A 144,179-nucleotide genomic window follows, 5' to 3' on the forward strand; every position below is an offset into this window, starting at 1 on the left:
ACATAAGAAGTCGAAAATAATACTAGAGGTCGTCTTCTCTCACTCGCCACAGAGTGAAACTAAGAAATAATTGGACTCCAATTGATCCAGTTATTACAGTTACACATTATACTAAAACTACTATAAAAAGGTATAAATCTTCTAAACTGCATGTTCGTCGCAGTCCATCCATTCCCATTAGTTCCAGCCGAAGTTGTTACAATACACAAAAGCAAGGATTCCACCTTAGATTATGGCACATGAGTAAAGAAACGGAACAGAGACAAAGCTACATACGAATGAGCTGTGATAGGTTAGGTACATCACTACAAGTGCAACGCGTGTGTGTGCGTGTCCACTGGCCGCTTGTCACGTATGAGCCGAAACCGCTTCAAACTAGATCAGCCAGTGGTCAATCTCAGGGCGTGCAGGCGTGACACGACACTCGAGTGTCGTCTGCGTCGTGCGTGTTTTGTTTTTGTTTTCGAGTTTCTCACATAATACGTAGTAATATTTTTGTTTTAGTATTTAAAAAGTGCTTTTTATGGCAAGAAATATCAAACCGAGTTTTTAGAAGAAATGTTGTCATTTTTCAAAATCTTGAAATTAATAAAAATTGATACGCAGAACGATGTACCTAACGAATATTATGAATTTTATTCACGGATTTCAAGTTTCTATAAAACCTCTATTACAATTTACAACTTCACGAAGACTTCAAATCAGAAGAAATTAAATTTATATTTACCAGACATCTAACTCAAGATTGCCTTGATTTCTTTGGTAAAGTCAGACAGGCAGGTGGTAATTGCCAGGAACCAACATGTCGCCAAGTTAGTATTGCCTTCAAGTTAGTACCTATTACATTAAATGATTGGCAAACCACAGAAGAAGCGTAAATATTCAAGCAGATTTAGTTAGCGCTTTCAAATAACACCATTCAATTACCAATATAATGATGTCCTTACAAACTGCTCAATGTATCCAATCCTTTAGCCAATTGGATTACGGACGGCTGCAATTTTAGCTGAAGAGGAAATGAAAGCAGCCTCGACCCAAACATTCGGTATCAATGCAGTTTTATAAACATGAAATCTCTTGATTTGCGTCGGTATAACACTCCCATCAAATAATGAGGTAGCGGTCATGTTTGTAGGAAAAAACGGCGGACCTCCATTAAATTATAGACTTCTGTACAAGAATATTCTCAACATCTTACTACACTAAAATCAACCAGTCCCAATATTGAGCCTTTAGCATTTGCTTTACTTTTTCCTAATGAAAGACGGCTTGAAAATCTTCAACACAGATAAGAGAGGCAAACTGCTCGAAGGCGAACAGTTGGCATAAATATTAATTAATGAAAAATACGGTCTAAGATTTTATATAAATCAGTAAACGTAAAAATTTTAGACCGTGTTTTTTATGATTTGTTTGTTGCGATTTTGCTTTGCAAATAACTATGAACAAAACAGACACCCGCTTGTATTGAAGATCACTACGAAATCTTGATTGTTAGCGTTTATAAAGAACTTTCTTCCACAAATCAAACCCCAAAGACACCTGAACAAGCCATCGCTAGTTACATATCAAAACTGATCCACCCACTTATTGAAAAATTGGAAACCGAATTGAATGTACTCCTCACCCTGGTCATTGGTTTACTGACAAAAAGCGATGAAAATATTTTAAAAGTCGTTTCAGCCAAATGACGTCCACTGCTGGACAAAGGCCTCCCCCAAGGTTTTCCACAATGAACGGTCCTGCGCTGAACGCATCCAGGCTCTTCCCGCGACCTTTATGGATGGATCGTCGGTCCACCTAGTAGGAGGCCTGCCCACGCTACGTCTTCCAGCCCGTGGTCGCCACTCGAGAACTTTCCTGCCCCAACGGCCATCGTCTCTACGAGCTATGTGCCCCGCCCACTGCCACTTGATTTTAGCAATTCTGCGAGCTATGTCGGTTACTTTGGTTTGGTATTTTAAAAGTGCTTGCAGAATATTAATTCCACACATTATACAACAAACCAACAAATTAAACAATCTTCATACTTGCATAAAAACACTTTTAGTAAACAAATATAAACATCAACAGCATGCAACTCGATTAAATCGATGGAACGTAGCGACTTTTTTAGAAAACCCAAATGTCCATGTTGAAAAGGTAATTTTATGCTTACTCTCTCACTCAAAAAGTGAAAGAAAAACCTTGAGCGTGAGAGCTAAAGCACACGATCAGTTACGTACGATGCCGCACCGCAATAATTTCGCCGTATTGTGCAACGCGGTGTCACATCCACATCGCTTGTGGGCCCGCTACAGATATTTCTATGACAACACCACTAAACTGGCTCTCAAGTTAGATCAATATGATTGCTTGCCATTGGAAAACTTTCGGAATAGGTTCAAGAGGCCTACAGCAAGGACCTTTGAAGATTTGGAGAGCATTATACAAGTGTTCGCAGTTACTTAGGAATCATCATATGCTGTTTATGTTATTAATTACAATCAGATCCTTAAGTGCAGTTTTTATATTCTTAAAAAAAAGAAATTGGTAGTTTGCTTCCAGAAGTTTTGACTCTCGAGTGCCGTAGGCCACCCAAGATGAACGTAAATGTCACTTTCAAATTCTCAGCAAAAAAAAAAAGACGACCAATGAAGAGACTACGAAACTACGACTACCCTTGGCTCCTGATGTAGGTAATTTTTCTTGAGATTGCATCAAAAAAATTAAAAGCTAGTCTTAATCCTTCCTTTGATTCAACAAAATTGACAAACCAACGAAACGAAACCTTGCATGTAAACTCTCAAGTTAGTTGCCGTTAGATGGCATTGTTCTGTTTTGCGAAAAAGCTGCACCGCGGTGTCCAGATAATAAATACAGTGTGAGTCACGTTAAAGTGTACATATGAAAATATATGAAACTAGACCTATTATTATCGATAAAAAAGAGGTCAAAAATTTTTTGAGATTTTTTTAAAAAAATTTATAGGATTTTTTTTCTTCCAATTACTTATTGTAAAGATAACGTAATAACTTTTAAATTAAGCGGTATATCCTGATAAAATAAAAACAGTAATAATGCTAAATAACAGGCAATACTAAAAAAATACATGAAATACCTAGAAAATGCCAACAAATAATAAAAAATGATACTTTTTGAAAAAAATCTGCTTAAAAATTCGTATTTTTTTGGTTATTTGATAAATTTCTCCAAAAAATGCCCCTATAACAGGTGGTTTTTATTACTTTTTATTATTCTCTATCGTATCACTTTTGTAAAACCAAAAATCGCATGTCTCTATCCCAATCACAACGTTTGCAATGATCGTTTGAACTAAGCCTCTCCGGGCGCGCCATTCAACGCTTCGTTAACAACGAAACTGAAAGTGACTCTAGATTTGTAATTTTGATAAAGACAAGTTAGATTTTAAATAAAAACAAAAGATTTCGAAGTAAAATAAGCATTTGAGTTAAAATTGAAATTGTCTCTACCTGTAGCGGAGAAAAATGTGGTGGCAGGCCTTTGTTCAAACGATCATAGCAAATGTTGTGATAGGGATAGAGAGAGACATTCGGTTTTTAGTTTTACAAAATTAATACGATAGAGAATAATAAAAAGTAACAAAAACCATCTGTTATAGGGGCATTTTTTGGAGAAATTTATCAAATAACCAAAAAAATACGAATTTTTAAGCACATTTTTTTCAAAAAGTATCATTTTTTATTATTTGTTGGCATTTTTTGTGTATTTTATGTATTTTTTAGTATTGCCTATTTATTTAGCATTATTACTGTTTTTATTTTATGAGGATATACCGCTTAGTTTAAAAGTTATTACGTTTTCTTAACAATAAGTAATTGGAAGAAAATATTAAAAAAAAAATCTCAAAAATTTTTGGACCTCTTTTTTGTCGATAAAAATAGGTCTAGTTTCATCTATTTTCATATTTACACTTTAACGTGACTCACTCTGTATACTATACAACTGTCATCCATTATTGACTTCTTATTTAAACTCATGTCCCAACAGCCTAGTTATTCCGTGGTGTATTCAGATCTACTTTTTTCATTTTATGGCCACACAAATTTTCAACCCAATAAAGTGAAAATGTATACCTGAAAACACGAAGATAGCTCCAATCCATTGACGCCCCAGGAGCACATTACCAAATATAATAACAGATGCTAGAACGGTGAAGAACTTTCTTGTCGTTGTCACAACGGAGCATGGAAGTGGGCCAAACTCGGACACCTGAAATGTATAATACAAAACAAATTAATTATATTATAAATCGCAATAATAAGTCATGATATTGTTTGACTATTGTAAATAATTGTTTTTAAATATAGGTTAACTGAATTTTATATGGAAATCTTTGGGGAAGACCTTGTCCAGCAGTGGACGTCATTTGACTAATATGAACAATAGACTGACCAGACCGGGTCCTTAGTAAAAAGAGCTAAGTATCAGAATCACCACCATATTTAAAATAATGGTTTCGGATTCTTATTACAGCTGATGATATTTAAGGAAATATTAAGAATAAAATACAGCTCTTGTGCACCTCACCAGTCACGACCTTGTGGTAAATTGAAATATATTTTTAGGGCGTATGAAATACAAGTATAATATAAATAAAATAAATAAATATACTAAATCTATTCCATCTACTCGCACAACAAACGATTAAAAAATACGCAATACTATTGAATCCGAAAAAAATCCCATAAATATTGAGTAAATACAAAATGTGATATTAAAAAATTTGGTTCATGGAGGAGGCACAGTATTCACATGCAACAGGTTATTATGTAGGTTTAAATAAAGTGATTAAATGTATTCAGTTATATTGAAAGACTTGTCATATTTATGGTGATATAGGTTTCAGTGTCAGACTGCCGATTTAAGATTCCACAAAAACAAGTTCGATCCCAGTCTACAAGACTTTTTTGGGTAAAAAGTAATCTGTAAAAATTGCTGTTTGACAAAAATGCCGAATGAAAATAACATCTTATGCTGTTTATGAAAAGATGAATTTTGGCCATGTTAATTTATGTTTAATGTTTGTTGAGTATAAAATAAAACATACCATGAAAAATATGAATAGCTGTCCTAAAGCTCCCATAAACGCCAAACCAGCAAGGTACAGTAGCACCTCAGGATATGTTGATACAAAGGTTGTGAATCTGGATATTTCACCAGTCAGCGGGATACAGATGGACAGGATAATGGTGGACCTGGAAAAATTGAAAATAAATACGTATTACATATAGAATGCAATATAATTTTGAATACAGACTAATAATGTAGGTTGAATCTGCACAATATCCGGTAGTTTTTTCCTATGGATTACTACAGGCAGTTTCAATTTAGCTTTTACTATCTAGTCCTTGAGCCCTATGAGTTGTTTATTAAAAGAAAAATACCCTGGTTCGCTCCAGAAAATCTTATATTATGAAATGAAAAGATTAACAGATCGCTTTAGCAAAATGCTTTGCACATTAGAATACAAAATAAAGTATAAGAATTCGCCATGCCATTTATTTTTCACAAGATATTATAAATATTTTTACAAGTAATACAGATTCTCATTTTTACATACCACCAATTAGTGTTTAACATCATGGAGTAGGCTGTAGGCGAAGATTCACTTTTGATTCTTTCCTGAAGGAGATAAAATGATATGAATTATAAGAATTCAGGCAAACTTTATGTATTATTCTTGATTGAAGTAAAAAAACATAAAATATTTATTACCTGGACAGCACCAGTAAGACCATCCATTGTGAGAGACAGAATCAATAGCAATTCACCGACACCAAAACCTTGCGAATCATCTGAGCCTTTCTTGACTTGATCCTTGTACATGAACAGTACTACTCCGATAACAATCAAGAGCACAAATAAATATTTCTTGAGAGGATATGATTTGTGACCAATTAATACTCCAAGAACCATAACTGGAATTGGTTTAGCTGCTTTGCCTACAACCTGAAAATATAAGATGTTTTGACTATTACTTAACTTTCAGTTCTACACACAGTTCACTTGAAGTCTCGTATTTACTAAGCTAAATAAAATTAAGACACTTCTAACTCCATTGTTTCATCAAATCTATTACCTAAATCATCAAGCACAAACAGATATCAGGATTTTTTATGGGTAAAATTTGTAAAACAATGGCAAGGATATAATGAAGAAGTAAATATAATTATAACAGATCCATGCACATGATGATCACATCATTTATTTTACTACTGCCCTGTGTAAGTACAGTTAAGTTCAAAAGCTAGAGCAAGGACATGTTTTATATGTTCACTAGCTTTTGCCTACAACTGGCTTCACCCACTGAACTGAAAATAAACTAGTTTACCTGTGTCGGGTAATTTATCCATTGCAGGGCCATGTTAGAGCTGATCATACCCAACAAGTAGGTCAGAGCTGATGAAAAGTAGTACACTTTCTTAGTTGTATCAACTTCATGTTTCCACGACACCTGAAACAATTTATAAACATTAATTTCTCTTGTAAAATTTAACAAATATTGTAGTATGTAGTACCTACCTACCAAAGCAAATTTTGCAATAGATATTTCTTATAAAAATCTGGATAGGATTCAGGTTCAGAGCATTTAATGTAATCATAAAATATTTCAAAACTTCTGTGTTTAGTAGACATGAGTTATGGCCCAAGTATCAAACATGGATTGTGAGATATAAATTCAAGAAGTTAAGATTAAATACATATTACAGAATTGAATATTACCATTAGTATTTGCGCGAATACATAGTTCACAATACACTGAACTAACACCAAAGATAGAGTACATGTGAACTTGTCCCCATCACCATACTTTCCACGTGTAATTTTCTCTTGTAACATTGCAAAAATAAAATAGCAAACAAATATACCGCCCGCGTACAGAATAAACCGAAATTCGCTTCTTGCCCGAGACATTTTGGAAAGTTTTATTCAGAATACTGAATTAAATTATGAAAGATCACACAATATTATAGCACTAAATATAATCACAAGACACTTCTCTGTCTACAAAGGACACGTAATACAATAAATTGCATTTAAATCAGATCAACAGTCTATAAATCGACAAACGAGCAAATGGGCAAATGTGAAAACAACACGTAGGTATAGATAACCCACGCTGAACTGTCCCGCCAAACTCAATGACAGGGGGGCGCTACCATCGTTCAACTATATGGTTTCCAACATGGCAAAAATCTGAACCAGCGATCCGGTATTGACGGTGGCGCCCCACTGTCAATGTCATCGACAGGACAGTCCAGTATTTTGGAACTATATCATCAATTTGACGTTGACAAAAATTGAGTAACCATCACAGATATGGATAGATGCAGCATGTGTCAAAAATTGTATGAAGCCGAGCGTGCCACTTTTTAAACGTCATTAGTGTCATTTTAGCGAATTTTAGTGATTGCCGCAACGTAAAAGTAATCGTATCATCGTACTGCATTTGCAAAGTCATCGAATGATATCGTGCGACTCGATTCGAAAATTAATTAATTCCGATAAAACTGAAAATTTGTTAAATACAAAACCAAAAACATCTTTATTTACCTTTTTAAAATAAATTAATTCTTACAAATCGTCAAATCTCGTTATTTTTTTACCCTACCAGCGTTTCAAAACATAAGTTTGTCAAGTGCATGAATACATGCATCAGTGTGTGTCTTATTGTTATGAGTAAGTACGGTTCCTTGGGATCGGTATGAGTGCACCACATACAGGGATTGGCATAGAGATAGTTTGAGTCCCGGGAAAGAACATAGGATAGTTTTTATCCCGGTTTTTGAAACAGGGACGCGCGCGATAAAGTTTTTCTGTGACAGACAAAATTCCACGCGGGCGAAGCCGCGGGCGGAAAGCTAGTAGATAATAACTATTAAAATAATTGACTCCGTGCTTAGTGATATTACCAATGCTGGTCAATGGTGGACAAATACTAAAGTTATCTTTCTATAATGTTTTCTTTGTGCAAAATGCTATCTACAGTATGTTTTTACACACTAGACAATTTTTGAAGACCTATCCATACCCGAATATATCAGGGATGTTATGGATATCCGTAACCGTAACCGAAACTTTCGGATGTCCGAAATAAAATATATCCGTACTTAACCGTAACTGATTAAAAAGTTTCGGATAGTTTCGGATGTAATGGCATTAATATGAAAAGGCATAACAGCCTGATTTAGCTTTATAGCGCCATCTAGAATCAATTTTAATTTTTTAATTACTTTTTATTCGATGTATATAGTGTGCGGCCATGAATGAACCGTTTTGGACCACTATTGCAAATTGCATTCTAAAGCATAAATATCCGTAACATACGTAACGTATTATTCCTATATCCGTAACCGTATCCATAACCGAAACAATAATTATACCGATACCCCACACGTATGGGTTTGATGAAAAAAAAATATTTTGAGTTTCAGTTCTAAGTAGTTATGGGGAACCCCCAAAATTTATTGCTTTTTTTCTATTTTTGTGTGAAAATCTTAATGCAGTTTACAGAATACATCTAAATACCAATGATTCAACAGTATTGCTCTTATAGTTTCGGAAAAAAGTGGCTGTGACATTGGACAGAAAGACGGACAGACAAACATAATCTATAAGGGTTCCGTTTTTTGCTATTTGGCTACAGAACCCCAAAAAATCTAAACGATCTTATAAAATGGCAATAAGCGCCATCTCATGTTTCATCTGTTAAACAGGTGCTAGCATATTCGACGGTAGTAGACTCAGAATACAATAAATAACTTTGCACGTGAATTTACTTGATTAGAAACCAAACAACATACGCGTTAATAGAAACTAAAACGTATTTAAATTGTTTTTATATTATTATACCTACTTAAGTAGTTTCTTTATTTCCATATAGATGTCGTTAAAATCGAATCCCAGTTTGTAGGTTCACATATGACGTATAGATGGCGCTAACATCCTGAGGTGGACTTAATGATACGAATAGTAGTAAGACAAGGCCAAAGCCAGTGAGAGAATGTTATTTTAGTACTTATTTAAATTAAAATTATTAAAAAAAGACTCGCGCATACACTTTTATAAGTTCATCGATTTTAAAAAGTTAAATTAGGATTCTACTGTAAAATTATAATATTTTATGACCATTAATCAGTAGTGTTTTATTCCAACACAAAGTGCAAATGTTTAAATTGTTTATTTAATTTTGATTTTAACTAATTACCATTAATTTGAAATATTTTATAAACATATTTGCTTGCATTAATTTCATGTAATGCATTTACACAACATGATGTTTTTGAGAATAAATAAATAGGTATAATATGTATTTTGTAACTCATGCAAAAGCTAAGTCAAAAACAAAAAAAATATTCCGCTGTTTTGTGTTTACTCTTGATAAACATTTTCGCCCGCATTCCGTTTGATTTGTTAGGGGTTGTAAAAAAAAAGTCAACCTTCATGCTCGATAAGTTTTTTTATTGACATTACATTGATATTGTTATTGACATGTGACATGGCATAGACGTTTTGAAGCGTTGAAAGGTTGAAGAAAGAAAATAAAAATCGCAATTCAAAACGTTCAAAACAAGCAGAATTGCTACTAGCGGAGATCAGAGTTTGATAATACTGTGAGCTCAAACCGTGTAATCACATCCATTTTACAACTCACACTAAAAAAAATAAAAGTTTTATGGCAGATCAAATTCATTCTATACTTTTAAATTTCCCGCCATAATTAGTACTTACTATTTTAACGTTTGAACGAAGTAAAAAAAAGTTGTTGTTGGGTCTGAGACCTTAAACTTTAATCTATGGTCTTTAGGTCTGGGCACAGATTACATTACACGTGAGTTGCGAGCGTAAACAAATAGGTAAAGAAGTGTTATGTTAGAATAGAGATTTGGTGAATTGTTTGATTATTTATAACAATCAGCAAAAACAATCCATAAAGGAATCAACACAAGGTAAAATACAATTTTGTTTGGTAAAAGGAACGTCTTTTGACATGTTTAGATTATTTACAAACAGTACAAAAGAATTGAGTCTTATCTGCTGTACAATAGAGGCTAATTCAGTGTGATTAATAAGTAAACTTATATTACGAGGTTGCATGGCCTTCAACTAAACTTTTGTAAAATGTTTGTTAGCCTTCTTTGCATCAAAGTATTAACATTCCTCGCAAGTTAAGCTAAACATTTTAGTTTGACATGATCAGTTCAAAGAAATTTTAAGACTAGCTCACTGTCAGTAATTAACGCGAAATATTTCATGAAAACCCTACCCTGCTGGAAAACAACAAACTTTTTAGATGTTTGCGTGCGTGTGAGTAATAACTTGTGAAGTGGTCCACTCTGAACCGTATTGTACATATTTGTTGATAATTATGATACCTAATGTCATCTAAATTTGTTGTAAATAGTGATAAAGCGAATCCCAGGTTGTTACCCGGTTAAGAGAAGATAAGTTACATAGTGAAACTGTCAAACTTATCGAGGTTAAGTTTTGAACAGATGACATAATATTACTCGTAAATGCAGCAAATTCGAGTGGTGTTGGTTTATTTTCTGCCATGACTCATACCTACTCAGTTGATGGTGAGTCTTAATTATTATTACAACGAACGCTGTTTTACATTAATTAGATAAAATTAATAGTAATTATGTTTAGTACTTAGGTACCTAGGTATATCGGTAGTGTTTGTGGATACGATCTGGTAGGTAGGTAGGTACTATCTTAGATTTACCAACTAAGTAGGTAGGCAGGTATATAATGTACGTACCTACCTAATGTATTACGAAAATACCCAAGAATCTAGTGAAAACGTATTCTGCATAACTTTTATCTAATGAAGTAGGTACATTTTTGTCTGGTTTACTGTCGTAATTACTGATGTCCCTATGTATTGGAACGCGCGAAAATTGCGAATCGTAATTAAATAATAATAATACCTACCTACAAACAAAGCGCTTTTTAATACGCTTCATCATTCCCTTTTTAGGGTTCCGTAGCCAAATGGTAAAAAACGGAAGCCTATAGGCTAAAAACTCACGGCGCGATTTTCACCCGCGCCCACGGCGGTTGTGGAATTGCGGGTTTATTTCAAAATTCACGGGACCACCGGTTATTTCAGTCAGCGGTTACGCAGCCGTCGATCATCGTCCGCAAAGGTGGCGGGCAAGACGGGCAGTCACTGGTACAAAATGGTCGCTCACCAATCGAAAACCGCAGAGGCTGCTGTTCGCGGCCCGCGCGATTCCAATACATAGTTGCCTGCCGATGCAGCGGGACCCGCATACAACCGCGCACACTGCGGGCGCAGCAAACCGCGCCTTGAGTTTTGCATTAGTTTTTAAATTACATAAGTATCTGCATTCTACAGAAGCAGCGGGCCGGCAACCGCTGAGGTCGCGGGTGAAAATCGCGCCGTGAGTTCTTAGCCTTAGATTCGTCATGTCTGTCTGTGCGTCCGTATGTCACAGCCACTTTTTTCCGAAACTTTAAGAGCTATTACTGTTGAAACTTGGTATGTAGATGTATTCTGTGAACCGCATTACGATTTTCACTCAAAAATAGAAAAAAAGTCTTCAAAAATGATATTGAGGTTTCTAATATAATTCTTTCTAAACTTAATAGTTTGCGCGAGAAACGCTTCCAAAGTGGTAAAATGTGTCGTCGTCGTCGTCGTCGTCGTCGTCGTAACTTTTAAGTTAAGAGCAGTTAAGAGATTGATAAAACTAAAAAAAATATATGATGGAGGTACATTACTATTTACCAATTTACCATGCAAACTTCCAACGAAAATTGATATGAATGAGATCTAGTAAGTAATTAAAAAAAATAAGTTACCACTCCTCACAATTTTAGCTGCATTCAATATTTCACTGACATTTTATGGCTTACCAGACCTTCATACCGACAGGTCGATATTCGATTTCAACCAATTCCTCGTAAACTCCTGTATGTAGGTAATATTTATTATTTTCCTACCTCTCCATGAACGTTTTTCAATTTGAACCACATTCAGGTCGTACAAAATGAAAAATTCCGTGTCAGAATTTTTCGTAAAGAATAACAAATTGATATTCCGAAGAACCGTTATTCTTCAAACCACAATCGCTTCACGCGCTTACGTATTCTCCTACTTACTCGACTAATCCCAAATGAATTTAGCAAGCACTATTGCGTTGTCCTCTCAAATGACTTAAGTAGTCAGGATTTATGATTTCACCGTATACCATAGCCCCGCTGATTGCCACGTCTGTGAATGTGCACGTTGTACATTGATCAGCCGTATCTACGATCAGAATGTCCGCATCACTTTCATCTTGAAGGGTTCTGATCCCATTGTCCTTCTCACCTGCCTGCTTTTGCAGGACTTATTCGACAAAATCTTCTTATTTGACGTTCATCTCTGTGTCTTCGATGATATGGATAATATGGATATCAACAGACTTGCTGAGTCGATAGCGCCTTTGATGCTCTGTTACTTTCGTACAGTTAGAGGTTGATAAGAAAAGAAATAGCCGTCAAAGACTAACGTAGATACATTTCCTTCCGTGGTAGGTAGTTCTTTGTGATAGTGGTTATCTTGGCACCTCTTTGCCAAATCACTTTATGGAGAGGAGCCTTTTGTCAAATACGATATCTAACTGTTCGACCGACATAATTATACACCTTTGGCCGAAGTGTTGAATTGTTTAAAAAGCGTTGATATAATCGATTTCCTCATGATTTGAAAATATCAAACCCCCTCTCCCGTGGCTCAAGCGCTACGAGAGAAAACAAACTTACGAAGTTACAAATTGTGTTCCAAGCATTATTTTTTGATTAATCGGACTAGGCATCCTTCGTTTTTAATTTCATCCGCGGTTTTAATTTCATTTATTCGGAGTCTTCAAAGACGAGCATCCCTGATAGAATCGTTCGTTACTATCAGAAAATCCCAGACAAAATATAGCGTAGCCGCTAAAAGCAATTACGTTGCGCCAGACAGGCTGCTGCACTGTATAAGTATTATTTCTGTACTAAATGGTTTTGGAAGGGCGCACGTGTTCGACTAAAAACTACTACCTAATAAAAATATATTTATTTTTGGGTACCTAATCAAAGAGCTCTTGAATAATAAATTGACGTTTATTGTAATGATTTGGTGAAGTGTGACTAAATTACCAATCTTTATTATCGTACGAACGAAAGAGCTCGTTTTTATACATGGATCAGTAAGTTGCATCTTTTTTGACGTGACCTTCGTTTGTATGTTATTATTAAGCTGTTGTCATTGTTTTATCTACCACACCCAGAAGAAGATAAATTTTTACACTTTTATCTGTAACTATTATCAATGATAATAATATCGTATTACAAAAAGAAATCTATACTTCTATACTAATATTTAAATGCGAAAGTAACTCTGTCTGTCTATCTTGCTTTCACACCTAAACCACTAAACCGTTTTGGATGAAATTTGGAATAAAGATAGTTTGAATCCCGAGAAAGGACATAGGATAGATTTTATACCGGTTTTTGAAACAGGAACGCCGCGATAAAGTTTTTCTGTGACAGAAAAAATTCCACGCGGGCGAAGCCGCGGGGGGGAAAGCTACCTATACTACCTATTAAATATTACTTTCAATTTATTCTCAACTAGCTGACCCCGCGAACTTTGTTCCGCCTTAATGGCAATAAATAAGCAGACTTTTTTTTATTTCGAACGGGATAAAAAGTATCCTATGTCCTTCTCCTGGCTCTAAACTACCTCCCTGACAATTTTCAGCTAAATCGGTTCAGCCGTTCTTGAGTTATAAGTGGAGTAACTAACATGACTTTCTTTTATATACACCGTGTTACTTTGCATTCTTGCCATATTCACAGAGATAAAAGTAGGTAACAATACCTATTATTTAAGATGAACAAGAGACTCCCATAAAGAAAGTACACTAAGATTTTAGTAAATTTGGTTTTTCAGTACAAATTGGAATAAACCAATTTTGTCTCGCACGTTCTACAGGTGCAAGTGGAATAAACCTAGTGGGCGTGGCCTAGTTCTTAATTTTATGGCTTTGGGTACCAGCCTTTTTATCCAGTCATAATAACTATTTTAAAATACTCTTCAGTTCATTTCAGATTTTTCTTTCTACTTTAGATACGGGCCTAAGACCGTCAAAAATACGTAATAATTAATAGGGTTTCAATTAATTTACAACATTGTACCCTATTTTTACAAATTAATAAATTAAATATGAAATGAAATCACCTTATTCACAATTAATTATTTATTCATAAGTTCCTACTTACAAAGTTTACGTACTGCGAAGCAAGTGTTCAGTGTCCTCCGTTCTGATGAAGGCACAGTCTAGCACGGCGAAGCGTAGGTTTTTCGCTTTAGTTTTCGCAACACATAAACGTTTTGTATCACAGTTTCACTAAAACAATCCTTTCATGTAACGCGTTTACACTGTTTATCTCTTCTGCGCATACCAGTCGTTTCAAGTCACTCCAAAAATCCATTGGTGTCAGGTCCGAGGATCGTGGTGGCCAAGCTACTGGACCCCTCGTCCAATCCACTGATCACCAAACGTATTATTCGCGCACTTGACGTCCTTATTGTGGGGGAGCACCATCCTGCTGGTAGTAGAGGATTTGGTGTAACGCTAAGGGTACGTCATCAAGCATTTCGTCTAAGACGTCTTGCAGACACTCCAAGCACCATCTTGATTAAATTATTCGTTGTTTGAATACACTTCAGTCATTTTTGTATTATTTATAACATGTTTATATAGATGACCCACGCTGAACTGTCCCGCCAAACTCAATGACAGGGGGGCGCTACCATCGTTCAACTATATGGTTTCCAACATGGCAAAAATCTGAACCAGCGATCCGGTATTGACGGTGGCGCCCCACTGTCAATGTCATCGACAGGACAGTCCAGTATTTTGGAACTATAACGTAATTTGTGTTTGATGGATTTCTCAGTTTTTTACAAGTGTCAAAAAGACATTTTAAAGACAATAGATTGCAATATAGATGACCCACGCTGAACTGTCCCACCAAACTCAATGACAGGGGGGCGCTACCATCGTTCAACTATATGGTTTCCAACATGGCAAAAATCTGAACCAGCGATCCGGTATTGACGGTGGCGCCCCACTGTCAATGTCATCGACAGGACAGTCCAGTATTTTGGAACTATACAGGGTGTTGATTTCAATCCTCGCCATATTCAGGGAGTTGATTAAGTAGCTTATTCTGATCACGAATCAGTAAAAAAAATGAGTTTGAAAAAAATTTAAAACGAACTATAACTTTAGGTAGTCAAAGAAAAATACCTTTTACACTACCTACTTTAAGTGGCTTCGTTCAGGAGGTTATCCAACATGATAAGCGAGCGATCCGCGTAGCTGGATGAGTGCCGCAGTGTAAACTATCGCAGTATTGTGAGCCACAGTACAGATGATTTAGCACGGAAAATATTCGCTAAAAATTCCACTTTCGTTTGTAATTTTTTTTTTGGTGGATAATGAGTTTATATAAGTCATAATAGATCACCTAAATAAATATGGCGAGGATTGAAATCAACACCCTGTAGATATATTTAAAAATACAATAAAAAGTAAAAAAGTCTCCATCGCCATCGCCAACAAGTGATGTGCATGTGTTACGATAATTAGTGGTGTGTTTAACAGATTGTCGATAAAATAAAATATTCAAGATTAAAAAAAAATTTTTTCGGGCATTATTTTTTTACGGATTTGTGTTCAGTATCAGTAATATAGTAACCTCTGTAAATATGGCAAGAATGCAAAGTAACACCCTGTATATAGATAATNGAATCTTTTCATTCATTTACGTGGTTATGGCGAAGCCAATATGGTCTGGTGTGTCATTTCACACAACTTTCATTTCATAATATGAACAGGTCTCGGAGATGTTGAGTAAATATTTAAATGAATATCTTCAATATTCAACTGGTATCGATCGAAGCGGAGAAAACCCGACTCGTTGAATATTTATTACTTGACCTGACTAGTAAGGAATTCCAGGAAAATCACTTGCTTTTACGAATAAAATCTACAAAGTTTTTAAATGCAAAAAAAAATAGCGCTAAATATTCCATTGCAGCGGGATCCCATGATTCCAATTTAACTTTACATTGTTCTTATATTTCTTTGATACGCGCGCTCTACAGCCTAATCCGTAGGCCTAAACGGATTGATCAATATCAGTGTGAGAAGTGTCGTTAGATTCGTCTCAACCGCGAGAATGGCACTGGGTAATTGGGTATATCAAAGGACAATGACCAAAAGTGGTCCAAATGTCCACCACTAATGAGACCTATATTGGATTATAGTCCATTAAATAGAGATTAACTTTCAGTATGGGACGAAAAAAAAATAAGCTGTCAGTAAAAAGTTATGGCTGGATGGAAAATTGTAGTAGTTTACGCGCTAATCTCAGGAACTATAGGCCCGATTTCAAAAAATCTTTTTGTTATGGATAGCCCATTTATAAAGGATAGTTTTAGGTTATATAACATCACCCTACAACCAATAGGGGCGGAGCAGTAAAGACAAATGTTGTAAAAATGGGAAATATTATTTTTACGCGTACAAAGTCGTAGGCACAGCTAGTATAATATACATATAATATAATTCATCTAATAACCCCGCACCAGTTGGAAATAAGACTATTTTTAATCCTTTCGCATTATTCCAAGTATTCCAATATTGTTGCCTTTCTTCTGAGCTTTTTTTTTCTTTTAGCGAGAACCTAACACGGCACACGAAGCGACATGACATAACATGCATAGATTTGTCCAAAATGTGCGATGGATATAATGATATCAAGAACATTTTTCGGATGAAAAGGTGAAAAACATGACTTTTCATTCAGTCATAACTTTTTACTGACAGCTTATTTTTGATTGCGGTTTGGTTATAATGAATCAGTATTTAGTAGACTATTTTACTCCATAGGTCTCGTTAGTGGTGGACATTTGGACCACACTCCATACATTTTTGGTCATTGTCCTTTGAAAAATAAATAAAATGGCCGAGTTTAGGCGCCATAATGTCTTCAAAAACTTTTTTTGTCATAACCTATAGAGTGACATATCAAATTAAAAGATTTCATAAATAGCTTGCAATTTATGTTATTCAACTAAAAAAAAAATATTGTAAAAAAAACCCGACTGCGTAAACATCAGAAAAGATAGAAACAAGACAACTTAGTGAGGCATCAAATACATATCACCAATAGAAGAAGTAGTCATTGATGCCTCCAACTGTATTTGAGAACACTTCGGCAGAGTTGTACAACTTTATTTTAACCGTAACAATAACAACGTGATAACAATAACCGGTGCTTTTTATATGGAGTTTGACAGATTTATGACCTTTGTCAAAGTGGAAGCCTAAGTTGTCTTATTTCTATCTTTTCTGATCATTTTTACGCAGTTGGGTTTTTAGTTTTTACAATCATTATGAGAGTTTTTGCCTATCGTAAGCAAAATTATTTATTAATATAATTAGGTATTTAAAGTTGTTTTTGTTGCAGATGATACGTTGCTGATCGCACATAAAATGTCTGACACTAGCAAAAAGCGAACAAATAGCTTTCGAAAACTATTTCCACAATTATTTTTTTCCCAAAGAAGTAAAGAAAAGACTACAGTTGGTAAAGATCTCAAAAATCAGAAGAGTAATCCTGAGCATTCTCTGATAAGTAACCAATATCAAAACCCTCAAACGGTTACAGCAAAAGCAACTCAAGTAAATGAAACAAGTGATGAAAATATTTATGAAAACCTTACAGCATCGCATCGTATATTTAGTGAAAACGATAACTACAGCCAAGACATACCTAGTAATCATTCATCAAGCAGCACTCTGGTCTCAGAAAGTGTTAAAAATAAATTAATTGTTGAAAATGATGTAAATGAAATAGTTAACTACAGAGAGATTGATTGTAGATATTATAATGCCAAGCCGCAAGTCCCCCGGAAACCTCAGAGTGAAATAATCCACAGTAAAATGAGCGATAACTCGATAGTAGATAGTTTCAAAACTCCACAATATCCAGATGTATATTATCATTCTCTAGAAAAATTGACAGGTAAAATAACACCTCTTGATGAAATTGATATTTATAGAGCTTCAAAAGTTCATGCCGATCCTGCTGCAGTAGGCGCAGAAATAAAAAAAGTCAGTACTAGATTTCTTATTTCACCCAAGAAAGAAGCGGAAGTACGCACTATTCAACCAAATAGGGCTCGCAGCTTATCACTGGATAAGAATAATGACAGATTGCGTAACAGAAATACTGATAAAGACATTTTTAACGAAATTATTATAAAGCCATACAATTATTCAGCACCCACTTCACCAATGCCAATTATTCATAAGATCCCAAATATGCCTAAGATGGTGTCACCTTATGAACATGTTAGAAAGACAATGATGGAAGCGGAAGAAAAGCGAAATTCACTTAGTCGATCTAGTCAACGAAATAAGTCTTCGCCTTCACCCAGACAACTAGATCAAAATGAAGTCAGATCTGTACAACCGCATAAAGATAATGTTAAAGTTGACAATGTTGCAGTGGAAAAGGAAAAAACTCGTCAGAAAGTAGAGGCATTTTATTGGCAAAAATTAAAAGAACAGAAGCTGAAGGAAGACGAGTTTTTATTAAGGCAGTCTATGAGATCTCCCATGCATGGTCATAATAATACTACATACAACATGACATATTCTAACTCTAGTTGCAGTTCTCCAAACTCTTTTATCATAGAGCCCAGAAGTTACAGTTTACCAAGAGGCAAAGAGTTAACGAATTATATAACAAATCAAACAATATATTCGAAATCTCCATTCGTAAGAAATGCTCCAGAAAGACGAACTGATTCATTTATAAAGGGCCGAAGTGAATTTTATGGAGAGCAAGATATAATTTATAGACATCCTGAAAAGTTATTTATAAAGGACAGCGTTTTATCAATAGTAGAAGATAAAAAGCCTGTGGTAATTTTAAATCGAGGTACCTTATCGCAAGAAACGAGAGATATTAATCAGCAAACCAAACGAGTCAGTTTTGAAGAGCAGTACTTAAATAATGCTACTGTACAAGTGAACGATGCGATCAAAAAGCTCAGCACGGATTCTAAAGAGGCGAATGAGTGTGTGAAAACAATTAATTCTCAGGTCGAGTATTCGCCAAATGCTTTGAAAATCAGAAGCGGAAGCAGGGGATCTTCAAGTATTCCCCCAAAGCCGCCTGTTCGTACGACAAGTGTTAACAGTGTCGGAAAAAATAATAAAGTAATAAATAATAACAAGAAAAACAACTCTCAATTTGGTGGCCAAATTATTTATTCCGAATCAGAGAGCGGCTCCGAAGCTAGTGAAATTCAGAGGATTCTTCAAAACAACTCCCGTAAAGGTAAGTTTTTATTTACTCAAGTTTAAGCGATAAATGTCTTAAGTTCTGATCGAAAGTATGGTTATGATGTCGGCCGTTTGGTGTAGTGGTTCAGAACGGACTACTATGCCGAGAGGTCCCGGGTTCAATTCCCGGCTGGGTAGAAATTGATATGACGAATTTTAATTTCTGTGACGGGTCTGGGTGTTACTTACTATGTATGATATGTATGTAGGTATGTATTTTAAGCAAAGTAGTATATCCGTAAGCTAGCACCCATTACACAATCATATTAATTGCTTACTTTAGGGTGTGTGAAATTGTCCAAAGATATTTATTAATATATTAAAATATTAAATTCAGGGTTGTCATGGATATGAAGTTTCGGTTATGAGTAGGGTTACGAATATTTCAATAATATTATACCTGTTTCGGTTACGGTTACGGATATGAAATCATTTCGGATTATCCGAAAGTTTCGGATAATTTCGGTTACGGATACTAGAACTTTAAAAAGGTAAACTTCAAATAGCAAGATGCTGCGCGACTCACATAGCCACTTTATGTACTATGACGACACCTATGATAAAGGTACAGGCGGGGATATTAGATGGAGCCAGGGAATGCCAGACAAGTAACAAATATTAAGATTTAGAAGCCTTTATCCGAAACTTTTGAATCGGTTTCGGGTACGGTTACGGATGTTTTTTTTTCGGATATTCAATAGTTTCGGTTACGGTAACGGATATCCATAACATCCCTGATTAAAATATGGTATATTTTCTGATAGACATGGGACAGGATAACAAAAAAAAACAGTCCTATGCTAATATTCAGAGAATTAGCATGAGGCTGAATGTACGCAATGTAACACATCTGCCAGTGAATGCATAATATATGTAGACACGCGGCAGCGTGTCAAGCCAAGTTCAAGCAAAGGAACTGGCTAGCCAACGCCAAGTGTAATATTACACGAACCATTTGGTGCCACTCTTGACCCTTCTCTAACTCAAAACTTCTTTAACGTAAACACATGAAATTACGTGTATTTAATTATATCCATAAGGACACCTAGAAGCCCAAATTTCATGAAGCTCAAAAGGTAATAAAGATATGAAGGTCAAATAGTGAATTTTGGTATTGTTGACTGATTTATAGTACCTAATTCAGCTCGGTAATTGTGTGTAAGAATAGGAAAAAATCTAAAAATAAAAAAGTAACTAACCTCCAATAAACTTGGCAATCATTTAGATCTCCATTCTTTTTGCGGGGAAGCCCACTGCCATCCATAATTTTAGTATTGAACTTGGCTTACCTTTTTTAAATTTATGTTTTTGGTAGGATTATATTCAATTCAGAAACACTTGTTACAGTCCTTGGTATACAATAGATATGGATGTTTGCATTTTTTGTTTGATTTTAATAATGAAAATATGACATTAAATACACGTGATTATTGGACGATTTCCTTTGGGAAAGCACGATAAATCACACTATAGGTACGTTTGTGCACATCTAATATTTGTTGTTGCTTTTGTTACTTAACAGAATGTTGATATTACTCGCATAGTTGCATCGTCTTCCTTCCTTCTTCCTTTTTGTAAGGTAGGTTTCTTTACATTTGTTCTAGTTCTTTTACTATCAACATTGTATTGTCACTTGTGGGTTAACATATTTTTTATATGTATATGAAGTCTACAGTCATAGTTTTTAAATGTAGGTTATATTAGGTACTTTGTCTTTTGTTTAGCAATTTTATTGTTTTCGTTTCTTATTTCATTATTGCATCGTCTGCTTTTATTGCTTGATGGGCTATTTATATTTTGTTCTTCCAAAATGATTTATTTCTTTTTTAAGTTAAACTATTCATTAACCGACTACAAAAAAGGAAGAGGTTATATAACTAGTCATTTGTCGTAAACAAAGTACATATTATCCACTCTAATATACTCGTAGTTAAAGTTCTAACAGTGCGTTAGTTAAAAAGTCAACATTCATTCAGTCTGAGAGTAAATAAAACTCTGTCTTCAGTAAATAAAGTACTCCTCCAAGTAAGTTAAATATAAGCTAAATATCTGCTTACTTTATTTGAACTGTAGTGTTATTATAGAGAAAAAATGTTTGGTTTTATTTATGTTTCTTAAAAATATCTCGTTGTCGTTGTTTATGAGGGGATTATTAGCATCGTCACATCGTCTGCCTTTTTTTGATAAGCTAGGTTATTGGAAAAAAAAAATAATTGAGCATAAACGTACCTACGCAAAATTGTAAGATTTCATTGATCTATCGCGTTTCTGTTTTCGCCCAAAGGTGTCGCACAATAGTCTTTTGTTCGTTTGAGCCGAATGACGTCTACTGCTGGACAAAGGATTCCACAAAGACCGGTCCTGCGCCGCCCGCAGCCAGGCACCTCTCGCGACCTTCGCCTGATCGTCGGTCCACGAGTAGTATTTCGACCAGTCGATATAGTCCGTAATTCGTCTTCATTGTTTTAGTTCCAGTCAAACATACAAAAAAGTTTTCAATGTTTTAAAAATGAAATGCACAGGAAGAGCCGAAAAAATTTAGTATCTATTGAATTTATCTCATTAGAGAGAAATTCAATATAAATATAATCTCGGATTTTAACTTGGTTAGTAAATTATTTAAAAAAAATTGACAGCGTAAAAGAGTACCTACTGCTATGTATTTTTTTATTTGTTCATTTATACCATGGTCAGTTGTTTCGTTAATTATATCGGGATGAATGTTTTTGTAATTGAGTATTGTATTGGCAGAGATTTCTTAGAAGTAATATCAGGCCTGTTCATCTCCGCGAGTTTACATCGAAAACAAAACACGTACGATGGCCCACCTACAGGATACTATTCGACAAGGCCTCACATACGAGCGAACATTGACTCACGCACGCGTATTCTTGTGTATGATGGAAGAAAATAAAGAAAACGGTGTACTAAATACTGTGCAGTATTTAACTGCCTAAATTATAATATAAACACAGAATGTACTTTTTTAAGTTGCCTCAATACACTGAGAGGTAAATAAGTAGTTAATATTATTCATGATAATTCATGCTAAATCATGTATTTCCTCCGCCATTTTCCGCAGTTTGGCACCTCACGTCACATCATTTTACCGAAGTCAGTCCTATAGCTTCGGTGCAGTGCCGATCATTGACGTTTGTCAACAAAATGGTGCTTGACTCTTGAGACAGGCTAAATTACACCATATTGTTAATGACATTGAGCATAATTTTTTTTAAATACCTTCGCGAAGTAAAACTTCTGTACGTAGTACTTATTATTATTCTGTGGTAATATTGTCGATTGACACTGTTAAAACCATTTGTTAAAACCATTTGCAAACACATTTCTCAATTTGAGTTTGTATCTATGCAATTTGTGTATTTGTAAACCGTTTGTTATCTGAATACAAAATCTAAAATCATATCACTCACTGTGTTCTTCCTCATTGGTACAACGCTAACTTTTTTCTGTTTCATATAATTTGAAACTGCTTACTAGAAACTAGACAATGTCTTTACCTACTTCTTTGGTCGTAATAGTCAGAGTATTCATGCAATAACAATAACTACTTAATAACAATAACATTGGAATATTCAGTTTTGCTTCGTCTTTTTGCACGAATAAATCAATTAAAGGTATGAATCATCCATATTTGTATGTCTGAATGGACTATAATTGTGAGATCTCATTGTTTAGGGGACAAGAATCAAACAAGCATGTTAGCCGTGTCCATCTTTTGTTCCATATTTATTAAAGCAAATGATTCTGATTCTGTCACAAATATTATAAAATCAAAATAATCTGATGGGCAAAAAACTAATACACTTAGCTAGACTTGGACGTGGTTCAATCAAATTAATAATGTTTAGCAAAAGAAGGTTATTATTTGTCTTGTTCTCGTTACCTCTCGTTGTTGTTCGTTACATGGTGGAAATCCCGATATAATTAACCATTCCGCTAACTAAAACAGTAAAAAAAAAGTGGAGTGGAGTGTTGAGAGTGTACTTATTCAGATTTTATTGTTTTTTTTTTTCAATACTTACTTGTTGTTTAGGTGTTTCATGTCAACCTACTACAAAATTACGACTTCCCAATAGATATTCAACTTTGTCTTAAGTATAAAGTTTAAAATCAATTGAGAACTTTGACATATCTGATAATGTGTAAATTAAATGATTTACAGATCAGTTATTGATCTGATTTAATTAGCAAAACGAAATTGGCTCTTTCATAGGTGAAGTAAAATTCGATGTTTTGAGCTGTGTTGTTTTCGTTAGCAAAGGACATGGTGTCATTTTACGCTTCGATGTTTTATTTAACACTTGGTATGAATTTTGACTGATTGGTAAAATTTTAAATCAGGTGAAACCACTTAGGACTGATTATGAGTTTTGTCTGTAACATAAGTTGAGCACAAACGTACCTATACAAAATTTTATTGATCAATTGTCTTTTCGCCCAAAGGTGTCGCACAGTAGTCTTTCGTCTGTTTCAGCCGAATGACCGTGCACTGTCGGACAAAGGATTTCCACAAAGACCGGTCCTACGCTGCCCGCATCCAGGCACCTCCCTCTGATCTTCACCAGATCGTCGGTCCACCAGTCGTCTTTCGACCAGGCGATATCAATTCCTATATTCAACTTTACTCTCAGTAGAGAGAAATTCAATATAAATATTGTATCGGATTGTAACTTGGTTTGTGATTTATTTCGAAAAAAATCGACAGCGTAAAAAGAGTACCTACTGCTATGTATTAAAACCACTATTGTCAGTTGTGTCGTTAATTATTTCGGGATGAACGTTTTTGTAATTGAGTAAAGTATTGGCAGAGAAATTGGTGTATATTTCTTCGAATTATTCTCTTCGAGTTCATGGAGTTTCGCTGCTGACTGTACAACCATTTACAAACACGTTTCTCAATTGGAGTTTGTATCTATGCCATCTGTGTATTTATATACTGTTTGTTTTCTAAATACAATGAAATAAATAAATCTTGCTCTCGTTGTTTAACACTCACTGTGTTCTTTCTCATTAGTACAACGCAAACTTTTTTCTGTTTCATATAATTTGAAACTGCTTACTAGATTCCAGACAATGTCTTTACGTCTTTGGTTGTAATAGCACAGAATAATAATAAGTACTACGTACAGAAGTTTTACTTCGCGAAGGTATTAAAAAAAATGTATGCTCAATGTCATTAACAATATGGTGTAATTTAGCCTGTCTCAAGAGTCAAGCACCATTTTGTTGACAAACGTCAATGATCGGCACTGCGCCGAAGCTATAGGGCTGACTTCGGTAAAATGATGTGACGTGAGGTGCCAAACTGCGGAAAATGGCGGAGGAAATACATGATTTAGCATGAATTATCATGAATAATATTAACTACTTATTTACCTCTCAGTGTATTGAGGCAACTTAAAAAAGTACATTCTGTGTTTTTATTATTATTTAGGCAGTTAAATACTGCACAGTATTTAGTACACCGTTTTCTTTATTTTCGTGCGTGTTTTGTTTTCGATGTAAATGTCGGAGATGAACAGGCCTGGTAATAGTCAGAGTATTTACGCAAGTGGTAACTCTGGAATATTCAGCTTTGCTTCGTCTTTTGTACGAATGAGTCAATTAACTGTATAAATAAATAATTTATCCATATTTGTATGTCTGAATGCATTAATTGTGTGACAAGAGGCAAACCCAAACGAGCATGTATGCTGTACCTATCTATCTTTTGTTCTATATTTAAAGCAAATGATTCTGATTCTGTTACAAATATTATAAAGTCGAAATAATCTGATGGGCAAAAAACTAATACACTTAGCTAGACTTTGGACGTGGTTCAATCAAATCAAGAATGTTCAGCAATAGTAGGTTATTATTTGTCTTGTTCTCGTTGCGTCTCGTTATTGTTTGTTACGTCGTCGAAATCCCGATATAATTAACCATTCCTCTAACCAAAAACGTTAAAAAAAAAGTAGAGCAGTTGGTATTCCGATTTTATTTTCTTTTTCCAGTACTCACTTGTTGTTTAGGTTTCAGTTCAACTTACTACAAAGTTACGACTCAACAATGGATATTCAACTTTGTAAATCAAGTATAAAGTTGAAAATCAATTGAGAACTTTGACATTTTGAAGTAAGTTTTGTAATAATAATATGACTATCGAATATCTGATATTATGTAACTTAAATAATTTTAATAAGCCAAACGAAATTGGCTCTATCATAGGTGAAGTAAAATTCGTTGTTTTGAGCTGTGTTGATTTCGTTAGCAAAGGACATGTTGTCATTTTTCGCTTCGATGTTTTATTTAACACTTTGTATGAATTTTGACTGATTGCTAAAATTTTAAATCAGGCGAAACCACTTTTGACTGCATAAAATCAGTCAAATGTGGTTTCGCCTGATTTAAAATTTTACCAATCAGTCAAAATTGGTGATTGTGGTGACTGATTTTATGCAGTCAACAGTGGTTTTAACTGATTATGAGTTTTGTCTGTAACGTAAGTTGAGTACACAAAATTTTATTAATCTTTCGCCTTTTTGCCCAAAAGTGTCGCGTCGCACAGTAGTATTTAATTCGTTTCAGCCAATGACGTCCACTACTGGACAAAGGATTCCACAAAGACTGGTCCTGCGCTGCCCGCATCCAGGCACCTTCCGCGACCTTCACCAGATCGTCGGTCCACCAGTCGTTTTCGACCAGTCGATATTTATTTTAGTTGTCAATTCCTATATTATTCCACTTTACTCTCAACTCAATAGAGAGAAATTCAATATAAATATTATATCGGATTGTAACTTGGTTAGTGCTTTATTTTGCAAAATCGGCAGCGTAAAAGAGTACCTACCGCTATGTATTTTTTATTTGTTCATTTATACCATGGTCAGTTGTTTTGTTAATTGTATCGGGATGAATGTTTTTGTAATTGAGTATTGGCAGAGAAATTTCTTAGAAGTAATATTGGCCATTGACACTGGTAAAACCATTTGCGAACACAGTTCTCAATTTAAGTTTGTATCTATGCAATTTGTGTATTTGTAAACTGTTTGTTATCTGAATACATTAAAATAAATAAATAGAACTTGTGTTCTCGTTGTTTAACACTCACTGTGTTCTTTCTCATTGGTACAACGCTAACTTTTTTCTGTTTCATATAATTCAAAACTGCTTACTAGATTGCAGACAATGTCTTTATTAGGTCGTAATAGTCAGAGTATTAATGGAAGTGGTAACTCTGGAATATCCAGCTTAGCTTTTTTTTTTGCCCGAATGACTCAATTAAATGCATGAATAATTCATCCATATTTGTATCTCTGTAAGGACTAATTGTGAGATCTCATTGTTTAGGGGACAAGAATCAAGCAACAAGCATGTTAGCTGTATTCATCTTTTGTTCCATATTTACTAAAGCAAATGATTCTGATTCTGTCACAATAGTCATCAATGTTATAAAATCGAAATAATCTGATGGGTAAAAAACTTACACTTCTAGACTTTGAAAGTGGTTCGATCAAATCAATGATGTTCAGCAATAGTTGGTTTTTATTTGTCTTGTTCTCGTTGCGTCTCGTTGTTTTTCGTTACGTGGTGGAAATCCCGATATAATTAACCATTCCGCTAACCAAAAACGTTTAAAAAAAGTAGAGCAGTTGGTTTTTTTCGGTACTAACTTGTTGTTTAGGTGTTTCAGTTCAACATGCTACAAAATTACGACTTCCCAGTGGATAATCAACTTTGTATTAAGTATAATGTTTAAAATCAGTTGAGAACTTTGACATTTTGTAGTAAGTTTTGTAATCTGACTCGAATATTTGTGATAATGTGTAACTTAAATAATTTTCAAATCTCTTTTAGTTAGCATAACAAAATTAGCTCTGTCATAGGTGAAGTAACATTCGTTATTTAGAGCTGTGTTAATTTCTGTTAGGGATATATTAAGTCCACTACAGAGCAATAAACACAGTGGTTGGTAGTAACATAATAAATATATTGGTATCAAAGCACACGTAGAATATTTACAATAGAGAGTTCGGCACAGCCATTACACAGCTAAAGACAACATCACATTTGAATATAAATGACAGTTCTATCATAGCGGTTCCAGCTAGCCAGCTCTACGTTATACAGCATGAAGGTGCTCATCAACACACCCCCTCAACTCATGCTTTATACAAGGCACTAGAGTTGAGGGGGTGTGTTGATCAAGGGGTCAAGGGCCCATAACCCTTGTTAGGGATATATTAAGTCCGCTACACAAATCCACATCCTTATCTGATACTACAGATGCCGAAGCATCCTGCTCTCTCAGGTAATACAAATTACCTCTACGATCAGCAGTCAACTTAACTTCACCATCCTTAGTTGCATATGCTACATCACGTTTAAAAGTGACTATACAACCTCGATCAGTAAGTTTAGAAATCGAAATTAAGTTACTACGTAGATCAGGAACTACGAGTAACAACGTGTCTTCAAATTGGATTTTTCGCGTAATATCATCGTTACATGCTAATATCTTGACAGTACCCTTACCTTGCACGGTTGTCAATGAATCAGTGGCTAATTTCAATTGTTGGTTACTTGGCAATATTTTATCGAACCTGCTTGCGTTGTTACACATGTGCGAGCTGCAACCGCTATCAAACAANTAAAAAAAAAATGCCAGTCATTTTGGCCATAACTTGGAAGACGGAGACCTTCGTTGGACTGAATTGAGTGTTTCAACACTTCCTGAAGTAATTCCATTAGTGCTTGAATTTCGCTAAAATAAATACGGAATTTGTAAAATATTAAGTAGGACCTCAAAGTAGACTTAATGCAAGCGGAAACTTGTAATTGTCGTTTGTTTTGTTACTACTTTTCACGTATTTCTTAGAACAGAACTTGGGTGGGTTTTAGTAACAAGAGTAAAAATGGCTTGTAGGTTACTTGAAGGTCAGAATATTTACCAAATCTTCATAATGATATGACCTTTTTAAGAAAATTACGTTGCTTAAAAACTAATATGGGTCTTCGTTCTTCAGTAATATTCGTATTTCAGTTAAATTGAATATATTAAATCGCTTTTAAGTTGTTGCAGAGTAATTAAAGACACAGTTAAACTAGAACAGTCGTTATCTTCGACAAAATACTATTCGACTTAAGAACTAAGAGGGTTGGGTACAAAGCGCTTTTATAAATCCCAAAAAGTGATCATCTATCTCATCAAAATGTGAAAACAGTAATGGAACATTTTCCCCCAAATGTAAAAACCAAGCCAAAACCGTAGATAGATCTGCTATTACCACTAAGTATAATTTCAAGCAAACATTACTTTGGATTCAATCGGATTTTTTATTTTTTTTAAGGTTAAAATAATTTACCCTGGTAACCTATAAAAGTTATAAAGCTTTGGTGATAGCATCGAACACACATTAAAAAAGACAGATTAATCACTTATCGTAACATATACGAGTAATTTGAAAAATATCTTTAGTCATCGTCATCATTTCAGCCACAGGACGTCCCGAAGTTGCTTATATGTTGTCCCGAAGGGATGGTAGGGCAAGCTATATTTGGGACGTGTATAAGTGCCCTGGAAAGGGCCTACTGTATAAACAATTTGGTTTGATTTCATTCCTCTTTATTTATAAGTAATATCAGTGTACATTTCACTTCTGCAATTACCAGGCCTCTTTACTCGCTGTCTTAACAAAAGCACAATTACAGGTCTCTAAAGACGCTGATTCGTTCATCCCATTTATATTCACGGTTAGACCCAGATTCTTTTACTTCTAGATTTCCCTTACCTTCATTTGTACCGCACAGTTAGGCCGGGTAGCCCAATTTTCTGTTTAGCATAACTTTTTTGCTTGCATTTGGTTTCAAGCCACGTAAACACAATTTCTCAATCTAGAGAAATGTTTTGTTACTGCGAATAGTCGGAGGGGATTGCAAAATAAACGTCTTTTTCCTGTTTTGGTAGGTACATTGTGTGTACATGTTTGTGGGAAAGTCGCACTTATTTACATTACATAATATGCCACAGTGTTAGCTCGATGTGTTAACTCGATCTATATCCTAAATGAAAATCAAATTAAAGACGTCGCTCATTTATTAATGCAGAAAGGGATCGTAATCGTATCAACTCGAAGCGGCCAGTATTCTTTGTATGAAACTCAATACTGCAACGCACACTTATAGTTCCATAACTTTTAAAAAAAATAAAACCGACTTCAAATGCGTGAACACAAAAAAAAACTAAAAATTAAAAATATTGCGTATAAATTTTCCCCAATTTTCCACCCTTGGGGGTGAAATATTTTCTTCAAATTCGCATGAAACCACCCTTTTAATAATACCTATTCAACAAAAAAATAATCGTTCAAATTGATTTATAATCGGCGGAGATATTGCGTATAAAAAAGTTCATCCCCAATTTTCCACCCTTGGGGGTTGTTTTTTTTATTATTAAATTTAAATGGGACCACCCTTGAGATATTACCTATACGCTGAAAAAAGATTTGTTCAAATCGGTTCATAATTGGCGGAGTTATCGCGTAACAAACATAGAAAAAAAAAAACATACGGGTCGAATTGAGAACCTCCTCCTTTTTTTGAAGTCGGTTGAAAATACTGAACTGTCCTATACATGACATTGACAGCGGGGCGCCACCGTCAATACCGGATCGCTGGTTCCGATTTTGCCATGTTGGAAACCATAAAGTTGAACGATGGTAGCGCCCCCGGTGTCATTGAGTTTGGTGGGACAGTTCAGCGTGGGTCATCTATATCCGCATCGTAACGTAAACGCCTCGCCTCGCGATTGACAGCGTGCGAAAGGCGATGACAGCTCGCGAAAGGCGATACGGTGATGATCCCTTTCTGAGTTGATAAGTCTACTATGACCCGGCGAACTTCAAACCGCTTATTCACTATAATTACTTTACGATTCTGATGGGGAAGGATTTATAAAATTAATCCAGTAGTTTCAATACTCAATTATTTATTGCATCCATAATGTTGTACAGAGGTGATGTCTTTTTTTTTATCCACAAGGAGGAAGCTCTTGGCCTGTATCTCACCTGATGGTAAGTGATGATCAAGCCGAAGGTGGAAGCGAGCTTCACCCGGAATCCTCAACCACGGAGGAACTGGCTATCTTACCTCTAACTGGCGGAACACAACAATGCTGTTAACATTGTTGTTATGGCGACTGACTTAGGTAAGATGGTGGTAGCTAGCCAGGTGGACTTAGAACAAGCCCTACCATCAACCGAACCGAACATAAAAATCTGCCCCCACTGGGAATCGAACCCGGACCTCTGCGTCTAAAGCATGTGGTCTTACCACTAGAACACAGAGGCAGTTAAACTAAGTTATTCCAAGTAGTTTCGGAGCATATTCAAAACAATCAAACAAACAATCAAAATATCTTTCCTTTTTATGATATTATTATCGTACTAGCTTTCCGCCCGCGGCTTCGCCCGCGTGGAATTTTGTCTGTCACAGAAAAACTTTATCGCGCGCGTCCCTGTTTCAAAAACCGGGATAAAAACTATCCTATGTTCTTTCCCGGGACTCAAACTATGTCTATGCCAAATTTCATCAAAATCGGTTGCGAGGTTTAAGCGGGAAAGCGTAACAGACAGACAGACAGAGAGACAGACAGACAGACAGACAGACAGACAGAGTTACTTTCGCATTTATAATATTAGTTGGGATAACCAGGATCGATACTAAGACCGACTTAAAGTAACGTTATATCGATACAAGACCCAGTTCGAACGCGAGTAAACAAAGCTGATACATCGCTGGCGCATCATCACAATCATCGATCAACTATAAAAGGTTTGCTGAAAACGATTAATAACGTAATGGTGTCAAATGACAGGCTAAAAGGATGAGCCAAGATGGAGACCTTAAATAAATAATGTGTCAGACAACATCGATTTTCTTCGTGATGGAGAAGTTACTATCCCTTTTTTACGGTAAATTCCTAAAATTCTGGAATAATTTGAAGAACTCTAAATGTTTCTGAGGCAAAATATCCCAATCATCTCAAAAACATTAATGAGAGAATCCCGAAAATTCTCTTTGCAGAGAAATATTTTAAGTCCACTATTTTTTCTAAGTTTGCTTGCAAATTGTAATTTTATTTCTATTACAATTTTACTATTATTAATAAACTGTATTGACAATTTCAAAATTTGACATTAATGAATATTATAAATATGTAAACTTATTCTTATTTTATTTATGTAGAAAGTTACCAAGACCTATTTAATTCGATAGAAATTAATATTTAGATCGTAAAAAAGATTTAGAGCTGTCTTGTCAGAACTTATACGAATTTAATTAACTCGTCCCTCCAATTGTTAAATTAACGAATGCTATTCGTTTCAACGTCCAACTGACGAATTAAATGGTTTTACGACGACAAAGAATAACAACCTCAAGTAGATTTCACTCAGAAAACATTTTTCAAATATCATATTACAATCCTACAACTCAAAATCGGAACTCCTTTAAATAACATTATCGTCTCCCTAACTATAAAAACACTTAACCCCCACATTCTTAACCTGGTCTGTCATCATGGCCTCCCTAATGAGTCTCCAGCCATGCCGTAAAATCAATACGCAGAACGTTTACCCTGATATATCGCAGTAAGTTTCCCTTTCGCACATTCCTGTGGGTGTAGGATGTGGTGAAGGTAGAAGCGGACCGTAAAAGTGCGTGTACATGAGACCACATATTTTTATTGCGAAACTAGATGTGCCCGCGACTTCTTTCGCGACAAAATAGTAACAATACTTCCCGTTTTTGCAACATTTTTCTTAGCTGCTCCGTCCCTATTGGCTGTATTTTTCAAATCGGACGAAGTAGTTCCTGAGATTAGCGCGTTCTAGCAAACAAACGAACAAACTCTTCAACTTTATAATATTTGTGAATGCCATTCTACTTAATTGGTTATTTTTTTTTATGAACGGACCTTTATTAGTTGGGTTAAGATTGGTAACTCATCATCATTATTTTAGCCACAGGACGTCCACTGTTGATCACAGGCCTTCCCCAATGATTTCTACATAGTTCGGTTGGTATCTAGCGGCCAGTGCCTCCCTGCTACCTTTGTGAGGTCGTCGGTTCACCTGTAGATCCTGGCTACACAAGAGTTGCAGTGGTTGGAACAAGAGATGAGTTATATTAAGTTAGTTTTAAAGTAAAGTAAAGTAAAGTAATAAAGTCTTTATTGTGTATGAACAAAGGTTACAAGGGTTCTTATAAATAGGTTACAGGCATCTCTTAGTTCTACCTTTTCAGGCGTATACACTATACATTATTATAACATTACAATTTATTTATATTGCAAATATTCTTGTACACTATAGAAACATCATGACACAATTTATCATAACACTAGCTGTGCCCGCGACTTCGTACGCGTGAAAACCCGTTTTTGAAACATTTTCATTGTTGCTCTGCGTCTATAGCCTTCCTCGATAAATAGGCTTTCTAACACTGAAGGATTTTTTCAAATCGGACCAGTAGTTCCTGAGATTAGCGCGTTCAAGTAAGCAAATAAACAAACAAACTCTTCAGCTTTATAATAATATTAGTATAGATAAGATCGCTCATCGCTCTCTACTATCTAGTGGGTGAACCTAAGGTACAGACACCCAGAGTGTCGCTTTCGGCAAATAAAAACAAATGTCCTTCCCATCCAATCTTGGTAGTAACGATTTCGTGTTCAGGTTGCTCCATGGGACAAGTGAAAGGATTTTTGTTACGATGTAATGGCTCGTTTTACTTGAAGATACATCTTTGGTCAAGGTATGAGGAGGAGTCAAGATTATTTACGAAGTTACTTTAAAATGGGAATTGATTTAGGTGTATCTTCAAACCAATAGTATTGCAGCATATTACATATTTTTTTTATACTAAAACCTGTATTGTAATTTTACTAATAAAATTTTCTGTTCTTGAAACTTTAAGTTTATGCAAACTCCGTACCTACCTACTAAGTATGTTCATCAGGAATGTAAAATTCTAATAATGAAGTAATTTTTCAAAACAGTCCAGTAGTTTTGAAGCGTATTCAATACAAACAAACAATTTTATTAGATTATTTATAAGAAAGTACCTACATTTTGGTGGCTGGTAGATTTTCTAGAAATGTTCAACCGCAGCGTAGCCCAAACTAATTTTTAGCAAATGCCTCTTTAAAGTCTATCTTAATGAACGAACTAACAAATTAGGCGAAAGAAATGTCACGTAAATTCCAAATTATTTAGACAAAATTGTGCTTGATTTGGATCTGTTTAGACACAAAATTAGACGCTATCGTCTAAAACTCAGACAGACCCTTACACATGCCTGGGTGAGTAAGCGAAACGTTCATTGGGACAGCTAACTGGATGTTTAATTATTTCCAAGGATCCGTAGATTTTTCTCTTTTGGACGCTACTAATTGATAATTAAGTATTTCAATTCAGCAAACGAAACGGCTCGTTAGAATCTCGCTTTGGTACGCGAATGTTTTATTGAATTTACGAAATTTTGTCCGCCCGGGGTTTTTAATGAGCAGATTCAAAGGTATAGGTTATACGAGTACATGTTTAGTAGGTTGATCAGTATCAAAAGGTACACTTATGTATTATACAGGGTGTTTCTTGTAAGGTGTCAAGCCGAAGGCAGGTGATAGGTGAGGACTAGACCTATCGATTTCACCCCCATGTATGTTCTACGATTTTTCGTAGTTTAGAAGTTATCGTTAATTTTGTGATTTTTTCAAATTTCATGACCTAGTGGCTTAATTTTTTTNAATTTATAGAGTTATGATCCTGCAGTGAACATTAAATGATTATGATGATGATTAAGGCTGAGTCGCACCACCTAACTTTAACCGCAACTATAACCTTAACCGGTATTTTTTATGGAATTTGACAGACTATAGTGATGCAACTCAGCCTTAGACTCTTCCCGGAAATTCTAAAAAATATCGTCTGTTAGCGATAAACTGCCTTATATCATGTCATTTCTGGTATTTCACGATCGGAAATAACATAGAGACGCCAATTTAGCTTTTATAAACACTGTTTTGTGTCTAAAACATGGCTCATTTAGTATAGCTCGACATATCCATTAAAATATAATTTTCCGTGACTCCCTCCGGCGTTTGTGTACAAAAAGAAATGAGACAGACAAAAAATAACGTAACAACACACATTTGGAACAAAGGGCAAACGTAATCAACAATCCAGGTTAATGAAAACACAAGAAACAATTAAAAGTTACTTCTTTTCCTTCTAAACTGGAATCAGGAACTAATATTGACAATTTACTCTAGAATTTCTCTCGTATAAAGTTTAATTAGCTAGGTTTGTTAGATAGTTTTCTTTTAGTGGGAAATAGAAAATATGAACTTCAGCTTTCTGTATGACCTGTTTTATAATTGTGCTTCCATTGTTATGGGTAGTGTGACCAGTAGGTACCTACTTTCCGATCTTTATGACATTGGTTGGATTTTTGGCGGTTAAGCTGTAGATCCTGGCTACACAAGAGTTGCAGTGGTGGGAACGAGAGGTGGGAATAGTCCCGTTTATCTTTACAACTATGCCAAAGAATGTATACAGATACAGATAGAAAAACTAAACACAGAAAAAAACATGCTAGTCTTATAAATCAGTACAATCTAAATAACTTATTATCTATATCTTGTTGTAAATAGGTGTCACGTGAGTATTTTTTTAAATATCAGGATAGGGAGTGTAGACTATAACCTCCATTTTAGTCAGTTCCAATATTGAAAATTCCTGTTTGACATTGAACAAATACGTTTCTCTTTCTCTAAACCTTTCCAAATGATCTCGAATCAATTCTCCACTGGTTTGTCCTTTGAAGTCGTTATTTTCGACTAGACAAAATCAAATCACCCTCATTTGGAAGGTTCGGCCTGGAAATAATAAGATCTTGAGGATTGGAGTAATGGTTACTGCTAGGGAAAAAATGTAAAGGTTCCCTACCCCCGTATTAGGTATACAGGGTGGAAACGACAAATGATGGTACAATTATTTTTAAACTATACGAGGTATAAAAACTGTTTACTAATCCTGAAAGTGCTTCATGAGCTCTATTAAACGGTATCAATAATAGGGTACAGAATAAACTGAATCCATCCGAAAATTAAATGTTCTGGCACGTCAGAGAAATATAATTAATCTGTTAGGCAGTTAGAAGTGCCAAGAGGCAGATGAAACGCCACTAGACATTCTCACGGACTGCGGACCTTTGATGCGCAAGCGGAGCTTACACCTGGGCAAACACATCCTAAGCCCACAAGATGTAAAACATATTGCCCCCCAAAAGATACTGCACTTCCTAATGGATGCAGGACTCGGAGGCGAACTGTAAAGTAAATAGCGGCGATCAGAATAGATCGATAACGGTCGCAGTGATACTAGGACTTTATTGAACTAGAATAGCCGCTCAACACAAATAAATAATAGGCAGTTAGAAAACATAACGATTAATTTAGTTACCCTTAGAAAATACATTCAGGCATGCTTTTTATATTCTCCCAATGTCTAAGTAGCTGATGGCGAGAGCCCGGCAAGCCAAAGGTCGTGGATTCCAATGCCACCATAAGCAAGTTTTTTCAAGTTATTTATCACTGGCTTTTGCCCGCGGCTTCACCCGCGTGTAATTTAGTTTGTCACAAATTATAGCCTATATGTTATTCTGTGTTATAAAAAATAATACTGTAAAGTTTCATCAAAATACGTTCAGTAGTTTTTGCGTAAAAGAGTAACAAACATGCATCCAGACATCGAAACTTTTGCATTACTAATATTAATAGGATTAGGTACACTTAGGCCGTTTGTAGACATCCGTTTTTTCACCGGACGACGGACCGTCAAAAAACGGATATCCTTTGTTTGCTGTCAATTTTCTCGCCGGACCCATGTCCGATGCATGTGCACATGTTCATTATAAACCATACGCCACTGCTAAATCCGGTGAAAAAATCGGGCCGTTGTCCGGTCAAAAAAACTGATGTTTACAAGCGGCCTTAGAGAACACATTCAGGCAAGCTTTTTTTTATGTTCTCCTAATGTCTAAGTAGTTCAGCTGGCGAGAGCAGTCGCCCCACAAGCGAAAGATCGTGAGTTCGAATCCCGCCATATGCAATTAGATTTTACAAGTACCTAATTTAACATTTTGTTTGAGATGCTACTCTTAACGCTAGATAATTTTAATAAATAAGTATGCTTTTCGTATGAAATATAGCAGCGAAAGGGTGCATTATAATCTGTGCTCAAGTGAACACGCCCAGACGATGCTTGTTCACTCAGATCTTGAAAGCACTGGGGTTGTATTAATTTGCGAGCACAGACACGAACATGAATTCCATTCCTTGGCTCTGCACATTTTAAACCATAGGTAAGCGCTCCTGCACACGACGCCGCTACCGTGCCGCCGCCGCGCCGCCATCGCGCCGTAAAAGCGTAATTTCGCCGAAGCATGCGTATTTTTACAGCCAAGTGTATACCGTGACCTTTCAGCTGTTTTTAAGCGACTTCAAAAAAGGAGGAGGTTCTCAATTCGAGTGTATGAGTTTCAAAATATAATATGCAAAGTCATACTCACTTTCCCCAGCGCCTGTCACTGTGTGTACGATGAGCACCACGACACACAGGCACCGATGCCCCTCCACCGACATTGCTGAGTTAACCTGCAACAAAACAAACACCATCATCGTCAGGTCATCTAGTCTGTAAGGAGCACGATCCTTGATAATTTACCAGAGGCGTTCGATTCCCATTGACAATTAAATTTTCAGTTGTAAGTCTCAAGTATTGTTCCCGCCGGGTCTTCTATAAAAGGGCGATGGAGCGGGCTATGCTTGGAGTTTTCCTGCTTGATCGAATCAGAAATTAGGAGATCCGCAGGAGAACCAAAGTGACTGACATAGCTCGCAGAATTGCCAAAATCAAGTGGCAGTGGGCAAGGCACATAGCTCGTAGAGACGATGGCCGTTGGGGCAGAAAAGTTCTCGAGTGGCAACCACGGGACGGAAGACTTAGCGTGGGCAGGCCTCCTACTAGGTGGATCGACGATCTGGTGAAGGCCGCGGGAAGAACCTGGATGTGGGCGGCGTAGGACCGGTCGTTATGGAAGGCCTTGGGGAGGCCTTTGACCAGCAGTGGACGTCATTTGGCTAAAATGAATGAACGAACGAATTGTTCCCGACTAGTTACTTCAAAAGATGCTTATGCTTTTTTCCAGTGTAAAACATCTCCGCTCTTAATTACACAAAAATGTAAACCAATCAGTCGCTTCTCGTGTTATTCGCATGATTTCATTAGCCAAAAATTTAATAACTCACTCAAGTTGCCCGAAAACATGCAGGGTTTCGGTTTTCAATCTGTATTTCGGGGAATCACAAAAATGATTCACACAATTTGCGGTCAGATCAATATGTCAGAGAGTGCGCGAATTGCGTTCGCAAATGATGAATGGATGCAATCACGCGCTGAAATATATCCAGATTTATACACTGTTATAAATCCATTGTCATGTGGCTGATGAATTAAAAAATGCGGTCAATGGTTGAAGTTAAATACTCTTATCGACTGATTTAAACAAATGAATAACTATTGATTTAAACAAAAATGAAGTCTACACACTAAACGCCGATATGAGTAGTCGACTTTGTTGTCAAAAGTCATAGAATAATAATAATAAATATCCTTGGACATTTTACACAGCGCCGCTAGCCCCAAACTAAGCAAAGCTTGTACTATGAGTACTAGACAGCTATGGTACTAGAATGTACAAGTTTTCGACATGATTCTTTTGAAATAAAGCCGCCGACTCCAAGCTGCCGGGCTGTCGCTGGGCTTGGTGTGTAGAGTTCTTTTAGGTGCGTAATAAAGAACGAAGCAAAAAATAATCTCAATTCAATTTCAAGTATTGATTGAGGCTTTTAATTGGATGAACTTCAATAACTAGACAAATCACAGGATAGATTCTGTGACTAAGAGTATCGTTCGTTTGTTCGTTTCAGTTGAATGACGTCCACTGCTGGACAAAGGCCTCCCCCAGGAATTCCACAAAGACCGGTCCTGCGCCGCCCGCATCCAGGTTCTTACTAAGGCTGGTGCTGCTGCTGGTGGTAATCACGCTGACACACGCTGACCGTCAGCGCTGACATCCGAATTGTATGAAGCGTCGGCGCCGAGCGATCAGCGTCACTCAGGAACGTTCCCTTTAATTAGGTAGGTCAGCGCGATTCTAAAACCAGCCTAAGATTATGTTGTTATGATGTATGTTGGCTTCAGAATAAGTAAATCAGTGAATGAAAAAAGATGTTGAGTAGTGTAGGGCCTTTAATAAATAGGAAAAGGTAGCCAACATTGAACAAAAGTATTGTTTTGTTTTAACAGTCAGAGGTCCCTTTGTAGATAGGGATTCCAGGGGAAGCTTTCTTACACCTTCGGTTGGAAAATAACTTTCCATTATAATATGAAAGCCTAGAGCTTTCTCGCTGTGATGAAAACAAATTATTTCATTATACTACCCACATTCTAAGGTCAATAAGTCAAAAGTATCTAATAATAACCATTTGTTAGTCTTGAACAAACTTGGATATAAATCGTCTAGAAATACGTTTCGAAAAGAAATGTTCTTGCGTAAATATTTATCGAACGCGTAGGCGACTCTGACGAAAGAATGAATGAACGAATGAACTAACAATCGAATGGATATGTCAGCAGTGAACGTATTTTGTGAACGATTGATGAATGGCGCAATCAGACCGTTGTTATAAATCTAGATTTATTTGTACCTAGATCTAACAATGGTAGGCAATTTTTCAACTGCCTCTCTAGTGAAAAATGTGAATTTTTCATAAGTGTACGTTAGATTAAAGTCTAAATTCACGAGTATTGTTGTGTGGCAGGCCAAAGCCGAATGACGTCCACTGCTGGACAAAGGCCTCCCCCAAGGATTTCCATAAAGACCGGTCCTGCGCCGCTCGCATACAGGCACCTCCCGAGACCTTCACCAGATCGTCGGACCACCTAGTAGGAGGCCTGCCCACGCTATTTGGTGCATCAATAACAGGTATAAACATTGACAGATATTGGTGAATTGCACACAATTGATTAACTCATTTTCTAAAGCTCGTTTGAATGGAAGCTATCGAATACTAGCTATTGTTTACATTCGGCCCAGTCCGACAGTCCAAATATCAAACAATACTATCAAATTCAGGCCGAAATCCAATGTGGGCTTTCAATTGATCTACAGACCTAGATTTAGTGACAATTGTACTGTTTAGGAATGAAATTTTGGATTAATTCTGAACAAAATCTATCCACAGCGACATCCCGTTTTTTGCAGGAACTGTTTCTTAGTAGTTTTTCCCGTTTAGTAGTATACGTGTTTTAATACAATACTACGAGTACTTCACACGATCATCCCGTTTGTAGTGTCCCGCAAAAAACCGTTCTGTTCGAATTTGGTATTGGAATTTCAAACACGCATGAGTGTTTACACGACAGTCCTGTTTTCCTCCATTACTGTATTCCTCAAATCTAGATTGCTATTGNCAAATTTCAGGTTTGATTTACATATTTTAATAAATTAATAACCAATATAATGCACTTGAAGGTGAAAGAGCAGTCGTTAGCCAAACAGTCATTCACTAGGGACGGCACATCAGAGACATTTAATATTTCACTTATTATATTGACAATAATTTACACTTTGTGTCATTAATTGATGTATTTACGACATTATCACAAGTAGGTATTTACAAGTAACTTAATTTTGCCAAAATACTTATCACAAGTTTTTTTTGCGAAACAAGTTTAAAATCTTACGTAAGTCCTGAAACACGCTGTATGTGTACAGTACATCGTGTTTCAGGAAATGTTACAATATTTGGAACTATCTGATGATTTTTTTAGTATATTCAATTCAACCAATCAAAGTGATCTGTCACTTTGATTAAACCACCATGATTTATTATGATTCCTAATTGGATAAATTGGGAATTATAATAATTATTCCCATAAATATGTTCCAGCTTCCTGTGTAATATATATTTTTAAGTAATTTTTGATTAAAAATATACCCCATCATAAAATATCTGCTGTCTGCAGTTTGACCTTTGTATTTGTTTTGTCTAATACGATTCAGACTTATATCTACAACTACAATCGCTTGGTTCTAATATCTAACTTTGTTGGGTTGAGTTTTTCGGCTGACAAGCGGGGTGAAGGGCTCCAAATAACAACACCGCGTTGATGCAAAAATGGGGCACTTTTATTTCAAAGTACGGGGCAGATTCAAAAATGAGGTGCGGGCGTCTCCCGTCCGTCGACCAATTCCCGCAAGGACGTTGGACACAGACGCGGGAGAACCGCTGGCAATTTGTAATTAGGCGTTCGGAAGTCCCAATCTGTGATTCCCCGAAAGAACGTCACAGTCGGATGCAACCTTGGCTTATTACTTACGCCTCACAAAAGTTACAATATTCAACAAAATCGTCGGAAGGTCTTTATGGGAAAAAAAATCTGGACACCGCGGTGTAGAAATCGACTCTCAATGTGCTAGTGTCATCTAGCGGCGAGCGGCGCAAACATTTCCTAGACTGAATACATCTTGCAATAAGCACGGTGATCCGCGGTGGCTTGGTAATGCAGGCGAACACCACGAGATGGCGCTAGTAGATATTGATTGATAAATGTGACGTTGTTACAACTTATCAATTAAGTACACTTGATAACATACAAACATTTTTTTATTTAAGTTTATCAAGAGAAAAAATATTTTCCTGAAACGTCTGTTGCTGCCACAACAGTAAGTTTAATAACTTAATTTTCCAAATAAGACGGTGGTGTACCATTTTAGTCTTTTGTTTTGGAATACAATAATCATCATCATCATCTCAGCCATAGGACGTCCACTGCTGAACATAGGCCTCATACGTTATAATAATATTTTTTTATTATACATACTATATTCTGAGGGAACTGTCGACAGTATATCAGAATCTATATTTTTATTGCTAAAAATGCTACAGTGTATAGCTGCTGCTACATCGATGTTCCCTGGCACAGGCTTGTTGCTTAAAAGGGGGCATCGATCATTACTAATTATATGTATAGAAACCTTTGTTAGTGAAAATAAAGATTATATTGTTATTATTCATTATAAACCGTCGCTATATATTCGTGTCAGTGTTCAAATATGGCTGTTTTGTAAAATAATTTTATTTTCAAATTCTTGCCGGGCGACTGCTCTTCCATCTGAGCTACTTAGACACTGGATGAACCCGTCGAAGTTTTCAATTGTAATACGCTGATAATTTATTTTATTTTATTGTTATGATGCGCTAACGTGGAGTCAACTTGAACGCATGAACGTAGGTCAGGGTCAAAGTCCCGAACTCATTGTTAAACGCGGAGTTCACTACCCAAACGCGACGTGGTTTTCATTTGTTTAAGCGGACTTTACAAGTTAAACATATATAGCAGTTGGTAGAGCAGGTAATAATGTAGTATTGTGGTATTAGTCAATGTACTACATTGTGTACTACGAGTACAGGTTCAGTGTTATTGTTATTGATCAAATTATATTCTACTGGTAAAGAATTTATTATGAAAACGTTTCTTAGTTCAAAATAAATATCAAGAGAACAAGAACTTAAAAACTAGTACTTAAAGTCCAAAATTAAAAAAGAGATGAAGAAACATACCCAACAGAATTGAGAACCTCCTCCTTTTTGAAGTCGGTTAAAAAGTTTCATGCTGTGACATAACTGATATAATAAAGTTTTTTTTTAGGTTTTAGCATACAAATTAAAAATGGCAAATGATTCAAAAGGAGTGAATGCAGATCTCATAAAAGAGAGGAAGAAGTGCAACTTCGATGTGCAGGAGCTTATACACTTCATCGATGGCGGCGAGCAAGGCACGAAGGACAGGAGAGAAGTAGGTATGTATATGCTTAAAATTACTGTTTATATTTAAAAAAATAAGTTTTTTTTATGGCAACCAATTCTAAGGAGAGCCGTAAAACACCATATTAAAAAAAGGTTTAACCACAAAAAAATAAACCACTTTATTTTTGCCAGTGTCAATATTCCTGTGTCTTAGGTTTTAATAATAGGATTTGAAAGAACACCACTAGATAAAATTCTATATTAAATATTGTGTAAGTCGATTGATACCTCTAAAATGTTCAGTCATACCTCTTTCTAAGGTTAATTTTTCAATGTCGAGTAAACTTAATTATTAATATTTTTGCTATTATGATCTGAAAGAACACCTACAAGAAATGTCAAATATTGTGCAAGTTGATGCTTCTACATGGTTAGACGGTTCACACTACCTGCTACCAATGTTTAGGAAACCGAAGGATGTTTCCAAACACCTCACCGGTTAGTTAGTCATGCTTATATCCGATATCTATGCAATAATAATTTAATAATTATAGTAAATATTATATAGCGTGACCAGGAACATAAAAACCCTCGCCATGTTGCGGAAAACTAATGGTACTAATTTCTTTTAATGGCAACAGTAACTGAAAACTTCATTGTCATGTCACCTTGCATGTCAGTCTATTGCTGTCAAAGTGTAAACCAACTTTATTTTAAACTAGCGGCCGCCCGCGACTTCGTGCGCGTGGATCTCGTTTTACCCCCCCTTCATCTATCTTACGCGGTTCAGATTTTTTCATACAAATGTTTTTTCCCGCTAACTCCCGTTCCCGTGGGAATTTTGCAATATCCTGTTGTAACTAAGCTTTAAGTTTACTAAGGTACCTGCATGCCAAATTTCAAGNACATAAGAATAAACTTGCTGTTCCATCATTTAGGTTGCATAAGATAGGTAATTCATCATTGGGGAACTGTACTACCATATTTAACAAAATACCAAACGACCTTGTCGAATTGCCAATAAACAAATTTAAGATACATATAAAAAATACCCTTATGTCCAAAGAGTACTACAAGGTTCGAGACTATAGTGATATTGATGACAAGGATGCGTGGTCAGTTCAGTCTGCATATATTTTTGATGTACTTAAATTTGGCTATTCTTACCGTTAGATAATTCCTGGCAATAAGTGGTGACTGAGTTTGTTCCGGCGTTTCTTCTCAGCACTTGCCATATGTTTGTCTCGAAGCGCTGGTAGGGCCCAAAAGATAAGGAGACATGTAAATTGCCCCATAAGGGCTACCTTTTCTTTTTTTTATATTTACTGAATAAATATTTTTGATTTTGATTTTGAGAGTTTTTTCCATGGACTCCACGTTTTTATTTTATTTATATCATTGGCAGGCTACTTGGTATCAGTGGCGGGGCAAGACCTAAATTTGATGTGGGCAAGACAGATTTCGCGAGGCCTTGTTCTGTGGCGACCTGAAGACGGATTTTATGAAATAATAAAAAAAACGGGTCAATGGTCTATTCATTGACAGTTTCTGATTTCTTGATTCAGTGATTATTTTTAAAGGAATTTTGCGCCAAAGAATAATGTTTGTCACTTAAAACCGTGTTGTTGCTTAATTTTGTGTCTGATTATGGCTGAATTTGTTTGGAAAAAAATTTTTTTATCTACATTGTTTAGCTATCAATAATTTATATTTAATAGTCAATGTTTCAAAATTTTTGATGAGCGAGGCCCCTTGTTCCGCGAGGCCGTAGGCGGTGGCCCACGTCGCCTACGCCTTACGCCGCCACTGCTTGGTATGTATCTGTTTGTGCTGTATCTAATACTTTCGTTTATAATTTCCTCTACACTGTGAGAACGTCCTCACCGTAACAGCTATGCTCGTTGACCGCGCCTTACAACGTAGCGTTCCAATTCGCGCGATAGTTGAGAATTCTATGCAAACTTGCGTTCCATTTTTCGCTGAGCATGTAACATTTTCTCAACTCGCTCTCTGATTATTTGAAAAGGGAGTCAGAAGCGTTTTGCAAGTCGAAAATTTTCTCCAACAAGTTTTTATTGAAAGTTGTTAAGGAGCAATACTTTGAAACAAACGCTGAAGATAAATATCCAGTCAAAGGTTTATGACGATCAGCAAAACGGAAGCGGTAATCTCAATAATGGATCTCGGAGTTAACGAAAACCGTTTCAAGTTAAAATATTTGCGTCGGCGTTTTATTTCGGCACCGTTTTAAATCTTTTCCTGTTAGGCCCTAAGCTGGGAGGGCGAAAAGGTAAAATAAGTGTTTCGTGCAGGGGAAAAAATGTATTCGGTTCGCAGCTCCATCTCATGGGAGGCAGAATGAATACGTGCCCGAAAACGGCGGGAGAACAAATGCAGAAGTTTCGGATTCACTGAATAATTAAACATCAGGGTTCAGGCGTTCTCCATCGTTTCACCTTACGTTTGCCGACCCACGGCTTACGCTTCCAATCAAAAGTTTACGCCTTTGTGTCAAAATATTCACTTACGTTTGCTGCCACTTAATTAAATCTGCGGGGATTCTTTGAATCGACAAATTCAATTTTAGAATGAATATTTATAACCTGTACCTACGTCGCTGAGTATTTCCAAATCCGGGCCCTAATTAATATGCAGGGACCGCAACCGTATAAGTTGGCGTGTAAAATAATACACTTTACGAGTACAATAAGGAATGGAAACGACCAAATGTGAGTCGTTCGTTCGAGAAAGTTCTTTACTGTGTACGGTAAAACAAAGTAATATCTTTACTTAGCTCAGAAGTGCCACATAAGAGATATCATCACAAGTGACGAGTATAATAAAATTATTCACATGTCTTCACGTATCTGCAGTGCAGATAGAACATTCTGATTCTTAAAGTTGGGCAATCTTCATACATTATGATAAAGTCGTACGTTGCATTTGGATGGACTACCGATGTGCCAATGCACGAGAAACTAAGCTCTTGTGCCAAGAACATAAAGTTTCAGTCGGAACGCTTATTCGCCGACTAAGTGTTAAATAAAGTTACATACATTCGCTAAAGCCACTTCACATAGTTTTCTTTAAACTTTTCGTGTTTTTTCGCAGCCGCAATGCTTTTAAAAGCGTTTCTTTACTTTTTGAGTTTGATAATTAGCTAAAACTGTGTCTATTAAATAAAAATGTTAAGCAATACCTCTGTAAAGTTACGATCAGATACTAATAATATTAAACAATTCAGTAGGTAATTTGTAATCGATGAAGCAAAAACAACGAGAGACTTCACCTTCCTTCGGCTAAATCTCTAGATCCTTTGAATATTGTCAACCGTACCTTACTCGAAGGATATACGTCCTACTTATTTTTTCAGCCCGCCTTATCATTTAGGATCGGCCCTCACTGGCGTGGAAGTGATTCGGGCATTGAGCGGGTTAGTAACAGCAAGTGGAGACCCAGCCTTACTGTTGGATTTAGGAAAGCAACGAACGCTTGGAATGATTTATTTGTCTTTGTCTTCTATAAAATATAAAAAAGAAATAACTTGACATAATAAAGGAGTCTGCTTTTATATTTTACACTAGCTTTCCGCCCGCGGCTTCGCCCGCGTGGAATTTTGTCTGTCACAGAAACACTTTAACGCGGCATCCCTGTTTCAAAAACCGGGATAAAAACTATCCTATGTCCTTTTCCGGGATTCAAACTGTATCTATGCCAAATTTCATCAAATTCGGTTCAGTGGTTTTGACGTGAAAGCGAGACAGACAGACAGAGTTACTTTCGCATTAATATATTAGTATAGATAGCGGCCGCCCGCGACTTCGTACGCGTGGATCCCGTTTTACCCCCTTCATCTATCTTACGCGGTTTAGATTTTTTCATACAAATGTTTTTTCCCGCTAACTCCCGTTCCCGTGGGAATTTTTCAATATCCTGTTGTAACTAAACTTTAAGTTTACTGCATGCCAAATTTCAAGCGTCTAACTTAAGCGGTTTAGATTTTTCATACAAAAGGATTTTCTCGCGAATTCCCGTTCCCGTGGGAATTTCGGGAATTCCTTGTTGTAACTAAGCTTTAAGTTTATTAAGGTACCTACATACCAAATTTCAAGCGTCTAACTTAAGCGGTTTAGATTTTTTATACAAAAGGATTTTCCCGCTAATTCCTGTTCCCGTGGGAATTCCTAAGTATATGGTTCAGGTTATACCTGCCCAGGAGTATGAAAAATAATTGTACCAAGTTTCGTTAAAATCCGTCGAGTAGTTTTTGTTTCTATAAGGAACATACAGACGGACAAACAGACAGACAGACAAAAATTTTACTGATTGCATTTTTGGCATCAGTATCGATCACTAATCACCCCCTGATAGTTATTTTGAAAATATATTTCATGTACAGAATTGACCTCTCTACAGATTTATTATAAGTATAGATTACGACGTAAGATAAAGAATAAAATTTACATTAACACTCACCTAAACTCAATACCAATTTCACATTAAGTATTAAATTTAGTTATCACAAAAAAATAAACACACACAGACCGACATATAACCTCCTCCTTTTTTTGAAGTCTGTTAAAAATATAATATGTAGGTAACATTAAGTTCGTTTGCAATTTGAAAACGAACAGACGTCCGAGCTGTTTTTGTTATATCCAGTTCCCAGTTAAGAGCGTTGTAGCAAANCACGACTGACTTGAACGGCTGAACCGACAAAAACATTAGAAAATTTACGAAAAAGTAAAAAAAATATATCCCGTACAAAATGTTCATGGATTGTGTTATTTTTATTAAATACCTTTACGCCTGAGTTAAATGACACCGACATCAATGTTCATCAATTCAAGTTTAAAATAATAGGCAGTAATGTCATGAAAAAAGAGCTTCTATTCTGTATCTACCTATGCCCGTGTAATTTTGATCGGTGTCAAATCGGAGTTTTCGTGCGGGGTGCGCGGGTGTTTCGCGCGGCGTGAAGGTCAAACGCCCAAGGTCATTGAGGACTCTAATCGCCTTAATGAAAGTGGAGGCAAGTCAAATGGTATACAAAAATAGTACGAGTATGTTATTATGTGTAAAGTTTTTTTTATTTGTTCCAACCTCTGGTGGTATCTGGCTGGTTATGATTTTTTTGAAAAATGATTTTTTTAATTAAAAAGGTAACCTAAGAAAAAAGTAAAGCAGTTTCCCGCCATTTTTAAGATTTTCATTATGCTAGTAATTTTTTAAATAAAGATAAGGATGTTAATAGTTATATTTTGTTACAAATCATAAAGTTTCAAGTACTATAACTTCATTACTCAATTGATATCGTCTTGGAGATTCAACTTAAAGTTATTTGTTACTTCGATAGTGAGTGTAGTGGAAGTTAATTAAATGAAAGAGTGGACTGTATACAATTAATTGTCTATTCGGTATAAATTAACAATGATATTGAGACCGTTTAGTGCAAAGTCGTTGAAGAGAGTGTGTCAGGATCGTCTTCTTAGATGTTCGCTCGCGAACCGAACATTGCTCGTTCGTTCGCCGAACGCTCGCCGCTCCCTCCGGTCACGCCGCCCGCGGGCAATGTCCGTGAGTAGACATATTGTTAATAGCTAAGTAAGTATTTAACGACAATCTTTTAATGACACGTTTAGTAAAAACTTAATAGGCAATAAAAACAAATTTGAATTTGAAAACTTTGATAAAATTAAATTCAAAAGTCAAAAGGAAGGTCAAATCAGCTACTCACGTGTGAATGAGACAGAGTCTCTCATGTATCTTGTTTCTCATTATTTTACCGTAAATGGTTTGCTAGATAGCGTCAACACATTCTGATAGCAGGGACTTAGACCGGATCCCTGCCAGCTCCGGCTCACGTTGTAGCTACGGACCTCCCGACTAAACATTCAGAAAGCTTCTTTATATAATGAACGAGAGCTAAAACTTCGACACCGCGATTCAGGAATGCATTGTCAAAATTTTATTTCTCTGTAACGATCGACCGTTTTGATACAAAACTTTCTGTAATAGAAGAGCATGCTCAAATCTAGCTGTGATATTTTTTTCATATCATTAGTTTCAATGATAGTAAGTTTTTGAGGTTTTTAAGTATTTTCCATGTCGTTTATGGAATACTAAAAGGTATGAAAGAGACGACTAGATTCCCTTCGTTACTGGGAGCAGTGCCCATGACAGTTAGGGCGACAGCAGACTTACGATTTTTTACGGTTTGCGACTCTACATTTGACTGTGGTGTCACAATGGCCAGTTTTCTTTTTCATGTTTTGTCAATACTTTGCACTTTATTGAGGCATTGCAAATTTTTACGACTGCATCAATGATGCATTACTTGGGGGTTTACTGTGCTCTATTGTGAATAGAAGTCGCACGTTTATGTTATGAGACAGCCACGGTTGGCGTTTGTTTGTATTTGCGTATATCTTCCTAAAAGCGACTTAATCGCTGTTCGCCTATGCTAAGAGTAGCAAGTCTGCTTACCCCAGTCACAGTTGCCTTGCGCCCTTGCGTTGCCAAAATTGATTTTTAGAGCAGGACTCTCCCTTTGTCTATAAGTTAGAATAAGACGCACAATAATAGGTGCCTCCCTCTATCAAAACTGAATTGGAATGAAAAACTTTTATAAAGTTTTTTCTATTCTGTGAAAAGTTTGTTTGTAAACCGCAAACACGTAATGACACGTAATTATTTAACTATCGCCCGTATTCACAAACATTATTATGAGGTCTCACAGTGCGCGTGGACGCACAGGGTGACATATGAACCAACCACAGAGCTCTATTTAGTGCTGTGCGTTCGAATACGGGCGTATGTCTTGCACAGTGCAAACTAATATCGCTCTACCATTTTTCAGAGGGATTGGCCCTTCAAGTGAAGGAGGTAAATGATGAGATTCCCGAAGAATACCTTAGCCACATGGGCAAATACCAGAATGCTGTGAGGAAGGCCACCGCTCTCATCGACGTGCTGAAGGACCATGCGCTGAAACATTCCTCGTTTGACGCTTATAGGTAAAAACATGGTAACAAACAAAAATTTAGCTTAGTGATGGAGAGAAGTCGATATTATATTTGGAATTCCTCTTAAAGGTATTCTCCTGATTAAATTCGTTGCAGTTACCAAAGCTGTACCTAAGATATTCCCTCTGATCATTCAACCTTCACTAGGTAGCTTTAATTTCTTAGAAACTTTAGATCCTTGGTACAGGTGTTGCAGTGACTGGAAACTTTTATTTTTTTATTTATTTTTTATTTTTTATCCACACTTGTGGGATTAGTCCCGTTTTAAACGAATAATTATGAGGTGGACGTCACAAATGACACAGATAAGACAGTCGCAGAAAGTAAACAGTTTTTTCAGGCCATAATGGGAATTCGAAGCGACAATAGCCCAGAACTGACCGAATCCAGTTCCGAGGAACGCGGGTTGGAACCCAGCGTGGTGGACCTACTCCTAGTACGAGCATTTATTTAGCACGAGCTAGCGGGATTTTTTAAAATGATGATTAGTTATGTCCATTTCTTCAATGAGTTACCTATTAACTGGTAGTCATTTGCAGACCCACCAACATGTACCGGGTGCAGTCACTGGTGCAGCAACAGATGCCACTTCTGCTTCACATGGGAATGTTCGTGCCCACCATCATCGGGCAGGCCTCGCCTGACCAGCAGGCCGAGTGGCTGCCCAAAGCACTCTCCATGCAGATTATTGGCACTTATGCACAGGTGAGGACTGCACAATGATAGATCTTGAGTTTGATGCGTAAAGTGTACCTCATAAAGGTCATGTTGTATCAATATTGAATATTTTTCGCGCGCACGTTCTCCATTTTAAAGCTGATACAGGCAGGAAGAAAAATTAAAAGTTAAATTCAGTAAAATAATGGAACTAAAATACCGACCACTCAACATGTGTCCTGTTCTAGGATAGAACCTAAGAAAATAACGCTGTACTATGGAAGCAAAAGTAGAAAAGAACGGCATCATAACGCCATATTATCTTTCACGCCATTCAAGTTTCATTTTCGCGACCAAAAGTTATCTTGATATTCTTGATATCCTTCTCCATCAGTTATAATAAATATTGTAATATTGTAGTATGGTGTTTCAATTAATGAGTAAACTATTACAGACAGAACTGGGCCACGGGACGTTCCTTAGAGGGCTAGAGACGACGGCCACGTATGACTCCAACACCGAGGAGTTCGTGCTGCACACGCCCTCACTCACCGCCTACAAATGGTGGCCTGGAGGATGTATGTACTTACAATAGTTCTATTTTCTTTCTGTAGCTGCAATATATGAGGCCATGGTTCTTTTTAAGGAACCCAAGACTTCTAACAAAACTCTAGGTATTGGTTCCCAAACTTATTTGAGACGCGCCCCCTTTCGACCATACAAAAGTTCCTCCAGTCAAGATTATTATTGGTCGTATCGAGCAGTCTGGAATGCGAATCTGAGCGGTCGTAGGTTTTTTATACTTAAGTACACAGATGGCCCGCGCTCCCCTTTAAAGTCTTTGCGCTTCCCTGGGAGGCGCGCCCCCACTTTGACAACCAATTTTATAGAGTACCTAGTACCATCTATACTTTCATTATGTAGCTGCAATATAATGACGTTACAACTCTTAAATATATAAGCCATAAGTTCTGACATAACTAAATGGCATCGCAGGGTAACTTTTTTCCCGAAGCACGGAATCTTTCTTTTTAGACAGGTTCTAACTTGCAACCAAACTGTGTATGAATACAGTAAAATTTTACTATCTTGGCCTATTTTTGAATCCGACTCTGAACTCTGAACCAAGCAAAGACCAATGTTTAATGTTATTATAATTTACAATAAGTTTACGACTTTGAAATATTTATGAAACATTTAAATAATAGATCCGTGTATTTGCTCAATAGCAGCATTAAAAACCCTATTTATTGATACATACGAGTACCTACCTAGTTATTTATTGAAGACTAGCTTTCCGACCGCGCCTTGGCCGCGTGGAAAATTTCGGTTTTTTGTATAATATTAATAACCTATGACACTCAGCAATAATGTGGCTTTCTATTGATGAAATAATTAGTAAAATTGGTTCAGTAGATCCCGGGATTACCCCTTACAATTTAACAAATTAATATACAAACACACAAACTTTACCTCTTTAGTAATTAGTATTAGATAGCTACCGCTATGCTTCAACGTAACCTTGAAATCTTGATGGTTGCCCATGGACTAGAGAACAATGTAAACAATAGATCAATCGTTAGTATTGCTTTTCCTTTTAACGTTTTTCCTTTAAACTGTTTCTCCCAATGTTTTCCCCATATCTAAGCAAACAAAATAAACATGCCCAACACGCATCAATTGTCAGACCTCGAAGAGAACTAACGTTACGAGTACCCTTTTGAGTGGAACCCAAGCAAATGGAAAGATCGTTCTAAATTGGCAAATTGAATCCGGGAACGTATGTACGAGTAAAGTGCATGGATCAACGCGATTGTCGCGCGTCTTATATTATACGTAATTTTTAATATACCTATGCGCTATGTGGAGATTTGCGTTAGCATTTGAAGTTTACAATCTGATAATGTTCTATTAAATGACGGAATCGATGTTTGCGAATTAAACAATTGTCCTTGGACATCCGATGCGACAGCCGATCTAGTGCCATAAGCTTGTGCTATGAGTATACCACACACATCTAAAGTAAATACTTACTGCATACCTAACTATTTTAATTTCATACAGTAATTTTGCTCAGAATTCAACGTCCATTATGACTACTTAAAAATTACATTTTTATTTCAATGTTTCTGGGAAACCTTAATACATACTAAACTAAACATTTATCTATGTAAGAACATAATACTTTTAGTTCTTTTTGGTCGTTTGCCTACCTATTTACCTACTTATTTACATGGCCCATGCTGGTAGCAATTTTAAATCCCCGCTGCGCTGCGAGCAAAATTCTATGCGATGCTAATACTCCTAGATACTGATTTCTGTTTATTTAAGTTTAAAAAAGAATCCTTTTTTCAAATTCCAGTGGGCCAAACCGCCAACCACTGCATCGTAGTGGCTCAGCTGTACACAAAAGGACAATGCCATGGAGTCCACCCCTTTATAGTGCAAATAAGGGACAGTGAGACCCACATGCCATTGCCGGGGATAAAAGTGGGGGAAATTGGCCCCAAGTTAGGGTACCAGACTGCAAACAATGGATTCTTGGCGTTCGATAACTTCAGGATACCCCGGGACAACATGCTGATGAAGAACGCTCAAGTACAGAAGGTAAGTTGAAATAGTTATTAACTACATTCTTTTGGTAGAGGTTTAGATTTAAAGATTCAAATATTATTTACATATGTAGAAAAAATAGGGATTAAATTAAGCAAACTCTAACTGATGTATCTGATGCTTATGAGTAGGCGCACACCGTTGATTTTTCGTCGGCCGATAGTTTAGTCGGGCTGTTGATCAGTATGGGCATGTATGGGAGTGCGCACACTACACCAATTCGATTTGGCCGATTCTTCATACAACTTGAAATCGGGCACAACTATCGGCCAACTAAAAATCAACGGTGTGCGCCTACTCTAATTTTGTGGATAGATGTGCAAAATATATAAAGTTGGTCGCAGTATTTGTTATGAAGCCGTTTTACCCACTTAGGGTGTAGAATTTCGTAAAATCCGTTCTTAGTGAGTACCTACCTACATTCTAAAAGGAACCCCCATGCAAAATTTGAGACTCCTATCACTCGTAGTTTCTGAGATATATAGATTTACCGTGCCTAGGTCAGTAGTTATTTAAGTAATTCAGTGCACCAGAGCAACGTATTTTTATGACAAATTACAATGTAGATTTATGTAAGGTGCATGGATCAAGAAATTCAAGAACAATATTTTCAATGAACTAGTTTTTTGTGCGTTTTTTAATTCAACATTCATGGACGTCTTTCGGCTGAAACGAACGAACGAACATAATACAGTTGTGTTGTGACACAGTAGTAGCACAGTAGTGGTGACGTATGTAACGTTACCTATCAATTTTTTATTACATTGTTACGTTTGACTTGCAGTTTTGCTGTAGCAATTTTATTTTTATATGCACACGTAGATACTATTATGAAAAATCGGAAAACCGTGTGGTTAAACGGGGCTATTCCCACCTCTCGTTTCCCACCGCTGCAACTCCTGTGTAGCCAGGATCTACAGCTTGACCGCCAATAAAAACCCAACCAGTGAAAGTTAAGTTTGTCCTGAAGGAAAGTTAAACTGTCATTGGACCCGCAACGAAATTAATCAGAAGCATAGCCACCTACTACGAGTAGTACAGCGACAGTGATGTGAAAACAATGTTCCGAATTTAGGGCTTCGTAAGCCCATGTTAGTTTTTAAATGAAAAGCATGAAATGTTGTTTTTCTGATACGGCTCTACAAAACCACTTACATTGTCCTAACCGAAACAAAAACCAAGGAAAATAATAGTGACTTGTAGTGTTACCTCTTTCCTTAGTTGCCTACGATAGACTTAAAGTCTAACTTAAAAATGAGACTTGATGCTTAAGTAAATGACGGCAATTTGTTTTAGATTTTACACTAAGATATGAGTGCGATCTGGCAATAAAGCAAGTCATGCTGTTAACCCTTGATCTGACAACACGTAGATCGTTCCTCTGCGACCTTTACACTATAGAGTTAGAATGAACTTGGCTTCTCACCTGCAATAAAATACTAAAATAAAAGCGAACATACTAACGAATATGTTAATTAATATCTTGTAATATTTACGTGAGATAAACACCACATGTTAAAAATGTATAAGGCTCATAAATGTAAGACCTCATCAATACAACGCGATATAACCACAACAAAACAGGCACTTACTTAATTAAGGTCAGAATTTTGTCTCTTGTAATTGAAAAGAATCCCAACTAATATTATAAATGCGAAAGTAACTCTGTCTGTCTGTCTGTCTGTCTGTCTGTCTGTCTGTCTGTCTGTCTGTCTGTCTGTCTGTCTGTCTGTCTGTCTGTCTGTCTGTTACGCTTTCCCGCTTAAACCTCGCAACCGATTTTGATGAAATTTGGCATAGAGATAGTTTGAGTCCCGGGAAAGAACATAGGATAGTTTTTATCCCGGTTTTTGAAACAGGGACGCGCGCGATAAAGTTTTTCTGTGACAGACAAAATTCCACGCGGGCGAAGCCGCGGGCGGAAAGCTAGTAAAAAATAAATATTTTTATTATGTAAATTGGCTTTTAAAGAGCACGCTTACACGTCCGATGTATTAATGTTAAAATAACTCTACCAATCCCTTAGGACTGTCACTGCTGAGAAAAAGATTTCAGGGCCATTTCCCTGAAAAAAGTGGTTTGTTTATGACCAGATATAAACGAATTGTAGACCTAATTCATGATTAAAATCTACGTTGAAGGATGTTAATAAATAGGTATAGTTATTATCTTAAGACACGATAAAAAATAATCATAAGCAAAACGCGATCGTTGGTGTTGTTGACAGTTTTGTAAGATGATGCATCATTACCTCATCTCACGAACGACTTGGAGGTAGTTAAGTTACCTATTTCTCAATGTTCGCGCATTAGGCTGAGGTTACACGTTGTATTGAGGTGTTTATTTATTAGTTAATTTATTTACTAGCTTTCCGCCCGCGTGGTATTTTGTCTGTCACAGAAAAACATTATCCCGCGCGTCCCTGTTTCAAAAACCGGGATAAAAACTATCCTATGTCCTTTCCCGGACTCAAACTATCTCAGTGGTTTAGGCGTGAAAGCAAGACAGACAGACAGAGTTACTTTCGCATATATTAGTTACTAGCTGACCCGGCGAACTTTGTTCCGCCTTAATGGCAATCAATAACGGGATAAAAAGTACCCTATGTCCTTCTCCTGGCTCTAAACTACCTCCCTGACAATTTTCAGCTAAATCGGTTCAGCCGTTCTTGAGTTATAAGTGGAGTAACTAACACGACTTTCTTTTATATTATAGATTTATTTATTTATTTTCAGGACAACCAACAAAGCATACACCTTTATCGAATCTATCTATCGCTTTAATTCATATCAAGGTTCTGGCGCGATTACAGCTACAAAATTAGACTCGAAAATGTGTGCTGAAACAGCGTGCGACCTTCGTTTACGCTTTTCTATTTGAAATCTATTATTTGTTGCGTTCCGACTATAGTAGTTATTTTTTAATTCGTAGCGAAGGTAAATATTTTGTGGTCATAATGATCATGTATAACGTGAATAATGAGTTTAGAAACGTGCACACAGCGTGTCCACGTGTGCGTTACGCTACCAGTGTGTGCACACCTTTATTATGTTGTAACAGTTTGTTTTCGAATTAACATCGCAACTAAACTCAACTGGCTGTTATATCAACAAGGAATAATATGCACTACACTTGGCTATAATTAGACACCATCTAATTAAATGCTGTTAGAAGTGGTTAGAGCTGCTGTATATTACGCCATTAGTGGTCTCTACAATTTGCGACCGAAACTTTTCATATGTACATACATTGTGGTTCAGGCGCTAAAATTCGAACACTCTGTAAGAGTGTGGAAATTTTCGTGCGCAATTTGTGGTAGTCATTAGTGGTAATATACATACGGTCTCTACGGTCGAAAGGTGTATAGCTACATACTTACATCGGTATACGCCGAACATGCCACAAGTATTACTCTTGTGGCGTTACGTCCGATTTCGCATATCTTAAACGCACTCATCGGGTATCCTTGTTTGAATACTTTCATCATTCAGGAAGCTAGAGTTCCACACGATTAGACACCTAGACTAAATACAATTTCTGATTTCTCCACAACGCTCTTGGTACGCCCATGCGATTTTAGCAAATTCTATGCTTGCTGCGCTTGCGTTTGATTCCAATTAGGTGTGTCGTCGTCGTCGTTTCAGCCAAATGACGTCCACTGCTGGACAAAGGCCTCCCCCAAGGTTTTCCACAATGAACGGTCCTGCGCTGCCCGCATCCAGGCTCTTTCCGCGACCTTTACCAGATCATTGGTCCACCTAGTAGGAGGCCTGCCCACGCTACGTCTTCCAGCCCGTGGTCGCCACTCGAGAACTTTCCTGCCCCAACGGCCATCGTCTCTACGAGTTATTAGGTGTGTGTTGAATTTAAATGGCAACATTATATTAACGGTCCTTTCCTCTACAGGATGGCACGTACATCAAGGCCAAGAGCGAGAAGCTGACGTACGGCACGATGATGCTGATCCGCGTCATGATCGTCACGGACATGGCGTACGAGCTGTCCCGCGCCGCCACCATCGCCGTCCGCTACTCCGCCGTGCGCCACCAGTCGCAGCCCAAGCCTGAGTAAGTGTCTACAGGACGGTACTACATCAAGGCCAAGAGAAGCTGACGTACGGCACGATGATGCTGATCCGCGGGATGATCGTCACGGACATGGCGTACGAGCTGTCCCGCGCCGCCACCATCGCCGTCCGCTACTCCGCCGTGCGCCACCAGTCGCAGCCCAAGCCTGAGTAAGTGTCTACAGGACGGTACTACATCAAGGCCAAGAGAAGCTGACGTACGGCACGATGATGCTGATCCGCGGGATGATCGTCACGGACATGGCGTACGAGCTGTCCCGCGCCGCCACCATCGCCGTCCGCTACTCCGCCGTGCGCCACCAGTCGCAGCCCAAGCCTGAGTAAGTGTCTACAGGACGGTACTACATCAAGGCCAAGAGAAGCTGACGTACGGCACGATGATGCTGATCCGCGGGATGATCGTCACGGACATGGCGTACGAGCTGTCCCGCGCCGCCACCATCGCCGTCCGCTACTCCGCCGTGCGCCACCAGTCGCAGCCCAAGCCTGAGTAAGTGTCTACAGGACGGTACTACATCAAGGCCAAGAGAAGCTGACGTACGGCACGATGATGCTGATCCGCGGGATGATCGTCACGGACATGGCGTACGAGCTGTCCCGCGCCGCCACCATCGCCGTCCGCTACTCCGCCGTGCGCCACCAGTCGCAGCCCAAGCCTGAGTAAGTGTCTACAGGACGGTACTACATCAAGGCCAAGAGAAGCTGACGTACGGCACGATGATGCTGATCCGCGGGATGATCGTCACGGACATGGCGTACGAGCTGTCCCGCGCCGCCACCATCGCCGTCCGCTACTCCGCCGTGCGCCACCAGTCGCAGCCCAAGCCTGAGTAAGTGTCTACAGGACGGTACTACATCAAGGCCAAGAGAAGCTGACGTACGGCACGATGATGCTGATCCGCGGGATGATCGTCACGGACATGGCGTACGAGCTGTCCCGCGCCGCCACCATCGCCGTCCGCTACTCCGCCGTGCGCCACCAGTCGCAGCCCAAGCCTGAGTAAGTGTCTACAGGACGGTACTACATCAAGGCCAAGAGAAGCTGACGTACGGCACGATGATGCTGATCCGCGGGATGATCGTCACGGACATGGCGTACGAGCTGTCCCGCGCCGCCACCATCGCCGTCCGCTACTCCGCCGTGCGCCACCAGTCGCAGCCCAAGCCTGAGTAAGTCGATCGTCAGTCCACCTAGTGGGAAGCCTGCCCACACTACGTTTTCCTACTCGAGAACTTTTCGTCCCCAACAGCCAACAGCCATCAGATGTACGAGCTATGTGCTCTGCCCACTGCCGCTTGAGTTTTCTTTGATTGAGATTCTGCGGGCTAGTCACTTTGGTTTTCCTGCGAATCTCTTAATTTTTTATCCGATCACTTAGGTTCACAGTCCATGCAGTTAATTAATGACGCGAAATAATTTAACGCCTTCGAAATGATGTGCTGAACATTAGCTACTACCTACCTTCCAAAAAGAAACGATTAACAAACTTGCAAAAGACTGGTCTAGTCTATACTCAAAAACATTTCCACGTTTATTCCAGTCAGCCCGAGCCCCAAATCCTGGACTATGTGACGCAGCAGCACAAGCTGTTCATCGCCATCGCGACCAGCCACGCGTACAGGCTCACCGGCAACTGGCTCTGGTCCACCTACTCGCAGGTCACGCACGACCTGGACAAGGGGAAGCTGGACCACTTGCCTGAGGTATGAATGACCCATTTCATTAAAAAAATCTTTCTTGGTCTTAAATATCTAAAAAGCTACAAGCTCATCTGAAGTTTCTCTGCACTACCTTTTTTCTGATCATCTACCACCTGAACCAGGGAAAGTAGACCAATAGCTTGAGGTTGAAATCGAACACAATATTGATGAAGATTATTAAATCACAAAATATTTAACTTACTTTTGATTACGCAATAAAATATCCAGTTGGCAGGCACGATTAATATTAGCCAAAAATATGTAACTTTTGCTTTATGCATCTTAACACCATAACAATAATCTCATCAGAGGTTACTTCCCTCCTTTTTCCAGCTCCACGCGTTATCCTGCTGCCTCAAAGCAGTCTGCAGCTACGATTCCACGCTAATAGTTGAGCGCTGTCGACTGGCGTGCGGCGGCCACGGGTACATGACGTCGTCCAACTTTCCCGTCATTTACGGCGTCACGGCCGCCGCCATCACTCTGGAAGGGGAATACAGCGTGCTACTATTGCAGACGGCGAGGTTAGTCGGCTTAGGTGTTATTTTGCTTGATATCTACACAGTATAGGGGTTAGCAAAAACATCTGCAGCTACGACTCAACGCTGATAGTTGAGCGCTGTCGGCTGGCGTGCGGCGGCCACGGGTACATGACGTCGTCCAACTTCCCCGTCATCTACGGCGTCACAGCCGCTGCCATCACGCTAGAAGGGGAATACAGCGTGCTACTTTTGCAGACGGCGAGGTTAGTCGGCTTAGGTGTTATTTTGCTTGATATCTACACAGTATAGGGGTTAGCAAAAACATCTGCAGCTACGACTCAACGCTGATAGTTGAGCGCTGTCGGCTGGCGTGCGGCGGCCACGGGTACATGACGTCGTCCAACTTCCCCGTCATCTACGGCGTCACGGCCGCCGCCATCACACTGGAAGGGGAATACAGCGTGCTACTTTTGCAGACGGCGAGGTTAGTCGGCTTAGGTGTTATTTTGCTTGATATCTACACAGTATAGGGGTTAGCAAAAACATCTGCAGCTACGACTCAACGCTGATAGTTGAGCGCTGTCGGCTGGCGTGCGGCGGCCACGGGTACATGACGTCGTCCAACTTCCCCGTCATCTACGGCGTCACGGCCGCCGCCATCACACTGGAAGGGGAATACAGCGTGCTACTTTTGCAGACGGCGAGGTTAGTCGGCTTAGGTGTTATTTTGCTTGATATCTACACAGTATAGGGGTTAGCAAAAACATCTGCAGCTACGACTCTACGCTGATAGTTGAGCGCTGCCGACTGGCGTGCGGCGGCCACGGGTACATGACGTCGTCCAACTTCCCCGTCATCTACGGCGTCACGGCCGCCGCCATCACACTGGAAGGGGAATACAGCGTGCTACTTTTGCAGACAGCCAGGTCAGTTGGCTTAGGTCTTATCTTGCTTGATATCTACACAGTATAGATGTCAGTAAAGCGGTCTGCAGCTACGACTCTTACCGGCTGGCGAGCGGCGGCCACGGGTATAGATGACCCACGCTGAACTGTCCCACCAAACTCAATGACAGGGGGGCGTTACCATCGTTCAACTATATGGTTTCCAACGTGGCAAAAATCAGAACCAGAGATCCGGTATTGACGGTGGCGCCCCACTGTCAATGTCATGCATAGGACAGTTCAGTATTTTGGAACTATACATGACGTCGTCCAACTTCTCCGACATCTACGGCGTCACTGGCTGCAGGTAGATACTGGCTTAAATCTTTTCTTAAATACAGTATAGATGTATCCTCAACTAGTGAGTGCCAAGTTAATGTACAGACAAGGACAAACTTTCCTGATGACCAGCTGATTACTTTACCTATGGCAGTAAAACCAAATTCGCGTAAATATTTGTATTCCATTTTTTGGTACCAGTGTATTCATTATTTAAATTGGCACCATGTTATTGAATGTGGTTGGTTCTATCTCTGATGATGTAACATGATAGTGCTTATCTGTCATCGACTGCAGTAGGGGACAAGGGTTATCTGTTATCTAGACTTTATCCAAACTCGCTTTATTTTGTAACTTACAACAAAACATCAAAATTGAGAAATGAGTATCCACCCAGTATGTGATATGCTAGTTTTAAAATTTACCTTATCTCCAGGTACCTCGTAAAGGCTTGGGAGCAAGCGAGAGAGGGAAAAGTGATGACTCCCACAGTATCGTACATGGTACACTTCATCAAGAACCGGCTCAAGTGGGCCAACACACCCGAAGGCATCATCGCCAGCTTCCAGGCTGTAGCTGCAGGGTAAATACTTCATATTGCTGAATATAGGTTCTTAATGGGGATGTTGCCTTGGTCAAAAAGCAAGAGTTTTAATTAGTCCGTCAGTTAACTTATCAAAAAATACTCTACACGTATTTTTCACTTTTTCAAACTAATGAAAATTTAAAGAGATAAAGCGCCCCAAAGTTCATAAGAAGAGGCCCGTGACGTCAACGCTTGCTTAAAAATGCCGCACGTTGTGACGTCGTGCGCAACTTCAACGCACCATAACTATGTAATTATTTGTTAGATTGACAAATAAAAATATACGTGTCCAATATTTTTTGATATTAAACATTACGGACTAAAAAAATTTTTTTAGGCAACCCGACGATCTGGTAAAGGTCGCGGGAAGAGCCTGGATGCGGGCAGCGCAGAACCGTTCATTATGGAAAACCTGGGGGAGGCCTTTGTCCAGCAGTGGACGTCATTTGGCTGAAACGAAACGAATACTGTTGATTATATCATCATCATCGTCAGGTCATCTGGTCTCTACAGATGCCCAACCCTTTCTAACTCACTAGAGGCAGATCAAATGGATGATCTCCTAAAGGGTGGTCAGGCAGTTGACATTCAAAGCTAAAATTTAGATTCCTTGTATCATTGATGCGCTGCTTTTCTCAGCACTGGCCCATTTATTGTCCCGAAGTAGTGGTAGGGTTAATAACTGGGACGTGTAAAAGTGCTTTTTATAGGCCTATTTGCAGAAATTAATGAGTTTTATAAGTTTTTCGACCTTAATTTACTTTGCAGTAAAACAAAGGCAGCGTACGACGCACTTCAGAAGTACAAGAAAGCCGGCAATGACTATGAAGATTCGTGGAACTTGGCATCAGTCCAGCTCGCCAATGCTAGTGAGGTAATCAACTTATACAAATAATTAAATGCAGACACCGAGATAAGAGCAATTTGGTATAAGAGAGCCTGGACAATGGTTGTATATTTTCTTAAGACATTATTACAGAGCATGATGATGCTAAAAGAACAGATTCCATCAGTACCAATTTGTAAGACGAAAAGAAGAATTTTGTAAGTGTACCTACAAGGAATTGACACTATCGAGGTCTATTATTGAAACCTGTATGCTTTCGCCATATTGATGTGTGAAAATGATTTGTTCTAGGCCCACTGCCGCGCCATAATCTGCGAGGTGTTATGGAAAGAGATGCAGAGGCTGACCCCGACGCTGTCTCCAGCTCTGGCTAAAGTCCTGCTGCAGCTGGCGGAGTTATACCTGGTCTATTGGGCACTGGAGAAGAGTGGGGATTTGCTGGAGGTAAGCTGTACAATGTCAGCGACTTTAGTTCGTTTACGGATCTCCTCATTTCTGATTCGATCTCGTAAAGAAACACCGAGTATAGCCCTCTCCATAGTACCTACGCTGTGCAACTTTGAGCTTCTGTATAAGGCCTATAGTGAGAGGCCACGTTTCCGAGCCATAAGTCATCACAGGTAACACACATTGGTTGTAGACTTTCGTCTTCAGGCACTGGGGTATTTTGGGTATTTTGGTAAGGTAGCCCGACGGATCAGCAAGCTGAAGTGGCAGTGGGCAGGGCACATAGTACGCAGAACTGACGGCCGATGGGGCAGCAAGGTTCTGGAATGGAGGCCACGTACCGGAAAACGCAGCGTGGGACGTCCACCCACAAGGTGGACCGACGACCTGATAAAGGTAGCGGGAAGGCGCTGGATGCAGGCCGCTACCAACCGTGCGATGTGGAAGTCATTGGGGGAGGCCTATGTTCAGCAGTGGACGTCCTGTGGCTGAAATGATGATGATGATGAAGCTGTACAAACCACCCACAAGGTGGACTGACGACATCATAAAGGTAGCAGGAAGGCGCTGGTCACTGGCCGCTACCAATCGATCAACATGGAAAACATTGGGAGAGGACTTTGTTATGCAGTGGACGTCCTATGACTGAAATGATGATGATGAATTCCATGATGAATGATGAGTTGTACAAATAGCGATCTTAGGAGCTTGATAATAAGACTTATTGTCATCGCTGTCTCCAGCTTTGGCTAAAGTTATGGTGCAGCTGGCGGAGTTATACCTAATCTATTGGGCGCTAGAGAAGAGTGGGAATTTGTTGGAGGTGAGTTGTACAAATTATGTACAAAATAGTTTTTGAGTTATGAGAAAGTGGCTCCAAGTGGTTCGTGTAGGCAGGCCTGTTCATCTCCGCGAGTTTACATCGAAAACAAAACACGCAAGATTGCCCCCTACAAGAGTACTATTCGACAAGGCCTCACATACGAGCGAACATTGACTCACGCACGCGTATTCTTGTGTATGATGGAAAAAAATAAAGAAAATTGTGTACTAAATACTGTGCAGTATTTAACTGCCTAAATAATAATAAAAACACAGAATGTACTTTTTAAGTTGCCTCAAGACACTGAGAGGTAAATAAGTAGTTAATATTATTCATGATAATTCATGCTAAATCCTAAATTATGTATTTCCTCCGCCATTTTCTGCAGATTGGCACCTCACGTCACATCATTTTACCGAAGTCAGCCCTATAGCTTCGGCGCAGTACCGATCACTGACGTTTGTCAACAAAACTTCTGACAAACTTGCTTGACTCTTGAGACAAGCTAAATTACACCATATTGTTAATGACATTGAGCATACATTTTTTTAAATACCTTCGCGAAGTAAAACTTCTGTACGTAGTACTTATTATTATTCTGTGGTGTAGGTAATATTTTTTACACACGGTGCGTCTCTAAGCTGAAACTAGACTTAGCACGCCCCAGCGTGTCTAGACAGCAACCCTAGGAGCTTGATAGGAGCTGTCGTTGCAAAAATAAGTAGAACAAATATGCCCGCTAATATATTGCATGAATGTGAGAGTTGCAATCACACATAGAGGTATCTTGACTAGAGTCATGCAGCTGACAGAGTCATACCAGTAATACCACGTAATACTTAGACGCTGGAGAACAGCGGGGTTTGTTCGAAGTGTGATTTTTTTCGAAACACAGTTTTCATCTCACCAAACACACCCAAGTGCGTTTGCAGTGAGCAGTGCCGTAACTAGCCTTTTATGCGCCCGGTGCGAGCTTTCAAAACTGCGCCCTTGAAAATGCTTGGTCTGGTCATTTCTGCGCCCCTCCAGGGTCTGCGCCCTGTGCCTGGGCACCGCTGGCACCGCCCTAGTTACGGCACTGGCAGTGAGAGTTCAGTTTGAAATCAGAAATTAAAACTCTACACATCAAGTGCATTATTGTTATTTCAAAACTCTTTAGTTTGTACAGCTGCGAGTTTGCTCTTTATTGCATGGCAGTGAGAGCACTTATTTGTTATCATCACTGTTTTTTATTTGATGCCATTATTAAGTTTTATACCACACACGCTAAAATTCCATAGAGTATTAAACTGATACGATCTTAGAGCAGATAAGACTACTGAATAAAAGGTATCGTTATCTTCTTGATGATTTTATTGTCCTTTGAACCTATTGAACGCGGACTTTGGGTTGATTGAACCTACCTATTTATATAAAACTAGCTGACCCGGCGAACTTTGCACCACATTTGTTCATCAGAATTAATGAAGAATTTTAATGGTGTAAGGCAGGGTTGCACCATCTTACTTTAACTTTAACAAACGTCAAAAATCTGTCAAACTCCATACAAAAACACCGGTTATCGTCAAAGTTACGGCCAAAGTTAGGTGGTGCAACTCAGCCTTAGACTTTTCTAATCTGTCCAATAAATAAACAATCAAATCTTTCCTAATTATAATACATAAGTGAAGTAAGAAGGGATTTATGTAGTTTTCTCGAGAAAGATTCTTATTTTTAACTTTTTTCCTACGTTTAATTTTTAGGCCACATAAACTTTTCCAAATGATATCTTACTATAAGCCTTTACATGAATCCTACAGAAAAATGCCATTGTAAATGTTTGGTTGTTTCAGTATTCGAGTATATCGAGCAAAGACCTGACACTGCTGCGGCAGCGGTACGAGGAGTTGCTGGCCGCCATCAGGCCGAACGCCGTCGGCCTGGTCGACGGGTTCGACATTAGGGATCAGGTGAGGACTTGGAACGTAGCGTGGGCAGGCCTCTCACTAGGTGGACCGACGATCTGGTGAAGGTCGCGGGAGGTGCCTGGATGCGAGCGGCGCAGAATCGGTCCAGCAGTGGACGTCTTTCGGCTGAAACGAACGAAGGACTTGGAAGCAATATTTTATTTAGAAATATGTATAGGTAACTGAAACGTTATGATGATAAGATTTTACATGATGAACATTATATTTACATAGTTATAGCATGTATGAATAAAGTATGAATAAGATGTTTAGCAGTGGCTGGATAAAAATACTGTAGGAGATCGTGCTTTCAAATCATCGATTAATGTCTCTTTGTAACCCTGGGATATTGGATTAAATGAGTTTAAATTGCATAGATCCACAATCATGAGAGGATTTCTATACTTTTATAGATGCTTACCTATTTTGTTTCAATTCAAAGATTCTGAACTCGACCCTGGGAGCATACGACGGTCGCGTGTACGAGCGGCTGATGGACGAAGCCCTGAAGAGCCCCCTTAACCAGAAACCAGTCGACGAGTCCTTCCACAAGTACCTCAAGCCCTTCATGCAGAAGTCCAAACTGTGATACTACTGTTAATCTATTAAAGCATTTCACATGACATGCATAAGACAAGTAACCAACGTGAGTTAGTTTATGGGTAGTTCAATAGGTACTTAATAGCGAGCTGTAACTGTAACCAAAAAATAAATAATATACGGTTTGCAGCGCTTTGACGATGATTCAGTCAGTCAATAATATTAATTAATCATTTGCAACCCTAGAATCCTATCAATGTATCTGGTGGTTACATTTACAGCTTGCTGATAAGGCAACGGCCTAAAAAGATGAAGTTTATAGAATCGAAAAGTGTTTATTTTTGTAAAATATTTATGGGTATTTTTAATCTTAGGCAATTTTATTTAAACATTTGGGGAGGTTTTATGTGTTTAGTGGCCAAAGAAAAGATTGTGTAAGAGAAATGTTGTACATAATATGTAATTTATTAATAAAATAGTATTTTTGTATTTTATTCGGTTCTTCTTTAACAGATTCCCATTTCAAGTACCTTAATGGCAATCAAGATATTGTTGGTATTAACGTTAAATGTAGACAGAAACAATCTATATATATAAAAGAAAGTCGTGTTAGTTACTTCGCTTATAACTCAAGAACGACTGAACCGATTTAGCTGAAAATTGTCAGGGAGGTAGTTTAGAGCCAGGAGAAGGACATAGGATACTTTTTATCCCGTTCGAAATAAAAAAAAAAGTCTGCTTATTTTTTTTTTTTTTTTTTTTTTNATAATTTTAGCATTCTGTTAATTGGTGACCGAATACCTGCATTGGTTCGGCAAGGCTTGATTGCAAACAATTTATGCGTTCGCGAAGATCTCATTAGCGATCTTGTGGGTACACTATATCTTAATTTATTAGTAATTTCTGTGCAATCATATCTATTGTGTATAATATCATGTAGCAACATAGTTTCAAGTTGTATACGTCTGGATCGAAAGTCAGTTAATTTATATTTGTTAAGTAACAGTTTGTACGATAAGCGTTTATGGTGACATTTGTAATGTATGTATCGAAGGTATTTCTTTTGTATTCTTTCAAGTACAAGATTGTATTTTTCGTATAAAGGATTCCATATTGTTACAGCATATTCTAGTTGACAGCGAATTAAAGACACAAAAAGGTATCTGAACGTTGAGCTCTGCTTAAACTTTACACCAGATCTGATGACAAAGCCATACATTTTGAAAGCCTTGTTGACAATATTATTAATATGTATATCAAAGTGTAGTTTACTGTCAAGAGTGATCCCAAGATCCTTAATACTATTTTCCTTCCCAAGGGTAGTACCGCAGAGTGAGTACGAGTAATTACTAATTTTTTTCTTTTTTGTAAACGTTATAGCTTTGCATTTATTAGTACTTAGTCCAAGTTTATTAACATCGCAGTATAAAGATAGTCTATCTAAGTCGTTTTGTAGTTTGGTATGATCATTTGAATTATTGATAGTCCTATATATTTTTAAGTCATCTGCATACAGAAGAAATTTACTATTGTGAAAACATTTATATATGTCATTAATGAAAAGTACGAATAAAAGTGGCCCAAGAATCGAACCCTGCGGTACACCGGATGTGATTTCAACGCATGTGGATTCAAAACCATCAATTACTACCATTTGAGTTCTATTGGAGACATAGGATTTGAACCACCTCCAAAGATTTCCTCGAATACCATTGAATGCAATTTTTTCAAGTAGGATTTTGTGATCCACCCTGTCGAAAGCCTTGCGAAAGTCAGTATAAATACTATCAATCTGTTTGTTTTCGTCAAGACCTTCAAATAGATCAGTTGTGTAAATAAGTAGATTGGTGACAGTTGAGCGACGTTCCACAAAACCATGCTGTTGTTGCAAGATTGAATTATGAAGTTGTGGGTAAATAGCTTTATGGACCAATCTCTCACAAAGTTTCGACAGGGTAGGCAAAATGGAAATCGGACGGTAGTTTTCTATATCCTTTTTGTCTCCACCTTTGTAGACCGGTACGATTCTTGCGGTTTTCCATATCCTGGGAAACACTCCATCCTGCAAACACTTATTAAATAAATAGCAAATAGGTTCGTCAATGACGTCGGCTATTTGTCTCAAAAAACAGGCATGAATGTTATCAACTCCAGCACCCTTATTGACGTCAAGTGCCTTAAGCGAGGCATTAACTTCATCTTTTGAAATCACAACTCCATTGATCAAAGCACTTGAAGTCATGCTGTCATCTATATTGATGTGTTTAATTTCAAAATTATTTGGTACGTCGGAAGGCTCGAATACCGACTGGAAAAACGTTGAAAAAAGGTTACATACATCCTTTGGTGAGTTTGCAGTTACTCCCTTATAGTACATTGTGTTTGGAATATCTGAATTCTTGTTACGATTTTTTATGTATGTCCAAAAAAATTTAACATTACTTCTTATACTGTCTTCTACATGCCTCAAGTAATCATTATAACGCCTATTAGCCATATCCTTAAATTGTTTTCTGTACAAGGAGAAAATACAATAATTTGTTTCAGTATTATATTTCTTCATTTGTATCCATGCCCGCTGTTTTTTCTTATATAGGTTTATAAGCGTGGGAGTAAACCAATTTGGGAACAACGAAGACCTGGTAACTTTAGTAGGGACATACTTTTTAATAATATTATGTATCTGTTCGTAAAAAATAGAGACTGCATCCTCCACATCCCTTCCTGAAAAAACGTTACTCCAGTCAATAATTTTTATTGCATCCCGAATTTTTGTATAGTCAGCATATCTATAGCAATATTTCAAATAGCTTTTGCATTTCTTTTTACCCAGTTCTTCTATAATTGGTATAACTACTTGAAAAGGAGGGTGATATAAGTCGGGCAAGACCAGTGGAACATGTACTGATGACGTTTTGCTATTTATGTTATTACTGATGCACAAATCTAACACTTTACCAGTTTTGTTTTTTAATAAGTTCAATTGGTAGCACTCAAATAAAGTCATGAAATCAAAAATACATCCTTGTGTTGAGCTAATGTTTGAATTTTGAATAAGTTGTGAGTATGCACCTTTACTTTCCCACTGCAAATTAGGTAGGTTAAAGTCGCCCAGTACATAAAGGTCAACATCTAAATCGAGTAATGTTTTGCGCAGACTGTCTATGTAAGCATGGTATGTATCATAGTTTTGATTAGGCGGAATATAAACAGCGCTAATAATCAGTGTACGGGTGGCAAAAGTAAGCTGAATCAATAACTGGTCTATGAGAGGCGGGAGGGGCGCGGCGGCGCGGGCGGCAGGCAGCTCGCGCGCTCCCGCGCAGAGCGCGCGCGACACCGCCACCAGTACGCCGCCGCCATCCCGCCGCCCACAGGCCGACCGGTCTCGGTCCCTTCTAAATACCTGGTACCTAGGATCGATAAATTCGCTATCAGAGATGTCACTGTGCAACCATGTTTCCGTTAGAATTATTATGTCATAGGTACTGGAGATAACATTCGCGTAAAGAGTGTGCAGTTTTGTTCTTATTCCTCTGCAATTTTGATAATAAAGTGATAAATAACTATTACTCATTATAGGTGTATCTTCTTATAAGACGAAAGGCATAATTGTGATTATGAAATATTGAGACATTTGTTACATAGTAGTTAGCTAAACAGATACTGGTGTAAACATACAGCCAATTTGTGTCTCGTACCCGCTGCAATAGTTCTATTACAATCAAATTGTTACTAAATAGACTAATAGTGCAATATCTTAAAATAAACCTTTTCCATAACAAGTTACTCAACCTAAACCTTGCCATATTATTCTTATAATAATATACTAAGTTTATTAAGGCACATAAAGTAGAAATTATTATATTAATACCTAATTTATACAGATTAGTTCGGTAGTGTAAATAACAGTGAAGTTTAGAGCCAAACAATCGATTTAATTGTGACAGTGCTTTTAAGTGTTCAACAATTATTAAAAAAATAAACAGGTTAATTACAATGTTATTACTTAATTCTATTGACATCTTTTTCACTGCGGATTGCAAAGATGGGTGATGTATCTGTCTGGCGAACGAGTACGGTGCCATGCTTAATCCAGACATGTTTGTAATTATGTTTTTTAGCAGCATCGCGGCATAAACGAAACAATAGTTTATTTTTAGGGGTTAGGTGTTCATTTAGATAAACTGTACGCGGGGTACAGTTAATTTCAAGTTGATCAGTACGGACTCCCCGTGCTACCCGCGCTGCGGTGATAATATTATCACGCAATATTTTTGATGCTAATTTAATAATTACGTTTTTAGGATGTTGATTCTTCTGATCGAAGTGGGGCACTCGATGAGCGGAGAGAATATCCGTAGCGTTGATAGGATGTTTGATGATCATACCAATTTTCTCCATCACATTTATGAGATTTTCGTCGCGGCGCTCAGGTAGATTTGCGATCTCAATGTTATATTGTCTCGCTTGTTGTTCCATTACTTCAATTTTATTATCTAACGCAGCAATCTGGTAGGTAAGGGAGCTGTTAGATAGTGATTTCTCTTCAACTGCTTTCAAACGGCAATCGAAACTATCTTGTCTTTCGCCGGAGTAACTGAGACTTTTTTCTATTTCATCCAATCGGACATTGATAGTTTTAAGCGAGTCTATAATAGATGAGTTTAACTTTTTCATTTCGGAATCAAGCGCCGTACTAACAGCATTTTTTATTGTGTTCGAGATAGTTATCTCCAGCTGATTCTTAAACACGTCAAGCTGCTCATTCAATTTCTGTTCAACAATCTGCACAATTTCGGACTCAGGTTGTTTACGTTTTCGAAGGTGTACAAAACAATCAGTCTCACCGGTATCCGCAGAGCTGTGTATATCTGGGTTTGATGCATATTTCATAGTTTCTGTAGATGGAGGTGTACGCTGCATTGTAGGTGGAATTCAAAACACAGTGCTCCGATATCACACACACGGAACTGGGCTCTCTCACTATTTCGATAAGGTGGACAATAGAATGCACTATTTCACACACACAACTTGATCGCTCATAGATGTACACGACTGCGTAAGATCGACTCCACACGATGAATTAATTTATTGCCATTAAGGCGGAACAAAGTTCGCCGGGCCAGCTAGTAACCAATAAATGAATGAACCAAAACCAAAATCCTGACAAATTGGCAATGCAATTGTTTTGAAGCCAACGTTAAAGAACCTCCCAGCATAAGCCATGACCTCATGTAGTGGCATGACGTTGATTTTCAGTAAATAAATAGGTAGGTAAGTAAAAGTATTGTTCTTTGTGCCACCATAAGGTAACTAATATAACTACAGTCAGAGGTAACAATGCTAGGTACGATACACGCCACAGAATACCAGAATACCTAACTATTTAATAACATGGCTGAGTAATAAATAAATTAATAGTAATGTGATAATGATGAAATAAAATGCCAGTACACTTGCTATTTTTTTCAGACAAATTAATATTGTAGTACCAGTAGTGGACGTCATATCGTCTAACCAAAATCAAAATCCTATTCATATTTTTGTAGTAAATTTTTTTTCAACTAGTAGCTTGTATTCGTCATAGTACCTACTCTAGCATGGTGTACCTACGTAGGTACTACCTACATTGCTAAAACATAGAGCGTCATTGTTATTCTCGCTACTTGTAGGTAACTTATTATTTTAGATTTTTTGTAATGTATTGTCTCGTATATTATTAAAAAAGTAGGATTCGTACCAACAAATACATCACCAGTAAAGTGGAGGCTCGCGTCTCGATCGCGTGTATAAATAAAATAAATAAATAAATAAATAAATCTTTGGATAATTTCACACAGCGCCAGCTAGCCCCAAAGTAAGCAACTTAATGCTTGTGTTATGGGTGCTAGCTTAACGGATATACTACTTATATACTTTTTTTTTTTATAAATACATAAATATTATACATAGTCACACCCAGTTGTATCTTTTTGTATACAGTAAAAAAATCTCTTCTATCTGTTTGTTACATACAATAAAAGTAGGTACCTAAGTCAGCTAGACTAATTCATTCGTTTAAACTCCCACTAACACTATCAATCATACTTTACGTACATCTTACGATGAAGATGTAGGTTGAAAAATTTACTGCAGGTAGTTCCATAGCAGTATTCTCTGAATCGAGAGAACTGTAAGTACCTTGTGGAAAATCGTGAAAAATATTCTGAAAAAAAAATACAAGTTAAATTGTGGGTGTGGGACTATCTTCTAACTTCCAACAATATATTTTACAACACATGCACGCTGCATAATTTATTGTTTATCTTATCAGTAGTTTTAGTAAATAAATTATTCAAACAATTTTTATTTTTATCACTGAGATACCACACTTTTTTCATCGCCTCAGAGTAAGGCTGACGTATAGTGGATGATAAGATGGCCGGTGTAAATGTAGAAATTAATGAAAATTTGGTAAAAGAGAGAAGCAAATGTACTTTCAACGTGAAGGAACTTACTCATATTTTTGATGGAGGTGAAAAATTGACACAGGAAAGGAAACGATTGGGTAAGTTTTACATTCAAACTTACGAGTATATGTAAAGTGATAACATTGCTGTGCTTGTCGCAATAACAATAAAAAAATAAGATAATGAATCGTACCTATTCATTTTTGTTCTTTTAGAACCATGGATTTCTTTAGGCAAATAATGTAACTTGTATTATCATTTTAAAGGTTTTCTTACGTTACAGAAGTTTTTGTTACTTATTTTTTCAGTAAACGCAATACTCAGCGTCAAAGAGTTGCAAGATGAGGTGTCAGAGTTGTACCTGAGTTACAATGAGCGGTACGAGAATGTGGTCCGAAAGGGCATCCTGCTACACAGTGTGCTAAAAGAAAGCAAGGATAAATATGGGGAGCCGGAGTGAGTAACTTAAAAAAATACTAAACTTTGCTTTCTCAGTGAAAGTGAGGAAGTCGAAGTCGAAGATACGGTACAAGTCGAAACAAAGTACTTATATGGTAAAAGCCAAAGATAGTGAATAAAACTAAACGGGATGAAAGGTTTTGTTTCGTAGCGCTGGTAGGGCAATAAAGTAATGACACATGCAAAGGCTCCTTATACCTACTAATTTAAGTAGCAGTAGTAGTAAATAAATAAATACATTTTTGATTTTGGAAATAGGCTTTAAACCTAACAATGATGCTGAGCGTCAATTTACTACCAAATTTAAAAAAGTTTGAGCATCGCTCGTTTCTCATAAAGTAACGCACTATTCACCTTTGACCTTTCGACTATTGCCACAAAGAAATTATTGTTTGCTTTGATTTGTAGCCCCAGAATACTTCGTCGCGCGCAAGGTATGGTGTTCAGAGACATGTCGCCATTTTTACTCCACTTGGGCATGTTCATCCTCACTATCGAGGGTCAAGGCACACCGGAGCAACAGAGCGAGTGGCTGCCCAAAGCTCATTCAATGCAAATCATTGGGAGTTATGCCCAGGTAAGTACTAAGTACCACATACATTTGTTCTTTTCGGCCAAATGACGACAATAAGGATTCCTTTCTACTTATCTTAAAATTGCCATGCTCTACAGGGTTCATCCTATAATGTTCTCGTTTTTAAATTCATGATGGAAGTAATAATTGTTATGGGGTACGTGTGATCAAAACTGTTGTATTGGAATGAGAGAGTCTTCTTTCACTAGTTTTAAACTACATCTAGTTCATTCTCTAGTTCGATTGAGTGAGTGACCTGAACTTTCAGACAGAACTTGGCCATGGCACGTTCCTCCGAGGCTTAGAGACGACGGCCACCTACGACGCTAGCACCGAGGAGTTCATCCTGAACAGCCCGAAGCTGACGTCATACAAGTGGTGGCCTGGCGGACGTAAGTTATTCAATCATCTCCCAGTATTCTTATTATTATAACGGTATAATAAGAAGAATACTAGGAGATGATCGACTGGTGAAGATGGGAAAACTGACGTTACCATCCTGATGAGTCAGATTTTAATAATCAAAGGCTTTGATGGGTGTTTTAATAGACTTTTTTAAAACTAAATGAGCATTCATAATGTATCCAGCTAAATACGAACAACAATGCTAGATAGATATTAGTTTAGTATACATGTACCTATTGTACTTCTAGCGATTGCGTTATCATTGGATTTAGAAATAACTGTCAGATTTGATTTTTTGATTATTTCTAATGTTCAAATAACCATATAAATGGGCAAACTAAATCGAAATTGCCATTTAATCTCGGGAATATTATTGTTTAGATGTTAATCATTCAATTAATTTTCAGTGGGATCAACCATAAACCATTGCATAATAGCAGCGCAGTTGCACATAAACGGGAAGAACCATGGAATCCACATGTTCATGGTGCAAATACGCGACCTGGAAACCCACTTGCCTCTCCCAGGAATCAAAGTCGGGGAAATTGGCCCGAAGTTGGGATTCCAGACTGTCAACAACGGGTTTTTGGGCTTCAATAACTTCAGGATTCCAAGGAAAAATATGCTGATGAAAAATTCGCAAGTGTTGAAGGTAATGACGCTCAGGTGTATGATACGTTATCTAGTTACAACAACATAAATGTGAATAATTATACGGTTTGGAATGACACATCATTTAGAAATAGAGATGCTGAAAAATGTTGCAGTGGTAGGCACGAGTAGGTTTACGCAGGTGTCTTTATAAAACTGTGAAGACTGCTTATTATAACCTCTCTACCTTTATTCAATGAAAAAAAAATTCAGTGAAAAAAAACTTACTTCTTGTACCCAAAGCTACTAATGTTTGCAGTTGACTACTACAGCTACAGATCTTCTTATCACTATAAACCTAAACGTAAAGATGGAAAAAATTGCGCATATTTACCTGGGCACTATTCTTACAGGACGGGACCTATATCAAAGGGCCGAATGACAAGCTGACCTACGGCACCATGGTCAGGGTACGGGTGAACATATTGTCCGACGTGGCTCTCTACGTCGCCAAGGCTGCCACCATTGCTGTTAGATACTCTGCGGTCAGGCACCAGTCACAATTGAAAGCCAAGTAAGGTTTGAATTTAAGTTTTACTTGCAAAAAGGCATATTTAAATACTTTGATTGGTTTGGAACGTACAAATCAGCTTTTTTAAAAATCTTTCTACCTTCTAGACAACGGATATAAACATCATATCATATCATAATCATTTATTGCTTCATAAGTGTACATAGGTGGTGATCTTAAACTTAGTCTCAACTTATGACCCTGTAAGGGTATTGCAAATCTTGTATCGTAGGTACATTACTAAATATTCTACAATAGTTAGTCGTACCCACGTAATAATTAATATTGATAAATTATAAAATTAATTAGTTTACATAATATTAAATTACAATTAAAATACAATTATGTTTCTCTATACCTATTTATACATAATTTTCATCATCGCATCCTACTTAAATTATAGAACTCCTGAATACTATAGAGACATTTTGATATAAGGAACTCTTTTAGCTTGGTCAAGAATAATGAGTCTTTTTCAATATTTTTTATAGACTATAGGCAGTTTATTATAGACTACTATGGACATGTGGTAGACTCCTGATCTTACCAGGTGAAGCTTAGTGTCGGGTAACATACTTAAATACTTTTTTTAGTAAATACATAGGTATAGAAAACACCCAGTCCAATACAAAAAACATGTTGAATGCACACAAATGTTTGTACTGTGCGGGAATTGAACCCGCAACCTCCGAAATAGTTGCAGTGGTATGGTCGCTAAAAACCACACTGGCACACTATATTTTTATTTTTACTTTGTATGTGTGAAGTTTTATCAATATTTTTACTTTCAGAGAACCTGAAACACAGATCCTGGACTATTTGACACAACAGCACAAGCTGTTCATCGCCATAGCGACCAGCCACGCTTACGTGAGCACCTACGCCTGGATGATAAAAAAATATTTTAACGTGGTCGAAGACCTGGGAAAGGGCAAGTTAGACCATTTGCCTGAGGTACAAATCATGCTATGTCAAAAATATTAATTTGATCTATACTCGTACTAACCTTTCAATTCAATCTAGAAAAGAATCTGACTTTGCACACATACCTATATCATTTTATTTACTTCTCGTGTACATTTTCTAGGCACGTAGCGCGCGCTATTGTCGCGGCACTACACACATTATCATCAGGTCATATAATGAAGATACTCAGTATAATCAACACTGTAGACTTCACAATCATGATGTCAATTTGTAATTAGCTAATTTAAAATTTGCAAAAATCGACTGGCTCAGGTGGGAATCGAACCCACGACTTTTCTGATTTATCTTCTGAAGCAGGAGGTTTTACCTTTTATACTAGTTTTTTTGTTTTTTTTTTAAATATCTTTGGACAATCTCACACAGCGCCATCTAGCCCCAAAGTAAGCAATTAATATGCTTGTGTTATGGGTGCTAGCTTAACGGATATACTACTTATATACTTTTTTTTTTTAAATACATACATATTATACATAGTAACACCCAGACCCGTCACAGAAATTAAAATTCATCATTTCAATTTCTGCCCGGCCGGGAATCGAACCCGGGACCTCTCGGCATAGTAGTCCGTTCTGAACCACTACACCAAACGGCCGACGAACCGAACCGAACGAAATCTCGACCGAACGAGTTGTTTAGCATCATTAAAGAATCTTGTGATGAACTGTCCTTAAACCTTTTTAGCTCCATGCTTTGACTTGCTGCCTCAAGGCGACTTCATCTCGAGACGGCGCTACATTGGTGGAGCAGTGCCGTCTAGCTTGCGGTGGCCACGGTTACATGGCCTCCTCTAACCTGCCTATCCTGTACGGTCTAGCCACCGCCACCGTTACCTACGAGGGCGAGCATACCGTTGTACTTCTGCAGACTGCTAGGTAGGTAATTCCATTTTCCTAAACACTTCATAAGCAAGTCATTTAGTCTCCACTCTAATTAACACAGGCAAAAGGGCCACTTAGGTTGGAGAGGCCTGATGTTTGCATTTTTCCCTTAGTCTCTTCTGACCTTAGCTTCTAACGATATGAACCGGAATCTGAATCTGACGATAGGAACCACACGCCCTCGAAACTTTGATCTCAATCACACGTGATGGTAAGTGATGATGAGTTTTGAAATGGATCACACTTACTCAATAAATACATCCTTATTTAATATCTACTTATCTTGAAAATTCAATATAAGACGACATACCATTATTTTGTTTGTAGATACTTAATGAAAGCGTGGACTGCAGCTCTACAAGGGAAAGTGTTAGCACCAAGTGTTTCTTATTTAGCAGACGGCATGAAATTTAAGAACCAAATGTGGCAGAATACACCAGAGGGAATCATCGAGGGTCTGCACCACGTGGCAGCAGGGTGAGTCATATTTGTATACGTTTGAAGTTTGTTTAAATATAAACCAGTTTCAATCCTGTTCATTTTAAGGAATTTTCTCTTTATTTCAGCAAAATTAAGGATGCTTTTGATGTTATTCAAAAGCACGTAAAGGCTGGCAATGACTATGAGGATGCTTGGAATTTGGCGTCCGTACAACTCATCAAGGCTAGTGAGGTAAACACTTCTTTTTGAATACTTTCGTGCTAATGGAATCCGTCGTGGTGCATGGTATTTCATTGACTTGATTTCGACAGTTTTTCAGTTCATAAAGTTAGAATGTTGATAGTGTAACTTTTTATGAAAATGCTATAGTTATGCTTTATAGACCAAGTGTAGTTTGTGTGTGATTTTTTGACTTTTTGAATGTTTTTCAGGCTCATTCCCGGGCGATCCTATGCGATGGGTACTGGAGGGAAACTATTCGAAATTCCATGACCGCGTCTACGGGCGTAGCTTCTGTGTTGGGCTACTTGGCCCAGCTCTATATTGTCTACTGGGGGCTAGAGACATCTGGAGATTTATTGATGGTAAGAAATGTAATATAGCTTTCACATCTTCAAACACTTCCACTTTCGACCTGATCATCACTTTCCATCAGTTGAGATTCCTCTGTGAGGATAAAAAAAAAATGACAAAAAGATTGTCCAGGGTTGTTCAAAAAGTAATAAGAAAGGAATATTTCTAGCCATCACAAAAATCAGAAAAAATTGGATAGGTAGCTTAATTCTTCACTAGAAACAGGTGAAAATATCATTTAAGTTTACCTATGCGTTTAGGAATTACATTTAATTGAACGCGACCAGTCAAATAAAATTCTTCATAACGCATTTAGAGGACGAGAAGACCCGAAAAGACCTGAGCCCCGATTACGGTAACTTTTATCCCATCAAAAACAATACTTGTCAAAAAAACCAAGTCTCGCAACTCAGTTGTTCTGCGGTAAAAAGTTGTGAGATCCATGTAATACCAAGTCCGGGCCAGGAAATCTTTAACGTTTTACATAAATTATTGACTTGGCCATCGCACTAAATAATTTAATTTACACGTGTTTTCATGCGATGGCCAAGTCAATATATTTATGTAAAACGTTAAAGATTTCCTGGCCCGGACTTGGTATTACATGGATCTCACAACTTTTTACCGCAGAACAACTGAGTTGCGAGACTTGGTTTTTTTGACAAGTATTGTTTTTGATGGGATAAAAGTTACCGTAATCGGGGCTCAGGTCTTTTCGGGTCTTCTCGTCCTCTAAATGCGTTATGAAGAATTTTATTTGACTGGTCGCGTTCAATTAAATGTAATTCCTAAACGCATAGGTAAACTTAAATGATATTTTCACCTGTTTCTAGTGAAGAATTAAGCTACCTATCCAATTTTTTCTGATTTTTGTGATGGCTAGAAATATTCCTTTCTTATTACTTTTTGAACAACCCTGGACAATCTTTTTGTCATTTTTTTTTTATCCTCACAGAGGAATCTCAACTGATGGAAAGTGATGATCAGGTCGAAAGTGGAAGTGTTTGAAGATGTGAAAGCTATATTACATTTCTTACCATCAATAAATCTCCAGATGTCTCTAGCCCCCAGTAGACAATATAGAGCTGGGCCAAGTAGCCCAACACAGAAGCTACGCCCGTAGACGCGGTCATGGAATTTCGAATAGTTTCCCTCCNACAACGAAGTTACAGGCGGTCGAAAATGGCCTGAATTGCTTCGAGAAAAGGATGGTACGGCCGTGCCGCTTTTTTTCTCGACTTGGTGGGGGCACTGCCGTGCCCCCAGATAACGTCTACAATCCAGACGCGTTTCTGATTCTGCGATACGATTGGTCAAAACAGCTGACGTACGCTGTTGAACGACCAATCGAAACGCAGAATCGAGAAGCGTGTCTGGATTGTTGACGTTAAAAATTACCGTAATCGGGGCTCAGCCCCCCTAGACAAAACGCACTTTTTGATCGAATCGAAAATAGAATCCGTCAAAACTCCATACAAAAAAGGGGCTTTTCGACCACTTTTCGACTGGTTTGTGATTATAATTTGCACTTTTTCTAGACCCACAGATATTGGAAATTTGACATCTAATATCGGCAGAATGACAGTAGGAACCTCCTGGCTTTGATATTTCAACTGTATTACCTTGAAAATCAGTGCAAAATGGATTACTAAAAATTATTTGACAGGCGATTTCTACGATCGACAAATGCATTTGAATTAGCCTGCATGTGTCGTGAACCTCGCAATGGTTAGAAACAAAGTTAAATACGAAGACTAAACAAACAGGGTTAACGTTAAACGTGACACTGCAGGGCATAGGTCTAACCCCAACTGACACTCATATCGCATAATATGACCGATAACACGTCGTTGTCAATATTTATGTGCTTTCAAATGAGTATTGTTAGTAAATGGCACGCCCTCTCTTTGAGGTATTTAATTCTGAACAACTTGTGCATTATTTACGACATACAAATCTTAACATTCTCCTTGTTTTCAGTACTCGAACATATCCAGAGAGGATGTCACCGTTCTTAAAGAAAAATACGAGGTGCTATTGACTTTGATCAGGCCAAATGCTGTGGCACTCGTAGACGCATTCGACTTTTATGACCAGGTATGTAAGATCTTAACAAATATGTATTACTAGCTTTTTCTCGCGGCTACACCCGCGTGAAATTTAGTTTGAGAATTTAGTCACAGATCGTCATAAATTATAGCATATATGTTATACTGGGTTATAAACAATTATACTCTAAAGTTTCATTTTTGCGTGAAAGAGTAACAAACATCCAGACATCCAAACTTTCGCATTTATAATATTAGTAGGATTAGTAGGAAGTAGGATAACATTTTATAATTGTTTGGAAAAATGAGTGCCGGAATAGTTGTTTCTGAAATTAATCCGCGGTGAGGTCTGGAATAAAGTGGTATAGGAAAATAAGTCCGTTGAATACTAATGAGCTTAAGAATAAAACACATTCCTTTTAGGTAATCTTTTGATTTCGTGTATTCGTAGGTACATACATGTCCTCTAGGTTGTCTAAAATAGAGTTTCATTGCGAAAAGACCGCTTCAATTGTGCCGTCACTCTTTCTTTTCTTGTCTTATACAATTTTATAATAAAGATAAACCTCTTGATGTCACGTTTCATTAATATTGTTACCTTCAGGATTTGCATTCAACTCTGGGGTCGTATGACGGTCGGGTGTACGAGAGGCTGATGGAAGATGCCCTGAAGAGTCCTCTGAACAAGGAGCCCGTCAACCAGTCCTTCCACAAGTACCTCAAGCCTTTCATCAAGAGTTCCAAGCTTTAAAATTGTTTTAAGTGATTCTATAGAGGTGCAACACCACGCACCTTCGTTAACTTTTAAGTATAAATTTTAATAAAACATCAATACTTTTTTCTGTTATTATTATATAAACGCATTTTATTATTTTTCAAAAGAAAACTTTTGTATAAATTGTATTTTGTATAATTATGTGAAACGTTTTCCTGAAACAGTTTTAAATTCTAGGTAAAATGGTGTTTTACATAATTATGGATTTTAACTTAGGTACCTAGGCGATATGGTCCATTGAGAGGTGCGAAGGAAAAGAATTTAGCAGATAAATATTTATGTAAATATCAATGATTATAAGTTAGTAAATTAGTATTTATAAATATCATATTAACTTTTTTTTACATTTTCGTCCCTTAACGAACTTTTCCTAATTAAAGTACCCCTGCAGTTTGTGGGTTCGGACCCCGACAGGTCAGGGTAAAAATATGACAATCACAAACATAGGTGCCAAGTTATTTATTATTTAAAAAATTAACTACAGATTTGCTACTTTTTTATTTACAAAAGTACAGCTCTACGACATAGTTCTACGACAGCTCATAAACTTTTATTTTTTAGCAAATTGACACCTATTGCAATGTTAGATGACAGTTTTTAGCTTGTGCTGTCGTAAAAGTTGTAATCAGTGATAATGATGTAATTACAAAACAACAAAATAAATACTTAACAATTGATAATAACGATATTTAGGTAAGTATTTTATCTGTTATCTAATCGCAGTGCAAAGTACAAAGTCCGCTTTATGGACAAGTTGCGATTAGGTTGGCATCATATTTCTACAGATTGAATAAAATTAACACTCATCTTTTAGATTTATTACGAGTTCTCATAAAAATTACAAAAATGTGTATGACAGTCGCGAAAAACAGCTATTATGCTACGAGTAGGTACTCTTGTCATTACTTAGTCAACATAAATAAATCGTATTTACTGCGAATGTAAATGTACATAGAAATACAATAAACCTTTTGTTTTCCTTGACGTCAACGAGTATTTTTGTTATTGGTAGTAGGTACGTTTTTTAAAGAAACATGTTCTCGCATTCCCATTTTATTAATTTAGGTACCTAAAATGAGTTTTTACTGAAATTTCTATCCATCAAGATACTCATAGGAGTAATAGGCTCAAACGCAGAATACACACGATTTTTGAGGGCTTAGCTCTATCTCTATCTAATGTTATTTTTACTCGTTAGTTTCAAGATCTTGTTTTGTAATTATTTAATGCCTAAAATTTACTTAAATATAGGTAAGTACGTTGTTATCGTCAAACGATACTAAAACTTCTTTCTTTTTTTAGTTTTTACGTAGATCCAAAAGTCAATATTATGATAACCGGCCTAATTGAATCGCTCAAAGTCCATATTGTTTTTCCTATTACTAGAGATCGAACATTATTTGTTAGCTGTATCCACTCGAGTATTGTTGTATCTTAATATTATTATCGTTTTTATGACATAACGATACGCAATATCAAGAAATAACTTAGTTTTGAACAATTAGTATTATCATATCTTTAGATTACAAGTCCCAAGCTGACATTTCGCTGTGAACCGACATAGCTCATTGTCACTTACTTACTGTTACACTACAGCTGTGTGTCCAAAATGGCGAGCGGACTAAAAATAAACGAGGACCTTGCTAGAGAAAGACAAAAGTGCACTTTTAATGTCACAGAACTGACACATCTACTGGACAATGGAGAGAAAGTCACCAAGCAGAAGAAGCATTTCGGTAAGTTTTAACTGAGTTTTATTGATACAATAATAAATGTGAAGATCGAGTGACGATCCAGTTTTAAAATGATAGTGTGTAGTCATGAGGGAACGAGACAACGATATGTTGAAGTGAGAGCAGTGTGTGAGGTGGGTGACCAGTTCAAGAGCAGTAAAACTACCATAGCCACTTAGATTACGTTTTAAAATAATAAAAAAGTAACTTTTTGTTTAAAAAAGTTCTACGATGTTTGTGATTGCAACTTTTTGAATAACATTGGAAAAATTAGCGCTATAATCAAGACTCACGACTCACGAGTAGCAAACTTATGGACTTTTAATAAGGGAACTTTGATTTGATATCAATTAATAGGTAAATAAAATGTAACAAAGTCCACTCAACGGTACCTGTGAATGTATAATCTCATAAGAGATAATAAAATAGTTCAAGATAGTATCATTTATAAAACTTTTGCAATACGTAAACAAACGGATACTTTTTAACAAACAATGTTGCTTATGCATTATTTATTTAGGTTTATGTTTCCTTAAGAGCTATTAAATGTATGAAGAGTAGATAGATATTGCAAAAGAGGACGAGTTCATTGGCACACTTAATTATCTAGAAGTATACCTAGTTACACTTAATTATCTAGTACTAGCTTTCCGCCCGCGGCTTCGCCCGCGTGGAATTTTGTCTGTCACAGAAAACTTTAACACGCGCGTTCCTGTTTCAAAAACCGGGATAAAAACTATCCTATGTCCTTTCCCGGGACTCAAACTATCTCTATGCCAAATTTCATCAAAATCGGTTCGGTGGTTTAGGCGTCAAAGAGAGACAGACAGACAGACAGAGTTACTTAGAATATTAGTATAGATTGGAAGAGATCTTAATATTTCGTGAATATTATTATCTTTAAATATTTATAGATAATCAATTGAATGAGTTTTCGATAAGAATACCCCTCATGTAAAATTCTTATCTAGCAAGAGAATGATTAATTGAAAAACACTTTATCATACTTTATATCACAAAGACAAAAACTAAAATGAAAAAGCACAATTTGTAAACCATGTAAATGTGTTTTTTTATGCTAAAAAATAATAATAATGATTATTATTTTCCAGAAAAGACGTTGTTTAGCATCAAAGAACTTCAGGACGAGGTGCCAGAAATATACCTGAGCCACAAGGAGCGATACGAAAACGCGGTCCGCAAAGCTTGCATCCTACAAAAAGTGCGGAGGGATTACGAAAAGGAGCATGAAATTCTTAAGTAAGTTTTTTTCATTAATTTAACAACTAAAAGACAATTAAGTAGGTACATAAGTTACATTTAGATTGCTTATAAAAATTGAGTTGAACAGTATGCGAATTTAGCTTCTCTACACTCATTTATTTCTTGAGTGGCGATCATGGGTCGAAAGACGTAGTGTGGGCAGGCCCCCCTACTAGATGGACCGAAGATCTGGTGAAGGTCGCGGGAAGTACCTGGATACGGGCAGCGCAGAACCGGTCGATATAGAAATCCTTGGGGTAGGCCTTTGTCTTGCAATGGACGTCATTTGGCTGAAATGAACGAACGTTAATTTACCTAAATATCGTTCCTCCGACTTTTCTTCTCCTATAAGAATGAATGTCTTTGGGTACGCGCTGTCTCTCCCTGTCTTTTTTAGCCAGGCATAAATATTTTGTGTCTCATTCTTAAGAATAAATGCTCATAAAAATATCTCGTATTGATTTGCTGGGGATCAAATTGTGATCAACTACTAAAAATGGACTGATAGAGTCATTTTTGCATGTCAAAGGCTTTCAAAAAGAGCACTTGAGTGTTCATATTGCCCAATTAGTCGTGTGAACTCGTGTGCGAAACGACGAAAGAGTTTATTTTTGTATGAAAGTAGAGTCCCATAAATGCCCCCAGCTGAAAACATGTCCATATTAGGTATATTCTTGAAATAAACATTGATGTCGGTGACGGTGGAATAATGTTGATATTGTAATGGTAAATAGCCAAATAATACATTTAATATCCATAGCGTCTATTTTTTACATACACTACTTGTATAATTTTCTATTGTATTAGACACAAAATGCTAGTAGGTACTATGAATAATTTACATTATAATATGTTACTCTTGCTAGGATTATTAGATTGTTGTTATCTCGATTTTTTTTGCTAAGATAATATTTAAATATTGTACTTATTTTAAATAAAATTATTTATTTATCCATCGAAATACGAAATTTTCGAAATTTATTTTCTTTGTGATTTTTGATTGGCGTGCAAGGTTAGCGAAGGTGTATGTGCTCATGAATGCAGACAACCATTACTAGAAGACGCAGACCGCTACCAATCGATCAACATGGAAAGCATTGGGGGAGGCCTATGTTCAGCAGTGGACGTCCTATGGCTGAAATGATGATGATGATGATGATTACTAGAAGATCATGTCATGCTCTAATAGGTCGAATAGAAATCATTTTCATTTTCATTTGTTACCATAATATCTACATAACGATTGTAGAGGACTCAAATGAAGAGTTTCATAAAATCTCCAAAAACAAACTTGATTCTAAATGTCCAAGAATTATTTGAAAGTTTGTATGAAAACGTAAATATTTTTTCAGTAAAAAACAAAAAATCTTTCAGTAGTCATAACACTGAGTTTTTGACCTTGACTGTATAATAGTAGCCAATTTCATCCTGACTGTTGGTACACTCGTACCAACAGTACTTACAATAGATAGCACGATTAGGCGATTGGATTACCTAACTGCGTGGTTAGGTGGTTTAGAAACGTCTATGTACTTTGTAGACTCGCCTTCACGAGGTGATTAACCATGTAATTGTTTCCTTCCAGCTTTCGCAACCTGTTCCACGCTGAATATGGGGTCATCAAAGACGTGTCCCCGTTTTTCTTGCATCGGGGCATGTTTGTGCCCACCATTATGGGACAGGGCACGCCAGAGCAGCAGGCCGAGTGGCTGCCTAAAGCACAGGCCATGGAGATCATTGGGACATATGCACAGGTACACGTTTTACACGCTACATATTATTTTTCTACACTATACAAACGGATAACACTCGGCGCTACCGAAAGTGCTCCAATATGAGTAATTTTTGTAATGTTTGAGTTTCTACACGTCTTGTCGGAAACCAGCCGCAGATGCAAGGTGGTGCCAAAAATCCTTCCCGCAGTTCTTCTACTGGACCGCTTAGCATCGGTGTTTATTGCGCTACTTAAATGTTTGACCACTATCAGCGAACTTTTATGTACTATCCTCAAATCATAGAAGAGATCCCTTCTATGATCTGAGGTAACATCCAAGTCACATAATAGACTTAAATTATAATCTTTATAGCTGGTTATATAAATTACAGAATATGAACACAATTAAAGCAATCAGTATTACCTAACCAAATTTTCCATATTTGCAGACAGAACTTGGGCACGGAACCTTTATTCGAGGGTTGGAGACCACGGCTACTTACGACGCAAAGACTGAGGAATTCATCCTCAACAGTCCTCACATCACCTCATACAAGTGGTGGCCGGGTGGTTGTAAGTATTATTAACCACNCCAAGGTTTTCCACAATGAACGGTCCTGCGCTGCCCGCATCCAGGCTCTTCCCGCGACCTTTACCAGATCGTCGGTCCACCTAGTAGGAGGCCTGCCCACGCTACGTCTTCCAGCCCGTGGTCGCCACTCGAGAACTTTCCTGCCCCAACGGCCATCGTCTCTACGAGCTATGTGCCCCGCCCACTGCCACTTGATTTTAGCAATTCTGCGAGCTATGTCGGTTACTTTGGTTCTCCTGCAGATCTCCTCATTTCTGATTCGATCACGCAGGGAAACTCCGAGCATAGCCCGCTCCATTGCCCTTTGGGTGACCTTGAGCCTTCTTATGAGGCCCATAGTAAGCGACCACGTCTCAGATCCGTATACCATCACTGGCAACACGCATATACAATAAATAGAAGTACATCAATACGTTGGTTAATGGAAAGTCACTGGATGTTTTGATCCATTGCAGTCTATTATGTGTCCTTTAAAAGACAGTTGGTACAAAAAAACCTTGTGATTTCAGTGGGAACTACTGTGAACCACTGCATAGTAGTGGCTCAGCTGTACATCGATGGGAAAAACCACGGCATCCACCCCTTCATAGTTCAAATTCGTGACCTGGAGACACACAACCCGCTGCCAGGAATCCAAGTTGGTGAAATCGGGCCTAAATTAGGATTCCAAACAGCAAATAATGGATTTTTGGGTTTCAAGAACTTCAGAATTCCAAGAATGAACATGCTGATGAAAAATGCTCAAGTATTAAAGGTAATTGAGTAACAATAATCAAGGTTTTCGCATCACATTCAAATGTCGTGACGCCTTAATATTTTGATCATTGGCACATCACTTTTCACTTACAGGATGGAACATTTGTCAAAGGAATGAATGAGAAGCTGACTTATGGGACCATGGTGTTGGTGAGGGTCAACATAGTCTCTGACGCGGCATACCACACCGCCATGGCCGCCACCATCGCTGTGAGATATGCTGCTGTCAGGCACCAGTCACAGTTAAAAGCCAAGTAAGTTCGTTCGTTCGTTCGTTTCAGCCAAATGACGTCGACTGCTGGACAAAGGCCTAAGGTTTTCCACAATGAACGGTCCTGGGGCAGGCGTCCTACTAGGTGGACCGACGATCTGGTAAAGGTCGCGGGAAGAGCCTGGATGCGGGCCAAGTAAGTATTTGATGCCATTATAATTAATATCAGGATCAGTAATTTAGGATTGGCAAGCTGTATTGAAGGGTACTGAAGCTTTTAAGTGGACCAACCAGTGTTCACAAGATAGATTTGTAATATTCAGATTTAGTACAAGTTCATCAAGCTATCTTCCATCTTTCATTTATTTATTATTTATTTTTTCAGTCAACCTGAAGCACAGATCCTGGACTATCTGACTCAGCAGCACAAGTTGTTCATTGCGATAGCGACGAGCCACGCCTTTGAAAACCTCTACAGGTTACTGTGGCAACAGTATTTAAAGGTGGTTGAAGATTTGGCGAAAGGAAAGCAAGATCACTTGCCAGAGGTACGAGTATAAGTCATTGTCTAGTATTCTCCAGTATTAACTATTGTCCAGTATTCGCTTCTTCTAATTCGGTGCTTTTCGCAATACTTCGCTCCGCTGTCGCCCGAGTGTAATCGCATGTGTGTGGCCCATATCGCGATTGTTATCGTTGATCAAAACTGATAATTCCAGCTCCACGCTGTATCCTGCTGCCTGAAGGCGACTGCCTCTCGTGACTCAGCGATCATGGCAGAGCAGTGCCGGCTGGCTTGCGGGGGACACGGCTTCATGACGGCCTCCAACTTACCCATCATTTATGGGTTCTGCACAGCCGCCATCACGTATGAGGGCGAGCATACTGTGCTGTTACTGCAGACTGCTAGGTAAAGTAAAAATCCAAATAACCTTCCATAACTTCGAACTCCTATGTTCTTCTAATTAATTTCGTTGCGGGTCCTATGACAGCTTAACTTTCCCCCGGGACAAACTAGACCTTCGTTGGCGGTTTTATTGGCGATCAAGCTGTAGATATTGGCTACACAGGAGTTGCAGCGGTGGGAACTAGAAGTGGGAATGGTCCCGAAAAAGATCGAATAAGAGCTCATCCAGTGATAACTAGTTACAAAGAGAGAGTATTCGATTAAAAGGTTTTCTTTTTCATTTTTAGGTATTTGATGAAAGCATGGACCTCAGCACTGGAAGGCAAGGTGTTGGCGCCAACTGTCGCCTACTTAGTAGACTGGTTGAAGGCAGATAAGCAAAGGTGGAGCAACACACCAGAGGCTATGGTTAGGGGATTCCAACACGTAGCAGCAGGGTGAGTTAGTTACGTACATTCAACATTACACCATACTAAGGATGGGATGCACCACCTAACTTAAAATTTTACTTTAATAAACGTCAGAAATCTGAAACTCCTTACAAAACACACCGGTTATCGTTATAGTTACTGTTAAAGTTAGGTGGTGCAACTCAGCCTAAGTATACCTACTTTTTCGTTGCCGAACCAGCATTTTCTTTTGTAGTTTGTATAGTGACATTCTATTAAATTAAAACATATTTTCTGCAGAAAAATCAAGGACGCTTTTGATGCGATTCAGAAGCATGTCAAGGCTGGTAAAGACTTCGAAGATGCCTGGAATTTGGCGTCAGTACAGCTCATAAAGGCTAGCGAGGTGAGATAACGCACCTATGTTTGTCTGAAGTCACACCTAGGTATACATAAGTTTTCTAAAGTACCTAATCGACTGAAATCAACCTTAGCTCTTTAGTTTTTATGACCATCGCGGCCTGATAAAAAATATTTCTTATCAAAAGTATGGCCTAGGCTATGTTTAATTTTTATAGCTGAGAAAATGAAATAATGGATTGTCCAAGTTTTATTTTTACGATAAATAGTCCAGTCAATAAAGCATTATAGATGGAAAACTGTAGAACACAATTTCTGACTTCAGGACTTTATTTAGACTAGTTAGGAGGTGAACATAGCAAAAGTCCCCGTCCTTAGCCCTTGAGCCGGCGGGGAGAGGGGGGTTTAAAGGTGCCACTTTTCGGTTTTTCGCTTAATCCTCGGAAACTATGCGTCCTAGTGACATGACTACTATGAACCAAAAAAAGCATATTCAATTTGCTACAGGTGAGATAGTCAACTTTTTTGATAAATTGTATAGTTTTCGCGGCATCTGCTCTAGAAGGTCTGTAATATTGGAAATTTTATTTTTGTCTTACATGTTCCCATCAAGAGAAAATCGACTAAATCAACATTGAGCAATCATTCTAGACATGCGGGAGCATGTTAAGCCTAGTTCCAGGGAGGGGACTGCACCGTGCGTATATTTAGACGAACCACTTTGAGCCACTTTTGATTCCTCATCACTCAAAAACTACTGTGCATTAACACTTCAAATTTGGCTCATGTGTTGAGACTTGCAAGATATACATCAGCTTCAAATTTCATAAATATGCCTCAAACGGTTATTTAGGTATTGACGTCCAAAAATCTACATGTCTGACCTATATACCAAATTCTAACCACTTCCAGATGACCTCGAAGGTTCAAATTTGGCATCCAGAAAGGTAGTTATGTAAATACAAAGGAACAAATAAAAAACCAGTAAATTTTAACATTTCACAGGTGATAGATAGATTTTAGTGTTCTAAATGTCGATTTTTGAACGTCAATACCTAAATAACCGTTTGAGGTATATTTATGAAATTTAAAGCTGATGTATATCTTGCAAGTCTCAATACATGAGCCAAATTTGAAGAGTTAATGCACAGTAGTTTTTGAATGATGAGGAGTCAAAAGTGGCTCCAATTGGTTCGTATAAATATACGCACGGTGCAGTCCCCTCCCTGGAACTAGGCTTAACATGCTCCCGCATGTCTATAGTGTTTGCTCAATGTTGATTTAGTCGATTTTCTCCTGATAGGAACATGTAAGACAAAAATTAAATTTCCAATTTTACAGACCTTCTAGAGCAGATGCCGCAAAAACTATACAAGATATAGAAAAACTTGACGATCTCGCCTGTAGCAAATTGAATAAGCTTTTTTTGGTTCATAGTAGTCATGTCACTAGGACGCATAGTTTCCGAGGATTAAGCGAAAAACCGAAAAGTGGTACCTTTAAACCCCCCTCTCCCTGCCGGCTCAAGGGCTAAGGACGGGGACTTTTGCTATGTTCACCACCTAACTAGGCTAAATAAAGTCCCGAGGTCAGAAATTGTGTTCCACGGATTTCTCTCTACACCGTCGTTAAGGCATTCATTGACTGGACTAAAAAACTAGTCCATCATGACCTTCTTCAAGGTCCATCTCTCTTTATTTTATTAGTTTAAATAAGTTTTATAATGCTATGAAGTTTAAAATAAATCATCTCTCTCTAGTTAAACCTACTTATTTATTAATTATTAAGTACTTCCTCAATGCTTACTTTTTATTGACTTAGCCGTGAAAAGGTGATAAGCAGACAGATCTCTCTATTTATAATAATCGTATGGAATTAACATTTGCAGGCCCATTCCCGCGCCATCTTGTGTGACGCGTACTGGCGGGAGACCATCAGGTCATCAGCAACAGTATCCTCAAGCTTGGCCGCAGTCCTGAACCATTTGCTGCAGCTGTACTTGGTTTACTGGACGCTGGAGACTGTTGGAGATCTATTGATTGTGAGTTATTTATCTTTATTTGACCAACGTCATCATGAGTTTACGTTACAAAGCTCATGGCACCCTGAGTGAGGTCTCTTTAATTTGGATCATGGACATCATAGAGCACTGCTTACTTCTCATTTGTACAATGTGTTTTTTTATTTTCTTAGTGTTTCTTCGCTGTTGTTTACAAACAGGCGATCTTATTAGAAGTCTAGTTCTTGAGTTCTTGAGGTCTAGAAGTTAATTCCTTTAATTACAAAGATGGTGAAATATCCTTCGCTAGCCCAACATTAACATTTTTTTTTGCTATTTCCAGTATTCAAACATTGCAAAGGAAGACATTGCTGCTCTAAAGGAGAAATACGAAGAGTTGTTGGCTCTGATCAGGCCAAACGCCGTGGGCCTTGTAGACGCCTTCGACATCAGTGATGAGGTACTTTTATCTTTTTAAAATAACTTCCGAAAGGTCATATCTAGGGCAATAAAAAGAAAATGTTAAGCTGTAAGATTCTGAATGACCGAGCGAAGCGCTAGATCGCACACCGAAGTATGGGCGACACACGGATCTATCAAGTCTCGGCCAATTTCCCACATAGTGTATATGCTCCACAGAGCATGGAATAACTAAAATTATCGAGTTTCTCAAATCTCAAATGACTCCTTCATGTCAAAATCAAAATAAAAAATATTTTATTCAATTTAGACCAACTGCACTGGTGGGTGGCACTTATGAAGGTCAAAATATAGTAAATAAAAAAAAGGTAGCCCCTATGGGGCACTTTACATGTCTCGTTATCTTTTGGGCCCTACCAGCGCTTCGAGACAAACATAATGGCAAGTGCTGAGAAGAAACGCCGGAACAAACTTTGTGCCTCACATAACCATTAAGAGGCCAACTCTCTTATCGTAGGTGATGTAGCAAGTACAAAAACGAATACTTCTATTAATAAAATTTCTCTTCTCCTCAGGTCCTGCAGTCCGCTTTAGGGTCGTACGATGGGCGGGTGTACGAGAGACTGATGGAGGAGGCCATGAAGAGTCCTCTTAACAAGGAGCCCGTCAACCAGTCCTTCCACAAGTACATGAAGCCCTTCATAAAGGCCGCGAAGCTATAAACTGTCATATAAAGTATATCTATAGATATCTATCCACCTAAATGTAATTAGAATTATAAAAAAAAATTGCCACCAAAAATGTAAGCTGTAACAATGCTAAACCAAAAATATGTTATTGTTTGGTTGTAATAATATTTTGTAAGAAGGTTAAGACTTTAAACAAGAATTGTGATAAAATAATGATGAAGATGATAGTTCTTCTTTAATTCTGGGTGATAAAAAATGATAGCATTAGGTACCTGAAATAATTTTGATTTGGATTTTAACCTCAGTACTTAGATAAGATGAATACAAATAACTATAATAAGTATACTTAACAAAGTACAATAATATACCATAAAACTTTTTATCGCAAAGTAAGCAATCATAAACGAACAAAATAATAATCACTTAACAAAGCTTTATTTTATTTTTATTAAGTAGTACAATTAATTTGTTACTCTTGATAGTTTTTTAATATAGATAACACACCGTTTTTATAAAGTTTTAAAAGTGTAATTTATTAATTTTTAAATTGATCTTTTTATAATAACTACCTCGATAATGAATTATCTATATTATTTGTTGGCTTATTTTTTTAAATATGTAATAATGATATTATCATGATTCATGATAATCATGTTTATAGCATTCGGAATAGCTCCTAATTTTTTTCGAAACAATTTACCATAATGACTATAAAATGTTGTAAATATAATTCTGTAAAATTTTTACATACCTATAATTTTACCTATAATACATACCAGTATTTTAATAAATAATGAAAACTTACTAATGTTTTTATTTATTAAACATATATCTAGGTACCTATTTCCTACTTTGTACATTAAGTGGTTTCGTACATTAAGCAAGTCTAGTCTATCTATCATTATGTTAACCAAAGGACATCCACTGCTTGACAAAGTTATCACGAAATCTCAGTAACGACAAGTGCTAGGAGTCTCAAATTTTGCATGGGGGTTCCTTTTAGAACGTAGGTGCTCATTAAGACGGGATTTTGCAAAATTCAATCCCTAAGGGGGTAAAACAGGATCTACACGTACAAAGTCGCGGGCCCGCTAGTATTTAATAAAAATTGGTAAAACTCTACTGTAGATAGATTTCAAGGTTAGTGAATTCGCGAATACTTCGTCTCAAACGCATGTCACTGTGTTACTAGCCCAGTAATGTAGTGGAGTGAACTTAATGTAGACAGGGACAGCTGAAATCTGCAGTATGCTAAACAAGGACATAATGTAGAGTCGACTGGCATAACATAACTGATTGTTAACCTCAGAGAAGGACAATCACAGAGTTGGTTTGACTTAAAGTTACATATTCGTATAAAAAGTTGTGACCGGATTGTTTAATCGGCTATGAAAATACTTTAACTGCAATGTAAAGTCTAGTGAGAAGTAAATAAAGTTTTGTGTTTGAACAAAAAGTATCAAAAGTTTGCTCATTAAATATTGGACGGATTCTCGTGAAATGTGATTTTTTGTCGGTTTAGAGTGTTATGTGTTAAATAGGTAATTGAGTTTAGATAAAAAACACAAACATATTATAGTATAGGGTCAGTAATAAATCTGAGACTTATTCATGATTTAATTATTATAGTTTCAGAACAGATTTTTTAACTTGTAAGTTGCGATATAACAATAATAGACTAAAAAAAGTAATTGCTGGTAGTAAAAACAAAAACCGCTTGTTTCCAACGAGTTCAAACTCAACGAGTAACACTGTTACTCGTTGAGAAACTTTACACTGTTTTCTTGTCAAGTTTGAGCCTAAATATAAAATAATTCATATTCATATCCATGAAAAATATCTATTACATCTTACTTACTGTATTAAAAAAACATATCATCGTTTAATCAATTACACCGGCCGAAGCGGTTGCATCGATTAGTTTAAAGTATTTTTGTCTGAAAAAGACTTCTGACCGCAACATGTATTATGTTTAATCTACATAAGTTTAAATACTACGTAATGATTATACTTTTCGGCGCGCAAATTAATTTCAGTCGAAGTTCGGAAGGCAAGTTGGTAACTTGCAAATTATTATTATCTATTATTTAATTTTTTTAAACTTCGAGGGACAATCGAATAAATGGCAAACCATAGAAGTGTAGAAATAAATGCTGATTTGGTTAAGGAGAGGTCAAAATGCAGTTTTGATCTCGAAGAACTCACAAACTTAATTGATGGAGGAAAGAAGAAGACAAAGCAACGGAGGCAGATGGGTAAGTTAGATTTTTGTAAAATGAATATCTGAAGTTATTTATGAAAAAGTCGAACTGCCTAGGCGGGAATCGAACCCACGGCTCATCACGCTAATAACTATGAAATTATCTGCATCTCTACGTAGTGATATATCTTCGTGCTCATTACACTAACATTTGCCCTCAGCGGAGTTAGCTGAAAACAATGCGGTCTTCTATTTCGTTCGTTTGTACATTCATTTCAACCAATGACGTCCACTGCTGGACAAAGGCCTCCCCCAAGGATTTCCACAACAAACGACCGGTCGAACGCCGCCTGCATCCAGGCACCTCTCGCAACTTTTACCAGATCGTCGGTCCACCTAGTGGGGGGCCTGCACTTGGTGGTCTTTTATTTATAATTCATTTATTCCTCCTCATTCCATCTACAAACATCATAATATTAAGTCGTTCTGTCACAATTATCTTTATTATTTTGTTTTAAAAAATATTTCCGATGTCTGACAACAGAGGATTACGCGTTGAACTCCGGCGCATCCATCGACCCGGTTCCTGAGGAATGCCTGAGCATCCAGGAGCGCTACGAAAATGCGGTCAGAAAGTCCTGCGTCTACAGCGCCTTGGTTAGGGAAAGCCTGGTCAACATCACGGGACTGGAAGACCTGGGGTGAGTCAGTCATGGACGTATGTTCCTTTCAATATGTATCACATCCAATCAAACCAAAAAGATTTTATTCAATTTTGACCACTGCAGGTGGCACTTATGAACGTCAAATACAGTAAAAAAAGGTAGTCCTTAATTAAGGGGCACTTTACATGTCTCCTTACATTTTGGGTCAGGTCTCACTTAGTGTAAGTTAATGGAGATTGCTGAAACATTATCTCAGGGGTATTCTAATACTAGAATGAACAATTCCAGTCAGTACAAGAAGCATGTGAAAGCTGCTTTTTAAAGATTTTATAAAGCCTGAATATAAACTGAAAAGCCAATAAATAATTATTGGTGGTTAAAAAGATAAGGTACACCACTGCGTAACTCATACCGTTTTACGTGGAGATGGCGAATGTCTTGACTTGAACCTACTTGGCACATAACAAAGATGCAATTCAAACATAAAAAAGAGAAATGTTGATCAAGCCTAAATAAATTTTTCACTTTTACTTCCTAGTTTGTCCTCACCAGTTCTTCAGCGTACATCGGATGCATTCTTCAAAGAGATCTCACCGTTTTTGCTCCATTTCGGAATGTTCGTGCCCACCATCATCGGGCAATGCACTCCTGAACAGCAGGCCAAGTGGCTGCCCCTTGCTATGGACTTGCAAATTATCGGGACCTACGCTCAGGTATATTTATTTATATTTAAGCTTACAAAGTGTGAGTGGCGACCACGGGCTGGAAGATGTAGCGTGGGCAGGCCTCCTACTAGGTGGACCGACGATCTGGTAAAGGTCGCGGGAAAAGCCTGGATGCGGGCAACGCAGGACCGTTCATTGTGGAAAACCTTGGGGGAGGCCTTTGTCCAGCAGTGGACGTCATTTGGCTGAAACGAAGCTTACAAAACGAAAGTCTAATGATGATTTAGGGACTCGTAGTTTCAAGAAGCATAAAGTCAAGCATAACCTACAGTGACTGGTTGAATTTCAATATTTGAATCGATCACAGGTTTTCTATTTTTTATTTCATAAGAAGAAAGACATCCAGTTGGTTGGTATATACTCGTACGTACCTATCTGTCTGGTTCATTTGTTTAGTTATGGTAATCCGCCTATTTGTTGTATTTCTGTTAGTATTCATATTAAAGTAAAAAGTGAAAGGTGAATAGCTGATTGTATGGAACATAGAAAGATCCCTTTGAAGATACTTATATAGATAAAACATTCCACGGACCGGCAAACTTATCGCGAACGGATAGTAGTGGCCTCCCAAGTAGCATTTTACTCCATTTAAGAGTTCACTAGTCGTTCACATGTACTCCACAAGCTGTGTATGTCAGCTGTATACGAGCTGTATAGCTTGCTATAATGCTTTTATAGAACCAGTTTGGGCACAAATTAGACAGCCTTAAGTTCACTATGGCTGTACATTAGCAGTATAATAGCATTATAATAGCAGTTTAAGTAGTAACTTCGGACTTAAGGCTGACTTACGGCACTATATGGGACGCAGTGTGAACCATACAACGTACGTGAGGACAATAAAGAGTAACAAGTGGCTAAATGCACAGCTTTCAAAGTTATAAAGTCCGACAAAAGTACTCCAATGCTACATAAAGTTCACGTGTGTCCTAAATTATTTCCACATTTTAATATTAGTTTGGTATTTGTACGTGAGTGCCAAGAGGAAACAACTCGGGCGGATAATATAATCATTTATGCAAATAATAACACGGGTTTTAAATACTTAATAATGTTAATGCCATTGGGAATGCAACTTTATCGTGAAATGTATACATATTTACAGCTAAAATATTTACGCGCCTCTGTAAAAACGCGATATTCATTTTAAAATATTTAAAACTGGCTGAGAGGAAATCTACAATTTTCAGTTTTTGATATTGTATTGGCATTATAATTATACTACGGTAATTAATTATAACATGAAACCAAAACTCAATCGCTCTATCTGCGAATTTTGTGATAAATCTGCATTAATTTTGGAGATTTATTTGGTAAATATTTTAGGTTATGTAGAACAAAATGGTGGAAATGAAATACGGCTATGTGAACTGTTATAACTCCAATTTAATGCGGTGAGCGTATATTAGGTTCACATGTGTTCTGTTAGAATGCTGTTATCTATATTAAGTTCCACATTTGTACCACTACAGCGCTAATGTCTATAAATTTATTCTAATGTGAACTTATGTACAGCTTTAAGATGTACCTAGTTCAGGTCAATTGTGTATCTTTAATTCTTTCAAATACTGAAATTTTAGAGATCCGCAATAAAAATTATTAATGTCCGTTAAATCGCCTAGCCCAGGTACTAATAGTCAAGTATGAATACCTAAAGCATCAGACGGTAGTGTTCCCGGTTTAAATTCGTTTATTATGCCTGACAATTTATTCAAAGCGGAATGAGGAATACGATTTTCAATAGCCCATGTTCTTATTTTTTTGCTAAAGGTTAAATAATTGTCTAAATCAAAATTGTATTCACTATCACTAGAACTGCAATCATCACACTCTGATATCTGTATATTTTGAAGGGAACTTTCAGGTTCAGGCATAATATTTTCCTCTGCATCATGTACAGAACCACCATAAATACAACTAAAAACAGGCTTGGGGAAAAGTGTAATAGAATATCACATTCACATTCATGTTCAGCTTAAAGCAAATAAGAGTAGTACTTGTGGACAAATAAACTGCTATTGATGTTAATGGACAACACATATAGTCCTTTTAACAGCCTACAGTGCACATGCGAACCATTGAAACACTTTTGTACAGATAGTAAAAAAGGTTATTTTAATTATCACAAACAAGTCCTACTACAGCTACTAGCTGTATAACAGTCTAAAACAAGTAAACATAACAGCCTTTGGCTTTATGAATGACCACGTGTGTTCTATTAAAATGCTAGCTCTATAACATCGTACAAGTAGGCCGTTAAACAGCGATTGCCGTATCTCTACCCTCCTATAATGCTCTTAGTCAGACGGCTGACTAAAGGATAGTTGTTAGAGTATTATAACACCAACAATCGTATAAAAGTATAACTCTACACTAGTCTACACTCCTATAAGTCCCTTAGACAGGTATAGGTGTAATTAATTGCAATAATACAGCTTATACATCACGAGTGAACTGTACTTATGCTTTAAGTACACATTGGAACTAAATGTGAACTCTTAAATGGAGTAAAATGCTACTTGGGCTGAGATGGTGGGAGCCTGATAGGCATCAGACTCACACAAGAATGAACATCAAACTATGTACGATTTTTGTGTGAGTAAAATAAAGATTGTATTTATTTATTATAATTGATTTTTCAACAGACACAAGTCAATTATACAAAACTCTGAATACCTAACATGGTTCAACAATGTCACGGACATTGGCAAATCTATTGTTTAACATATTAATATGTAGAGTAAAAACGGGCGCACAAAAATTTGCTTAGGAGTTATTGGGGGAGGCCTATGTACAGCAGTGGACGCCCTGTGGCTGAAATGATGATGATGATGATGATGAACATTTTATCTATATACAGACAGAATTAGGACACGGCACGTTCATCAGAGGTTTGGAAACGACAGCTACATACGACCCAAGTACAGAGGAATTTGTTCTCAGCACTCCAAAATTATCTTCATACAAATGGTGGGCCGGCGGGTGTAAGTACAATTTATGAATACCTATATATTAGGGTGGTCCTTATTCCTATGAAAAAATTTTTTTTTCTTATATTTTGCGGGGCACCACGTAATTTGAATATATACCATATGAAAGTCTTTCATTATTTTTTTTTTAATTTTTAAAAGACATTTAGGGGTCGCTACCAAGGTTTGAATTTTAAGTAAAAACAAAATCTGTATTTGTTAGATTCATTTATTTTTAAAGCCAAAGCCAAATAAAAATATTACAAAATTATTGTTGTTGCTATGAATTAAGATATTATGTACAATGCACATATTTGAATCAATTATTTTTAAGATATAAGAGTTTACTCTTGTTAGTATCTCGACGCGTCGGTACCATGGTCGGTACAGAAGAGGGGTTGAGGGGAGAAGGGGACAAGAAGCGATTGTCTATTCTATCTATCCGATGTTCATTTGCACATAAAATGTGATATAAACACTTAAATAAAACATTTATGAAACCATGATTTAAGATCTTCAAAGCTTTTTGTAAATATTTTGACAGCTGGTAGCGACCTCTAAATCTTAACCAAAAAAAAACAAAGAAAGCTAATTTCATATTTAGAGGTATACAATCGAATGAGAAAGTGCCCCGGGGATAATTCAAAAGTCGAAAAATAAGGACCACCCTACTATATATATCTATAAAAGCGAAAGGTCACTGATTGACTGACTGACTCACTCACTCATCACGAAATCTCAGAAACTACAAGTGCTAGTCTCAAATTTTGCATGGGAGTTCTTTTCAGAACGTAGGTGCTCACTAAGAACGGATTATACGAAACCCCACCCCTAAGGGGGTAAAACGAGATCCACGCGTACGAAGTCGCGGGCGGCCGCTAGTTTATTTATAGTCTCTTGCGTTTTCGTATTTATTTGCAGCTATTTCTAAAACGGTTTTCGTTGCCTAAAGACAATTTTAAATATTTTTCAGTGGGTAAAACTGCCAGTCACTGCATAGTGTTAGCCCAACTTTACACTAAGGGCGAGTGCCATGGGCCCCATGCTTTCATAGTCCAGATCAGGGACAAGGAGACTCACATGCCTTTACCTGGGATAAAAGTGGGGGAGATCGGCCCTAAGTTAGGGTTCAACACTGCAGACAATGGATATCTTGGATTTGACAACTTTCGGATACCGAGGGACAATTTGATGATGAAAAATGCTCAGGTTACCAAGGTAAGGCTGCGTTTTTATTTATTTCACCTTAATAGTTATATCTAATATTAAAAGAGATCGATTTAACGTCAGACCAAATTAACCTGTACTCACAAAATAGAGTAAGTACATGGTAGGTACTAAGAATATATTTCTTTTCATGTAAAACATTCCAACCCCATCACTGCTTCGGGACAGAAGGTCCATTGCTGAGAAGAAGCAGAGCAGTCACTGTTTTTTTTGCTTTGTTGTCATTTTTTAAAATTCGATAGTTTTTTTATAAGTCAGTTGTTCTTTTTGTTTTTGCCAGGATGGTACGTATGTGAAGGTGGCTCGTCACGGCAAACTGACGTACGGCACCATGGTGTTTGTAAGAGTGATGCTGGTGAGCGATATGGCGTACTACCTCGCTAAAGCCGTCACCATAGCAGTTCGGTACTCGGCGGTGCGGCGGCAGTCACAGCCGAAGCCAGAGTGAGTTAAAAGTTATGATAGATTTCACAAGTTCCGGACATTCCAATGTTGTAGATGAGTCTCAGGTAGGGGTCCACACCCAATACGGATCTCTAACTCTTCTATGTGACATCATCATCATCATCATCACCATTTTAGCCATAGGACGTCCACTGCAGAACATAGGTCTCCCCCAATGATTTCGATGTTCGATGATTGTTTAGGTTTCGGTTTGTTGAGCCCCAGTTCAGAAATTTTAGATCTTACCTCTTATCGCTTCTTACAAGTAAAGGAATTTGCAATTATCTTCTTTACATTATCTCCTTTTCACGGTCAACGATATACGGCCTAATTACGGTCATTAAATTATATAAGTTATTAATATCTTAAAACCGATAAGTATGTTTATTATTATCATGTCGTCTATGTATTATCATCTTTCGCAGCCAGCCCGAGGCTCAGGTCTTGGACTATCTCACGCAGCAGCACAAGCTGTTCATCTGCATCTCCTCGTCGCACGCTATGAGACTAACCAGCACTTGGCTATGGAAAACGTTCACGGCTGTTCTAGCCGACATGCGTGAAGGAAACACTGATACTTTGCCTGAAGTAAGTAAGTCATTGTAATTTTATCGATTGTCATTCTCCAATGTAGATTGTGCTGAAACTTGTATAGAGGTTACCACCAGCCCTCCACTAATAGCGCTCCACCACCACCACTGCAAGATGGCTGGAAATTATTAATTATTACAGTTATGGTGACAGCTGAATAAATTATGGTCATCGTGAACTATATCCTGTATGATTGTGCATCTTTTCTTGCAGCTTCATGCACTTTCCAGCTGTCTGAAGGCACTGAGCACCTCAGACACAGCTGCCCTCATAGAGCAGTGCCGGTTCGCGTGCGGTGGGCACGGCTACATGTACTCCTCAAACCTGCCAGCTCTTTATAGTTTCGCTGCTGCCACGAGAACCTACGAAGGAGATTATACTGTGCTGCTGCTGCAGACTGCCAGGTTTGCATAGTTTCTTGATGTCAGATACAAGGTTTAGAGACAATTAAAAATGTAACGAAGTTCAACCCGGTCAAGTTGTAAAAAATTAAATTTAGAATCATAGGCTCCAATTAGTGTGTGAAATAGCAAATATAGAAGGCTAATCATAGCAGAAACGTAACTTCATGTTGAATTAAATTAAACATATTTTTTTCAGGTTCCTAGTGAAATCATGGGAGCAGATGGAGGAAGGGAAGCCTTTAACCCCCACTCTAGCGTACTTGATTCAGAGTCGAGACGGCAACCAAGCGAAATGGGATGACAGTCCTGAAGGCATCATCAGAGCTTTCCATGCTATCGCCGCAGGGTATGTTAATAATGTATTTATTCATCCAGGGTAGGGGGCATTGAATGTTGTCATTGACTTTATACTATCCTCTAGCTAAATAGCTAAGTTAGTGAAATAGAAAGAGTGGATATTTTACTTGACTGTTTTCTATTAGTAAATTACCCCATGTGGGATAAATAGGGGGTAAAAATAGTCTAATCACAGGGTAGGGGACTTGGAAGGCTGTCATTGGCTTTAGCTATCCACTAGCTATGTAACTATAGTTAGCGAAATAGAAGGAGAAGAGATTATACTCGACTGTTTTCTAAATTACCCCTGTTGGATGAATAGGAGCAAAGATAGTCTAGTTGCAAATATGTTTGTAAATTGCTCCCCGTGAGAGAGATTAAGGGCTGATTTTTCAATGATGAGTTAATTATTAACTGAAGAATAAACTTGTCATTTTGACATAGATATTTCCCATACTGAAACTATCAATATACTAAACTTATTCTTCAGATAAAAGTTATCCAACGATTGAAAAATCAGCCCTAGAAATATAAATAAAAGTTTCGTAAAGTTAAATAAATACATATTTGTTTTTGCAATTTCAGAAGGATCACTTCTTGCGTGAACAGCATTAGGAAACATGTAAGAAATGGCATGGACTATGAAGACGCTTGGCAACTGACGACAGTGCAGCTCGTTGGGGCTGCAGAGGTGAATATTTGCACCATCTCTTTTACTACTGAAAATTGAGGTTCAAATAACTGATCTTTGGAACTATAACACAAAAACTTGTACACTCCTTGCAATCAACTACATACGCGCCTTCACATATTGATAGATCGTCGTCTGCCTTCTTACGCCCGTATTCACAAACGATGCTTGCTTAAGTGAAGCAGCAAATCGAACGCACAGCGTTGAATAGAGCTTTGTGATTGGTTCGTTTGTCACCCTGTGTGTCCACGCGCACTGTGAGTGATGTACCAAATGCACATAAGTAATCAAACAAAATAAGTTTTTGCTGCACTGTTTTGTTTTGTTCGTATCAAAAATTAAAATAAAATAACACAAAACATTTAAAAGCGATGTCTTTTTTTGTTCGTCTTTTTTATGTTTCCTATTTTATTCAAGGCTTAAGGATATTGGTTATGACCGAAGTAAATTTTCATTAACACTACATTGACTTTCAACTTAATATTGTCGTTAAAGCCAGAAACAATAGCAAACTGCTTTAAATATTCAAGCAGTCGAATTGTATGGTAATTCGCGGCATCGCAAATTCGATTATTCAACTTAACTAATATCTTTGTCTTAAAAAACGGGACAATCCTTGAAATGGTAGCTTATTAATATTAAATTTCAGTGGAATTAATAGAGTTTATTTTATATTTAAAGTAAGTCCAATTAAAGTACGACGACGAGTAAGAGCGTATAACAAAGTCTTATTTGACTTTGATGTTTACTTTTTATTTTAGGCTCACTGCCGCGCTGTCATATGCCGAGTGTACCGAGATGAAACTATCAAGATGACAGCCGAGTGCAGTCCGGGAGTCAAAACAGTCTTGGACCAGCTGTCGATGCTGTACCTGCTCTACTGGTCTTTGGAGAAGACCGGGGACTTGCTCAGAGTAAGTTTAATGCGGTTGTTTTTAGTGTGTCCCACAAGGTGGACAGATAACCTTATAGAGGTTGCAGAAAGGCGCTGGTTGTAGGCCAAATTTCAAATCTGGAAAACATTGCAGAGGGCCTATGGTTATCAGTGGACGTCCTGAGACTGAAATGATGATGATGGTAAAGTTTAATACGAATAATCCGGCCGATCAATCTTGTGCGTCACTGGTTGTCCTTGAGACGTTCGTAACGCACTGAAAAGATCTTTAGGCCTATAAATTGTAGTAACAGTGCAATATCAGCTGATGAATTATAATATCTTAATCCCTTAATTGCAGTTCTCATCGCTATCGGAGAAGGATATTGTGAGCTTGCAGGAGCGATACGAAGCGTTGCTGCTCAAGATAAGGCCCAACGCGGTCAGCTTGGTCGATGCGTTTGATTTTAGGGACGAAGTAAGTGCATACTTCTGGCTTCGAAGAGTTTCAGGCAAATGACATCGAGCGCTGGACAAAAGGCGTCCCTCAAGGATTTGCACTACGCCCGGTTCGGCGCTGACCCCACACATACTCGTACATAGGTTTTGTAAACTATTATGAAACTCTCCTTGTAAGAGAAAAAAAACAAAATAATCGTGATAGTGATTGCAGCTATTAGCTGTTGGTTATCAGATACATATACGGTGAGCCTACACAGTGGCGGCGTAGCATGGGTAGGCACCCGGGGCGATCACCCCCACCCCCGTCACAAGTCCTAAGGCACCCCCAGGTAACCCCCAGGTATTACCTACCGATTCGAAGATGGAAAGACAATCGCCCCCCCGTAGAACGCAGATGTGCCTGATGCTTGGCACCCGGGGCGAAACTTTCGCGTCCGTCTTTTCTGACGTTTCTAGAGTGACATTGACATTGCTTACAACTGACATGTAATGCAATAAATGATTTGATTTGATTTGATTTGATTTGACAGCAGCTAACGATACTTTTTACCATTTAGATTTTTGACAATTAACAGATGTAATCTTGATACTGTAGTAATGTTGTCCTGCTCTGTTTTTCAACCTTCCTTTTCTCTCATCAGGTACTATCCTCAACCCTGGGTTCCTACGACGGGCGCGTGTACGAGAGGCTGATGGAAGAGGCTCTCAAAACCCCTCTCAATAAGGAACCAGTCAACCAATCCTTTCACAAATATATGAAACCTATGCTGCAGGGAAAGCTGTAATTAATTAAGATAAAGAAATTTAATTGATAGCGTTATATTTAGTACAATTTGATCGAGCTAACTGCGCAATTCGCTGGAATTCGACTTTTCCTCGCACACCTCGCTGCGTTCACCCTGTCCGTACCAAAGCGTCGTTGTGACGTCACGGCTGCTAGGTGCGCAGTTAACTCGATCGGGTTGTAAAAAAATAAAAACAATACTTTTCCCAGACGCAATCCATCTAATTTAATTCGTTCAGAAAAAAATAGAAACGTATTATGTCAAGGGAAAGGGGGGATATGATATCCCTTCATCACTCATTTATCATTAAATGAGTGTTTCTAAATACTTAAAATATAATTTACTTGACACTGGCTAAAACCGCACGAAGCCATAATCTAGACAAAAAAAAGTTAGTAGAGGGCCTACCCTCATTTATATTTTTAACTTTAACTAATTATTTTTTTCCATGACATGAGTTTGACATAAAAAATTTAGTGGAGACAAAAGGTTAGATATAAATAATCCGCGGGATAGTAAAAAAAAAAATTGATATTAATATTTAAAAACAAATAATATCTAGTGAATTCTAGTGGGTGTAAGTGCTTTAATTTTAGATCGAAACAAACAAATATTATAATAACTAGCGGCCGCCCGCGACTTCGTACGCGTGGATCCCGTTTTACCCCCTTCATCTATCTTACGCGGTTTAGATTTTTTCATACAAATGTTTTTTCCCGCTAACTCCCGTTGCCGTTGGAATTTCGCAATAGCCTGTTGTAACTAAGCTTTAAGTATACTAAGGGACTTGCATGCCAAATTTCAAGCGTCTAACTTAAGCGGTTTAGATTTTTCATACAAAAGGATTTTCCCGGTAATTCCTGTTTCTGTGGGAATTTCGGGAATTCCTTTCTTAGTGCACCTCTACGGTACCTAAGCTACGTCCCTTATAAATTTCAAGTGCCTACGTTTAGCCGTTTAGGCTGTGCGTGGCCTATGTCAGTGAGTCAGTCATACAAAAGGAATTTCCCGCTAATTCCAGTTCCCGTGGGAATTTTGCAATATCCTGTTGTAACTAAGCTTTAAGTTTACTAAGGTACCTGCATGCCAAATTTTAAGCGTCTAACTTACGCGGTTTAGATTTTTTCATACAAATGTTTTTTCCCGCTAACTCCCGTTCCCGTGAGAATTTTGCAATATCCTGTTGTAACTAAGCTTTAAATTTACTAAGGTACCTGCATGCCAAATTTCAAGCGTCTAACTTAAGCGGTTTAGATTTTTCATACAAAAGGATTTTCCCGCTAATGCCCGTTCCCGTGGGAATTCCTAAGTATCCTATAACCTGCCCAGGAGTATGAAGAATAATTGTACCAAGTTTCGTTAAAATCCGTCGAGTAGTTTTTGTTTCTATAAGGAACATACAGACAGACAGACAGACAGACAGACAGACAGACAGACAGACAGACAGACAGACAAAAATTTTACTGATTGCATTTTTGGCATCAGTATCGATCACTAATCACCCCCTGATAGTTATTTTGAAAATATATTTCATGTACAGAATTGACCTCTCTACAGATTTATTATAAGTATAGATGTAAGTAAATTATATTAATTAAATTATGTTTTTGCAATAACCATTAAATTGGAACTGAAATTATTTTTTTGTTTCCTTTTATATTTTCATGATTATTTTACAATCACTTGTGTTACTAATAACTTTGTCACTCACACACTTGTGTATGTAAATGTCAAAGAAAATACATAGGAGACGCAAAATAATTTTACTACTAACCAATCTTCAGGCTAAAGACATGCATACCTTTGATTATATTAAAACTTTATTTATACATGTCATATTATACACATGTTAGTCAAGTTAGGTTTTTTAAGCACGTAATTTTGTTTAATATGCTAACTTTATGTCACGAGTACCTACCAAAGTAAAAAAAAAGTTAATTAATGATTTCAAAGGTCTCTCAGAAGTTGTTGATCGCCTAAAATCTTTGCTAACGGTGTTTTTTTGCAAGTTTTTATTATTTAGCCTTCCGGCGTAGTCCAGTTTAATAAATTAGAGGTTATTTAGTGGGCCGATAAAAGATGTCTTTCTTTACACATTTATTAAGTTTTTTGAACCAATTTTATTATGCATATTCGATCGGTTGCTATGACATGCGACAGCAATTGACAGACTAAGGCTGGATCCACACACAAGGAGAAATCTCGTTAAAAACGACAAATCTAAGGCTGTGATGCACCAACTTACTTTGACCGTAACTTTAATAATAAGTACAGTATACGGTGAGTTTGTATGGAGTTTGATATATTTTTGACGTTTGTTAAAGTCAAAATAAGATAGTGCAACTCAGCCTAATAAAGTTTTAAAAGTTATTTACTTACTACAAACCATGGCCTTCTGTATGGAGAAACCATAATTTATCAAGATAGATTAAATTCATAATAATCATTTGTCCTATTCCAAATATCGCAAAAATCATAGTTCATGATACATAGATTACATAGTTCAGCTATAGGAAAAAATATACCTACTTATGTTTAACTTGCAGACTCGCTTTTTTGATCGCGGGAGGCGCACAGATCTACAGGTATGTTTTTACTGTGATGAGCTATCAACTTGTAAACTTATTTTTGCAACATGATTTCGGTTCGCATGGCAACTTAAGAATTATTCGATTGAGGAGATAAATAATAAGTAGGTTATAATAATAAGTAGAGCACAGAATAATAATAAGTAGGATTGGTACGAGTAAGAAGTACTTAATACGAATCGATGGAAACAGTTTGTTAAAATTAATAATTTCGACAGTAAATTCAATTAAATTCCTCGTAATAAAACCTCTTGGCAGACGATTAGTTCAAAACTTCAAGGCTTAATGATCGAAATAGATTTCCATATTTTATTAGCGACTAATGAGCATCTGTTAAATTATTCAGACCGAATTATCATTAGTCATAGTTTTTAAATTTTAATTTGCATAAAATCTAGCTTTAGACGAAAACCATAAAGCGTTTACTGTAACCAAACTGTCTGCTGGAAATAAGTAACTACCTAAGCAAGTCTTCGTTTATAATTATGATCTTAATACACGAATTAGTTTGTCAAAAAATATGCAATTTATATATCCTAAAGCCATAAATTAAACGTGTACATGTTTTTGAACACCAGTATATTAAGGAAATGGTGTTTATATAATTAACTGTTAAATTGTATTCATTTGCATAATGAATGACTCGTTAAATGAGACACAAATCATAATATCCTCGGCACCAAAACACGGGTGGTATAATAAATAGGAAAGTAGAGATAAAATATCATTTGAATATATTAGCATAATATTTTGTCCACTGAATATTGTTTTCAATATGCTGTTGAAACTTTGATATATTAGGTACTTATAAAAACGTTTGTCATAACTGTTTTATTGAAAGAAGTTTGTTTTGCAATGCAAGTATTTTTTATAGAATTAAACAATTCCATAAGCTAATAATATTTTCGATTATAATTGTATTAATTTATTAATCTTATTACAATAAAGAATAATGAGGATTCAAAGTATTCAAACGACAAACTCACGTACCTACACATTACATGAAAATGGGACACTGGGATGTTAAACACCGTCTATGACAGTGTTCGATTTAATTTAATTTTAGTAAAGAGGGACTCTTTTAATGTAATATTGACATTTCACTATTATGTGATTTATAAAAATTGGTTTCCATCGTAAAATCACAGTTTAATCCATAACTCCTAATAGTTTAGGAAGCTTTCAGTCTGTGCTTTCTAAGCTCAGCAGAGAGCGATGACGGATGACTTTCGTCGTGAAAGCCTATACAGGTTTTTAGTTCGTTTGTTATGAAAATAATTATTCTGTGAAGATTCCCCTTAATTATATCTTGTCACTCCAACAGATCTAAATTTGGTGTTGGCAGTTGAAGTAACTACGAGGGTTCAGAGTTTCCTCTCAAAAAATGTTGCTCTACACTCTACAGACAAAAATATTATCATCAAACTTAAAATATACCAAACATTTCCTCCATGTTTGAAGTCGGCCAAATAACATGTTTATAATACTTATAAACTAATCGTCAGGCGTTAATTTCTTAATTTCGCACTTCCTGATCTAGCACCATTTTGTTAGTTAGGCCCATTGACCTACTAAACTAATCGCAAGACTTCATTCAACAATCGAAAATCGATCAACAAAAACATACCTACTTATCTGCCTAGTAAAACAATGACCTCACTATGGGCACACATTAGATAGTCACAGAAGACGATCGCCTGCAGTAGTAGGTACCTACTTCATTTTGAACGCACACGGACGCGTGTTTCAAGCGGGCGGCATTTTTTTTTCATTTATTTAACAACTAAAAAAGACAGTTACTTGGGGACAATTACATTTAGATAGCTTTGAGAAACTCTAGATTTGAGCTCGCAATCACTAGTTTAGACTGGTTCGCGACACTTCGTGCGATATAACCGGGACTATTCCCACCTCTCGTTCCCACCGCTGCAACTCCTGTGTAGCCAGGATCTCTACAGATTTGCCTTAAAAAACTCAACCAATGAAAGTCTCTTTTTATTAGAAGCTGACTTCGTGCGATATACTTAGGAAATATCGAGTCTATGTGTGCGTTGCCCGAGCGCACTTTGTATGTGGATTGTCTTCTGCTCCTAATTATTGTATGGTAGGGGTCCTTATACTGTTACGGGTCAGCATCGGTCGGAACTAATGGATCTATCCGATTCGAACGTGCCAATCGATCGATATCGATAAACGGACCGGTTCTCTAGATACGATCGATATAAATAAAAGTAATGTCGGTCGTTTGTTTTTAATGCCAAATCGAGAACAATGAGAGCGCGCCAAAAATATAGTTGAACTCATTATCAGTTGGATTGTGTTTAGTTAAGCGCCAACTGGTAAAGCTTTAGAGAATGCTTTTTGGAATTATCCGAGCATAGATTACTTATTTAAAGACAATGAGTTAATCTTGTTAAACTTTTTACGTTAGTTTTTTGCACGTTTTGATAAATCTCGTCACAAAAATGAATGTGTAATACCTTATAACTCTAGCGAATTGATTTTTTTCTTTGCTGTATGGTTTGTTGATTAATTAGCATAACTGGTCCAAGTAATATACCCTCGTGAATCGTCGAGTGCTCGTATTTGATGTTCTAATACTGAACTCATTATAAAAGTTACATTAATAGGTCTTTTGCCCGACTTCTCGTATGAATCGGTTTACTTATTTGATTAAGTTTTTCATTGCTGTCACCGGGTAAGTGGATAAATAATGTGTGTGTGAAGTTAAGAATACGAATGAATAAAAGAGGTACATAAAATTTAAATCGTTTTATTAATCTCCATAATTAATCGTAAGTTAAATGAGCAATAAATTATAAATGCAGACTTCAAATTAAATGCAATAAATAAATAAATTAAGTCAGACTTTTGCAAATATACCAAGACAAGTTTTTGGTTAGTCCAGTAGTCGTCTTGATATGATTGCTTTTGCTTATTCTAAATGGATTTAAGCCTGAGCGTTGGCGTGGGCGGTGCCAAAGCCAGAGGTGTTGGCGTTCGAGTTGACTACCCTGTAGCCGGCGCTCAGACCTTGGGTATTGGCAGAGGACGAAGCCTTGCCGAACCCAGAGCTCTGGGCATCAGCGGAGGTCTTGGACGCACCGTAGTAATCACCGTGATGCTTGGCCAAACCCACGCCGGCGCCGAGGTTGGCCGCGGAAGACGCGATGCCAGAGCCATGGGTGTTGGCGGTCGTCTTGGCGGATCCATAACCAGCGTTGATGTTAGCGTCGGCGTTGGCGGTTCCGAAGCTTGAGCCGTGAGTGTTGGCGGTAGTCTTGGCGGAACCGTAGTTGGATCCATGGATGTTAGCAGCGGAGTTGGCGGACCCGTATCCACCGTTGGTGTTGGCGTTGGCATTAGCGGAACCGAACTCAGCACCGTGGACGTTGGCGTTGGACTGAGCAATACCGGCTCCCTGAGTCTCAGCGTTGGACTTGGCGGCTCCGTAACCGGACTGTGTGTTAGCCTGAGCCTTGGCGGAACCGGAAGGAGCGTCGTAAGCGGTGCCGAAGTGCCAGTGGATGTGCTTCTGGTTGGTGGTCTTGGCGGAGGAGATAGCGTTGCCGTATTCGCCGTTCACGTTGGCGTTAGCGTTAGCGGAGCCGTAGTTGGAAGGCTGGTAGCCGTGAACCTTGGCAGAAGCGATGGCAGATTCCTGAGCACCGGTGTAGGTAGGCTGGTAGCCGTGAACCTTGGCGGAGGCGATGGCGGAATCCTGAGAGCCGGTGTTGGCGGTGGATGAAGCAGAGCCGTAGCCGCCGTTCATCTGAGTTTCGGCGGTGGAGCGGGTGGCACCAGAGTTGCCTTCGGCTTTGGAGGAGGCGGAGCCATATCCGGCGCCGTTGGTGCGGGCGGCGGTCACAGCTGAGCCATAGCCGTTGTTAGCGTTTGAAGCAGCGGTTCCAAATCCAGAACCAAAGGTTTTGGCGTTGGTTGAGGTGATTCCGTAGCTGCCGACTCCTCTTTGGGTTTGGGCGGAGGACTGGGCGGTGCCGGCGCCGTTCGATTTGGCGGAAGAAATGGACGACTCTGAGTCACCGTTCATGATAGCGGAGGACTGAGCTTCGACGGCAGGGATGCTGTAGCTGATTTCAGCGGGCACTTCGAAGTTTTGGTGGTACGAGATGACAGTGGCGGGCGCTGGGAGAGGGTAGTAGGCGCCGTTCTGGGCCTCGGCGATTGCTTTGGCTCCGCCGTAGACGGGAGCTTCGGGAGCGTCGTAGACTTCGGCTTGAGCGACGGCCTGGCCGGGGTAGACCTCGCCAAACCCGTCGTTGCGGGCAAGCTGGGCGCCGACGGAGCCGCTGCCAAAGGCCTGGGCGTTGCCGCCGTTGACCGAGGCAGAGCCGGACGCCTGGCTCACGCCGCCATAGTTGCGGCTGTAGCCTTGGCCGATGGAGAAGCCTCGTCCATCACGGTACAGTACACCTGGTACAGAAACAAATAATTAATATTGTGGATAGGTATAACAATTATAAAAAAGTAATCAAATCGAGATCTCATTATTTTCAGCTAATTATTTGAAAGTATGAACTCTCAATCAATCAGAAGAATCAATTAATACAGAAAATTGATTTATCTCGCTTACCGTTTATAAGGACGGGGCTAGATTGGCACATGGCGAAAAGAGCCACCGCTACGACGAATTTGGCTGCCATGTTTGTTTGTTGTGTAATGTTCGGGAGGAGACAGCTGACTGGATGAAGTGAGAGCATTTCTCCGCGCTTTTATAACGCGCCCGCCGCCACCACTCCCGCGCACGACTGACCCGAAAGCCCTGAACTTCACCTACTAATATCGGATGTGACGGACAGTCGTAAATTAAGTGATAGATTACGGTAGATTAATGAAGGATCTGTCGCGAATTTTGCCAAATGGTTTCTGTCTATAACGTTCCGAATGTGGTCATCTAAATCATCGGGTGCGCTGACCTCTCTACGTGCAATCGATCGATATAATTTCAGTTTATCGCCCAATTTTGTCGTCTAAATGATGAAATTTTAACATGGTCGTCAATATGAAATACGGTTTCGTGGGAAATACCGGCTTTTGGCAGTATTCTACCTTTAATTAAATCGTAGATTATGTTTTTTCTTGTAAACGGACGATAAGGAGCTTTTATGAATGTCGCTTCCGAAATAAATAACTCTCTTGTGATGTACTTAAATGAAATTTAAGTGCTAATTTATACTGTAAGATGGTGATTAGGTACTTGATAGGACACCTACATAAATATTTGATTAGTTAAAATAACTAATTCCATAATATTAAGGATTAGATGATTCAAAATATGGAATTTCGTTATTAAAATGCATTTAATCTATTGATTTTGCTTAACGCGGTTGCGCTTTCAAGATTCGTATAATTTTTGGGTTATTAAAATTATTCGCAATATTTTTGAGATGAATCGCTCGAATCAAGAATATCATATTAGAAGAGATTATTCTCTTTAGGTCTATTTATGAGGTCGCGGGAAGAGCCTGGATGCGGGCAGTGCAGGACCGTTCATTGTGGAAAGCCTTGGAGGCGGCTTTTGTCCAGTTTTGGATGTCATTTGGCTGACGAACGAACGAACTATTCTCTGTTTTTCCATTTATTTAATAATATTTAAAATAAACTAAAATATTGATAACAATTGGTACAAATGCCACACGCATTATACATTATCCTCGATCGCATAAAATATTAGCTATTTTTTTGTAAGTCGAAATAACCTACTCAGTCTGCTGGTATCCGCCACTGATGAAAAGTGTTTTTTTAACTATAGATTTACCGTATGTGCTTTATTGCATGAGACTATTGGCTTATTAGGTCATTTAATTAATAGTTAATTACTATTGGTCCATGAATTTATTTTACTTTATTTATTTTAAGAATGCTTCTGTTTCTCTATGGACAAAGAATCCCTTTAAAATTCGCTTTGGTCTGACTTTTCTATTATTTTATGATAGATGTAGTTAAAAATCAACCATATTTTAAGTTGTAAGATATTAATATAAAGAACAATTTATTTTACCACATTAACTCGTACAACTAAAGTAGGTAACAGTGTAACTGTAAATGCTTCCAAGACAGATTAATTAACACCTTCTCACATCTTAGGTGTAATATTGCTCATTGATAATACAACCGTTTTTTGTTGTTATTTTGTGTTGACTTTATAGTATCTTTATCATTTCTAAAAGGATATAAATGGGTAAGTCTCATCATGAGTCATTCATTTTATTACTGATCAAAAATTTTAATGAAGGATCGCGAATCAAAAGTACATGACGTTGTTTTTTTCTTCCTCGAAGAAGTGTTCAGTTAGATAAGCATAGTTTATAGTTTTCTATTAGCATTTCTTGTATATCATCATCATCATTAGGCCATTTAATATCCACTACAGGAGCACGACTAGAGGCAAACGGAAAACATACTTGTTTAATGTAAATTCTTAAAATAGAGCAAAAGAAGGTAAGTTATTACGATCTTTTGCATATCATTATCGACTGCCTCAGGCGGGTCTTAAACCCACGTTTTTTCACTCACAGAGCGATTGATCTGATTACTGAGCTACGGAGACATACGCCCGTATTCACAAACATTACTATGAGGTCTCACAGTGCGCGTGGACGCACAGGTCCAACATCAATCACAGAACTCTATTCAACGCTGTGCGTTCGATTTGCTGCTTCACTTAAGCAAGCATCGTTTGTGAATACGGGCGATAGGTAAGTCGGCTTTGTCAAGTTTTGAATCTCATAGATTTACAACAAACTTCTTTTTCCAATGGCACTGACAACGGCAGCACACCAAGCTAAACGCTCTGTGATATTTTATGCAGTTCTAGTACTTAAGTGTGATTTTGTTATAAAAATGTAGTCTGATGTCCACTGTAGTACCTACAAACATAATTGGCCGCGTAGCTCATGGTACCCACCCTCTACAAACAAGGGTTACTTCCACTCTATATCGAATCGAATGATTAAAATATCGAAAAATCAATATAGAGGTTTAAATTAAATGTCATTATGATTAATGTAAACATAAATTCATATACACATTTTTTTATTTCCCACTAGGGTACCATAGCCAACAAGGAACCCTTACCTCTAGATCTTCCTATTATACTATGCAACGTAAGATCAACTTTCGATATTTTGATCGTTCGATCATTTGTAAATTCGATATTCTAAACGTTCGATATTTTATTCGTTAGATGAAACATGTTCGATATTTTGATTTTCGATCATTTGTATTTCGATATGGTGGAGGTAACCCGGTCTACGGAAGCAGTTGTTGGTTTTTAACCTGCATGGGTAAATGTTATAAATATGGGACTAGGATTATCTCTTTACAAGTGCTTATAAATCAGTTGGTTTATCTACATCAACTTTAACCTCTTTTCTCGCTCAAGAACATCTCACAGTTTGAAAGTCTCAATCAGATCCTGTTAGTGTTAACTCGTCTGCAAGATATGGTCGACTCACAACTATAAACCCAGTATAGCTCCATAATAAATCATGTCTATCGAAAGTATACAAGGTATCGCAAAAAACAATCAGCGATATAGTTTCTAGTTTGTTTATAACTTTCGCTGTCACCGGCGTGTCAGTTAAACTTTTTCTTTTGGTTAAGTCGCGCCGGATTTTGATATAAAACAATAGTATATTTTGTCTTGTTGACCGGCACTAACACTGGCTTAAGCTAGCACAGAGAAGTGAAGTAATAGACTGATCATTTATAAAGTGAAAAAAAAAATGTAAAAAAAAATACAATGGCTTATTACGATGTTAACTTATGACATTAAACAAAAAGTTTTATTTATTTTAGACTTAAAATTCCTTAAATATTTGATTTTATTACATTCATAGAATGAAATCCCATTAAACAAAGTGTATATAAAAAGCGTACTTACATAATAGTGTAAAAACAGATAAACAGGATTGTTAAAGCTCGATAGAAGAAGAGGACTTATCAATCCCATTAACCCCGTAACTAACATGTAAAAGAACTAACTAACACATAACTAGGTGATTGCTATAGTAATTAGCCTATACATAGTTATTGGTATATTGGATTGTTAATAAGTACCTAAGAGACAAAAATATTTGCTACAATTGGACTGCGTACAGTGCGTATTGCTCAGAAAAAATATTTGTCTTTTTTCCTCTCTTAATAACTTCCATTAGGCTTGTTTCTTTTTATTTTAGGCAAGTTGGTCAGTAACTATGTATTGGCTAATTACTATAGCGATCACCCTACATAAAAATAATTTAATGTCGAACTCTTGACTCTACGTAGAGCAGTGCTCTGTATATGCTAATATTCCGCGAAGGATCTGGACAGGCCAGTATCAAGTGACATCGATTAATTACACGCTAGTTTCGAGTAGAGATCGACGGTCAAATGGCACAGTACAGAGACGGTTAGCAGTAAGGTAACAATGACTTGAACTTACGCCCATATACACAAACATTACTATGAGGTTTCACAGTGCGCGACGCACAGGGTGACACACGAACCAATCACAGAGTGCTATTCAACGCTGCACGGTGATTCACCCATAGGCCAAAAATCCAAAAATGTCACTGTCTAATCCCGGTCCGATGATGTCCCTAGGTTATTAACTAGTAACCAAGCTATCAAAAACTATAAATAGTAATGTAATAAGGTCAAGGTTTCATTCACTTTTGTGCATCGGAAGTGAGGGCATCTCGAGTCTATTTACCGCGAGATGTGAGTCGTCGAAAGTTAATCACTATGTTATTGAGTGTTACTGTGCCAAATCAAATGTTTAAGTGTGTTGATCATATGGAGGTTCAAGAACAAGGCTATGTACTTTTATTATCAACCATTTTAATTTTTTATAATGCTCGGTTTATTTTTATTGAATTTTTTTAGAGACCCACTTTTTTCGAAAAAAAAAAAAAATCCTTAACTTCTATTTCAATTAGACTTATAACTTTTGAAATGCCTTGTAATGCCATGAATTATTATTTTTTAAATAGAAGAGACTGTCCCTAATATGGGCATATACGTTTCATCTGCCGCTTTTTGCCTCTTTTTAAGTTATAGGGTATCAAAGTATAATTTTCGGTAGTATTAAAAATAAAACATTTTTTAAATATTACTTTTATGTTGTTTTAGGTAAAATTTTCAAATGTTTCGTTTCGAGGATGATGATATAGACCTTTGGCACTCTATATAGGGTAGTTCAAAGGAAAAAATGATCATATTCTTAACAATTTGATCCAAACTTCGTGCCTAGCGGATAACGTTGAAAATATTGATTTAGAGACTATAAGTAGTAAAATTAACTATGTATGTGCACGAATTTAGTTTTTATGGGCAAAAGCAATTCGAACTAAATCTAAATTAATAGAAAAGCACTCTAATTGGTTGAATAATGTCGAAAACATTGATGTTGAGCTAACTGATTTTCGTTTACCTCATCACGATGACGCTAGGCGGTTTGTCTTGAACTCTGAAATTTCAACTGAAATTACTGTTATCAAGAAAAGTCTACTAGATCGGTGCTGGACCATACTTTAGTGTCTAAATTCAAGATATAACATTAATAAGACGAAATTCGAAGAGTTCGCTTTAGAGACAGCTCGACAATTAGTTGCCAAGTATCCTTGGTATAATATACCTGCTTCCGTTCACAAAGTACTAGTCCATGGTACTAATGTTATAGATCACGCTTTATTGGCAATCGGGGAGTTGTCTGAAGAACAAACACATTAAATCATTTAGACGCAATTACACACGAAAATTGAGCCGCATCTTGACCAATAAAGATTAGGTCAACAGGCTTCTTCTTCATTCAGACCCCCTCTTATCAAGTCTACGTAAGTCAAGGCTAAAAAAAGATGCCCTATCAAAATGTGCACTGGATTTGTTATGTATTTAAAATATTATTTTTTGTATTGAAAATTGGAATTGTTATGTATTTAAAATTAATTATATGTATTCTTGCAATTTTATTTTATACTTTATAGTTAACTATTCATATAAATAACCATTATCACAACATTCTAACATTAAAAGTCGCAGTATTAAATGTTTTACATTTTTTTGTCTAAAACAAAATTACTATGAGACATTTTTTCACCTGAAAGTAGACATTTGTGTTGCGAAATATCATAATTATGTTGAAATTTTAATTATTTGTGTATATTCTAACATGTTTCAACGTATAAAATAAAGAAAACCACTTTATTTTGAAGTTGAGTATTTATGGCCGCCTTAGTACGGAGCGTGAATCACAGTGCGCTGTGCGTTCGATTTGCTTCTTCATTTAAGCAAGTATCGTTTGTGAATACGGACGTTAGTTGTGGAAGTCACGGAATATGGCATTAAGTTCAACTTTTGTACTTCAATTATTGTGCAATAAAGTTTGAAATAAATAAATAGATGGGAATGATTCTATGGTGATCGAGTAAATTGTGTATATTTTTGAACAAAAAAAATCCTCTCTTTCTGGGCATCTTTCACAGTCGGGTAGAAAAGCACACCATTTATTGAGATATGGTTTATTATTAACTATTATTAAGTAACTTATAATTAATATAAAAGTTGCCACGATGATACGAGTACTTATAAGTAGAACTTTTTATTGCTTGAAAAGGCGTAGAGTACTTAGTGTGTTTCAGTATACGAGTACCCACCAGCTTAAGAAGTTCAGCTTTTATTTATAAAAAGATAAGTTACTGTTTGTTTCTATGCGTGATGTGTGTTCTAAAGCAAATACCACTGATTTATTACATGCACCACTTAAATACGAACCTGATTTATTAACATAACTGATTTTGTCGCTTTTTGCAAAAGAAAGCAGAGATAGTTTGAACCAACGCTGTTCGGGTCAAATCCTTACGTAGAGTTTAACTATCAATTAGTAAGATCTATTTTCTTAAAAGCCTGTTTAAAGAAATTAAATAACTTAAAACTCGAAATCTGTCTATAGGGAGTCTAGCTAATTTTGGTTTGTTTTCTATGCTGAGTTGCTTACCTTACTTTAAAACCGTAACATAACAATAAACGGTGTTTTTTGTATGGAGTTTGACAGACTTTTGACGTTTGTTAAAGTGGTTAAAGTTATATGGCGCAACTCAGCCTTTATGTTGTCGGCCTTTTGGTTATAACTGTACCTGTTGTAATGTAAGGAGATATTGGTAAATTACGAACTACTTAGTTGAACTTAAAAAAAAACCGTAATAAAATTAGTATATTAATGCCTGTTTTCACCATCGATCCCTAATTTTTAAGTGACCCCTATGAAAACAAAGACCCTCTTTAATTTACTAGAGGCAAATACAGGAAGCCTACGTTTCCCTACTGGCCAAACGGGTTGGGGAGGTCTGATCACTGATGTTCGCATAATTATTTAATTTTGTCCCATATTCGCCTCTTACAACATCCACGAGCATATTTTATTACCTAAGCTTAGATTAGTTTTATTAATCTAAGTACCTAAGTAAATACGTTCTTTTGTAAGTTTAATAAAATAATATTCAATTTCAAAGTTAGCCACATTGTAAATGACGACGACTATTCGGCCTGTTATTCGATTTAATAAATAACTGTTTGGTACTGTTTTTCGATAATGATCTAATCTAGCCGCCTAGATTCGCCACGGTTAGAAAGTTAGCTATGAGGTTGATTAACTGTGGTCATTAGTTATTTTTTAGCTAACTTATCTACTACGCCATGTGCAATGTATGTAATTTATCACGGTTTTAAGAATGAAAATTGAATATTTAACGTTTTTTAACACGGTTCTTACATTCATGGTATAATATTTTAGCTGCTGCTAGAATACTGTGGATTTAGGCTATGTTTTTTAATCGTTCCAAAAATGTATTGAATACCTACTTTACTACTTATTAAATAAATAAATGTAACAATAATTATGTGTATTTAACTAATCTACAAAACGTAATCTTTAAGTGAATTCGATTTAACCAATCATACTCGTACACAATATAAAGCAGCGTCAAAGGACGGATACGGTTTTAATTTTGTTATTGGAGGAGTAATTGTAAATGTTTATTACATATCATAAGAAATTAATGTAGGTTAAAGTATTTTATACAAAAAAAAATAGTTATAGTAAAAAAGATTTGACAGCGGTGGGATTCGAACCCACGCCCTTTCGGACTGGTGCCTAAAACCAGCGCCTTAGACCACTCGGCCACGCTGCCACTGGCAACTTCGTCGAAATAAGTTTACATAATCGCAATACCGTAACAGTGTATGACGTATTGTGTGCGTCATACCATTTTATAGTGGGACTTGTGTTTGAGAAACTGAACCTTGTTGCAGTGAGTTAGGGATGATATTTAAATGTACAGATTTCATATGTAAAATAATAATTTTATTTAGTTTTTTTTCTGCGTTCCTATGTCAATCAAGTGTTTTACGTGATTAAAAATGATTATGGTGATTAATTATTACAACCTACCTACACACTTCAACTTTTTCAATTTACCTACTCAATCACTTGGTTAGTTGAATTTACAATAACAAAGTTTTTTAGGACAGGAAATATTATTTTTATTTATTTACAATAAAAAGTAGGATACCATTAGGACTGCTAAGTATAAAGCTTTTCATAGAATCATTGATTTGATTTTGACCTGAAGAAAATAGAATAACCCTTATCCAGGTTTAGGAAAAATGTTAGTTGGCTTTCAACTGCGTTAAATTATTGTTAATTTAAAATACATAGATGTAAGCAGCAAGTTATGTAGTAAAAGTCACCCTTTTACCGTAAAGATGTTGTAAAAGGCGACTAAGAGTAGGCGCACATCGGTGATTTTTCGTCGGCTGATAGTTTAGTCGGGCAGTTGATCAGTATGGGCATGTATGGGAGTGCGCACACTACGCCGATTCGATTTGGCCGATTCTTCATACAATTTAAAATCAGGCACAACTATCGGCCAACTAAAAATCAACGGTGTGCGCCTACTCTTAAGCGACTAAGGGACAGATAAAAATAATATCATACAACCTGTCTGGATATCGTAGGGGGTGTAGGCCAAAAGCTCCAACTGATTCTTCCTTAAGACCTCTTTGTGCCATTTCAGTTTTGTATTTATTCTGACACTTTTGTATGGTATGTAATAAAGATAATTATTTATTTTCATTAAACTCCGTTCAGTAGTTTTTGTGGACAGGGCAAAAAACACGCATCCATACATCCACACACACTTGCATTTATAAGTATAATATTAGTAGGATATTTCTCCTTGACCTTCATAATATAGGGTGTGCTCTTGAAGAAGAGCCTAAACGACCCGATGATGATTATGATGAGATTTTGAAGAGATTTTCAAAGGAAAAAAGTAAATAAAACTCAACAATTTGTTCGTAATGACCTGTATATTTATCTAAGTGTTAAGGAGCATTATTTACAAGGTGGACACTCATTATGTATAATGCTTACACCTAATCTTAACAACGAACATTAGTACAAAACGTCGCATTCGTTTGTTCGAACGATATAAACGTGTCGCGAGAAACCATGTTGATATTTCAAATTGATTTGAAATGCATTATTTGTGACTTGTTTGTTTATTAGCTACGAAAATACTCGAATGAAATTGGAAATGTACATCTAACAGTGTTTAGTTAATTATTAATCTTTGCTGTTGATTTAGTGCAACTTTTAAAACACTGTCCATCACTGATTTTAGTGTGATTTACTGATTTAGCTTTTTTGGATATTTGAAAAAAAAAAACCTAATTGTATAGCAAAGTTCGACGTAAATAGTAGGTTATAATTAATATTTTTTGTTTTTTATCGGTTCCAAATAATTAGGTATTGAGCACCAGAACCTGTTATTATTTCTTGAATGAATCTTAGAGAATCTTTTCGTCGCTAATAAACAAATCACCCATAAGTTTGTCTTAAGTTCGTATTACAGAACGAAACTTAAATCACGATTCAATTTCAAGCAAAGTTTCTGGTTATTGAGTGGACTTTGTTTTTTAACCATTCAAAGGACAGAATCTATAACCAAGATTGAATCGAATTTTAAACAGTGTTTTGTAATACGGGCCTAAGCTTAGAACATTTCTATTTCTGACCAAATATACAGTTACTAAAGCATCGGGGTATTTACTTAATGCTATTGTAAGAACCACTGTTCATTTTCAATATGTATAATATTGTATATTTGATATTTACACTAAATGTAAACAATTCTATGTATTTTCATCCAACAAGCTGTCATTTTAAAAGCACAACATATTTTAGATTTACAAAGTATGATCAAATAACGAATTCATTGTAAATATCAACAAAAATTGAAATTTCAATGTCTTTTGCTTATATTATCGGTTATTTTGTCATGGATTATACAAGCAATAAATGACTTACATATTAAATAAATATGTTTAACTTCGGTAGGTAAATTACAATAGAAATAAAAATAATATGTGTGCACGTATAACTTAATGCATCCCTATTTATATCTTATAGAAAGTTATTTTGAAAACACAAAAGTATAAAATATAAATAATAGTAAAAACAGAAAATTGATGTGGTTCCAAATGAAGCTATTTTAACAATTTGCCATGTCCTTAAATGCTTGTACGGTGTACTTTATAAAGTACATATTTTTTGACATATAGCTTCGTTTAAAATCCATTGAATTCAAGTCTTTTTAACAAAATCTCAAGTCACAAGATTTTTTATTTTATTTATATTAAAGGTACCACTACAACACTCAGATATTTAAATACATTTATATCACACAACCTCTCGTAGGAGTGAAAAATGCAGGATATTTCGAGTGTGTACTAGAATTAGACCATGGATAGGCACAGCATAATGAAAAGACCTATCAGAGACTTAATTTTGAGACTTGAACGATAAAAAAATCTTGTTAAACAGACTTGGCTTAAGTAATATAGGGAAAACAAACAAACAACTGCTGACTACACATATTTGGTTACAAGACTTTACTGTATAAACTATCAGATTAAAGTCTAAGAGATTTACAATTAAAATGTACAATCTTACCCTAATGAGCTGTCGCTCGCTACAACTTACAATTTTATATGGATCCGATAGGAATGTATATGGGACTCTAGGAATTTCTTTGGAAAAACTGCATTATAAATAAATCATTTTATAAGAATACAGACAATATTATCTTAATTAAAATAATAAAAAGATGTTGGCAACATTAAAAATAGGACGTATTTTTGTTCTTGCGAATTCTATTTGTTTGATAAAATAATAGGCCAATGCTCCTCCATCCTTTTATTTGGTATTCGAAAAAAATTGTGATCCAATCATTACTATAGGTACCTACAAAATAAGTTCACAAAATAAAAAAAAACTGAGTATAATTAGGCAGTTCGATTTTTTCAAGTTATTTATAATTTTCAAATGAGTATAATTAATTTTTAACTTTAGGCAGAAAGTTGACAGGCTAATAAATTATTTATAATACCTACACGTATTCATGAATATCCATTGAGTGAATCTAGTTCATGCACGTTAGCAAAATATGAAAAGTAAAAATAATGCATAATGCAGTTTTCACGCAGAAAATCCAAGTCAAGTATATTTTCCGAAGTACAGTGAAATGTTCGACTTCTTTACATACATCAATTATAGATACAATAAAGTACATTAATATGTCGTAATAATAATACAGGGTGTCCATTAAAACGGAGTGCATGTTTTGAAAATGCATAACCAGATACTAATTATCCAAAGAAAAGCAACTATTACTATACGAGCAACACTCAAATCGCGAAAACTGTCAATTACGATCCATACAAATTTCATGCGAGCAAATTTATTGGTACGAGATTATTCTCGTATATTTATATATTAATCTTTTAGGCGATATTTCTCTAAAACTAAAGTTTTTATATTTCTCCATGTATTTGCACACCCTGTATAATTCACGACAATATACGAGACTTATTGTGCGAGTTAAATATTATTAATTTATACATGATCATCTTTGAAATATAAGTGAAAATAATTTGTTCTCAAGTATAATTTTATTCGTTACGAATTTAATGCAAAAATACGGATATGTAATCAATTCTAAATTGAAAATAAAAATAAAAATTCGAAATATATTATTCGTACGTCAATCAAAAGATGTAAATGAGATTTCAAAATATTTGACGTGTTGTTACGAAAAACAGATTTATCAAGACTTGTCAAATATTACTGAAATAATTGACGCCACATTAATAAATTAACGGAATAATGTACAGTCGGGCAACAAATCATTTCACAGTCTGATAACTGCAATGAATTTTGAGAGGTCAAGATCATTTTATAGCAAGCCGACTTGCTGGCAACTGTACAACTTACGTACTGCTGAGAAAAAATAATGGAAGCTTACTTAATATTAAAAAACAAACGATTAACAGAGATGATGGCACAAAAAGTGTTGTCAGAGAAATGAGAGACAAGAGAGAATAAAACAATGATTCGTTGCACAACCTAGATAAAGAAAATAACTATAATGAAATAGCTAATGCTAGATAAACCCAAGAAAACTAATATCGATGATAAAATAACACAGTTAAATTTTCTAAACGATACAATTACTCGTATGTCAATTCCTTAATCAATTCATAGCCAAAACGACAATATTGCATTGCCAGAAAGAGACAGCAAAGTCAACAAGTTCGAAATTTCGCATTCCCAACCAGAAATTGACGACACCTAAAGGAACATAAAAAAGATACACGATTTAAAGATACAAATGATATCATACTAACACCTAAAGACACAATAATTATAAGCAATGAATTTTCGTTGACATTTTTGAAGACAATTAATAGTCCGTAATGTTTTGTATAAATTCTACATCAAAATCTTTAGAGACGATCTAAATATGTATAAATATTTTAATATAATTTCATTATATTACATAGTCAAACAATAGATATGGACGTGTCCATAGACCATTTGAGATTATTTTAGTTACAGTCTAGGCGAAGAGAAATAATCAGCAATATACAGTCAAAAGCAGATGGCACATTCATTTTTACAAAGAAATACGACTCATGCAGCATCGACGTGAGGACAACCAATGAAACAGCACTCAACCACATTGGTCTCGAAACATGAAGGAGTCAGCACACTTCGACATCATTATCATGTTACCACAATCATCAGCACACCACATTACCTATTAAATTGGTCTGCAAAGTGATAAGTATAATTTAATATTTTAAGTGTTCTTCAGCGATTCCATACAATCTCTTCGGTTAGACACGGTTTTTGTACCAGGTTTGTACATATTGCAGTACAATCCGTACAGGCATATGTCAATAATTCAAAAGTAATAAATTATTTGTCGGTAATATTGAAGTTACAGAACAATTTAGCCACGTCAGTAAAAGAATTTATAATCTGTGCGGACGTTACGTGAATCGGAACGTTGTCGAAATTTAAAAAAATATAACGGTTAGCTGGTCGCACGCGGAGTGGGGATCCCACAGTGCGGACTAGCGAGCCGCTCAGTAAACACGTGGCATGGCTTGTTCTGTATCGTCTCACGCGTAGAACTCTCTATTGTTGTGACCCTTCCCGTAAGAGGCGGCGGCGGGGCTCCTCTTCGGCTCGTCGAGCGCGTACGAGCCCTCGTCCTTCTTACGCATACGATACACTATGAACATCACTACTAGTATTGCGCATAGCAGCCCGACTACTGCGCCGCCGATGACAGCTGAAATCATAGAAAAGAAGGATTTTAATACAGTGAAAATATGTATGAAGAAATTAAATAAAAAAATATATTTTATCAGACACTCATTCTAGTACATTGAAAAATAAAAATTTGGAAGATGACAATTGTTGTTCTGAGTGTGCGATCTGGAGCCTAAACTAGGGCCACCCTGTTATCAGGTATCTACGAGTATGTCTTACATTTGTTGTGACTACAGACCGATACGAGCCTTCCACGATCATAAATAAATACGCAGATCGGTGTTTACCCTCTTCATTATTTCACAGAAAGTACCTTTTATCTCAAGTCACACTTTTATAATTTTATCGTGGAGCCCAAAAAAGAAAATAATGCACATCCATTTTTGGCAGAGTAGAGTGCATCCTGGACACTCAGTAAAACTAAAAAATATAAAGTAAGGCCTATTTATATCAAAGCAAAACATTGGCGACAACATACCGGCTAGAATGCCTGGTTGCGCGAAGAAGCTGGTGGCGCGGTCCTCGGGCTTCGCGTTCATGATGAAGACCACGTTGTCTGCCGGCCGCGACTCTGCGTTCACGTTCGAACCTGCTGGCTCGTGGTCCTGGAATCATATACAGCAGGCATTAAATATTATGAACCTATAAATGGGCCTTAAGAGCCCCCAAACCGCATCAGACATAACCACAAAGTGCTTATGGGCTTCTAAATCTGACCAAACAGAACCACCAAGTGACAATTTTCAGTTTGAACGAAACTATTTCAGAATCATGGGCATCCAAATTCAGAGCAGTTGTTGACTCTTTATTCACTTTTAACAAAATAACAAAATGTATTAGAAACACAACGTCAACAAAACAAACTAACAAGGAGATAAAAATAAAAGATGATGGTAAAATTCTTAACAGTAATTTATAAAACAAAACAAATTCAATTGTGTTAAAAGTAACTCTTTGTGTAACTGAATGAAAATGAAATCGTTAATTACCACGTTGCTGAATATTTGTTGCGTTTTACTCGAAAGTTAGTAAGCAACTGAGTAGGTAATTACTCAACTTAATACTACATGATTAACAATGTATGTGGGAGTTCATTTTTAATTACTATCAAGCATTTGTTTCCTGTTTGTGCTCTGTACTTCCATTCAGAGGATAATACGCATTACTTTTCTGGAATTCAAGTTCACTTAATGCGTTTATTATAATATTATCTGTTCAAAATTTTGATGATATAAATTCATATCAATTCTCAACTTATTCTTGAGTTCAGAATGAGACTCAAGTGTAAATATTGAAATTCGACCAATCACAGACTTCAATTTTTACTCGAGTTTGATTCATGAGCCATAACAGTTAAGCTGTGTGGCTCCGGTAGAGTAGAATGGGAATAATAGGGATAACCCTGTTCTCCCATGGATGTCGTAAGATGCAACCACTGGTAAGAGAGAAACGTATATGATTTCAGAATATGTGCAGGTATACTTACAGTATCTGGGTTCAAATCTTCACCAGAGATGCTTATGTCAGTCTCAGGGCGCGAGGGCAAGTCCTCCCTCGCGCCTCCGCCGGCTGCGTCGGGTACCCCTTCGCTCGGTTTCAAAATACGAGCTGGAACATTTAAAATTGTTTATAAGCAATATTTTCTTTAAATACACATGGGCGATTAGGTTGGAACAGCCGTAAACGTGATAGTTAAGTCTAATAGTAATATTGTTGAAACTTCTCAACTTTAAGTCAAGGGAAATGTTATGGCTTTATTCAAAAACATGCTGTTAGTAGCAAGATCTGATTGGATTGGATCAATGAATGATTTTAGTATATTTCTGAGGTTAGTTATTATTAGACCAAAGGTATAAGAGAGATTCAGAGAAGTTATTAGAGTTTGAAATATTTTATGCCTTTGGAAAAGTGTTAAAGAACCAAGAAGAGAGTTTTAGTTGGACGATGACGAAGACTAGGGCTCTATTTTGGAACTGGATCGGAAGGAATCGGAGATAAAAGAAAAAGATGAAGAACAACAAAACTCTATAAAGACAATGAGAAATACCAATGATAAGTATGAGGATAATTATGAGAAATATTAAGTATGAGATGAAGAAACTAGTTCTAGAGCTAATACCAATAGACATGCTAAATATGGGTTTACTGAAATCACAATGGAAGAAGTACAATCGCAAATGTCGGTTTGAACGATTACGAACGATTACATGCAAATTAACAAAATTACTTTAAAATGGTAAACAGATGAGTCTTTAGCCAAACATTACGAATACTTACCAAATTCCCTTGATAGCGTTTAGTAAAATTCAGAAGTTTCTAATTTAGAGAATTTTCTTGACTATTTTGCACACAGGTTATTTACAATCAACCATTGTCCTACTTGTTTCAGTGGGAACTGGCGAATGTGTTTAAACTGACAATATTAATGCTGTTAATACAGCGATAATGAGAAAAATGTTAATTCAAGGCTGTAAAACAATACTGTGTCATCCCATTGTTATCAGCACGCTGGCGACTGAGATTAGGTAGCTAGAAGCTACATTATTATTATGACACTGTGTTAGTAATATTCCCTACCTTAAAACGGGTATTAATGGCACACTTATGGATAATTCCAAATTGAAAATAATGTAATACTAAATCATACAGAGTAGCGAGAATTCAATACAAATGGAATTCAATTTCAATGAGTAACATCCAAATACGACGATGCAATGTTACATAAAACTATGTAGGCATTAGTAGAATCTACCTACCAATGGTCGAAAACTCTATTAATTTTAGAATCTTTCGTCACGTCGGACAACAGCACATCAATTAGTTAGGTAAATATGTAACATCTCATGTTATTGAAAAATATGCTATTTTGCAACCAGACTGCAGACTATATTTTGTCTGACGTGCTGTCAAATTAGTGTTGTTTCAAATTCTCACTACTGAACATAAAATAAGAATACTGCAAAATAAACTGGCATGCTTCAGCCTCTACTCACGAATAACTATATCGAAGTTTGTTGGGAGTGGCGAAAGGTCGGTATCCGGGTTATCGGTGATGAACGGACTCTCTGGTTGTATGAACGTTTGGTCCGGATTGAACGCGTCCGGGCCGGACGGTTCGAGAGAGTTGATACTGAATGGGTCGACCGGCACGGGGGCGGCGGTGGTGGGGGCGGCGGTTGTGGTCGGTGGCACATAGTCCTCGTCATCGGAGTCCCCGTCAGGCGAGTCACCTGAGCCTCCCCGGCCGTCCTCGTCGTCGGGGCCCGGGCCTGCGCCCCAGCCGGACCCGGAGCTCTCGTCGGGCGCTAGTCCCGACCCATCATCGTCGATGTACACATTGTCCCGCCCTGGCGACGGCCCGTCGTTTTGGAGGTGCGCTGCTTCTTCTGTCGACGAAGAAAACGCGCCGTCCTGGAAAAGCCAAAAGGTATAATTTAATAACTAAGTCCTTACAAGGCCGCGTAGCGTATGGGTAAACTACAGCATGATTTAGTAACGGGACACAGAAAGGATCTTGGTAGAAGGTACACTAACAGATATGGCAAGAAAATCCACTGACACCAATACAGAACTGGCACGGAAAATTCATTATCACTCAATATATAATCACAAATCACTCCTGAAAACTTCAATCCCTGCAAAACGTCACAGAAACATTTGACCTATTTCTGGAAAATTCGCATGATCGTGAATGGACAGCACCCAAATAATGTGACAGCTGACTGTATCCAGCAAGATTATCTTGTGGGATGGGATAAATATGATTTGCGGAGATGAAAACAATCTACTTTGTCTTACAACAAACAAAAGGGGCGATATCCAGACGCAAATACATGAAAAGACTATAAATCACGAATTGCGTTTTTATCTACGTCACCATGAATGGCCAGCTTGAATGGGAAGTCGGGGGGTCACTCACCTTGGTGGCTGAGGTATCGTTAAATCACGTCTTGATGGAATTAGGCCTGATAACGTTTGAATTATTTATAATTTGATATTTGAGGGTGTGCGGCAGTGGAAACGTCGGCAGCGTAAGTTGTGGTGTCGGTGCGGCGATCGATAGGTTTCGGGAGGGGTGGAGTGGTGGGGGCGGGACGCGGGTTCCCGGAGGCTCCGACAGATGGAGGGCAGGCAAGGTTCGGGCTTGGGAGGGTTGTGCGATTTTCAGCTGTTCGCAGTGATTCAGATTTGCACCGGCAGATGTCGCTTTTCGGTTTGTTTACTATCTATATCTACTGTATATGTATGTATTTTATCTTCCATACTACGAAATTAGATCTGTTTGCTACAGAGCAAGACTCTGGCAAGCAATTTTTAAAAAAACAGTAAGTATGCATAAGAAATTAAAATCCCATCAAAAACAATACTTGTCAAAAAAACCAAGTCTCGCAACTCAGTTGTTCTACGGTAAAAAGTTGTGAGATCCATGTAATACCAAGTCCAGGCCAGGAAGTCTTTAACGTTTTACATAAATATATTGACTTGGCCATCGCACTAAATAATTTAATTTACACGTGTTTTCATGCGATGGCCAAGTCAATATTTTATGTAAAACGTTAAAGATTTCCTGGCCTGGACTTGGTATTACATGGATCTCACAACTTTTTACCGTAGAACAACTGAGTTGCGAGACTTGGTTTTTTTGACAAGTATTGTTTTTGATGGGATCTCATTTCTTTTTGTATTTTGTAGACAGCAGTTATGTATCTAGAAAACTGGACCGAAAATGAAAAATTTTACTCGACTTGGCGGTTGCACTACCGTGCCCCCAAATATTTTAGTTTTTCCTTGATTCATACACCAAACACTACTTATATTCCAAATTTGAAGCTTCTAGGTCTGCTAGAAGTGCCTTAGAGTTTTGATGATCGGTGAGTCAGTCAGTGAGTCAGTCAGTGAGTCAGTGAGTGACAAAATTAAGTAACTTTGACCCGTTATAATTCTTAAACTACTGGTTCAAATTGAATGAAATTTTAAATATACCGTGTCTTTACAATTCCTGCATAGCTAATGAAAATTCAGCCTTCTAGTTTTATCCACAACGAAGTTACAGGCGGTCGAAAATGGCCTGAATTGCTTCGAGAACAGGATGGTACGGCCGTGCCGCTTTTTTGCTCGACTTGGTGGGGGCACTGCCGTGCCCCCAGATAATAAGTAGGTACCTAGATGTTTTCTGATTTTATCTATGACTTTCAAGGACACAAAAAAGCCTTAAGCCCTTATTGAAGTGCCTTAATCAGAAATGTACGAGCGTGAAACAGTAGAGTTATTAACCTAATAACACTGCAATAAGAGCCACTTTAAAAGCAAGTGTGTTGAAAAACAATATAATGTTGCAGCCCGGTGACCGTAAACGCTGTTTAAGCCGGATTTTCTGCATTTTTCAGTTCATCCGTGTATTTCACTCGAATTTCGGGTGTTCAGCCATTCCGGTAATCCGGCGAGCGTATCTGGCTGGGACGCGGCAGACCGGCAGCCGCTTGAGTCTGGATCGACTCGATTCTTTTTATTCGATTATTGCAAAGATTTGAGCGTTGGGACGCAACATGCATACGAGTACTCGTACTTATTAATTTTATTTTCTCTTCAGTAAGATGCGTCCTTTTATAAATATTTACTTAGGCTGAGTTGCACCAACTTACCTTTAACTTTAATGAACGTCAAAAATCATACAAAAAGCATAGGTTATTGTTACGTTAAAGTTAGTTGGTGCAATTCAGCTTCAATTTTTTCTATTTAAAAGCCAAAAATGTTAGTTACGATACGAAGTATCTCAATTTCAAATGAGCGATTAGTTTCGTTTTATTCGATATCTCTAATCGTTATCTGTTTAGTTTTTATTTGAGTATAATTATCATAATTATACGTTAATTTATACAATCAGGCCTTATCTAAATCTTTTAAACCTATCCAATAAAGAAATGGAAATGATCATGTTCTTAATGGACACATTTTCTAGTTTTAGATTGAACAAATAAATAATGTTCAATTTGAATGATTGAATCATTAATAAGAAAGTCCGAGATAATCGCGTCAGTCGATTTAAATCTAATCGAGTGGCGACTTTTCTCGATTTTCAAAATAGAAGCGTGTCCCATCACTAGGGGGGCGTAATGAGAAATATTATTTATTGTTCCGGTATAATGCGCCTCTACTGACCCGCTGTATTTTCGCGTATTTTGGCGTATTTTCGTCTTTATTACGGTTTACGCGCGTTAATGTTGTCCCGAGTTGGTTTATTTTCGTTAAGCACCGTTTAAATAGTTGTTTCATGTTGTGCCCGTGTACGAATAACGTGTCTTTCATTTTACACGAGCAAACGGGTTTATCGTGAAAATATGTAGGTATATCATAAAACAAGAAAATATTATATGAAATAATGTAATTAAAGTGATAATATACATGATCTACAAGATTTATTTTGGAAAACTATTTATTTTAATAAATATTATGTGTATGTGTGTATATAAAATTATTATTGTATTTAGTCTAAACATTTCTTTTTTTTTTCTCAAATAGTTTTTTTTTCATAAAGTCATTTCAATTATAAAGGTTTTTTCTCTATTTAAAGTTGTAAAGTAGGTGTAACTATGTCAAAACTTAAGTTTACTGATATGGCGTTTTTCTTGTACAGGATATTTTAAAGGAATTTAAATGATAAATTATCATAATTAACTTATTCTGCATGAAACATAGTATTTTACGAAATAATACCCTAAAGGGTAAATTAAAATTTGCATACAAGCTAATGTAACGTTAATTATCATATTATTACATTTTCGTTGGATGTTTGCTATAAAAACAAAGCGTTTCCTGTTCCCATCCTTCTCTAACATACAGGATATTTCAGTGTGTTTTGTATATCTTTCTCTGTCTAGCACACGGACTCTCTTAATCCGTTATAAAGAGGAACGTTGGATGTAAATGCTAATGAGCTAAATATAGGTAGAGATTAACTAGACAGGCTTCCCGACCGCGGGTGTGCTCGGTTTAAATTAATTAAATTTATTTCTCTACATACCTATTTTTGTTGCAATATCGCCCTTAAAATACAGTCAGGTAAGTCTAACCGACGACCGACTGGACCGACGACATCGTAAAGGTGGCAGGGAAGCGCTGGATGCAGGCCGCTACCAATCGATCAACATGGAAAGCATTAGGGGAGGCCTATGTTCAGCAGTGGACGTCCTATGGCTGACATGATGATGATGATGATGAAGCCTAACCGCAGACCACAGACTTTTTGTCAATAATTAATCAATTTATGGACATGTATGAAAGTGCGCACATTAATATCGGCCGATTCTTCATACAAATCAGAATCGAGCCCAATTATCGGCCGGTAGTCTGTGGGGAATCTGAGATGCCTCAGTGTTAAAACTTGATGTGCCCTCGGCTCTACATATAAATAAAAAGAAAATAAAAAGTAGAGAGTGCATTTGAAGTACTGAGTTTTAAACGAATTCTTCGAACATGAAAAAATGACATGTGATAAAACTAGCATTTGCTGCGGCTTTGTCGACATAGATTTATGTAGGGTACCTATATAATCCAGATTGTCTCTGTTTCACAAACTGATTTTTTTTTTTATAGGTAGGTCCGGACATTACCCTCAAAACATACAAACAAACTTACAAAATGATGACTGTTTTAGTATAAACATTAAAGGTGACAGCGATCCTCATCCCGAAATATCCCCGTGAGTGGGAGTTCATTAAAATCCTGACATAAAATTTCCAAGAATGTTCCAAGTTATTTCAATTATTTTTAACACAGGAAAAATTTCGTAATCTTTGAAATAGATTAAGGCGACGATTTTTTAAAAGAAAGTTTGATGGCATTTGTTTCGAAATTTTATTTTAGATTACGAGTAGGTACGTAATTCGTATCTCAAATATCTTAGAACTAAAAAAATAATATCACAGAACAAATCTGTTCATAGTCTTCTGACTAATCGCATGATAAAATAAAAGAAATGAAAAAAGAAATAAAAGATATTTCTTCACGACGGTTTTATTATAAATACGAGTATAACACCTAAACAAATATTCTCTTGGTTAGGTATAGTATACATATTAATATCCAATACGTGAATCAAAAGGTCAAGCGAGTGCTCTACATAATCCAAAAGTCGAGGATCATTCTAATACTAATAATAAATTGAATTGGATTAATTAGTTCAATTTTTATAAATTCTTCCCCTCTCCTAAAATGCTGTGCCCGACAGGGTCGATTTGTATCTTAAAATAATACCATACCACCTCAGTCTGTAACATTATGGAAGCAATAAATAATTGAGTATTGACTTGATGACGAGCATTGGCTGGCTTTGTCTACCAGAAGACCTTATGGTATAGGGCAGGGTGATGATCATGTTTTAACATTAACTTTTTAAGGTGATGGAAGTCCTAAAATTAAAAATTGTCTTGATCTCCAACTTATTAAAACTTTCGATAAAGGTATTCAAGAATCCACAAATTCAATCATAAAGACCAACAGAAAAATCTCGGGCAAGCTTCGAAGAAAATTAGGGCGACCTTCGTCCGATAGTTTGACGAAAGTTTCCTCGAAATCTTATTACTGTCGCCAATATCATTCACGGCGAGACACAAACATTTGTACAGGACCCTTGGATAACATTCAGGAGACCTTTTCATCCAATTTTTATCAGTATCACTGAACAAATTCCAATTTGAGGTATTTTGTGTCTATATCAGAACAATCTCAAGTTATCTTTTATTGAGCAGAGATTTTGTTAAACTAGTAAGATAAAAAATAAAACAGCTTTGTTTATGGGACAGATTATTAAACTGACAGTAGATTGTGTTTATTAGGTTCAATTTGTAAAGTTGTAAGTGAAATGTTTAGAAAATCATCTCGAATAATTTTTGTTAAAGTCGAGAAAGAAATTCGATTTATTACACGTTATAATAATCTCACAAGGTGGACCGACGGCCTGATAAAGGTAGCAGGGAGGCGTTGGATGTAGGCCGCTACCAACCGTGTGATGTGGAAGTCATTGGGGGAGGCCTATGTTCAGCAGTGGACGTCCTGTGGCTGAAATGATGATGATGATGATGATAATAATCTAAGGTGGCTTTTCAATGCGAACACGCAACGCGCAAGGAAGTCAGCCCAATTCTTATCAAATCGCGCATTCATCCCCAAAAGGTTCATCCTTAATCCACCTCTTGGCCGTTTCTGGGATGAATTAATTACCCCATTAGGCAGTGGTCCAGCAGGCCACGCCCACCTGTCCCGTCATTTGTCCTCCCTAGATTGTCCCCAAACATCGATTATGGGCAGCCGATTAATTCATAACGATTAATCGTTATGTGGACAAGGTGCGAGACGAGAATGAGCGGTGAGTGGCGAAGGGAGCTGCCATTTACGTACTACGCTACCTGGTATTTCTAGGTATTTAGGTGAAGGTATCTCTAGGTGTATGGTAAAGGTGTTTCTAGTATGTAACTGGGGTGTAAGGGGCTACAGTGGTAGTGAGTTAACGTGACCACGTGTTGACTAACGTGGGATAAAAACAAGTATGATAGTCATAACTTGGATATTAGAAGACTCTGGTTATCAGGAAAGGTTAAGGCGTATTCTACCGTTTATAGTATTTACACCCTAGGTACTTTGCCTTATCTTTACTTACTCGAATAAGGAAAGTGTTTTATTGTTTCAAAGAAAATGTTGAATTTTAAATTTACCTATATCCAAACAACAAAAATCTTTCTTGCGAAATTCCAGGTTCCATTTCCTTACTTTGATAATTATTAACAGGAAAACGAATACATCTGTGAGCTGCCTGCATATTTTAGCTTCAGATTTTAATATTTTCCCACTAACCCGACCCCGAGCTTTGATTTGAAAAGCAAATTCCCGATTCTACCTTCAGTGCCAACATTTGACACTGAACTTAGCGACCAACCATTATTTTTTTACCAGCTGTGCCCGTGACTTAGTACTCGGGAAAATAGTAATAATATTTCCAATTTTTGCAACATTTTTCTTTACTACTCTGCCCCTAGAATAGCCGCAGCCTATCGCTAAAATCAAGTGGCAGTGGGCGAGGCACATAGCTCGTAGAGCTGATGGCCGCTGGGGCAGGAAAGTTCTTGAGTGGCGACGACGAGCCGGAAAACGTAGCGTGGGCAGGCCTCCCACTAGGTGGACCGAAGATCTGGTGAGGGTCATGGGAGGTGCCTGGACGCGAGCAGCACTGGTCTTTATGGATAAATGCTTTGTCCAGCAGTGGACGTCTTTCGGCTGAAACGAACGAATGAACCCTGCCCCTATTGGCTGTAGGGTGATGTTATAAAGCCTTCCTCGGTAATTGGGCTATCCAACAAAAAATATCTTTTCAAATGGGACCGTTTGAGCGCGTTCAAGAAACAAACTCTTCAGCTCTTTAATATTAGTATAGATATTGACCAGATACAGTCGACAGCACATCTTATAAATTTTTGTCGCAAAATAGCATCTATAACAAACTACATAAGGTACCAGAAATAAATAAACTCAGGCGCTATCGGCGAATACGCACTGCGCTCTCGAGCCTTAGAGGGGACAAGCCATAAATCCGTATTAGTAGGTAATGCTTATTTTTTACCTACTCCCCAGTATATTACGGGCTTACATCGGTGTGAAGCTCGGGAAAACCATTTCCCTGTGTAATAACAATGGAGATTATCACATCGTCAAAACACAAGCAATTTGCCGCTAGAGTACCTACGAGCTCGAAGATAAGCTCATTGAATCGATGGAATGTACTTAACTGCCATAATATGAATCACATTACATACGTATGTTATTTTAATATGAAATACCCACACATCCACACAAGTCGCAACTTATCACCATTGGCGTTTTCTACTGAATTCAGGTCTTTCAGAACGTGTTTAACTTTCTTAAAAAGGTAGGTAACATACATGAAGTTACATGCAACTGAAAATGTATTTTACAATTAATTGAAAATTCATGGGGTTTTCAGGGTTCTTAAACTTATGGGGTTTTCAGGGTTCTTAAACTCATGGGGTTGTCAGGGTTCTTTTAGAGGAGTTATGTCTCCGAATTATTCGTTAACGTCGTCAACAAAATGCCAAAATTACTAATGTGTTGGGTTATACGTACCTACCGTATTGGTTGCAAGTGTACTAAATGTACGTGTAGGGCTTTAAAAATATAGCCACAATTTAAATAGAACTCGACATTAGTAAAAACGTGCCCATTACACATGTTAGCTTAACGTTGTTGTTGGTTACTTATAAGTAAAACACAATTTGCTATGTGGCCGACGGCCCCCGGAGCGAGTCAAAAAGTTAAACAAAGCTCTTTGTGGACCTTTAAATATGCGATGAATTTTGAAGTGCTTGCAAAAGGCAACTGCTTAAAATGTACAAAGTTAAATGGAAATCCGAGGCGCTAAGGGAATATTAAGGGATAATGTGCCGACAAGTCACACGGCCATCGCCGGTAAGTCGATCGCGTCGACTCGTTATGGCGCCCTAAATTTATAACTGCTGAAGTTTCGGGAACTGGATCTAATGTTGTGTTCCAATCCCATTGCATATTATGTACAATGCAGTAACTTAGAGAAAAATTAAAAAAAACGATGTACGCAAAACATTGGCAAGCAAAAACAAAGTATTTTTTGTTTACAGTTTAAACAGAATAAGTATAACTTATGCCGATGGGGTAGCAAGGTTCTGGAGTGGAGGCCATGTACCAAAAAGCGCAGCGTGAGACAAGTAGTAGTAAGTAGGATAAATGGTTTTCTAGTCCTTTTTTCTGCAAAATTAACAACACAAAAATTGTCAGCATTTTCAGCATTGGCGTAGCTAAAGTGCTTTTGTCAGCGACAATCTAGCCTGAAATAGGTCTAACCTCAATTTATGCATCGTTAGCGCAGACTTCATACGGGTCGTTAAATTCGTACCCTTTAGTTTTTATAAGTCTCTGATGTAGAAGGTTTTATTTATTTATTTATTGAAAAATGTTAACGTAGCGCTATTTTTGTACAGTAATTGCAAATCTTCCGTAATCTATTGGTATAGTATAAGCCTAGGCGCAGACCACCGACTTTTAATTGGCCGATAGTTGGGCCCGATTCTAATTTGTATGAAGAATCAGATGATACAAAATCGGTGTAATGTGTGCACTTTCATACATCTCCATACTGATCAACAGCCCGATCCAACTGTCGGTGGTTTGTGCCTAGGCTTTACTTTTCTGTGTTGATTCTTTAGCATCCAAATATTTAGGTATATTTCAATGAAAAAAAATAATTGACTATGAGTCGATGACATCGTCATCATTTAGGAAAAAGATGTTGTAAAATATCAACGATCAAGAGATAAGAGAAGTATCTGAGGACCTAAAAAAGTTCATCGTCACCTTATGTAGCATGTAGTCCTGCAATCCAATTTAAATCTCAAACGGGATCAAATTAAAAACGGTTCGAGAATCGAGTCTCTCGATTGGTTCTACCACTCGACCAGCGAATGCTGAGCCCTGAGGTTCCTCGGAGCCTCTGATTTTCGTCAGCACTCAGAACGGTTGGGTGGGTCAGATTATAACAGCGCTTGTTGGGTCAGGCGTTCTGTTACGTGCATGTAACTATTGCGTGGTGTAAGGCGTTAGAGAATGGAGATGGCTGCATTTTAGTTTCTTGTTCATATGAATATGAATAGACTCTTGAAGAACCCGAATCGCTATTGCTAAACACCGTGTAGTTAATGTGGTCTTTAAGCATTCTACATAAGTATTTGTTGAGATAATAATATATTTTATCAAAATCAAAGTTTGAGTGTTTAAATGCATATCAAACTTGAATGTAGAGCCACTTTTTAGACCAAGCTCAAACTTTTTAGCCCCTAATCACGCCAAGAATATCTACCAAATTATATTTACTGAACTAGGTACTTTAAAAAAAATATAAACGTAGATTGGAGTAACTCGTCGTACTTATTGGTAGATGTTTTGTACGTTTGCACACTCACGGTTGAAAACGATTTAATATTTTTTATTTTCAGATCTGTGGTTTTATGTTATAATTCTAAACATTGTGGACGTGTTATGTTAAAGATATCGTCATATACATACAACATTTAACCCTTAATAAATCTTAGCAATCCGCGACCGCTTATGCCTTGCACCGCGCCTTGCTTCCCGTCTATTCTGCGGTGCTAGTTAGCGGACGTCCCGAAGTGACCTAGATGGACAGAGATGGAATGTTATTGAATGTTGCCATGTTCTGGCCGTCTTTTTGTCCAATCACGGGCCTGACGAAGTTAACAACATCTGTTATCTGTACGTTTGCACTTTTCACGGACTGTGGTCACCACAGTTTTAAATTTTGAAAGGTGCACTGAGAGTTTTTGATTTTCAACAGAAAATTTTACTTAAGTGCTTAACAAGGTTGATTTTGACGATAAACATTTTAACAAGCATTTTACATAATTAAAACGCAAAATATAACGTAAAAATATTTTTTAACATAATAAAATATTCTCTGTTACTAATGAGACCCAGAAAATGTTCAGGCTCTACTTAATATAAGATTAAATCCTGAATTTATAATAAAAGAAAGGTCACCGATATTCCTGCCTCAAATTAATAAGATGAGCAAGGTGAAATGGTAAAAGTCAAGATAAAAAGTTCTTCAAACTGAACTCAATATGCTATGAAGCGATCATCGTATTTGTAGAAAAAACAAAAATTTAAAATTTGAATATTTATTTTTGTCTTGCATATTAACGTCACCGATTTGCAAGTCAGCGACCAACAGAAAAGTGGGGCACTATCAAGAATGGTAATGTATTATCTTATTGTGGCATGTTCGCTGCTCAGGCGAGGTCTTTTTCTCTAATCACGTTGAGTGGTCCGGTCTCTGACTCAGCTTGTTTCCTTATCCACGTAATCAATGCACTCGTTTGCGTTTTGGGCAAAGAACAATTATGTTAGTGGATGTGGCGGCCAACTGGTTAAATGTAATTGAATAGCGTGTTGATAAAAAAGGTTTTTTGTTGGATTTTAAATGCATCTGCAGTGAAAATTTGAACATCAATTTAATCGTCATTGGAAACTTGTAGGTAATTTGCGATTATTTTATTTGTCTACTTCAAGCATAATGTAACTCTACTAAAAGAAAAAATAGGTAAGCATCCCAAGTTAAGGGTTAAAGGCAAATCGTAATAAACAGCAAACTATTCAGTTTTCTTGTCAAAAAAGGTTTCTCGGGATATTTGTCTATTGGTACCTTACATTTTTATTGAGATTAATGCTCGTAGATAAAACGAGGGTTCCGACTATCTCGCACGCCATATAGCGCCGCCATTTGTGCACCTTTTGGTAATACCGATATCGTATCGATGTTATTATATCGAGTCAAATAGCCTTTTGAATCGGAATCGCTGCCGAGTTTCATGGGAGTTCACAGACAAAATTTGGCTTTGTACAAGTTCAGTTCACATTTCAGTGAGCCCTTTGTTACGTGTTCAACGTTAGCTGACTTTTAACCTCTTTTTTTTGGTTGTTATTTGCTTTTGCGTGTGATAAAACGGCCTAAAAACCTAATATTAAAAGACATCCAAAGAGTTTTGGGCAGACGATTTTATTGCTGAAAAATTTTCACAATCAAATTAAAAACTTGCCTTTTTCAATTAAAAGTTTTTTCCAAATATTTTTTTTGCAACCAAACTCAAGTCAATTCTCGTCTTAGCCAGTTCGATTTATTCAAGTTATTTATTTATAATCAAATTCAAGAAATTAAAATGAAATAACATTTTTCACGGCGTCTTGAACACCAAGTTTCGCTAAGCCTCTCCGAGACCCTTCAACATTTCTTCTCCAAATGTACATCAAAAGGGCGAAGTACAGTGGAAGACGTTAAATGAGCCATGACTACCCTTGCATATTTACCGAGGTAAAGGGTCAGAGCCTGTATTAGCAGTTGATGATGCTATGATTTTAGTCGCTTTGTTTAACGGCCTGAAGCGCCAGTTTCCTTTGTGTAAGTTGTTTGTTACGGTGACTTTGTTAAAGTGAAATTTTTAACACGTTGAACTCTACTTTTTTAGACTTTTTTTATGGAGCTCATTAAGCGCTATCTCGTAGGTGGCATTTAGGGGGCTTGTAGGTTATGGAGAATAATTATTTTGTTCAAAAAACTATTTTGTAAAATAGTCCTATAACATAAAACTATTATTTGCATTCATTATTTTTTTTAGATACGTAACTTTTGTGCCAAAGGCATCATATTCCACAGTGTTCAGGTTGATGTACTGTCATCCGTACCTACTCGCATAGTGTGTGATTGATGAAAAATAAATCAATTTATTTCTTTTAAACTTATTGTTCAACTCTTTTGTTTGATAATAGTAAACGTTTACTAAAAGAAATGAAATAATTTAAGTCTGCCTCAAATAAAGTGGTCCCACGTCGGGCGCCAGTCCGAGTGAAGCAGCCGTTTCAAAGTCGCCTCAACGCGTTTACACAGTACAAATTAGATCAGCAGGTTTAAATCTCCTTTGTGGTTAGTGCTTTAGAACCTGGGGCTGTCAAGTTCGATGTTTAACGCCCATATTCACAAACATTACTATGAGGTCTCACAGTGCGCATAAACGCACAGGATGACATATCAACCAATCGCAGAGCTCTATTCAATGCTGTGCGTTCGATTTGATGCTTCACTTAAGCAAGCATCGTTTGTGAATACGGGCGTTAAATGGCCAAGTAAAGTCATGTCACCCAATCATGATATTATGCTACGCTTAAAAATTAGCCATCTGAAATTAACGTGATTTGAACTGAACGTATCGAGCTACTGAGTTGCCGAGACACACTTATACACCAAAATTTCAAATATTTACTGATTAACTAATCCCTCGTTCTAAGCTTTTGTTACGAGTACCATACCATAATATCAAGCGGCGGCGGGGCTCGAATCCTCCGCGGATCTTGTGTCAGCCAATTCGACGCCTTCAACATTCGGATATTTGTGAGAGAGACTACTGTATCTATTTATATTATGTTTTAGGCGCCTCGACGCGTTTATTGTTATTGTGTCTCTATCTCTGTCTGTCATATCCGCTCGTCCCTTTCACTCTGAGCCCGACAGCTAGCGGAATAGGGTTGTTTTCTTCTACTTTTCGGGTATCTTTCAAGGAGTCAGCGGACCCTGAAGGAAATTTTCCGCAGTGTATTTGATTCCTTTGTGAAACTATGAAGCCGTTTGAATTTCAGTAAAACTGGGGTTTCATTGTGCAAGTTTGTTCAGATGTAACGTGTAATAGCAAGAATTTACAAAGTGACGTACAATGTTGCATTTTAATGACATAGACTTTTTTAGCTTTAAGGATATTTATTTTATTACAATATATCTTGTTTCTATGCAAATGCTGAATAAACAGGAGAAGTTTTATTTATATTGTGGGTGAATTTATAAATATTATCAACAATTTTACATAATTGAACTTGGTCTGCGGTTATATCTGTGTTAAGCGTATTTGATGATAATACTTAGGTAGTTTAAATTTAAATAAAAATAAGTTTGTAATTTACTGAAAATATCTATTAAATACTTACTGCAGAAGAAATCTAAAATAAATAAAAAATCTTAGCCCGACTAAGTACGATCATTTTAAATTACAAAACAAAATATAAAAAGAAACTGATCAAATTTTCTTTGCATCCAAAAGGATGATAAATGTTCAAAAGATTGAATAGCCGTTTTCCCTCGTTTAGGTGCCATTTTAAAAACAGCCTCACCATAAACCGCTTTTCTGGCACCTGAGCGTATCATTTGTGCCAACACAATGCAGAAAGACACAGAAGCGTAAAATGTTTGTTATTTATTCATTTATTTTTTATTTATTTATTCAGAAAACCACAGCTCTTTATAATATTAACAATATAATTATAATTTACATCTATTCTAATTTATTTCAATTTAAAATTGATTTATATTACAACGATTTTATAATACCAAACTTTGCGTTTTCAGGAGGGGTTATCCTTAAAAATAAGGTGCTAAATGGGATTTTGAAAGTAACCCCCATTACCTATAAAATTTCCGAGGCTAGACTACGCTGTTACGGTCACGTAAAGTGCTTTTCAACCGTCACAAAAAAGGCTGAGAGGAAGGCCTCAAACCACCTGGATGACAGTCAAAAAGGACACCAAAGTATTGGGACTCCATGAACAAGACGTCCGAGATATAAATAAATAGCGGCGCATGATTGGGAAAGTCGACCCAAGTACCGGGATAAGGCAAGGTAGAAAAAGAAGAAGATCATAAAAAATAGGAAAGAAAACTACTGAATAAACTTTGACTGTGGCACATTGAACACCGTCCTGCCCTATAAACGGTGGAACGGCCCCTGATAACGCTGCAAGCGTTTGAGCCGGCAGAAGATGTTATGTGCCTAATTGGGGAGAGGGCAATTGAGTCTCCACGATTACGAGCATTTATTTGGTAACAACAGCAAGGTTACGAGGTCTTTTAAGTCTTACAAGAAACAAAAGAAAGCTACTGAATAAACTTTACCTGTGGCACATTGAACACCGTCCTGCTCTATAAACTGTGGAACGGCCCCTGATAACGCTGCAAGCGTTTGATCCGGCAGGAGATGTTATGTGCCTAATTGGGGAGAGAGCGATTAAGGCTCGACGATTGCTAGCATTTATTTGGTAATGACAACAGTAAGTTACGAGGTCTTTTAAGTCTTACAAGAAACAAAAGGAAGCTACTGAATATATTTCATCTGTGGCACATTGAACACCGTCCTGCCCTATAAACGGTGGAACGGCCCCTGATAACGCTGCAAGCGTTTGAGCCGGCAGGAGATGTTGTGTGCCTAATTGGGGAGAGAGCGATTAAGGCTCGACGATTGCGAGCATTTATTTGGTAATGACAACAGTAAGTTACGAGCTCTTTTTTTGTGAAAAGAAATATGAAATGACAGAAACACAGATAAAAGGTTGTATCAGCAATGGTGTTAAAAACTACGAATAGGTACTGTATCTAATGATACAATGCTTTTCAAAATGTTATTTTATATTGTTCGCTCAATCTTAGTTAAATAACTAGGTACTTGTTCTAAAAATAAAATTATTTGATTTGATTTAAAGAAACTCTTTGGGGATACGTTTTCATGACACGACAAAAATGCAAACAACATTGAGCTGAAAATATTTATTTTCCTTGCAGATTCTCAAAACTGTTACGAAAAACTTTTTTTAGTTATCAAACCTACTCGTTTCATAGGATTCTAATATGGTCTGAATTCAGAACTGTTTTTGCCAACGGCTCTTGTAAGAAAACCTCTAGTTTGTACGCTAAAGACCATGCCAAAACCGTTGGCTAGTTCCCGATACGGAAAACGTCGGCGCAAGACGCCGGCGCCTAATTGAGGACGAAGGCAATTACGCCTAACGACCGCGAGCCTTCGCTTCTTATTAAATACCATACTTTATTCCACATTCTTATTCAATACCATACTATATTCCACAACTATATTTGTGGTATAATCCGTGCTTTATGTAGTAGTAATGTAATATGGCGTAGTCTAGATTACGCTATATTAGGCTGTGTAGCTGGTATAGAGCGTTATAGATTGATAGATTCGCTATATTGCACAGCTTACAAAACCGACAAATAAATATAAAATTGAAACGGCACAATTTAGGCAGTCTTATCGCTAGAAAGCTATCTCTTCCAGACAACCCAGTTACAAATCATTTTAACACTTGGAATAGTAAGAGATAATAGGGTAATAAATCAAATAAAAATATTTTTACCCCCTGAACTGACAGCAGTATTTCATCAAAATAATACATAAATCAAGCCTTATCTAGATATTTTTTATCTTTACAGATAGATCTAAAAATAGTACACCATAATTTCTAATAAAAGTGTACTTTCTTCTTCCACTAAACACGAGTTATACGGACTTTACAGCCAACTTTCTCAAGCGCCCATTGAAAAATGGAATAGGTGTTTCTTAAGTTGAAAACTTTAAAACTGTATCAGGGAATCGTCCGCTAACTGCGCTTGCACAAATACAAGCACTTTGTTGGGACGTCATCCTGAAAAGTTGAATACCTAGGCCGTGCCTAGGCGGTATTGATAAAGACAGAGTGGTCTCGGAAAAATACAAAAGCAATATAGTGCAATAAGTAAAAGAGCGTGCAATATGGTGTCGTACTTGTAGGCGATACACAGTATCTTCTTCTACTTCTTCTTCTTTTGTTGATGGCTATGGAGTTGTGCTTTTTCGCCACTGAGGGCACACTGTTCCGCCAATGTCACGTGCGCTAGGCGATATATATTTATTATGTAAATATAGTGTATTGTTTATTGACAGTCAGTAATGGTATGTGACGACAACACAGCTCTAGCGAATTCGACCGATTCCAATAACATGCCTTCACAAATGGACGTGCAATTCGAATGTTTTATTTCCGACAATAAATCTACAGCCTGCAAAGTTAACTCTACACTCTACACCCACCTGGGTACTCAAGTTAAAAGAGTTTAGAAGATTAAAGAAAGAGTTGTTAATATCATTAACAGCCCGACTACGACTATCGGCCGACAAAAAGTCTTTAGACGGATAGGCTGAGTTTTAAAATAAGGCCACAACGCTCATGAAAACTATAAGTGCTAATATGACTATGAAGAAAGCACTTTGCATCGCCACTTGCTCTTAACTGTGCCTATTAACATACAGGCCGCTCAGCAAAAACCCGGCGGATCTCTTAGATTACGATAATGAAGGTACCTTACCCGGGTATTACCCTACCCCTTAGTTTCCCCTTATTTAACGTTATCAGCCCGCGGGGGGTAATGAGACTTGGTCGCCTTACTGAGACAGGTTATAGGTTCAGAGATAAGAACTCCATGGTATGGCTTTTAGATAAGAGACGATTATGTTTTAATTAGTGGGGATTTTAGTAATACTGTAGCGGTAAAGGGGTCTGGCTTACCGGTATTGTTTGAATTGGTAACCGTAGTAGGTACCTAGTGAATTAGAGAGTGATAGTAACCAACAACTATAAATCTACATAAAATATGAGTTTATAACTCAATATCAATGACATAATTTAACAAACACGTCGTAAACGTAATTTCAAAGTTGAATCACAGACTCGTATTAATAAATTACTGTTGAATCATCAGTCTTTAGACAAAGCTGAAGAATTATTTTCCATGATTCTTACCACGAATTTGATTAAAATTTGTAAGGGCTCACAAACCGTACCCCAATTATTTCTAGAACATTTCACGAATATTTCAATCTATATGCAGACTTTGTTCAGCGGACGTAAATTAATAGGCTGTTTCGCAAACGGCTATAAAAGCCCATTTTTTGTGAACA

General features: G+C 37.3%; 8 protein-coding genes and 1 non-coding gene across 13 annotated transcripts; 5 read left to right on the forward strand and 4 right to left on the reverse strand.

Annotated features, from left to right (window-relative positions):
• Positions 1-3,979: 3,979 nt before the first annotated feature.
• Positions 3,980-6,939, reverse strand: meigo (Solute carrier family 35 member B1 homolog meigo). Its single transcript, XM_028300521.1, has 6 exons — positions 6,748-6,939; positions 6,356-6,478; positions 5,740-5,973; positions 5,585-5,646; positions 5,072-5,219; positions 3,980-4,233 (listed from the first exon to the last, which is right to left on the reverse strand). Exons 1-6 carry the CDS (start codon positions 6,937-6,939, stop codon positions 4,048-4,050), a joined length of 945 nt encoding a protein of 314 aa, XP_028156322.1. The 3' UTR covers positions 3,980-4,047.
• Positions 6,940-9,819: 2,880 nt separating this feature from the next.
• Positions 9,820-19,559, forward strand: LOC114349928 (uncharacterized). Of its 3 annotated transcripts, none has more exons than XM_028300527.1 (2): positions 9,820-9,974; positions 17,566-19,556. In XM_028300527.1, exon 2 carries the CDS (start codon positions 17,592-17,594, stop codon positions 19,470-19,472), a length of 1,881 nt encoding a protein of 626 aa, XP_028156328.1. In that variant the 5' UTR covers positions 9,820-9,974; positions 17,566-17,591; the 3' UTR covers positions 19,473-19,556. The 3 variants fall into 3 exon arrangements, with proteins under 3 accessions (XP_028156328.1, XP_028156329.1, XP_028156327.1); XM_028300528.1 differs by lacking the exon at positions 9,820-9,974 and adding an exon at positions 10,101-10,332 and having other exon boundaries at positions 17,566-19,558; XM_028300526.1 differs by lacking the exon at positions 9,820-9,974 and adding an exon at positions 10,339-10,604 and having other exon boundaries at positions 17,566-19,559.
• A 22,409-nt stretch (positions 19,560-41,968) lies between these two features.
• Positions 41,969-65,853, forward strand: LOC114349927 (probable peroxisomal acyl-coenzyme A oxidase 1). 2 transcript variants are annotated; one of them, XM_028300525.1, is made up of 14 exons: positions 41,969-41,992; positions 42,290-42,440; positions 49,247-49,403; positions 49,952-50,117; positions 50,524-50,647; positions 52,432-52,676; positions 56,589-56,749; positions 58,311-58,473; positions 58,804-58,994; positions 60,612-60,758; positions 61,530-61,635; positions 61,900-62,052; positions 64,711-64,827; positions 65,267-65,853. In XM_028300525.1, the coding sequence occupies exons 2-14, from the start codon at positions 42,311-42,313 to the stop codon at positions 65,411-65,413; spliced, it is 2,007 nt and encodes a 668-aa protein (XP_028156326.1). In that variant the 5' UTR covers positions 41,969-41,992; positions 42,290-42,310; the 3' UTR covers positions 65,414-65,853. The 2 variants fall into 2 exon arrangements, with proteins under 2 accessions (XP_028156326.1, XP_028156325.1); XM_028300524.1 differs by lacking the exon at positions 41,969-41,992 and adding an exon at positions 42,017-42,089.
• A 5,826-nt stretch (positions 65,854-71,679) lies between these two features.
• LOC114349921 (probable peroxisomal acyl-coenzyme A oxidase 1) lies at positions 71,680-80,446 on the forward strand. The gene is made up of 13 exons (XM_028300516.1): positions 71,680-71,914; positions 72,125-72,272; positions 72,684-72,852; positions 73,118-73,241; positions 73,662-73,906; positions 74,259-74,419; positions 75,208-75,370; positions 76,085-76,275; positions 76,609-76,758; positions 76,848-76,953; positions 77,154-77,306; positions 79,276-79,392; positions 79,948-80,446. Exons 1-13 carry the CDS (start codon positions 71,785-71,787, stop codon positions 80,092-80,094), a joined length of 2,004 nt encoding a protein of 667 aa, XP_028156317.1. The 5' UTR covers positions 71,680-71,784; the 3' UTR covers positions 80,095-80,446.
• Positions 80,447-81,515: 1,069 nt separating this feature from the next.
• LOC114349922 (probable peroxisomal acyl-coenzyme A oxidase 1) lies at positions 81,516-91,479 on the forward strand. Its single transcript, XM_028300517.1, has 13 exons — positions 81,516-81,854; positions 82,964-83,111; positions 84,700-84,868; positions 85,278-85,401; positions 85,930-86,174; positions 86,270-86,430; positions 86,773-86,935; positions 87,107-87,297; positions 87,582-87,731; positions 87,984-88,089; positions 89,932-90,084; positions 90,386-90,502; positions 91,038-91,479. The coding sequence occupies exons 1-13, from the start codon at positions 81,728-81,730 to the stop codon at positions 91,182-91,184; spliced, it is 2,001 nt and encodes a 666-aa protein (XP_028156318.1). The 5' UTR covers positions 81,516-81,727; the 3' UTR covers positions 91,185-91,479.
• Positions 91,480-93,182: 1,703 nt separating this feature from the next.
• Positions 93,183-104,169, forward strand: LOC114349925 (probable peroxisomal acyl-coenzyme A oxidase 1). The gene is made up of 13 exons (XM_028300522.1): positions 93,183-93,406; positions 93,896-94,052; positions 94,555-94,729; positions 97,602-97,725; positions 98,684-98,928; positions 99,218-99,381; positions 99,807-99,969; positions 100,186-100,376; positions 100,573-100,722; positions 101,298-101,403; positions 102,165-102,317; positions 102,639-102,755; positions 103,381-104,169. The coding sequence occupies exons 1-13, from the start codon at positions 93,274-93,276 to the stop codon at positions 103,522-103,524; spliced, it is 2,022 nt and encodes a 673-aa protein (XP_028156323.1). The 5' UTR covers positions 93,183-93,273; the 3' UTR covers positions 103,525-104,169.
• A 4,700-nt stretch (positions 104,170-108,869) lies between these two features.
• LOC114349930 (ice nucleation protein) lies at positions 108,870-110,804 on the reverse strand. Its single transcript, XM_028300529.1, has 2 exons — positions 110,707-110,804; positions 108,870-110,546 (listed from the first exon to the last, which is right to left on the reverse strand). Exons 1-2 carry the CDS (start codon positions 110,774-110,776, stop codon positions 109,063-109,065), a joined length of 1,554 nt encoding a protein of 517 aa, XP_028156330.1. The 5' UTR covers positions 110,777-110,804; the 3' UTR covers positions 108,870-109,062.
• A 7,422-nt stretch (positions 110,805-118,226) lies between these two features.
• On the reverse strand, positions 118,227-118,306 carry TRNAL-UAG (transfer RNA leucine (anticodon UAG)). Its single transcript has one exon. It is a non-coding gene; the product is annotated as a tRNA-Leu (tRNA).
• A 3,307-nt stretch (positions 118,307-121,613) lies between these two features.
• On the reverse strand, positions 121,614-126,210 carry Sdc (Syndecan). 2 transcript variants are annotated; one of them, XM_028300518.1, is made up of 4 exons: positions 126,076-126,210; positions 125,285-125,406; positions 124,277-124,403; positions 121,614-123,817 (listed from the first exon to the last, which is right to left on the reverse strand). In XM_028300518.1, the coding sequence occupies exons 3-4, from the start codon at positions 124,335-124,337 to the stop codon at positions 123,645-123,647; spliced, it is 234 nt and encodes a 77-aa protein (XP_028156319.1). In that variant the 5' UTR covers positions 124,338-124,403; positions 125,285-125,406; positions 126,076-126,210; the 3' UTR covers positions 121,614-123,644. The 2 variants fall into 2 exon arrangements, with proteins under 2 accessions (XP_028156319.1, XP_028156320.1); XM_028300519.1 differs by lacking the exons at positions 125,285-125,406; positions 126,076-126,210 and adding an exon at positions 124,788-124,870.
• Between the last annotated feature and the right edge of the window lie 17,969 nt (positions 126,211-144,179).

Source organism: Ostrinia furnacalis, unplaced genomic scaffold (assembly GCF_004193835.3).
Source record: "Ostrinia furnacalis isolate ACB-3 unplaced genomic scaffold, ASM419383v2 OfSCF0732, whole genome shotgun sequence".
In the NCBI taxonomy this organism is placed as follows: domain Eukaryota; kingdom Metazoa; phylum Arthropoda; class Insecta; order Lepidoptera; family Crambidae; genus Ostrinia; species Ostrinia furnacalis.

Excerpts from the sequence above, each read along its gene's own strand:
- meigo (XM_028300521.1), bottom strand. The coding sequence starts at position 6,939 with ATGTCTCGGGCAAGAAGCGAATTTCGGTTTATTCTGTACGCGGGCGGT. Across the intron at positions 5,647-5,739 it reads GTCTTACTGGTGCTGTCCAG|GAAAGAATCAAAAGTGAATC; the intron begins GTAATAAATATT and ends TATCTCCTTCAG. Across the intron at positions 5,220-5,584 it reads ATGTTAAACACTAATTGGTG|GTCCACCATTATCCTGTCCA; the intron begins GTATGTAAAAAT and ends CAATTTTTCCAG.
- LOC114349928 (XM_028300526.1), top strand. The coding sequence starts at position 10,580 with ATGACTCATACCTACTCAGTTGATG. Across the intron at positions 10,605-17,565 it reads TCATACCTACTCAGTTGATG|ATGATACGTTGCTGATCGCA; the intron begins GTGAGTCTTAAT and ends TTTTTGTTGCAG.
- LOC114349927 (XM_028300525.1), top strand. The coding sequence starts at position 42,311 with ATGGCAAATGATTCAAAAGGAGTGAATGCAGATCTCATAAAAGAGAGG. Across the intron at positions 50,648-52,431 it reads CAAATGGTGGCCTGGAGGAT|TGGGCCAAACCGCCAACCAC; the intron begins GTATGTACTTAC and ends TTCAAATTCCAG. Across the intron at positions 58,474-58,803 it reads AGCTGGACCACTTGCCTGAG|CTCCACGCGTTATCCTGCTG; the intron begins GTATGAATGACC and ends TCCTTTTTCCAG.
- LOC114349921 (XM_028300516.1), top strand. The coding sequence starts at position 71,785 with ATGGCCGGTGTAAATGTAGAAATTAATGAAAATTTGGTAAAAGAGAGA. Across the intron at positions 73,242-73,661 it reads CAAGTGGTGGCCTGGCGGAC|TGGGATCAACCATAAACCAT; the intron begins GTAAGTTATTCA and ends ATTAATTTTCAG. Across the intron at positions 74,420-75,207 it reads CAGTCACAATTGAAAGCCAA|AGAACCTGAAACACAGATCC; the intron begins GTAAGGTTTGAA and ends TTTTACTTTCAG.
- LOC114349922 (XM_028300517.1), top strand. The coding sequence starts at position 81,728 with ATGGCGAGCGGACTAAAAATAAACGAGGACCTTGCTAGAGAAAGACAA. Across the intron at positions 85,402-85,929 it reads CAAGTGGTGGCCGGGTGGTT|TGGGAACTACTGTGAACCAC; the intron begins GTAAGTATTATT and ends TTGTGATTTCAG. Across the intron at positions 88,090-89,931 it reads AGCTCATAAAGGCTAGCGAG|GCCCATTCCCGCGCCATCTT; the intron begins GTGAGATAACGC and ends TAACATTTGCAG.
- LOC114349925 (XM_028300522.1), top strand. The coding sequence starts at position 93,274 with ATGGCAAACCATAGAAGTGTAGAAATAAATGCTGATTTGGTTAAGGAG. Across the intron at positions 94,053-94,554 it reads ACGGGACTGGAAGACCTGGG|TTTGTCCTCACCAGTTCTTC; the intron begins GTGAGTCAGTCA and ends TTTACTTCCTAG. Across the intron at positions 102,318-102,638 it reads AGACCGGGGACTTGCTCAGA|TTCTCATCGCTATCGGAGAA; the intron begins GTAAGTTTAATG and ends CCTTAATTGCAG.
- LOC114349930 (XM_028300529.1), bottom strand. The coding sequence starts at position 110,776 with ATGGCAGCCAAATTCGTCGTAGCGGTGGCTCTTTTCGCCATGTGCCAA. Across the intron at positions 110,547-110,706 it reads TAGCCCCGTCCTTATAAACG|GTGTACTGTACCGTGATGGA; the intron begins GTAAGCGAGATA and ends TTTCTGTACCAG.
- Sdc (XM_028300518.1), bottom strand. The coding sequence starts at position 124,337 with ATGAACGCGAAGCCCGAGGACCGCGCCACCAGCTTCTTCGCGCAACCA. Across the intron at positions 123,818-124,276 it reads GCAACCAGGCATTCTAGCCG|CTGTCATCGGCGGCGCAGTA; the intron begins GTATGTTGTCGC and ends CTATGATTTCAG.